At 45.0% G+C, this 144,179-nt stretch overlaps 1 protein-coding gene across 2 annotated transcripts; it reads right to left on the minus strand.

The window, feature by feature from the left end:
• Positions 1 to 15,805: 15,805 nt before the first annotated feature.
• On the minus strand, positions 15,806 to 111,042 carry CASP2 (caspase 2). 2 transcript variants are annotated; one of them, XM_082267334.1, is made up of 11 exons: positions 110,793 to 111,042; positions 69,476 to 69,620; positions 61,297 to 61,455; positions 53,273 to 53,333; positions 44,616 to 44,704; positions 40,027 to 40,200; positions 34,065 to 34,193; positions 32,331 to 32,421; positions 19,755 to 19,901; positions 17,655 to 17,764; positions 15,806 to 16,452 (listed from the first exon to the last, which is right to left on the minus strand). In XM_082267334.1, exons 2-11 carry the CDS (start codon positions 69,617 to 69,619, stop codon positions 16,300 to 16,302), a joined length of 1,257 nt encoding a protein of 418 aa, XP_082123460.1. In that variant the 5' UTR covers position 69,620; positions 110,793 to 111,042; the 3' UTR covers positions 15,806 to 16,299. The 2 variants fall into 2 exon arrangements, with proteins under 2 accessions (XP_082123460.1, XP_082123459.1); XM_082267333.1 differs by lacking the exon at positions 110,793 to 111,042 and adding an exon at positions 86,400 to 86,583 and having other exon boundaries at positions 15,807 to 16,452.
• Positions 111,043 to 144,179: the final 33,137 nt, after the last annotated feature.

The raw sequence follows: 144,179 nt of genomic DNA on the forward strand, positions 1-144,179 counted from the left end.
TCAGGCACTAGTTATCTTGACTATGTGCAAGGCATTATGAAATCTGAAGATTACTAAAGATTTCATGGGTGCAATGTAGGGCCCAGTGTCAGAAAGTTGGGTCTCCGTCAGAGGTCATGGGTCTTACAGCAGGACTCTGACCCAAAAGCAAACATCAAAAAACACCCAGAAATGGTTTAAAGGAGTTGTAAAGGCAGGTTTTTTATCTTAAAGCGGAGTTCCACCCAGGGGATACTTTTTTTAATAAAAATACCCCTGGGACAGTCAGGGCTAGTACATTCCACAATGGCTAGCCTCTGATCTGTCCCGGGTTGCACTTACCTTTTAGGAGAAATACTTACCTTGAAAAAGTATTCTCCAGCGCTGCCATCTCAGGTGTGGGCAGCTTGAAGCCAGCGCGATCCTCTTCGGTGTCCTCTTCCTTCTTCTTCGGTCCCACGATGCACTGCACCGGCCCCACCGTCACTTCCGGTGCGCGCCCGTCATCCCTCCACAGCTTCTGGGCATGCCCAGAAGCTGTTTAGAAGGGAATGATGCGCGCGCACCGGAACTGACGTTGGGGCCGGTGCAAGCGCATTGATTCCTGGGAGCGATGACGTTCAGCTCCCAGGAATCAAAAGCCAGGAAGTGACGAATCGCCGTGGCCGCCGAGGGAAGGAAGAAGGAAGTAAGGTAAGTATATTTTCTCTACAAGGTAAGTAAAAAAAAAAAAAAATTGCGATTATCCATTTGTTTTTCAGGTGACCCGGAGCGAGAAGATGGAGGTAAGTGTAAATTTAGGGTGGAACTCCACTTTAATGCATTCTATGCATTAGGATAAAAAGAATTCTGTGTGTAGCAGTCGCACTCAGCCCCCTAATACTTACCTGAGCCCCCTCGGCTGTCTGGGACTTTCCCTCCTGATTGGCTAAGACACAGCAGCGGCACCATTGGCTTCCCGCTACTGTCAAAGTCAGTTAGCCAATCACTAGAGAGGGAGGCGGGGCCAAACAGCAGCTTTGTGTCTGAATGGACACACGGAGCTCCAGCTCGGCTCGGGTGCCCCCATAGTAAGCTGCTTGCTGTGGGTGCACTCGACAGGAGGGAGGGGCCAGAAACAGCGAAGAGAGACCCGAGAAGAGGATTATCCGAGTCCCTCTGCGCAAAAACACAAGACTTTACAATCACTTTAAGACAAAGCGCTGGAGAGTACTGAACTAGCCAGCAATGAGTCCAGATAGAAATCACAAAGAACACCTGTGGAGAGATCTCAATGCAGCAGTTGGGAAAAGGAACCCTTCCAATCTGAGAGACCTAAAACAGTAGGCGAAAGAAGAGTGGTCCAAAATTGCAGTAGAGATGTGTAAGAAACTCATTAGTTTTTTTCCAAGGTGTGTGCTATCAAATATTAAATTAAGGGTGCCAATAATTTTGTCCAGTCCATTTTTGGAGTTTTGCATGAAATGTGTCAGATTTGGCTGTTACTCCACTTTTTTTGTCATACCAAAACAGACTAAAGAAATAAATATGAAAATGCCTAAACATTTGCAATTGCAACACTTTTCTGGGCAAGGTGGTGCATTATCTGACAGAATTTCAGGGGTGCCAATATCTTTGGCCATGACTGCATTTAATGACTGAATGAATGTTGTTCGAAAGTACTTCAAAATTTGCTTGCTTTTAACATTTGATTTTGAAATGAATGTAATTTACTGAATGAAAACCACATACACTTCAAGAAAGAATTTCCATCCTGCTCCTTTGAATTTTTTAAGCCACTGTGGTCAAAAACAAATGTCAATTTCTATTTTCTACTAGTGTACAGCCAGCTTTACAGAAGCCGTGGCCAAAAGTTTTGAGAATGACACAAATATTAATTTTCACAAAGTCTGCTCAGTTTTTATGATGGCAATTTGCATATACTCCAGAATGTTATGAAGAGCGATCAGATGAATTGCAATGTCCCTCTTTGCCATGAAAATGAACCTAATCTCAAAAAAACATTTCCACTGCATTTCAGCCCTGCCACAAAAGGACCAGCTGACATCATGTCAGTGATTCTCTCGTTTAGGCCCCTTTCACACATGGGAGTCCATCGGCGGACTCCGTTTTTCTCAGCGGGGGATCGATCCGCCAATCCCCCGCTGAGCAGATGGATGGCAGCTCTGTGTGTGGAGACAGAGCTGTCAGGTCCACGCTGCTCTCTATGGGGGAATCGGATGAGAATGGACCGCCTGTCCATTCTCATCCGATCCCATCCCATCCCCTGGACGGATGGAAAATAGGGTTTCCATCCGTCCAGACTTGACGGACCGGATGTCAGCGGACATGTCTCCGCTGACATCCAATGCCCCATAGAGATGCATGGGGTGTCCGTTCAGATCCGCCTGAAAAACTGACAGGCGGATCTGAACGGTCCGCTAGTGTGAAAGGGGCCTAACACAGGTATCAGTGTTGATGAGTACAAGGCTGGAGATCACTGTGTAATGCTGACTGAGTTAGAATAACAGACTAGCTTTAAATTAAGGGTGGTGCTTGAAATCATTGTTCTTCCTCTGTTAACCATGGTTACCTGCAAGGAAACTCATGCAGTCAGCATTGATTTGTGCAAAAAGGGATTCACAGGCAATATTGCTGCTACTAAGATTGCACCTAAATCAACCATTTATCAGATCAAGAACTTCCAGGAAAGAGGTTCAATGGTTGTGAAGAAGACTTTGGGGTGCCCAAGAAAGTCCAACAAGCACCAGGACCGTCTCCTACAGTTGATTCAGCTGCAGGATCCGGGACACCACCAGCACAGAGCTTGTTCAGAGCTTGTTTAGGTATGGCAGCAGGCAGGTGTGAGTGCATCTGCATGCACAGTGAGGGGGAGACTTTTGGAGGATGGCCTGGTATCAACAAGGGCAGTAAAGAAGACACTTCTCTCCAGGAAAAACATCAGGGACAAACTAATATTCTGCAAAAGGTACAGGGTTTGGACTGCTGAGGACTGAAGTCATTTTCTTTGATGAATCCCATTTTTTTGGGAAACCGGAAAAACCTTGCCTGGAGAAGAAAAGGTGAGGGCTACCATCAGTCCTGTGTCATGCCAACAGTAAAGCATCGTGAGACCATTCATGTGTGGGGTTGCTTCTTAGACAAGGGAGTGGGCTCACTCACAATTTTGCCTATGAACACAGCCATGACTAAAGAATGGTACAAAAACATCCACCGAGAGCAACTTCTCCCAACCATCCAAGAACAGTTTGGTGAGAAACAATGCCTTTTCCAGCATGATGGAGCTCCTTGCCACAAGGCCAAAGTGATAACTAAGTGGCTTGGGGAACAAAACATTGAAATTTTGGGTCCATGCTGGCTAAGAAACTCCCCTGACCTTAAAGCGGAGTTCCAGTCCCCCAAATACTATTTTTTTTTTTTTAAACACTCCTCCGTCCTTGTTTAAACATATCTAGCAGCATGTCCTATGCGTAGTCCCTGTAGTTTGTGTTAAAAAATTTGAAGACTAACCAGAAGCAAGCAGGTTCCATGTCATCTGTGGGCATCTGAAGCCCTCTACTCTTGATTTCTGGGATTCAGTGGCTACCCAGCATGCACCTCCTGATCTCGCGCCTGCGCACTGAGCGGCTCTCTGTCTTCCCGACAGGTTGCCATAACAATGTCGCCGACGGCAGAAGTCGCCGACGGCAGAAGATCCCGCCCCATTGCTACAGCAACCTGTCAATCATAACATCGCAATCCTCCCATTTGCGTCATTTCCGGTCTGGAAAAAAAGCGAGAATTCGTCACTAGGCGACTCGAAAGGACTCCTGGGATACATGACACCACTATCCCAGGAGCCCTTGCAAATCGCCTAGTGATGTAATCGCCTAGGAGGCCACAGCCGGAAGTGCTGCAGGAGAAAAGTTAAAAAAAAGGTATGTACAAATAAAAAAATAATTGCCATTTATTACAGCATTCAGGATGGGCATGAGAGTAATGCCTCATACACACGCATCGATTATTGGCCGGGAATTTTCGGCCAATGTCCGATCGGCCGATTTTCGGCTTGTTAGTATGATGCTTTCGACAACCGACTCTGACTTTTCGGCCGAATAAAATCTGGTGTGCATGCTATAAAATTTTTGTTGGCCGTCAACACAACTGGCCGATTTTCTGTCAGTCAGTACAGATTTCGGCAGACAAAAATCTGATGAGCAAGACTGGGCATGCTCAGAGACTAAAAAAACACACGGAAAGTAAACCAGCACATGACATCACTTCTGAAGTAGATTTTTGTTGGCCGAGAAAATTCGTGTGCAGTCTAGAGCACATTTCAACCAACACAACAACACTGGACAAAAGTCGGACGATCGGTCGGCCGATAATCGTTGCGTGTGTACGAGGCAAAAGTGGACCTTCAAAAAACGGGTGGAACTCCACTTTAATCTCATTGAGAACTTGCGGTCAATCCTCAAGAGGCATTGATTATGTAACAATAGGCTGACATCAATCAGGATGTGGCCCAGAATTTTTCTTGACAGCATGCCAGGGCAAAATGCAGAGGTCATGAAAAAGAAGGTTCAACATTGCAAATATTGACTCTTTGCATAAACTTTAAGCGGAGTTCCAGAGTTGTAAAAAAATACAATTAAAAGTCAGCAGCTACAAATACTGTAGCTGTGGACTTTTAATATAAGAACACTTACCTGTCCAGGTATCCCGTAATGTCAGCACCCCTAGTCAATTCGTCATTTGGATTTGGGTGCAGGCGCCGGCATCTTCACTAAGGGAAACAAGAAGTTAGGCCTTGCGGCTTCCCAATCTGTTTCCTACTGGGCATGCGCGAGTGACGCTGCGCTTTCTGAAAGGTTCCGCTGTCTTCTGGGACCTGTGTGTCTCCCAAAAGACATTGAAGAGGAAGGAGGGAGGTCGGAAATTTCTTAGATCGACGTGATCGTTGCGCAGCAATCTTACCCGGAAGTGGGAACAGGTACCTGGTTTTGACAGGTATCCGCCCCCCCCCCCCCAAAGGTGCCAGTGGAGGGGAGGAAGACGCAAATAAGTAGAGCTTCCTCTTTTGGGTGGAGTTCTGCTTTAATGTAATTGTCAATAAAAGCCTTATGAAGCTAATTATACTTCAGTATATCATTATAACATCTGACAAAAAGATCTAAAAACACTAAAGCAGCAGACTTTGAGAAAAATAATTTTGTGTCATTCTCAAAACTTTTGACCGTGGCTGTACAATAACTCCAACAGTGATCTCCCTGTACAGGGTTCCCAACTCCGCCCACACCTGCAGGCATTACAGTGACATTACACTCTACGATTATACCTTTTACATCAGAAAAGGATGAAGTAAGAAAAAGTGTGAATCTTCTGGCTTATGTTCAGATCCGGATTCTTGCTTTGATGTGTTTCTAAAGACAGCAAAGTGCAAACTACAAATTATTAGAAAAAAAATAATTATTTTAACAACAAGGTAGTTCCATATAAAAGCTTTTATTTAAAGAACATATTGCTTTTTTTTTTTTACAACGGAAAGGTAGTCATTTGGCATAGTATAAAACAATATGGAATGCGGCAGTGACTAAAGAGAGAAAAACCTGAGATAGACATATGGAAAGGGCCACACAAGATACCCAAAGCACTGGCAGTTTGGAATGTTCAGCCATTGTTTCTGAAATGTGGCCATCCAGAAGAAATCACTCCTTTGTAGCCAGAGCTTGAATGATTGCAGCAAACTGAAACAATAAAGGCATTCAACATTGAAAGTCCTGTTTTCAGGGCTCTTTAAAGGATTCTGACAGGGGCTCTTCAGTTGGGTTACTGCACAATGAACGGTTGCAGGTGACTGACTTGCAAATGATCGCAGAATCTGCAAACTATGCAGGAATACAGCTTTGTTGCACAGGAAGCTGGCTCATAGTGATTACCTGAGAAACTTCTCTGGGTCTTCTCATCCCCAGGCCTTGAAATACACCCAACAGGTCAATTTATAAAGAAATCCCCCGGGTGGTAATTGCTGACTCCTGTGGCTCATGTCAAACTCCAGTGTTGTTAAGGTAAAAATAAATTTTTCTGCAGAACTACTATGTAAATTCAGAGGATTTAATCTGCTAAAGATGTACCAAGGGAGTGTTAGGCAAGAAGGTCCACCTTTACTGAAATCAAGTTATATCAAGAAAACTGCCACCTCTCTGCGTTCACCTAGTTGTACAAGTACCTAACTGCAGATGAGACTTATAGGGTATTAAGTCAGGGGATGCCATATTGGGGGAGATTTACTAAGAGTCCATTCAGACTAGCGCAACTTGTCAGGCGACTTGGTCGCCTGACAAGTCGCGGTCAGTCGCTTGCCATTGAGTAGTACAGGACCCGTTCTAATAGGAGCGACACAAGTTGCTCCGACTTAGAAAAAGGGTCCTGTACTACTTTGGGGCGACCTGGAGGCGACTTGCATTGACTTCAATTATATGAAGTCCGTGCAAGTCGCGCCGCACCGCGACTTCACAGGTCGCCCCACAAAGTTGTGTCGCGCCAGTCTGAATGGGCTGTAAAACTGGAGCACTCAGAATCTGATGCAGCTGTGCATGGTAGCTAATCAGCTTTTAATTTCAACTTGTTCAATTAAGCATTGGCAAAAAACCTGCATGTTGATTGGTAACTATGCAGAGCTGTACCCGATTGCACCATGCAGTTTAGTACATCAACCCCCACTCTATGCAGCAGACAGAAATACTGGGGCTGGCAATGCTGGACCCTTTTCTGAAGCGTCCACATATTGGCTGAGATGCTACTTTAGCATGGATCTTCCTGCTCTCAACTGCCAGCAGACAGCTAACCCAAGGGTCTGCAGGCACCTAAAATTGCTCTCCCAATCTGCTGATTGTGAATGCAATGCTCTGCAGGCTCCTTAGGAAAACAAAAATAATAAATGCACATTTTTTTTATCTGCAAAAAGATGTGCATTATTTTTTTTAAAAAGGCAAACTAATCCTTTAAGCACACATTGGGATGTCCTAAGTGCTGCTGCATTAATCAGGGCTGCTTGTTCCCATCTTACTATCCTTCCAGTAGCTTTCTATATTAGATTGGTGCTAATATCTAGGAGAGGCAGTTAGCAAATTGCAAGAGCAGGGGGATGAGGATTCTGATCTATAAATTGAATACTGCTGTCCGCGTAGCAAAGAGAAATAGGTATTTGCTAGCATTCATAAAAATTATTGATGGCTGGCTGCAGACTGAAAATGAATTTCTAAGGATAATAACATACAGAATGGTATGAGTGAAACTTTACTTACATTATATTATGTACATTATTTACAAAAGAGGAGGCTTTATTTAAAGTGACGGTTGCGAAATAAATATATATATGTATATATATATTAAAGCCTGAAAAAAAAAATTAGTATGTGCCTGTCCTGCCAAAAAGAAGGACTATGGGGTTGATTTACTAAAACTGGAGAGTACAAAATCTGGTGCAGCTGCTGCCCATAGAAACCAATCAGCTACCAGTTTTTTTTCATGTCAAAGCTTAAGACCCGATTCACACTGGTAGGTCAAATCGCATGACAAGTCACACCCTATTGTCGGCAATGGGACAAATCAGTGCAATGCCAACTTTGCAGTGCCGTGCCAATTTGAAAAAGCATATCCTGCACTACTTTTACCGATTTCAGGTGCAACTTGCATAGACATCTGTGCATGAAGTCGCACAGATGTCAGCCACTTCAAAACTGAAATGCGACTTTAAAATTGTACGTTTAAAGTGAAGTTGCATATTTTCAAAGCTGCATTTAGTGTGAACCTAGACTAATGGAACAAGCTGAAGTTAGGAGCTGATTGGCTACCATGCAGAGCTGCACCAAATTTCGCACTCTCCAGATTTATAGTAAATCAATCTCAGTATGAGAAATCTTTTGTATCAAACACACTTCTAGGAATGCTGGGTGTCTGGTCCCCTCTACGCCCTGTATTCTACCTGTTGGGCAATACAGGACCAAGTACCGATGTAGACTCCGGAGCCACCACATGCTAAGAGGACCAGATACCCAACACCTAGATATAGGAGCAAGTACCGATGTAGACTCCGGAGCCACCACATGCTAAGAAGACCAGATACCCAACACACCTAGATGTGTGTATGATACAGACGATTCATTGGACCGTATAGCTGAAGATAGTCAGCACAGGCAGTGTCATAGGAATTCATTATCTTCTATATCAGCTGGGCTTATTTAAAAGATGTTCAGCTAGGGATGAAAACACTTTAAAGAAATCCTGAGAACATGACCTGTTGGGTGTATTTGTGGACTGGAAATGGAAGCACTTTGCAGAAGTCTCCTATCTTCTCCTCTGATGATTCAAGCAGGTAGTCAGGTGAGGCAATCCACCCAACTCTTCATGGTTGGAAAAAGATCTCATACAGTAAATGTAGTAACAGATTAGTACAAGAGATAAGTAAGCTCTTTCAAATATAAAAACATAAACCATTTAAACCATTTACAGTTATTATATAATGTGAATTGTGTACATATGATATTTATTTCATAGCAAAGTCATTTAAAGCCCAACTACAGCCAGAAGCAACTGGAGTTGGCCTTATAGGAAAACAGGCTATAATTGTTACTTGTAGGGGATACGCAAGTCAAGTTTTATTGTCAGACGTAAAAGCACCAATTAATATCAATGATCACGGCTCAGTACTGACTGTACCCCCATTTAAACTAATGGGAGTTTGGGGTGAGCCCTGACAAACAATTCTGTTGCCAGAAAAGAAAAGTGTTTGTAAAGCCTTAAGTTTTTTTACCTTCATTCTTAGGGTAAAAAGCCTTCTGTGCTGCACATGTCCCCCCTCACCCACCTGAGCCCAGTCCCAATTCAGCAATGTGCATGGGAGCAGCGGCCTTCCCCGCTCTGCCCCTCCTCACAACACAGACTGATAGCAGTGGGAGCCATTAGCTCCCACTGCTGTCAATTAAATCCTGCGATGAGGGGGCGGGGCAAAGTCACCCTGTTCGTGTCAATAGACGCAGACAAGGTGGCTCGGGAGTGAGCCCACACGAGTGCCCCCATAGGAAGCCAAAAAAGAGGAGCCAGGAGCACCAGCGTGCGGCACCCCAGATAAAAGAGGATTGGGGCTGCTCTGTGCAAAACCATTGCACAGAACTGGTAAGAATAATAAGATTGTTATTTTAAAAGAAAAAAAAAAAAAAAGAACCTTTAATGTTACTTTAAAGCTGAACTCCAGGAATTAGACACAATCTAACCTTGCAGTGGGGTCCTCCCTGTACTACAATAGTTAAATGCTTCTGTAGCCTGGGGTTGCAGGGATAAGGTGCAACGATTAACCTATCTGGCTATATCAAGCTTCTTCTATCCATGTGACCAATCCAGTGATGCTCACCTCTTTCGTGTGCAATGCAGGTTTTATAGCCCAGCGCTGTACCATACATAGGGACCATACAGAGCTTCTAGCAACAAAGATGAGTACTGCAGCCTGCAAAGCCAAGGGATAGGATATGTAATACACCTTCTTCTTACACAGGTAAAAAAGCAGGAGCCAATGGCGCCAAGCTGCTGTTCTCAGCCAATCAGGAGGGAGAGTCTTGGACAGCCAAGACACTCCTGAAACATTGCTGGATAGAGATCCGCTCAGGTAATTAGGAGGGCTGCTGCACACAGAAGGCTTTTTATCCTTATGCATAGAATATAGAATGCATTAAAATAAAATTAAAAAAAACTTCTAACTTTACAACCACTTTGATTCTTGCAGTGTTGGGGGCCTTACTGGAGGGTACATTTTGTCTAATTCTGGGATTTCAGCTTTAAAAAAAAAAACAGCCTAGAGAAGAAGAGGTATAACAGCTACTAGTCCCCCGGCGGGGAGCCTGAGAAGAGGAGGTTCGGGGCTGCTCCATACAAAACCATTATACAGAGCAGGTAAGTATAACATGTTTGTTTTTTTTTCCAATGAACCTTTAATGTCACTTTAAACATTTAACAGGTTCTAGAACATTTGTAAAGTTTTTTGGGAACATGTAAGTGTTAAATAAACACATTTTGAATGCCTGGAAAACACTGGAGGCATTTGGCAACCACAAGAAACTGAGACAATGACCAGCGGGGTAACACCCCCTTAGACCTCAGTAAGGAAGACATAAGAAAAACGTGTCCTTACTTTTAAACATAAAAGTATTAAACTGTAAAAGCCACCAGAATTAATTTTAGCTATAACTGAACATTCAGCTACTATGTGAACTATTAATTCTTGTAGTGGAATGACAGAGACATCAAACTCAGAAAATATATATAGTAATGGCTCCATTCGTACCACAGAGGAGTCATATTATCCACTTGCCGACCAGCCGCTGTAGTTATACTGCGGCAGGTCGGCTCTGTTATGCAAAACTAGGTAGATGTATGTCGCTTTGTGTAACAGTAAGTGAGGTTGCGCGCCGATTGGCTAGAGCAGTGTTTCTCAACTCCGGTCCTCAGGGCCCACTAACAGGCCAGGTTTGCAAGATAACTGAAATACATCACAGGTGATATCATTTGCTGCCCAGTGATTGCAGTATTCTAGTCTGCATCTCTCCAAGGTAATACTTAAAATCTGGCCTGTTAGCGTGCCCTGAGGACTGGAGTTGAGAAACACTGGGCTAGAGGGGGAGCCGATCAGCGGGTCTGGCGGCTGCGATGTCTGCCAGGCACCTGCGATCGCTCCCCATGGAGACAGAATGGCAGACCGCTGTTCTGTCGGTGATGAATACAGGGATTCTGTGTTTCTCCAAATTAGGAACACTATGTTCATTCAGTGAGCCCATCCCCCACACAGTTAGAAAGCGCCCCCTAGGCACACATTTAACCCTTTGATCGCCCCTGGTGTTAACCCCTTCCCTGCCAGTGTCAGTAGTACAGTAACAGTGCATATGTTTAGCACTGATTACTGTAGTATTGTCACTGGTACCCCCAAAAGTGTTAAAAATGTCAGTTAGGTGTCTGCTGCAATGTCGCAGTCCTGCTAAAAATCACTGATCTATGACCATTACTAGTAAAAAAATTAAAAAAACAGAATGACGTAAATCTTTCCCCTAGTTTGTAGACGCTATAACTTTTGTGCAAACCAATCAATATACGCTTATTGGAATTTTTTTTACCACAAATATTTAGCAGAATACTAGTTGGCCTAAAATGATGAAAAGATTTGATTTTTTTTTCTTTTTTTTTTATTGGGAATGTTTTATAGCAGAAAGTAAAAAAATATTGTTTTTTTTTTTTTTTTTTCAGAATTGTCGCACTTTTTTGTTTATAGCGCAAAAAAAAATAAAAATCGCAGAGGTGATCAAATACCACCAAATGAAAGCTCTATTTGTGGGAAAAAAAGGACATCAATTTTATTTGGGTACAGCGTCGCACGACCGCGCAATTGTTAGTTAAATTAATGCAGTGCCAAATTGCAAAAAATGGCTTGGTCATTAAGGAGGTAAAACCTTTCCGGTCATTAAGTGGTTAAATAATACAGCTTGGGGACAGGTAGCTACAAGTATAAAACACATAAAGAAAAACTACACAACATGAGAGTGGCAAGACGGTATGTATAAGCCAACTGATGGCATTAATCAATCAACTGAAGGTAGAAAATGTATTTAAAGGGCAACTTCACCTTTAGTGATGTTGTCCTTTAATAAAATCCCTCCATCACCCCTGGAGTGAAGTTCCCTTGGGATTATGTGGTGAAGTAGATATCCCTGTAGCCGCACATCAAAGCAGACCCACTAGTAATGGTGTATGGCCACCTCAGCCTGGGCTCCGCTCGGCCACACTCCCAACGCGTTTCGCTCCACCTCTTAGAGCTTAATCATGATCAAGCTCCAGGGGGCGGAGTGAAACGCTTTTGGAACGTGGCCTGTTTGGAGCCCAGGCTGAGGTGGTCATACACCATTACTAGTGAGTCTGCAGGGATATCTACTTCACCACATAATGAGGTCTGGAGCCGGGAAAAGCTCCTTCATTAGCCGATGCTCACAGCAGTGGACTGAGGATTAGTACCCCTTGAAGCCTAAGCGACTAACATAATAGTTTTTTTTTTTTTTTGGTTCCCCTGGGATAATATTTACCTACAGCCCGATGTAGTGATCTTCCCATTGACAAGGTCCCAGGCAGTTTCTCTTCATACTTTACATGCGCGCTGAAGCCCCATTTATTCCTACACGTAAACTGTAGTTATGGTGACCTACAGCAGTCCCTAGGGCAGTGATGGCGAACCTTGGCACCCCAGATGTTTTGGAACTACATTTCCCATCATGCTCAACTGCAGAGTGCTTGAGCATCATGGGAAATGTAGTTCCAAAACATCTGGGGTGCCAAGGTTCTCCATCAATGCCCTAGGAGAACAGCTTATCCCCTGGAATAAATAGGGCTGAGCGTGCAATATAAAGAGGGGTCGGCACCATGTCAGAGGAAAGATTGCAGAATTAGACAGCAAGGTTAACGCTAAACTTTGTGAAGAGAAAAATACCATTGCAGGCCCCCCCCCTCTTCTCATTTATTCTTTGCTCCCCAGGCAGCCAGCACTCTCCTCTTTTCTCCAATGCTCTGGGTTGTGGGCAAGTCCTTGTCGTTCTTAGATACAATACACGGTTATTGGCTCTGCATTTGTATGCCACGTGTGACCACCAGCTGGAGCGCCAAAGACAAGAGGATTTGTGAGGAATGGTTACACAGCATGGTGGAGCAAGGAAGGTCTTAGAGCTTATTCCTCTACCCCTAGACTTAACAAGCAATGAACTCTTGCAGTGCGGATGGGGTGTTCACTGCAAGGGAATTTTTTTGCAAAAATCTAGCAGGTAAGCTTTTTATTATACCTGGAAGGCTACATTCAGGGGATTGGAGGATTCATTCACACATAGGCGTTTTGAATTGCTGGAGAAATCGCTGCAATTTCAAAACACGCTGTTAAAATGTCAATTCGCACATCAGTATGTTTAGGTGCCATTCATTTCAATAGCACCTAAAAACGCAATGCAATTTTGCTGGGATTGTTGCACAACAAATACGTTGCAATCTAAAAGCCAAATCGTGTGACGCGTATCGCTCAAAATAAGTTCCGGAACTTCTTTTGGGTGACACGCGGCAAGCAATTTGTCACGTGACAATCGCACTGCGTTTTTAGGTGCCATTGAAATTAAAGGCACCTGAACGTACTGATGTGCGATTTGACATTTAACAGCGTGTTTTGAAATGGCGGGAAGAATAGCGGCAATTTTGCCCACGATTCAAAACACCCATGTGTAAATGGAGCCTAAGGTTACATGTACATTGGCCACCCCTAAATGGAACTCTCCTGGCAGCAGAAATATGCTAAACGTGGCAAAAAGGCAGTACTGCAATTTTCATGCGTTTGCATTTCTTTTGCCAAAACGTTCCTTTTACAATTAACTGCCCCTCAGCCGTGCTGCTCCTAAACTCTAATAGAAGCCTATGTGTACATGGACACATAGGCTTTTATAGAGTTGAGTTCAGAGGCTTTGCCAAAAAAAGAAAAGCCAAAAGCTCCTGAACTCACGCTTAGGAGATGCGGTGTACATGAAGACTAAGGGTGGCGTTGTCTTTCAAACTTGTCAAACAAAAATCCAACCAATAATGTCTTTTATAGCTACCAACAAGTCATAAACTGTTTCTCTGCTATCACTGTAGGTACTCACCCACACTCTTACAATAAATCAATCGCACTTCCAATAACAATCCTATGAACCTGGCCATTTTTGTTCACAATAAACAACGTACAAACCGTCCAACCCTTGAGGAAGGCTGGTCATCATTATGTCATTATGAAGGGTGTAATCATACGTGGTTGACAGGTCCCAATTTGAACATAAAATAAGTTAAAAGCTTAAAATAAATCTAATTCTAAAATAAATTACAGGCAATCTTTTAGGTCAGAAATGCTAATTTGTTTGTGAAGGTGAAGGCTCCACGGCTGTTCTCTTGCATTGCTCTATAGTGAGTTGCTGACCTGGAACAAGTTTTAGTCAGTGAAATCAGAATTCCAATCCTGCATACTTGTTTTTAAAACCGAGACTTAAAAGTATACCTAAAAGAAAAACTTTCTACATTTTAGACAGAGTGGAGAGGGGTTATATTGCTGTCCGCGCTCCTGTTAGAGAGATTCATCCTCTCTATTTTTCCATGTTTACCGTTATCAGTGAAAGTGAAATAAAATCCCACATTTTGGGTGGTCCCCAGAATAGTAATAGAGGGGAAATCTTCCAATGGAGACATTAGTTCTGGTGACACCCTGGGATGGGATTCCCATTTCCTCTGACTTCCTGTTTTAGCCATGGGACAGGAAATGAAGGGAATTCTCCCCTATGGCAAAAAGAGAAAAAAAAAAAAAAAACCTTCCTTACTCTATTTAAAATGGAAAAAAAAAAAAAAGTTAGCCTTTAATTACACTTAAAACAGTGACTAAAGCCTCGTACACACGTACCGATTGTCGGCCGTAAACATTCGTTAGTAACATTGTTAGTATGATGCTTCCGACAGCCGACAGCGCATTTTCGGCCGAACAGAATCTGTCGTGAAAGCATTAAAATTTTTGTTGGCCAACACCAGAACGGCCGATTGTTCGCCAGTCAGTACAGAATTCAGCCGACAGACAGCAGATTAGCAAGACTGGGCATGCTCAGAAAAGAAAAAAGACAAGGAAAGTTAACCATCACATAACATCACTTCTGCAGTCGGCTGTTGTTGGCCGACAAAATTTGTGTGCAGTCTTTTGCAGTTTTCAACAGACACGACAGCCCTGGACAAAAGACGACCGATCGTTCGGCCGACGATCGGTACGTGTTCGAGGCTTAAGGCTCTAATCACACCCATGCAGTTTGCTTTTGAGCGTTTCTTGTTTGTTGGGCAGATTAAAAAAAATTCACGGCAAAAACGCACTACATGCTTTTCTGCAGCTTCTCCGTTGAAGTCTATTGAACCAAAAAAAGCACCATTTTGCATTTCACAAAGTCTCTAACCATTTCCAAAAATGCACAAGCACAAAAATGCATGGATGTGAACGTGTTCCCTAGGAACCCATGTTAAAAATAATGGCCAGCATTTCTGGAAAAAGTTAAACACATGAAAAAAATGCATTGGTGTAAATCGAGTCTTAAAGTGATTGTAAAGTCTTGGTTTTTAAAAAAATATAAAAAATAACAAACATGTTATACTTACCTCCTCTGTGCAGTTGGTTTTGAACAGAGCAGCCCAGATCCTCCTCTTCTCGGGTCCCTCGTTGCAGCTCCTGGCTCCTCCCTCCTATCGAGTGCCCCCTCAGCAAGCAGCTTGCTATGGGGGCACCCAAGCCGAGCTGCAGCTCTGTGTGTCCATTCAGACACGGAGCTGCCGTTCAGCCCCTCTCTCTTCCGATTGGCTGACTGACTTTGATTGACAGCCGTGAGAGCAAATGGCACAGCTGTTGTGTCTCAGGAGAGTCCCAGGCGGCAAAGGGACTCGTGGACATCGCTGGACAGAGATTAAGTTCAGGTTAGTATTAGGGGGTGCTGGGGAGACTGCTACACACAGAAGGTTTTTTTTATCTTAATGCAAAGAATGCATTAAGATAAAAAACCTTCTGCCTTTACAACTTCTTTAATGGGCAGTATCGGGCTGACAGCCTGGAGCCTACACCTTTCAAAAAAAACATCAAAAGTCAGTATTTTTTCTATATTTACATATACCTTAAACATTTTGTTTTTTTAAGGAATAGATTTAAAAAACATAAATTTCTCTGATTAACACTCAAAGAGCTACTGCCACCTGAAGAACCTTCATAATCAATCTATAATCAGGACCGGCCTTGACCGTGAAGGAGGACCCAGACGGAGACTCGCTTTTCATGTTGCTGGGATGAATCAAGTTACCAGCATTTTTCCAGAGTACAGCTTGTCTTTTTCTTTGGATTTGTGCAGTTTATCATGCATGGCATGGGCGCCTGCTGACATTCAGCACCCGATCTTCCATAGGGGTGGCTGGATTGAGGGCTTGGGAGTAGTGTACCCCATACTTTTGTAAATAAACGTTATCTGTACAAAAGGTTAAAAAAAAAAAAAACAGAGCCTGGGAAGTGAGCTGCAGGCAGGCCCAGGGCTCTGGAGCAAAGCATCGCCATGTCTACTTGACAGCTGTAGTAGAACAAAGTCTCTGAGAATGGCACCTCCAGTTTCATCTCAATAATACCGTAGTAAGCAAGGAAAGCGTGCAAAAGTGATGCATGGACAGTACAAAGTTGGAAGACTTGGAAACAGTCAATAAAAAAATAAAGCTTCTTCCTTTCCAAATGGAAAACTAAGTGCTGGCTGTCGGAAAGGGTCGGACTGAGACACCCGGGAACAGGTAGAGGTCCTTGCACAGCGTACTGCAATACTCTGACATCTCTTTGCAGCGGTCAAATTCGGTCCCGGGAGCGTGGCCCTCCCGTTTCTTAATGCAAGCGTTAACCTGTGGGAGAAAATGGTACGATCCTATTAGAACATGTGACACTCTATTTGAAGTTGACTCCAAGCCAAACAGGTGAAATAGGAAGCTGAAAAACCTGGATCTGAAATTACAACTTGAATTGTTTTAACTTCCAAAATATTTGCAACTCTTTTCAGCTACACAAATGATTCATACCCCTGCCGCACTGAATAACGAAAAGGGTGGTGCCATTATTCACAAATTCAGCTCTGCGGTTTCCTGTATTATCTAAGCCCCCCACAATTTTAGTTATAATTAAAAGATAAGTTCACCTTAAAAAAAATAAATGCACATTTTTTGCAGATACAAAAATTAGCATTTTTATTTTTTATAAGGAGCCTGCAGAGCATTGCACCCGCGATAAGCTGCATTAGCTGACAGCATAGGTATTCATTCATGGGAAACTGTAAATGGATGACATGGCCATGTGGGCAGAGCCCGCACAGCTGCACTGTTTTTAAATTGTGACAGCGGATGCGGGGAGAGGGTCTCACGACAGCTGTCACAGGGAGAAGAGGCTGCAGATGCTAGAACATGCAACATGTTCCAAAAACATCCTTTAAGCCACGCCTCACTGGGATGGAATTTCTTGCCTTCTCCTGGAGGCCTGCCTAAATAACTCCCACCAGTGCCTGAAACATGTTAGTATGGCACCACTATGCAATGTAGGGGAAAAAAAGGAAAGAAAAAAAATAATAAAAAATTGACAGTGCTCCTACTTTTAGGTTAAAGAAGTACAGCCAAATTGGCTGTACTTCTCCTGTGGTTCACAGGAGTGCAGCTCGTTCTGCAGCCCGCTGTCAGCTGACGTCACAGAGCCGGTCCAGCTCGGGCATGATCGTGACAATGAAGTTGGGATCCTCCCACATGCCTGGACCGACACCCGTCTCAACCTCTCAGCGAGCCGCTGAGAGCCTGAGCCAGCCACTCCCGCCCCCTCCATAGCCCAGAGGGGTGGGCAGAACAGAGAGCTGCTGACTGACAGGCAGTGTTTGAGTGCTGGATTCTCGAACTCAGAGGCGCGGGGGGACAGATGCAGAATCTAAAAGATGATGCATCCACCTAGGTAAGTATGATTATTGAAAAAAGGAAAACCCATGCTTCTCTAGATTGTTGGAATTTTATGCTAAGATAGATTTCAGGAAAGTATATATAATCCAAACTCTAGTCACATCTAGGCTTACCTTCACAAGCATGTCAGCTACATGCGTGTCCTTAGCATGCTTGGAAAACACCTCGGTGAGGTCCTGTATGAACCACGAGCCACGTTTTGTGTTACGAAGTGATACAGTACCTGAAAGAGATCGAACTCCACTTTAGTGGGAAAAAATCTAGCATGTACAATTGCTACACAAGCCATATTGTATTTATATGTTATACAAAAAAAATTACCTTTCTTTTTCAATCTGCAATTCTGTCAATGCAATATGGCAACCTGGAGGTGTCCTGTACACAGATGGTGTACAAAACGCCCCCCAGAAATGTAATTTCCTGCGTGTGTGATTGGCCCACTGATTTTCCCAGAAGTCTGCACTAAAATATAAGCCAGATTTTAGGCCTCCTGTGCAACAAAAATTTTAATCGCTTCTTAAAGGGATGCTGACACTGCAACATTTCTTATTAGAACACTGCAAGTGCATCAGCTGAATAATAATGAAAACGTCACTCCTATTCAGATTCCCTTTGCACATTGACATAGTCACACAAACAGCTTTTTACTCAGAGCAGAAACTGGTAAGAATCTGTAACAAAGGTTGTTAAAATACCTGCACCCAGTACTTGCATACTTGCACCCAGAGGGGATTGTTTTTTTTTAACTCAACAAAAGTGGAGTTACTCTTTAAAAGAAACCTTTTCTGAGACAGACATGGAAGCTGCTACTGCTATTTCTAATCCTGAAAATGCTAGCTTTCCGGATGACATGTTTAGCCCCTTGCTTCAAATTTTCGTTATCGGGAATAAACATACAAAATTGGATGTCTAAGATTACAGCTATGCATACTTGTTCAAACCTTGCTTATTCCAGCTGTTAAGTGTATCAACCAGACCATTGCAACGAAAGAAGGGGACTGGCAATTCTGCCCTCAGGTATCTCTAGGGCAAGGGTCAGCAACTTTTTTTTTTACATTAAGGGACTGATTTACGAAAATTGAAGAGTGCAAAATCTGGTGCAGCTGTGCATGGTAGCCAATCAGCTTCTAACTTTGGCTTGTTCAACTAAGCTTTGACAAAAAAAAAAAAAAAACTGGAAGCTGATTGGTTTCTATGCAGAGCTGCACCAGATTTTGCACTCTCCAGTTTTAGTAAACCAACCTCACTGTGTCAATTTACAAACAACTGACGTGCCAGTGAATAAAAGTGCAGATCAGCCCCAATTCCTGCACCTTCAGACCTCAAGTCACCCCCAATTCCAGCACCATCATAAGTAAGGGTTTTTAGGGAAGAGGGTAGGCGGGCTTCTTCACATAATGACATATGGCGACACAGGCGGGTCTTAGCTGGGAATGGGAGGTGGACCAGCAGCTGAACTTCACAGTAGTCAGGCAACCTCACTGAAAGTCATGGAGGTGCGTGGACTGCAGATAAACAAGGGTATGCCAGGGTTTTTAATTGACAATCTAATGAGCTGTCAATTACAGCCCTTGACAGAGACGTTGTATTTGTAGGAAGCAGGGACACGCCAGAGGATCCTTGGGTCCCTCACTGGGCCAGTCCAAGCCTGCGTGCATGTCACAAGACTATCTTCTGGTTGCCACTGAAAATGGCATTTCGTGCTAAACCAGCCAAATTTCAATCCATATATTTTTTTTTTTTTTCAAAATTGTCACTTTTTTTTTTGTTTATAGCGCAAAAAATAAAAACTGCAGAGGTGATCAAATACCACCAAAAGAAAGCTCTATTTGAGGGGAAAAAAGGACAAACATTTTATTTGGGTACAGGGTTGCACGACCGCGCAATTGTCTGTTAAAGTAACGCAGTGCCATATCGCCAGGTAATGAAGGGGGTAAATCTTGCGGAGGACAAGTGGTTAAGCTGGCCATAGATGGGTAGCATTTAGAGCGACAATTCTTAGGAAAAGTCATATGAAAATTTGTAGAAATATTCTCAGAACATTCAAATGTTGTTCAAAAGATTGTCTGCTTTTAATATTTGATTTTGGAATGAATGGGCTTTCTCGAATGTACCATTTACGAATTCTGTTCTTTCTTTTCCCATTGTATAGTGTCACAGTTATCACAAATGTAGAATTAAACTTTATACAGACTTCCATGTTTCAAACTCACCCTGCAGACAGGCATAGGCACAGATCATATCAGACTGGGTGGGCAGGCGGACTTTGCTATTTTCCTTTCCTGCGTCGCTCTGTTCACAGCTTGGAGAAGAAGTCTGGTCTCTCCCATCTCTCTGGTCAACTCCTCGGTCCGCCTCAACTGCAGCACAAAGTAGAAGATATTGGTTACAAATGGCTGTGAAAGGAACCCTACAATTAGGTCCAAAATGTTTATTTACATGTTTTGAAAAGGTATTCGACTAGAAGAATTGAATTACCTGTACAAGGGTTTAAAGTGGTTGTAAAGTCAGAAGGTTTTTTTTTATCTTAATGCATTCTATGCATTAAGATAAAAAGCCCTGTTTCAGTTCCGAACGGTAAGTAGGGAGGAGCCTGCTAATGGCGGGAGGAGACTGAGCTTGCTAGCCTCCAGCATACACCGGGTGGAGGGAACATTCTGCCTATTCCAACGCCTGCCAAATTTCCACCCCTGGAATATGCACAGCAAAGATGGCTGGAACAAAACGTTCTGCAAACCTTAGAATGCCGGCTACTTCCTGGGCCGCCAGGGCACTTTTTGATTGACATATGCTACAGTCGTGGCATTGTCCGATTCAATCCTCACCGGGCGCCCCTGCCGACGATCCGTCCATTGGGTCAGACAAAGCTTGATCGCCTGAATTTCCAGGATATTGATCGGCAGGCTGGACTCCTTTAGAGTCCAAACCCCCTGAGCACAAACCATGCCCAAGACACCTCCCCAACAGGACAGGCTGTCATCCGTGGTGACCAGCGTCCACTACAGGGACAGAAATGATTTTCTCTGTCGAAGCGCCGGAGAGCGGAGCTACCAGATCAGGGATCCCCTCGTACCCTGGGTCAACAGGATCAGATTGTCTAGAGACTGTGGGTTCTTGTTCCATTTGGCAATAATCTCCTTTTGAAGAGATCTGGTATGGAGCTGAGCAAACGGAACCGCCTTGAAGGTGAAGATCATCAAGCCCAGCACTTGCATACAAGTCTTGAGAGATGACCACCGACTTGACAACAGAAACCGTATCGCAACCTGCCAACCTCTGGAGTTTCACCTCCGGAAGAAACACCCGGGCTGAGGCCGTGTTCAGGGTCAGGCCAAGATAGTCCAGCTTGTAGGACAGAATCAGAACAGATTTTTGGAAATTCAGTTTCCATCCGAACTCTTGCAGAGTTGGCACCAAAATGTCCATACTGTCTTTTAAGGCGTTCGAAGACTCTGCTCGAAGAAGGTAGTCCAATACCCCAGTACCGCAATCCCCTTCTGCCTAAGCAATGCTAACACCGAAGCCAACACTTTTGTGAACACCCAAGGAGCTGAGGTGAGACCAAAGGGTAACGCCAGGAATTAATAGTGTTCCTCGCCCATGGCAAAGTGAAGGAAACGCTGATGCCCGACATATATCAAGATATGAAGGTAAGCGTCCTTGATATCGATAGAGACCAGGAAATCCCCCTGATGAAGGGATGCCTCTACCATGCGAATAGACTCCATTCAAAATTTCTGAACCCGTACAAAGTGGTTTAAGGCCTTGTGGTCCAGAATCCAGAATACAATCAGTGCCATCCACTAGCGCTTTTTCATGTGCAGCCGTAGTGGAAGAGGAATCATCCTGACTATCAGAGCACTCAGGGTGCGAAGACGCAGACCCAGTAGGGTGACTCTTGTCCGCAACGGCCAAATCAACCTCAGATTCTGAGGAGACAGAAGATGCAGGTGAAGGAGGAGGATGCTTTTTGCTCGTCCTGTTTTGAAGGGCCATATCTACTTTGGACACCAGTAACTGCAGGACTGCCGTCATAGCAAATAAGGCAAACTGAGACCCCGCAGTCTCTGAGAGGGGGTCAATTGGTGACATGTGCTCCAGGGACTCCATGGAAAACAGCCAGCAAAAAGTTAAAAAATTGCTGTTAAAATTCGCCCCCCACCGCTGCACCAGCAGTACCACAAGTCCCAGCGCACCAAATACCCATAACAGAAGAGGAAGCCGACTAGCACCCACAGGGACTCACCATCCTCTCCTTAGATAAAGAGCCAGCGGAGCCAGAGAGCCAGGTCTTACGCCGTGCAGCGATCAAAGAGAAATAAGAAGTACAAGTACTGCCGCTAGAGGCCCACCACCGATTCACCGCTCCATAGGCTTCAAAAACATGGCCGCCGTATGATAGCAATGGGAAACTACGGCTCACGTGGCTCCTGGGACCCCCAGGTCCACTTGGACAGCAAGGGGGGGACCCCGCTAGGGACCCCCACCAGGACCACCCCCCCCCCCCCCCAAGAGCGCACTTTGCACAGCTACTAGCAACGTCCCCCCCCAGCACCTGCTTGATACTCCCATGCAGAAAAAACAGGCATGACCACCCGGGGGGGGGGGGGGGGGGGAGAGCTAGGCATTGGTGAGGGGGGGGGGGTCCGCAGAGGAACCCTGATAATGAGGGGGAGCGACATGAGGAAAGGAAGGGCACTAAGGTCAGACCAACCCAGGGAGGGGCTCACGTCCACCCTGAGAACCCACCAGAAGGGAGGGGGACACTACACACCTTGGGACCGGGTGGGCACCACTCCAGGCAGACCACCGCACCATCTTGGAATGGGGGTGCTGCGGGCCAGAGACATGTTGCGACTCAGGTCATGACCAGGGCTATGCGACCTCGCGAGTCGTTAAACTCGCCGGCCAGCCCCCGTCCTGTGGGGCTATGTCGCAGTCAACCTAGCGTGGAGCTAAGGTCGGGTCGCGCTCGCTAGCCAGACTGTGGAAACCATAAGAAACTAGAATATCCAGTCCGTCACCCAGTCCAGCAGTTGATTGTAGTTCTCACAGGAACAGAAAAAAATAAAATAAAAGAAGAAAAAATTCTGTTTAAAAAGGAAAAAATGCCAGGACCAGAGATGCCAGCAAGGAACTAGGTTCTTACTCCTGACTAGGCAGAAAAAAAACTGAAGACCTGTAGCAGGAAGTAGGAGTATACCCCCTGGGACTGCCCTATAGGCGTAGTCAAACTTTTTCCTGCCTAGTGTCCTACTCTTGTAGGGGCAGCATAAACCCAAGAGTCAAGAAGATCTGGAGGTGTGTTTGTCAATGAACGAAAGAGAAATATATATATTTTTTTTTCCATTTTCAAAATAGTGGCGGAGATGCGTTAAACCATCAGGGACCAGTATTGAAACCATGTGCATTACCCCACCAGTCCCCAGTATTTGTGCATTTACATTCCAGTGATGTAAGATAAGGTTTTGACTGGAATTCTACGTTAATATTTTTTAAAAAATGACATTACTTAACTATTGGCTGTTCAAGCCTCTGGCCATAAGGGTAGCAGATGCTCCATTTCTCTGCTCTGACTTAAGCCTAGGGCTTCCTCCACGCCAGTTTGAAAAAAAAAATATCACAAACAGGAAACGTGAAACTACCTTATAATTGCTAAAGCAAATGTGCGCAGCGGAGACCTCAGAAATATTGCTACACAATCTATAAGATTTCACCAGTAGATGATTCACCTTTCATAGTTTCATATTTAGTAGGGTTGAATAAAGACATAAAGACTCCGGTTCATCTAGTTTAACCTGTGTGGGTGTGTGTGTATTGATGTCTCTACCATTTCCCATATCCCTGTATATTGTATTCAATAATATGCCCATCTTAAAGTTTCTGAAATTAGTGACACTTCTGGCTGAAACCACAAATTGTGGAAGGGACTTTCACATCCTTACTGCTCTAACAATAAAAAAAAACAAAAAAAAAAACGAAGCCTTTGCCATTTAAGTGGTTCTAAAGTCTAAAGTCATTCTTTGCATTAAGGTGAAAAACCTTCTCTGCCGCAGCTGCCCCCCAGATCCCCCCTTTTCTTTACATAAGCCCATCTGATCCAATGACGTGCACGAGCGCAGCGGCTCCAGCCGCTGTCTGTCTCCCCATTGGACAGATTGATAGCAGCAGGAGTGATTGGCTCCCTCTGCTGTCAATCAAATCCAGTGCCACGGGAGCGGGGCCGAGTCCCGCTGTCTGTGTCAATGTACGCAGCAGGGGGGCTCAAAAGCGAGCATGCAAGGGTGCCCCCATGGATAGTGGCTTTCTGGGGGGGCACCCAAAGAAGAGGAGGGGCCTGGAATGCCAGAAGAGGAGGATTGGGGCTGCTCTGTGCAAAACCAACTACACAGAGCAGGTAAGTACAGACATGCTTGTTATTTTGTTTTTTTTAAAAAAAAAAGCTTTACATTTACAGCTTTAGTGCCGGTTCACACTGTTCTTGCGACTTGGTCGCCTGACAAGTAGCGGACCGTGCTGTGCAATTGGAAGCGTTCTAATAGGAGCGACTCAAGTCACTCCGACTTAGAAAAAGGTTCCTGCACTACTTCGGGGCGACATCGGAGCGACTTGCATTGACTTCCATTATGTGAAGTCGTTGCAAGCCGCGCCGAGGTCGCGGTGCACGGGCGACGGCATAACTCGCCCGAAGTCGTTTCGCCCTAGTGTGAACCGACACTTAATGTTAAACCGCTTCTCATTCAACCTCGCTGAGTGTCCACGTGTCTTCTTGAGTGACCTGAGAATGAATAGTTTCCTCTCCATGTTGGAATCACCATTAAGATATTTGTATATCGCTATCATATCCCCTCTTAGTCGTCTCTTCTCCAAGAAGAATAAGTTTAAGGTTTGTAATCGTTGCTCATAACGGAGGTCCTCCAGCCCCCTTTTTAGCTTTGTCGCCCTTCTCTGGACTATCCACAGTTCCAGCACGTCCCTCCTGAGGACTGGAGACCAGAACTGGGCGTCATACTCAAGATGTGGCTGAACCAGAGTTTTGTAAAGCGGTAGAATTATAGTTTTATCCCTTGAGTAAATACCCTTTTTAATGTATGCAAACATTCTGCTGGCCTTGCTTGCTGCTACTTGGCATTGCATGATTGCTGAGTCTGTCATCAACTAGGACTCCCAGATCTTTATCCATCCTGGATTGAACTTTCTAACATGTAATTCAAATTAATCAGTCAAACAGCTTTGCATGGAGGACTCATATAGAATATAATACAACTAAGCCTGTTACAAAAATATAATACACTACTAGGCTGTGATATAAATGTAAGCTTTTCAAACAGACTAAACCCTTTTCTTCGAATGATTCAGCCATGCTATGACAAAGCATTATTGAGATACATTCATATTCTTTATGCACAGTTTGAAACTGCATATTCTGTACTGCTTTGCATGCACATATTTAACAAAGGAAATATCTGTATACTGTAACATGATGGTTTGATGAGAGAAAGCTATACATTTATATAAAAAGAAAATGTTGCTCTCCTCTTTTGGTCTTTTTATCATATTTTGTAACCATCTGGTTCACATCTCAGTCCTGAAAAAGCTCTTTAAAGGACTATACCCAGAAGCCTGCAGCAAATAATTAAAATTGTGTAAAATCAGGAGGTAGAAAGCCCTATAGAGATAAATTGGAATAATTATGAATTCATTATAAAACTAGCACACAAGAGGAAAAAGTGATAGACAGATAAAAATGAAAGAGGGGGGAGAGATAGAAGGATGTGGAAGATAAAATAGGGAGGGAGAGGGAGAGAGAGAATGACAGTCATAGAGAAAGACAGAAAGAAAAAAAAAGGAGAGAGGAGAAAAAGAGGAGGGAGATAAAGTGAGGCCAATGAAGTGACTGGCCTCCTCAGGAGATACACAGAGCTGACAAAAAATCCTCCTACGTACAAGTTGTACCGGTTTATCTGCACTCTTCTCTTCTTTACAGCTTGTCTAAGCTATCAGAAAGCAGAGGGCAGGGAACTGAAATTACACACTGCAGAGTGTCCAATCAATTTCCTTACATTGATATAACTGGTTTTTGGTTTAAGAAATGAGACATTTTACATATAAAACCCCCCAGAAATAAAATTGCAAAGTTATATTGCAGACCTATCATACTCTACAAAAAACGTTTTTTGTTTAGACAATAGTTCTGCTCTAAATAAACATTGCAAGGAATCCTGCATAAAGAATAAAGTTTGTCTGAGCCATCAGAAAGTAGGTGGCGGGAGATGAAATTACACTCTGCAGAGCTCAGTGAGAAGAGATTTGAAAGTGGATTGGAGGGAAGGGAAACACCCACCTTCACACAGCACACAGGAACAGAGCCGAGGCTGTCAATCACAAGCTGTATGCTGGAGCTCCCTCCCCTGTCATCTTTTTACTGGTTGGTGTCATGGAAACGTGTCAGAAGTGTCTCACACTGATAGCAGAGGAAGGAAGCAGCAGACAGAAATGACACTCAGTGCTCCTAATTGAGACAAGTACACACTATAGAGGGATATGCTTTGAGAGAGAGAAAGAAAGGGCAGGAGAGATAGAAAGATTGATAAACAGACAGACAGACAGACAGATAAATGTGGGAATTGTGTAATAATCAGAGGTACTATACTCTCAGTTGGAGACGCATGTAAAATAAATAAGCTAAACCTGTCACCAGAACAGAGTGGGTTGGGTCAATTTGTGGTTTAATCAATTGCCCATATATTGATATAACTGTGTGGCAGAAACAAGCCCTCTGTCAAAGGCTGTATATTCTCTGAAATATTTATCCAAACAATAAACTAGCTACTTCCATTTTGCTTAGAAATCATACCCCCTTGTTACGTAAACTGCACATTCCATCTCACAAGGTTTATCTGATAAGGCAGGGCAAAATCCCAACCTACCCATTGGTTGAGTGGGCACTGATCACTTATAGGAAAGGGGGTTTCAGAAGGTTTCTGGGGGTCCAGTATGCCTGGCACCTTAAAACGCCCTCTATACACTCAAAATGCTTGGTTTTAGGGTTTGTGGCTAACACAGGTTTACTTAAAAGAGTGGTAAAGGCAGAAGGTTTTTTATCCTAATGCATTCTATGCATTAAGAGAAAAACTGGATTTTTCTAAGAACTTACCGTAAAATCATTTTCTCTTAAGTCCATTGACAGACGCCGCTCTTATGCATCTTATACCATAGGGTTATGTTGCCCCCTACAGCAGTAGTACTAGGCAGTGAAAAAATTCACTGACACGCATACAGGGGTTGTCCTTAACGGCATAACCCCACACACACTCTGCCACAAGCCAGTTTTGTAGCAAGCAGTGAAAAAGAAGACACAAACCATCCCAATAACAGAGGGGCGGGTGCTGCGTCTGTCAATGGACTTCAGAGAAAAGGATTTTACAGTAAGTTCTTACAAAAATCCTGTTTTCTCTATCGTCCATTGACAGAGGCAGCTCTTATGCTTCTTATACCATAGGGATGTCCCAAAGCAGTGTAGGCATGAGGGGTGGGAAGCACGCAACCAAAATAAAAAAAAACAGATAAAGTTTCTCCAAAGACTAAACGTGGCCAACTGGGTAACAAAGCTCAACCAGGAACAACGGGAGCTTACCCATAGAAAGCAAATATACACCTGTGAAAAACAAGTCTCTTTAAACAGCAGCCTGCAAAACCTTGCGGCCAAAGGATGCATCCCGAAGATGCCAACAAATCTACCTTGTAGAATTTTGTAAATGTATGCCCAGATGACCAAGTCACACACACTTGAGTAACAGAGGCCTGATGATGAAAAGCCCAAAAGGCACTCAGCGCTCTGGTAGGACCGGCTGTCACAGGGAAAGGAGGAACCTGACCCTTCAATGAATAAGCCTGTACAACCGTCTGCCTAATCCATCTGGATATAGTCGCAGCAGACGCAGCCAAACCCTTAGAAGATCCCTCAGTAAGGACAAAAAAAAAAAAAAAAAGAGTCTGATTTCCTAAAGGACTCCATGGCCAACCGGTAAACCCAGAACCACATCAAAAGAGTGCAAGGCAATTTCCTTGGGATGCTTAGGACAGAGTGAAGGCAAAACAATGTCTTCATGTAAATGGAAATCAGACACCACCGTAGGAAGAAAAACGGATTAGGTCGGAGAACCACTTTATCTCTGTGGATCGACCAAATAAGGCGAACGACAGGAAAGCGCCGCCAACTCAGATACTCTGCGAGCAGAAGTAATAGCCACCAAAAAGGCAACCTTCTGATATAACAAAGCCAGAGATATGTCCCTATATACTCAAAAATAGACTTTTGAAGAATAGGCAATACCAAAGACAAATCCCACGGAAGGATCGTTTTTTGAGGAGCCATATTGACACACTCCTTGAATAAAAGGTGCGAATTAAGGTATTAGCAGCCAACGGCGTTGGAAGTATATTGACAAAGTCGACACTTGGCCCTTGATCATGCCCAAGGCCAAGCATTGCTCAACTCCTTTCTGCCAGAAAGCCAAGACCCTAGCTACCGAAAAAAGGCAAGGGTGCAATTTTTGCGATTCACACCATGAAATATACATCTTCCACGTGCAATGATAAATCTTCCTTGAAGTCGCTATTCTTGCCCGCAGCAGGGTAGGAAGCACAGACACAGAGAGCCTACTACCTCTCAGCACCTGGCCTTGTCCGATTGAATCCGAACCGGGAGACCACGCAACAAATCTTCATTGCTCCGAGTACCAGAACATCGATCGGTAAAGAAGACTCCTCTGTCAAGCACCCTGCCCCAGCCCGACAGGCTGGCATCCGTGGTGACCACCGCCCACAGCAGTGGTAGAAAGGACTTGCCCTGACTCAGGGCAGGCGACTGAAGCCACCAACAGAGCATTGAGCTCATGAGTAGGTCCGTGTTCCACTTGACAAGGACCTCCTTTTGCAGAGGCCTGGAATGAAACTGAGCGAATGGGACCTCCTTGAAGGTCGACTCAGGGCTCTCATGCATGTCCGTAGAGAAGAGAGATCGCTTTTCAGCCAGATCTCTCCCTGCAACTTCTGAAGTTTGTCCCTGGGAAGAAAGACCCTTGCCACGGAGGAGTCCAGAGTTAGTCCCAGGTAATCCAGTCGCACTGACGGGGCCAGTGCAGATTTGAAGTTGATGATCCACCCGAACTCTTAAAGGGTCTGAACCATGATTGACAAATCGCCCAACAAGGCTGGGTGATAAGTTGCTCTCAACAGATCATCCAGATATCCTAGGATCGCAATCCCTCTTTTGCGCAACAATGCCAACACCGGGGCCAAAACCTTGGTAAAGACTCTGGGAGCAGAGGCGAGACCAAAGGGTAACGCCACAATGAAAGTGCTCATCCACCATTGCAAAACGGAGATACCTCTGGTTTCCCCTGTATATAGGGATGTGCAGATACGCATCTTTGATGTCAATGGAGGCTAAAAAATCCCCCTGATCTATAGATGCTACTACCGACCGAATGGATTCCATCCGAAACTACTGCACCCGCACAAAGCGGTTCGGAGACTTGAGGTCCACACCTTGCCCTCTTTCCTGGGCACTGTGAACAGGTTTGAAAAAAAAAAAACTCAAAATTTGTCCTGCGAGGGAACCGACACAATCAGGTCCTGCACTGCACTGCCTCCCTGAGATCCTTCAAGCGATCTGGAGACAGATGAAGATTTGAGGGAAAGAATCTGTCTGCCGAGACTGAAATTTGAACTTGTACCCGGAAAGAATCGGTTTGTGAACCCATTTGTCCCGGATCAAGGACATCAAGGGTTCCTGAAAGAAATGCAGACGTCCCCCCACCCCAGAAAACGGGTGAGGGCGCCCCTTCATGCAGAAGAGGATTTGTCCTCCGAACTGGACTGACTGGTCTTGGGCTTACCCGACCAAGCCTTTTTGCTCCCTCCAGAGGCCCTGAATGGTTTACCTTTCTCTTGTGTCCCTGAGACACGAAAAAAAAAAAAACACCTTTGGAGGATTGAGGAAGACGAGTACTCTTACTGCCCCCCGTTAAGCCTTTTATCAACACATCCAAGGAGTCTCCATACAATCGCTCGCCCAGAAAGGGGAGATCTGTTAAGGCCTTCTTAGAAGCCTGGTCAGCCAGCTCTTAAGTCACAGCATGCGGCGTATGGCAATCCCTACTGCTGACCCTCTGGCAACCAGAGTGGCTGCGTCCAAGGACGCATCACACAGAAACACCAGGGCCTAGGCCACCTGGTCCGTGAGTCCAATCAAGGTCGGGGGAACTATCTCAGTGTTCAAGTTACCCCCAAGCACTTTAACCCATACCGTTACCGTCTGTGAAACCAGAATGGACACCAAAATCGGTTTTTGTACAGAACTCGCCAAAACATGGAGGTGGCGGGAAAGGGATTCCACCCATCTGTCCACTGGGTCCTCGAATGCCAGGGAATCTTCCACGGGTACCACAGTAGATTTGTTAAACCTGGAAACAGGGTGGTCCACCCTAGGTGGCACCGTCCAGCGGTTTGAGACCGAGTCAGCAAAGGGACAACGACGTTTAGAGTACTAAGGCACCCCGCCATTGTTCATTCACAATATCGTGAAATTCCTCAGGACAAGGAAACACCTGACCCAATTTCTGGGCTTTGTGGGAGCCAAAACTACCCGCGTTTCTGACTGTGTGGGCTCATCAGTCAATTGTAAAGTTTCCCTTATTGAACAAAATCAGTGCTTCCACCATACCGCGTTCCCGCACTGCGGCTGAGGACAGGTCCTCTTCGCGAGGACAGGGATCCCTCAAGCAGGGGGTTGTCCGTGGCAACCATATCAATCTCTGAGTCAGAAGACAGAGAATGCAGAAGCCGTTTATGGTTCGCAACATGTTTCATGACAAGATCAACCTTTGATGCCAGACTTTCCAATGCTGCAGAAAAAGACACTATGGACTGCGAGCCGAACGAACCGGCATTCGCACTGAGGGGGTCAGATGGAGAATTTACCTCATGGGACTCCATTTGCATGTGACAAAAAAAACGTGCACTACCCCTTTAAATTCGCGATCACAGTCCGCACCGCCCAATCGTGCTGTACCCGAGTTACCCTTTAAACAGCAGCAGGTAGCAGAGAGCGCAGGGAATACCCAGAAACGACCCCCATACTGTATCACCTCACAGAGGAACCAGCAACGTCTTCAGCATGGAGAGCTGAGCACAGGAAGTGACATCAATCCACAAGAGGCCGAACTGCCTGTGTAGCTCCAGGCTACAACAAAATGGCGCCATTACAACTGCATAGGAAGTAGGGCTGAACGATATTCGATGTAACATGGAATATCGTGCTGCGGGCGTGGGGGATAGTCACATCGCCAGGTCAGCCGATATTGGGGACTCACAGTGAAGGAAGTTAGAAGAATACAGCCCGACCGTCCCACATGTTAAGTCCGTCCTGCAGCTCTCCTGACTGAGCGGTGAGCAGCGGCACAGGGAACCAATCACGCGTGCCTGCACACCTGATTGGTTCGCTGTGTCGCTACTCACGACGTGATTGGTTTGCTTTGCCGCGCTCACCGCTCGGTCAGGAGAGCTGCAGGACGGACTTAACATGCAGGACGGATGTCGGGCTGTATTCTTCTACCACCACTGTGAGTCCCGATTTCTCTGCCTATGCCTAAGTTCCACAGCACAGTCACACACTGTCATGATCATCTTATTAACCTGCAGTTCCCTGGAGTGTCCATCCAGTTCCCTACATTACCATTAACCCTGGCCTGCCCTGTATGGTGCAACTGCAATGACATTTAGAAGAAGGCTGCTGCTGCACTACTTCCCAAATCCTACTACAGTAACATTAACCCTGGCTGGCCCTGTAGTACAATCAGAAGAAGGCTGCTGCACTGAATCCCTACAGTAACATTAACCCTGTATTTAGCCTGGATTGATGGCTCTCTCAATATCGAAATATATATCGTTGGGGAAAAAAATATCGCAATGTACTTTTTTTCCAATATCGTGCAGCCCTAATAGGAAGCCCAGGGAAAATGGCCACATCCCCTCACTCACAGGAAGCCGATGCCTACACCTAAGATGGCGGTCGAACGCTGCCATGTGGTCAGGACCCAGATACAAGGCCACACCAGGGATCTACCTACCTAAAGAGAAATAAACAGAAATATTTTTAAAAGAACAAAAAAACCGAGACCGAAGTCCCGGCAGGAAACCAAGGTCCTACTCCTTCATTACGCATCCCAAAAAAAAAAAAATGGTCAGTGAATTTTTTCACTGCCTAGTACTACTCCTGTAGAGAGCAGCATAGCCCTATGGTATAAGAAGCATAAGAGCTGCGTCTGTCAATGACACATATGTGTAGAAGCCTCCACAGCACCCCCTAATACTTACCTGAGCCCCATCTGTATCCGGCCGTCCGGGACTCTACCTCCTGATAAGCTGAGACACAGAGGCAGCGCCACTGGCTCCCATGGCTGTCAATCAAAGTCAGTTAGCCAATCATGAAAGATAGGGGGCGGGGTTGAACGGCAGCTCTATGTCTGAATGGACACATGGAGCTGCAGCTCGGCTCGGGTGCCCCACTCAATAGGAAGGAGGGGCCAGGAGCAGCAACGTGGGACCTGATAAGAGGAGGATCCGGGCTGCCTTGTGCAAAAACCAACTGCACAGAGGAGGTAAGTATAACATGTTTGTTATTTTATAAAAATCGAGACTTTACAATCACTTTAATAAACAAACAGTGAGTGGAGACTCTGGAATACTCAGTGAGGAAATGTAGAATCATCTGTGGCACTCACCTCCCCGGCAGGCCTGGATAAAGAACATTTTAGGTTTGTTCTGTAGCTGCGGGCAGTGAGCGTTATCCAGTATCATGAAGATGTCCTGCAACTGTCATAAAAGGAAATGTTACCACACATGCCTGGCAATCTGCAAAGTCTCAATTAGACAATAAAGGCACAAAAAGCTGTGAGGCTTTGTACCCCTGGGTTCACTATTCATCAAGTTTACTAATTTGGAAAATGTATGCAAGTCAGGCATTACGACTTTACTGGCTTTTCTGGTCAGTGACTTATGAAAGGTTTAAGTCACTTTCATTGTAAACTCTAGTGCATCCCAGAAGTGTAAGTTCACCTTTACAGAAAATCTGTAAGGTGGCCTTACATTGGACCCTCCCCCCCAGGAATATGACTTTGCACATGTTGATTTGCATTCATAGTAGGTTTGGTCACTGCAGAGGCACTAACCCTTTAAAGAGAACCAATTAGTTTGCCATTTGGGACACAGTAACAGTTTATCTTGTCAGAACATCCCTTAAGCCACTCATACCCACCTATGCCAATGCCACACTCCTCTGCTAGAGCCAATAAATTACATGCAACTTTTTTCCCCATCTAAGATGCTGTGTTCGGACCTGAGTGGCCAACTGACAGGTCTGAACAATGTTATTTAGCGGGGGGGGGGGGGGGGGTTGTCCTGAAGATTGCATGAGGTGGCTGATAGATACCGGAGCTCCTCACCCCCCAGGGCCATCCATGCAAGAACGACACAACTGATTGTCCTCTCACCCAAATGCCCAAGGACAAGAAGTCCCCCTAAACCTCTTGGCAAATGGGGTCATCCAGAACCCCTCGATACCCGCTAGGAACCCCTCCCACCAGTCCGGACCGGCGAGTGTCCAAAATGCCGCAGGCCCACTCTGCCAGCTTATCCAGACAGACTCTGCGAGTCGCTTTGGCATCTCGCTCCAGCAACACGTCAGAGAAACGAGAGGATGATAGCTCCTCCCGTGATCCCCATTCCTGTACTTCCAGGGTGAACTTCCCCTTTGGCTTCAGAGCCCTCCACAGCCTCACTCCATACTACCTGGACTGATGATGGGAAATTGAGTGACATCTGACAACATGGCAAAACGGATTGAGAGGACAGGGCAGAAAGAACTTTCTATGCAGAAGTCAGACATTACAGGTCTGGACAAAGGGTTGTCAAGCAATGAAAAATCCAGGGAGGTGGAAAGTTCCCATATGAAATCGTATTCTCAGTTTCAATCTGTCACTGATCAGCATGTTACTTCTATCTACTTGCGCCTGGAGGATTTAGAAAACAGAACTAGTAATCTGTGGATTAGGGATATCTCTGAGGCTACCCAGAGGGCTGATCTGTTATTTATGGGAGGGGAGAAGGTTGTAAGCTCCAACACAGACAAAATTGGAGCATAGACTCAGGGCAGGCAGGCATTAGACTTTGGCTACCTACAAACAGTGCAGCAGGAGAGTGCAGAGAAGGCCATTACCTGTGGGTGCCCTAGCAAAAGGACCCATTACTTTGTCCTTTAAAACAAATTTAGCAATGCCAGCTGTAATAGTTCTATAAGAAATTATACATTTTGCATACAAAACCTCCCAGAAATAGAATTGTAAATAAATTATATTTAAAGAGCTAAGCGGACCGATCATACTTAGTTTTTTTTTTTCAAACGTTGCAAGGAATCTTGCATAAATAATATGCAGAGCCCCATAAATCATTCTTCCTACCTTGACCAATTGGCTGTCAGTTCCATATATAGCACCGTCAACTCCATGAGATAATACGGCTATAATGGCGGAGTCCAGAATGGAGTGCTCAGGCAGTGAGGAGAAATGGACCAGTTCGGACATCATTTTCTGTAACAGGAGAACAACAACTGTAGATAAAAGGTTATGTATGACATAACAACATCGTACAGCACTTTTACATAGTAGAATGAGAATTGGGACCTGTGGTAACAGCAAACCACAAATCAATAATACACAATCTAATATTTCAGCATTAACTGTAACCCTAACTGGAGAATAATGGGATTTTTTACTTACCATTTCTCTGATGTTCATTGACACAGCTCCTGATCTTCATAACCATTGGGTTATATTGCCCCCTACAGGAGTAAGACACTAGGCACAAAAATAATCTGGCTATGCCTATGGGCAATCCCAGGGGGTATACTCCCTCTCTCTGCTATAAGTACTCAGTTTTGTTACAAACAGTGTCAGAAGAATTACAACTCCACAGAGGGGTGGGTGCTGTGTCCATCAATGAACATCAGAGCAATGGATTTTACGGTAAGACAAAAAAAATAGATTTTTGTAAGAACTTACCATAAAATTCTTTTCTCTGAAGTCCATTGACAGACGCAGCTCTTATGCTTCTTAACCATTGGGTTATGCGCCATCTACAGGAGTAGTACTAGGTAGTGAAAAAAAATCACTGGCACGCCTACAGGGGGCTGTCCCTTTCAGCATAACCCCCACACACACACTCTGCCACAAGCCAGTTTCGTAGCAAGCAGTGAAAAAGACACAAACCATCCCCATAACAGAGGGGCGGGTGCTGCGTCTGTCAATGGTCTGCCCAAGTCCCCTGGGCACAGAGTTTTCCCAGCACTCCACCCCAGCCCAACAGGCTGGCATCCGTGGTCACCACCATCCAAAACAATGGTAGGAAGGTCTTGCCCTGACACAGAACAGGTGACTGGATCCACCAGGATAGAGCCGACTTCGTGAGATGGCTCAATTTAATCTATAGGTCCAATGACCGTGGATCCCCATTCCATTCTGCCAAAATCTCCTTCTGCAAAAGTCTCGAGTGAGACTGAGCAAACAGGACTACTTCGAAAGGTGATACCAAAAGCAACCTGATCGCCCTTGCAGCCTCTGAAGCTTGTCTAAGGGGAGAAAGACCCTCGCCAGAGCAGGATCGAGAGTCAGCCCCAGATAAGTGACCCGTACGGATGGCGTCAGAGCAGATTTTCTTGAAATCAATCGTCCACCTGAAACCTTGAAGGTCTGAATTGTGATAGAGATGTTGCCCAACAGATCTGAATGGGAGACTGCTCGCAACAGGAGATCGTCCAGCTCTCCCACAAACTAAGGGAGTGGAGGCGAGACCAAAAGGTAACGCCACAAATTGAAAATGCTCCTCAGCCACCACAAAGCGGAGGAACCGCTGATGTCCCTTGAATATAGGGACATGGAGATACGCATCTTTGATATTGATGGAGGCCAGAAAATCCCCCTGATTCAATGATGCCACCACTGACCGAATGGACTCCATTTGAAACCTCTGCATCCGCACAAAGCGGTTCAGAGCCTTGAGGTCCAGGATTGGACGCACCTTACCCTCCTTTCTGGGCCAGTGAACAGGTTTAAATAGAAGCCTTGAGAGCGTTCCTGCAGCAGAACCGGCACAATCACCCCCTGAGCCAGGAGATCTGGCACAACTACCCGCAGATCCTTCATACCGCTCCGGAGACAGGTGAAGATTTGACTGAAAAGACCTGTCCCCTGGCCGGGACCAAAATTCAATCTTGTACCTGGAACAAATCAGTTCGCGAACCCAATTGTCCTGAATGAAGGAAGGCAAGCGCTCCTGAAAGAAGCGCAGATGTCCCCCCACCCGTGAGACGGGTGAGGGCGCCCCTTCATGCTGAAGAGGACTTGTCAGCAGTACCGGACTGACTGTCCTTGGGCTTGCACCCATGCTTTTTAGTCCCTCCAGAAGCTCTGAATGGCTAACCTTTCTCTTGCGCCCCGGAGGCACGAAAAAAATGGATTTTTGACTTACCATACAATCCTTTTCTCTTTAGTTCATTGACGGACGCAGTTCTCTGATCCATATCAGTAGGGTTATACTGCCCCCTACATGAGTAGGACACTAGGCAGAAAAAAAGTTCTGGCTACACCTATGGGCAGTCCCGGAGGGTACACCCTCTCTCTTCCTGCATAGGATGTCAGTTTTGTATCAAAGCAGTGTCAGAAAGTAACACCAACCCAACTCAAAATAGAGGGGTGGGTACAGCGTCCGTCAATTAACTTAAGAGAAAAGGATTTTACGGTAAGTCAAAAATCCAGTTTTCTCTATCGATCATTGACGGACGCAGTTCTCTGATCCATATCAGTAGGGACGTCCCAAAGCAGTGCCATAAAATGAGGAGTGGGAACAGCAGAAAAAAACATAGCCAACCAGGCAACATAGGACTCAGCAGAAGAAAAGATGAGGCCCATCTGAAACAAACAGTAAACACCCTCAAGGAAGGTCAAAAGCCCTCCAGACAGCAGACAGCAAAACATTGTGGCCAAAAGAGGCATCTGCAGATGCCAGCACATCCACCATACAAAATCTGGAAAGGTGTGAGCAGACTACCAGGTAGCCATCTGGCAACCTGGAGCACAGATGCCTTTAAGGCGAAAAGCCCAGGAAGCACTAGGCGCCCGAGTGGAACGTGCCGAAACAGGGAAAGGTAGGACTCGACCCTTAATTGAATAAGCCTGCACCACCGTCTGCCCGATCCATCTGGAAACAGTCTCGTTCACAGGTCATCCGTAAGTACAGAGAGCGAGCCTGACTTACGATTACGAAAAGACTCAGTAGTCGCCAAGTACACTTTGAGTGCCGGAACTCTATCCAGAGTATGCAATGCACATTCCTTAGGATGTGAGGGCTTACGACACAAGATGGTAATACAATGTCCTCGTTCAGCAAACACTAGAAACCACCTTCGGAGGGAAGGACGAGCCGGACGAAGTACCACTTGTCTCCATGAACCAACAGATAGGGAGAACGACAGGACAATGTTGCCAGTGCCGACACACCCTGCATGCAGAGTGACAGCAACCAAGAAGGCCACCTTCTGTAAGAAGGTAGGCAGGGGATACTCTCTAATATTCGCAAACAGAGGTTCTTAAAGAACCGACTGCACCAAAACAAGGTCCCCAGTTGGTGGCGGAGGTCGCACCGGAAATACCAAGTGTCGCATCCCCTGGAAGAAGTTACACACCACGGAACGGGCGGCCAACGGGCTTTGGAAGAAAATTGCCAAAGCCAAAAACCTGATCCTTGGCAGTACTCAATGCCAACTCTTGATCAACTCCCCGTTGAAGGAAGCCAAGATCCGGGCCACCGAGTAAGAGCGAGGGGGTGCCCAAGGAGACTCACACCACGTAATATACGACTTTCTCGTATGATGAAAAAACCATCCTAGAAGTTGCTTCCCACGGTTTAAGCAAAATGGCTGACAACGGGTGTACCAAGATGGAAACCGTCATAAATACAGACAAGGCTACAATAAAATGGCGGCCCTGGGCGGCAATAGGACCCCAAAGGGAGACCCCCCGCCAGCCCTCTTACACCATCCAGCCCTGGAGGACCCGACCGAGGCCCCGCACCATCGACTTAGGGCCGCGAACAGAGCACCCCCCGACCCCTCATGCGGCCTGCACACTAGGCCCCAGCCTCAGGTAGGCTCAAACAGTCCCCCACCTGGGAGGAGGGAGGTAGGGGGTCAACAGGACAGAGGGAAACCCAGGAGTGTGAGGGTCCGACCATCCCAGGGAGAGGGTCCGCGTCAATTCCAAAATGCGCCAGGGAAGGGGGGGACATTTACTCATAATACCGGGAACACAGGTGGGTGCCATCTCGTGACAGGACCACATGCCACCGAAGAAGGGGGGGGGCTGTCAGCCAAATAGGAACGCTGCAACTCAGGCCTAGACCCTGTCGTGTGCGTCCTGGCGAGACGTTTAACTTGCGGGGTCAGTCCCCGTCTATGTCGCGGCCGACCCAGCGTGGAGCTAAGTAAGGCCTGCACGAGCTCGCTCCCCAAACTGGGGTGACCACTGGATATAGGGATCCAGCCCATCACCCAGCCCCGGCATAATTTGCTTGAAGATCTCACAGGAAAAACGTTCTGGAGAAAAAAAAGCTAGTTAAAAAAAAAAAAAATCTACATAAAAAAATTACTTCTATGCCAGGACCAAAGATCCCAGCAAAGAACTAGGTCCTTACTCCTGACTAGGCAGATTAAAAACTGACATCCTATGCAGGAAGAGAGAGGGTGTACCCTCTGGGACTGCCCATAGGCGTAGCCAGAACTTTTTTTCTGCCTAGTGTCCTACTCCTGTAGGGGGGCAGTATAACCCTATCGATATGAATCAGAGAGAACTGCGTCCGTCAATGAACGATAGAGAAATAAAAATCGCACAGGTGATCAAATACCTCCAAAATAAAGCTCTATTTGTGGGAAAAAAGGACATCAATTTCATTTAGGTACAGCAATTGTCTGTTAAATTAACGCAGTGCCGAATCTCAAAAAAATGGCCTGGTCATTAAGGGGGCAAATCCTGACAGTCCAGAAGTGGTTAAAGCCCAAGTCTGGGCACCTTCGTTTTTACAATTTGTAACCCCTTCCTATTTTGAGCATCTGCTATTAAATAGCTAGGAGGTTGTTTACTTAAATAGTCCTCCAGCAGAGTCATACTTCCAGCTTCCCGCTGCATGGGAAAGGTGTTTATGACAGACACCAGTTCCGATGTTATGCCTCTGCCACGCTCTGTCCTTTGTCATTCACAAAGTACATTGTATGATGATACGTGGAGGGCCAGCTCAATACAGTCAAGAGAGGACTAAAAACTGATTGTAAACACTCTTTTTTACAAATAATAAACAGGTTTAGGGCAAATGCAGTGCTTTGTCGCTGTGACACCTCTCCGTTGCCATCTGTGCTATGGGGCAGTGTGGTGTGCGATTAAGCGCATTGCACTGCTCCCTTTTTCTTGTTGTTTTGTACCAGCTTTTTTTGAAGTGTCAAAAACGTACACTTCATTTACTGCAATGTCCAGCAGCCCAATGCGCTGCCTGACATTGCAGTGCGATTTGGGCTGGTGTGCTGTGATAAAACGCCGCATGTCTGCATTTTATTGCAGCAACAATTGTTTCCTATCTGTCCCTGTGGTGATACCCACATGGAAGAAAAATATATTAAAAATATATTTAAAAAAAAAAACATTTTTTATTTTTCCCAAATATATTGGAAATATATTTGAAATGCTACAATTTTGGCCATATTCAATATATTTTTTTCCCTAAATATATTGGAAATACATTTTTCTTCCATATGGGTAGATGTTTTACCAAGTGGCAAAACATCTGTCACCGCACATAGTGTGGTGTGAATTGGCCCTTATAGTTCCCTGCTCTGTGCAATTGAATTGCAAAGAGTGGCCCTGAACCCCCCCCCCCTCCCCTTTTCTCGGTTCACCCCTCGCTGGCTCTGCTTACCCCTTCGCTCTGCTGAGTGCCTCCATATAAATGCTGTTTTCTATGGGAACACTCAGGCGGGCTCGCTCCTGAGCCTCGTTGTCTATTGACGGAGGACATCTGGGATAACAGCCGAGCAGCTGCTCAGCCGCATCGGTTGTTATCTCCAGAAAGCTGACCGCTGGCTCTAAAAAAACAGTACAGGGGTGATGCCTGCACAACCGGTACAACACTTCTTCAAGCCAACGTACAGATACGTTGGTTTGCGGGAAGTGGTTAAAGTAAGAAAGTACTTCACTATTCAAGAGCAGATATACAAAATAGTAAGGGTAAAAAGTTAAGGTGCCCAAAATTGGGCTTTATTGTTTACAGTTAAAGATGTAGATAAAGATGTAGAAAAGAAAAGCGCATGTTGTCTTTACATACCTGAGCAGTTAAATCACTCCGGAAAATAACCTTATAGTTGAAATTAGAAAACAGGTGTTTCAGAGAGGCCTCATCCACTTCTCCTCCATAGCGATGACCCAGTTCAGGATCGGAAAACTGGATATTGCTGATGATTAGGGCTAAGCCACGAGGGATAGTGCTCATCCTGTAGGCCTGGAGGGAGACATATCGAAGGATTGAAACTTTCACATACTGTGCAGCTAACAAACTACCCAGCTGCATACTGCAATTAAAGCCAAACTGCATGCTGCAATTAACCCCTTGGCGGCAGTGCCTCCTGGCCCTTTAAGGGATTTCAGATGCCAGGAGAGGGGTAGGGTTTCTGAGCATGTGACCGCAATGATTGGCTGTCATAGTGGTCACATGATCGGAAACCTCTCTATCACAAGTAGAGATCGTAAACAGATAGCGGCTGGTAACATTGCCAGGAGCGCACAGTGCGCACACTCTCGGCACAGCTCTGTTCAAGGTAGGTAGGCATATATACAGCCTCTTGGCATTAAGACCCACCCACTGAGAGGCTGTATATATGTGTACGGCTGGCGGAAAGGAGTTTAAGTACCAAAATTTGACCCAATATCAGTCCCCTATAAATAAGAGCTGACACTGGGAGAGGAAGGAGCAGCAAGAAGAGCCAATCAGTTGTGCTGCAGAGCTCATGTGCTAATAAAGGAGATTCTCTTAGAAGGAGAGAGCAGAGTGACAGAGAGATGAATTCAGCAGTCTGCTACTTCTCCTTTTATTATTCAGTCACGGGGGGGGGGGGGGGGGGAGGGGGGACAAGACCTTATGAGTGTTAGTGGGAGAGCTCTATTAATCCCAGGACTGGATAATGCTTTGGCACAAATCTTTTAGGAACTTCATCTGTGTATATATTTTCATTTTTTTTTTTTTTATTAAAGGACAACTTTACTTTTGGTACAAGTTGGCCAATAAGGCATGCATTCACCCCCCTCAACTTTTTTCCAAAAGTGGTCCTGCAGGTTATTCTATACCCTGTGCTTGCATGTTATGGCTCCATTAATGCCTATAGGAGGAGGAGACATACTCTGCAGGATCGCTGAAAGCCGCTGTGAGTATGGCTTGCAATAGGAATTATTGTGGTCGTGGCTGTGCCTTGTGGTCGACATCAGCTGTGAAGCTACAGAAAAGCAAAACAATGGCACAGAGTGCAATCTGTGATACTTTTTGTTTTTAACTTGCACTTTTCAGGACAAACTTTTGTTTTTAAATGTAAAAGACGTCACAAAATTGCAGGCTTTTGGGGTGTACTCCCTTTTTCTAAGGTTCAAACAGTACAGATACACGGGGCAATAACAAAATGTTGAGAACAATAATCTTGTAAAAAGAAAAACCTCAAAGTTCGAACTTGTTGCAGTCCGATATGGATCCAAATTGAGGTGATTATGTAGTGCAACTGGGATGTGGTTTGCATATTTTATGGGGCCAAAATCGCTTTGGAATCACACGAAAGTAGTACAGCAAGTGTTTCCAAAATGGCACCATGCCGAGTTGTATTGATGTGAATAGGCACCACTGAAATCAATCTGATTTTCACTGTCATGTGGTTCCATGCGACTTAAGTTGCATCTGAAATTGCACTGGTGTGAACAGAGCCTAACTGTTAGTGCAAATGAAAAAGCTTTAGAGCCGGTTCACACTGCCGCGACCTCTAAGTCGCCTCATAAGGGGCGACTTGTTAGCGCGACTTTCAGCGCGACTTTGCGCGTATTCAGCGCGACTTGTATGATAGACGACTTTGTATTTGGCCAATCAGAATATGATGGTTCTGGGTTATGCTCAATCACACAAAAAAAGTTCTTAAAAATTGAGAGCCAATTATTGAAAAAATTATTGGAAAAAAAAAATTTGATTTCTTTGGATTTAGTATCTGGGGGGTCTAAAAAGTGTATCTGTGAAGTTTCAGCTCTGTAGCATGTCCAGAACCAGAAAAAAAAGATAAATTTTCTTAGAATTTTTAGTAGCACAGGGATAGGGCTCTGCTCCTTTTACACCTGTGCGTTTTTGTTGTAGGCATTTATTGGGCATTTTTTGGGCGTTTTATTTATTAGCCAGGCATGAAATTATTTGCAGGCATAGGGCTCCGCTCCTATCACACCTATATGTGTGTATGTGTATACAGTGGGTACGGAAAGTATTCAGACCCCCTTAACTTTTTCACTCTTTGTTATATTGCAGCCATTTGCTAAAATCATTTAAGTTCATTCTTCTTCCTCATGAATGTACACATAGCACCCCATACTGACAGAAAAACACAGAATTGTTGACATTGTTGCAGATTTATTAAAAATAAAAACTGAAATATCACATGGTCCTAAGTATTCAGACCCTTTGCTGTGACACTCATATATTTAACTCAGGTGCTTTCCATATCTTCTGATCATCCTTGAGATGGTTCTACACCTTCATTTGAGTCCAGCTGTGTTTGATTATACTGATTGGACTTGATTAGGAAAGCCACACACCTGTCTATATAAGACCTTCCAGATCACAATGCATGTCAGAGCAAATGAGAATCATGAGGTCAAAGGAACTGCCTGAAGAGCTCAGAGACAGAATTGTGGCAAGGCACAGATCTGGCCAAGGTTACAAAAAGATTTCTGCTGCACTTAAGGTTCCTAAGAGCACAGTGGCCTCCATAATCCTCAAATAAAAGACGTTTGGGACGACCAGAACCCTTCCTAGAGCTGGCCGTCCGGCCAAACTGAGCTATCGGGGGAGAAAAGCCTTGGTGAGAGAGGTAAAGAACCCAAAGATCACTGTGGCTGAGCTCCAGAGATGCAGTCAGGAGATGGGAGAAAGTTGTAGTAAGTCAACCATCACTGCAGCCCTCCACCAGTCGGGGCTTTATGGCAGAGTGGCCCGACGGAAGCCTCTCCTCAGTGTAAGACACATGAAAGCCCGCATGGAGTTTGCTAAAAAACACCTGAAGGACTCCAAGATGGTGAGAAATAAGATTCTCTGGTCTGATGAGACCAAAATAGAACTTTTTGGCCTTAATTCTAAGCGGTATGTGTGGAGAAAACCAGGCACTGCTCATCACCTGTTCAATACAGTCCCAACAGTGAAGCATGGTGGTGGCAGCATCATGCTGTGGGGGTGTTTTTCAGCTGCAGGGACAGGACGACTGGTTGCAATCGAGGGAAAGATGAATGCGGCCAAGTACAGGGATATCCTGGACAAAAACCTTCTCCAGAGCGCTCTGGACCTCAGACTGGGCCGAAGGTTTACCTTCCAACAAGACAATGACCCTAAGCACACAGCTAAAATAACGAAGGAGTGGCTTCACAACAACTCCGTGACTGTTCTTGAATGGCCCAGCCAGAGCCCTGACTTAAACCCAATTGAGCATCTCTGGAGAGACCTAAAAATGGCTGTCCACCAACGTTTACCATCCAACCTGACAGAACTGGAGAGGATCTGCAAGGAGGAATGGCAGAGGATCCCCAAATCCAGGTGTGAAAGACTTGTTGCATCTTTCCCAAAAAGACTCCTGGCTGTATTAGATCAAAAGGGGGCTTCTACTAAATACTAAGCAAAGGGTCTGAATACTTAGGACCATGTGATATTTCAGTTTTTCTTTTTTAATAAATCTGCAACAATGTCAACAATTCTGTGTTTTTCTGTCAGTATGGGGTGCTATGTGTACATTCATGAGGAAGAAGAATGAACTTAAATGATTTTAGCAAATGGCTGCAATATAACAAAGAGTGAAAAATTTAAGGGGGTCTGAATACTTTCCGTACCCACTGTATATACATATATGTGTGTGTGTGTGTATATACCCCTATACAGAAGTTCAGATGTCATGCCTGCCTCCAAAGACGCCCAAAAAATGCCCAATAAATGCCTGCAACAAAAACGCCCAGGTGTGAAAGGAGTGGAGCCCTATCCCTGTGCTACTAAAAATTTTAAGAAAAATTATCTTTTCTTTCTGGTTCTGGACAAACAATCTTTTTTTTTCTGGTTCTGGAGTCCAGTGGGGAATGTGGGGAATGCCTGGCTAATAAATAAAACGCCCAAAAAATGCCCAATAAACGCCTACAACAAAAACGCACAGGTGTAAAAGGAGCTGAGCCCTATCCCTGTGCTACTAAAAATTCTAAGAAAAATTATCTTTTTTTTCTGGTTCTGGACAAACGATCTTTTTTTTTTCTGGTTCTGGAGTCCAGTGGGGAATGTGGGGAATGCCTGGCTAATAAATTTCCTTCTTCATGCAAAGTCGGATCACAAGTCGCTTCAAATAAGATAAGGAGGCGACTCCCATTGAAGTCTATGGGACAAGTCGGATACAAGTCACCTCAAAGTAGTACAGGACCCTTCTCTGAAGTCGGAGCGACTTCAGTGGTGCCAATTAAGACGGCTCTCATTGATTTACATTGCTTTTGTTATGTCAAGCGACTTGGGGCGACTTGAGGGCACACAAGTCGCCTCACAAGTCGCGGCAGTGTGAATGGACTCTCACAGACAGTACTCAATTGTGTTGTTACGAGTGCACTAATACGGCTATAATTTACAGGAACCCATAAAGACAAAGATGTACTAACCTGTTTCTGGTGATTAAGGAAGAAATCAACGCTGGTGTGACTCACGCTTACTGGACCATCTCCATCATCTATGCTCATCTCATAGCATTCTGGGAAATACCAAAGAAGGCCATGGTCACGGGAACAATTCATTCAACAAGAACAGATCCAACAGAATGCATAAATCATAGGTACATTTCAAGAGATGCTGTCATGAAGCAAAACAATTGTGTGATAAGGCTCAGATGGAAGCAGCCATTCCCTATTCTGTGCATACTACTTACTGGACAAAAATTTGTGTAAAGGTTTTGCAGCCCTGGAACTAGTGAGAAGCACATAAATCAAAGAAATGTTGAAACTATTACAGATATTTATCACTTAGGTGTTACAGAACAGGGGTCCTTGATATGAATACCTGAATTTGAACCTGCACACCTCTCATACACTGCAGAGTGTTTCAACCAACAGCAGGCATCATCAAGTTTGAAGCAAAAACTACTCCTTACATATCCAATATACACATCAACGGAGGAGGGGGGGGGGAGGGGCTGCACTGGCACTATATTCTCAAGGACCAATGGGCAAAAGTAGAAACTGCAAAGAGTTAGCACATCAATGCGGTCCCTAAAAGCCTCAACGCAAGGTTAAGGTCATGCAACCCCCCCCCCCCCTTTTCCTGGGCAAAATGTGGCATTGGACATCATTTTATTAAAGCACTCTGAAAGCCAATTAAAGCACCTGTCACTAAATAAAACGGTTACCTTACTCCATGTTGCTTTTTTGGTGCTTCAAAGTGTCCACAAAGCCTCCATAGAAGTCTATGACAAAGCTCGATTGCAGCACTTGAAGCTTTTGAGGGGCTTTTATTGAGTTACCTTTGCTGTGTTTTGGAGGTATTGCAGGTATGAGTTATCCCAGGATGCACTAGGAATCCAACAAGCAAAGTGGAAAGCAGCCACTTCCGGTTCATGTGTAAATATTCTGGGAGTGTCTGGTATAGACGTCACATCTGTTGTGCAGCAGGGATTAGCAGGAAGGTAAGTGGTGTCCGGACCAGAGCAGAATATGTGGTGTGCAGCGTGGGAGCAATATAGCAGGAGGTGAGTGGGTACCAGAGAGAGGGTGATCAGCAAACCAAAGGATCAGCAGAGCCGGGGGTTACTATTGAGCATGGAAATCAGCAGACCTGGGGGTACTACTGAGTGGGGCATCACGCTACAAATGTGAAAATAATTGGATGGATCCAATATATGTGTTAACCTGTGATTTTAAATAATATATATATATAAAAATCAAGAAAACCATGAGATACTACATCTCATATGGAAGGTGCAACGTGCAAACTTGTGCAAGAATATATATGAAATGCAATCACACTATAGCCTTTAAAGAAAGTGTAAAGAGTCCTCAAAGGTATAAAAATTGTATAAGGTAAATGTCCACATATAAGGTGAAATCCATAAATATGAAGTCAATCTTCAGTGATCCAGTGAAGAAAATAGAAAAAACACCAATAGTGCTTCCAACACCAAACAGGAAAATTGCAGGAGCGCTTACCAGAGATAATGGACTCTAATGCTGTTAATATAGAGTCGTACACACATAGGATATTAAAGCCTTGCTGGGACAACCTTGGTATCCGATTCCTCCTCCAATCTTTAAGGTGTGGAGATGTGGAGATGATGGACTCCAATGTTGTTACCATAGAGTCGCATGAACATAGGGTGATAAGACCTTGCTGAAACTACCCTCGTATCAGATTCCTCCTCCGGTCTTTAACCACTTAAGCCCCGGAAGATTTTACCCCCTTCCTGACCAGGGCCTATTTTGCTATTCGGCACTGCGTGACTTTAAACGGACAATTGCGCGGTCGTGCGACGCTGTACCCAAACGAATTTGACGTCCTTTTTTTCCCACAAACAGAGCTTTCTTTTGGTGGTATTTGATCATCTGTGCGATTTTTTGATCATGCGCTATAAACAAAAAAAGAGCGACAATTTTGCAAAAATAACAATATTTTTCACATTTTTTTTATATGAAATTCCCAAAAAAAATGTAAAAATCAAAATTTTTTAACATTTTAGGCCAATTTGTTTTATGCTACATATGTTTGGTAAAAAAAAAAAAAAAAAAATCGCAAAAAGCATATTTTGATTGGTTTGCGCAAAAGTTATTGCGTTTACTAACTAAGGGAAAGATTTTTGTCATTTTTGTTGTTTTTTTTTTTTAATGAGTAATGGCGGCGATCTGCGTTTTTTTTTTTGCGGGACTGCGACTTTGCGGCGGACAGATCGGACCCTTGACTGACATTTTTGACACTTTTGGGGGTACCAGTGACATTACTACAGTAATCAGTGCTATACATATGCACTGTTACTGTAAAAATGACACTGGCAGTGAAGGGGTTAACTTTTTGAGAGGGAGGGGTTAAGTGTGTACCTAGGGGCGTGTATCTAACTGTGATTGGATGTGGCTTGAGGTGTAAGAACAGTGATCAACGGTCCTATATAGCAGAACCGTATGATCTCCATTCTTACACAGGGGAGAATGACAGGCGGCTTTGTTTACATTAGCCGCCTGCCTTTCTCCCGCTGTAACGGACAATTGCGAGTGCCCGTCGGACATCGGGTCGGCCAGGCACACGTGCGGGGGGGTCCGTGAGCGAGCGGGAGTGCGCCTCCGGCGGCGCGCGCTCGCTCCCTAGAGGCTCACAGGCTAGCGACGTAGACGTACGTCACTTTGCCTGTGAGGGGCTGACCGCCGATGTAAATCGTCGTTAGGCAGTCGGCAAGTGGTTAAAGTGCTCCAAAAAACAAAAATGCTCCACATAGTGTGATACCATCCAAAAACATGACTTTATTTACCTTATACAATTTTTATACCTTTGAGGATTCTTTAAACTTTCTTCTATAGTGTGATTGCATTTCATATCATATATTTTTGCACAAGTTTGCACGTTGCATCTTCCATACGAGATGTAGTATCTCATGGTTTATTGATTTTTATATACATATATAATCACGGGTTAACACATATATTGGATCCATCCAAATATTTTCACATTTGTAGCGTGGCACTTTCTATGTTTTTACAGATTTAACAATATAGTTGTATTGTAGTGCCAGCAGCTGTTCAATTTATTTATTTATTTATTTTTGTTTTTAGTAAGCGCAGTAGTCTCCCTACCTCTATAATTGAGTGGGGTATCATCAGAGCTGGGGGTACTACTGAGTGGGGTATCAGCAGAGCTGGGAGTACTACTGGGGGGGGGGAGTATTTGTAGCTGCTGATTTTTATTTATTTTTTCTAAGGTGAAGATCCTCTTTAAAGTGCTACTTGACCCACTACAGTAAAATCGGTGTGTATATGCAGTAAAGCATGCTTGCTATACTCATTGTGGAACCTAAGGGGTTAATCCTCTACATTGTGTAAAAAGGCTGTTTGATTCTCCCCTTCTTCCACTGTCCCCTAATAATTTCCTGAGTCTATGACGTCAGGCTGCACATGCTCAGTTTGGTGTGTATTGCTAGAGAGGATTTTATTTTCTTAGGAGGGTGCATGTGATCAGCACAGGGCCAATCAGCACTGTACAGACAGAGGAACAGAAGTCTGGCAGTCTCATAGGACAAAACCAAGAACAAACAATTGGGACTTTGTGTGAGGCACTGCCCATCTGTGGCTAGATGTCTCCATCCCTATTCATACAGAAACAAGGGGGGAAGGGAATAAAAAAGGGGGGGTAAGAAGGGTACATAAGGCAATTGGCACGGTAAATAGGGTAATATATGATAAATCCATAGCATAATATTAATAAATATAAACAGCCAATTGCCAAGCGTTGCTAAACGAAAAAAAAGTACAAATAGAAATAAAAAGAGGGGGAAAGTGGGACTTTATATGAAGTGTGTGGGAGTGGTTGGCGTATAAAAACGTAGAGTCAGCAGTACAGAAAGGGATGATTTAATAACGAATGTCATCATCATACAAAGCACAATACATACATAGAGCAATTGGGTAAATAATACAATAAAAACATAGTATCAGATCATACAGAGCTGCTGAAATGTACATTGGAATGGAACCATCGCTAATAATAGCATTTATATAAAAGTTGAAAGATGCATCGATGAAAGGCTCAACGCGTTTCGTGGATAATTTCCACTTCATCAGGAGCAGGTGCATCCTAAGTCACTGCAAGAGAGAAAATGTATCCCCCTTACAGGTCACATAAGAAGGCCTTGGTATAATAGGTAGAAACATATGTACTGTATCACAAAAATAAGGGAATTATGAGTCATCCCAAAGAGGGTTTTATCCATATCCGATATACTCATAGCTCAACAGTAAAGTCAGAATATATAAGAACATTGTGGACAGTAGTCCAGCAGGCGGGGTGTCCTTGCCGGGAGCTGTGGAAGCCCGACCTGCGGCCATCAGGGAATACTGAGAGGGCACTCAAAGAAAAGGCATGGGTAACCAAGATAAGTGAGTAGTGACACCCCGCCTGCTGGGAAAAAAAAAGAAATTGGATTTTTGTCTTACCGTAAAATCCTTTTCTCTGATGTTCATTGACGGACACAGCTCCAGAACCTTCTTGACCATTGGGTTATGCTGTCCCCTACAGGAGTAGGACACTAGGCAGGAAGAAGCTTTACCACGCCTATGGGGCAGTCCCAGCGGGATATACTCCCACTTCCTTTAACCACTTAAGGACCGGAAGATTTTACTGCTTAATGACCAGGCCATATTTTGCAAATCGGCACTGCGTGACTTTAACGGACAATTGGGCGGTCGTGCAGCGCTGTACCCAATCGAAATTGACGTCCTTTTTTTTCCCACAAACAGAGCTTTCTTTTGGTGGTATTTGATCACCTCTGCAATTTTTATTTTTTGCGCTATAAACAAAAAAAGAGCGACAATTTTGAAAAAAAAAAATATATATTTTTTACATTCGGCTATATAACATTCCCAAAAATAAAAATGTAAAAATCTAAATTTTTTAACATTTTAGGCCAATTTGTTTTCTGCTACATATTTTTGGTAAAAAAAAAAAATCGCAATAAGCGTATTTTGATTGGTTTGCGCAAAAGTTATCGCATCTACTAACTACGGGAAAGATTTATGTAATTTTTATTGTTTTTTTTCCACTAGTAATGGTGACGATCTGCGATTTTTTGCAGGACTGCGACATTGCGACGGACAGATCGGACCCCCAACTGATATTTTTGACACTTTTGGGGGTACCAGTGACATTACTACAGTAATCAATGCAAAAAATATGCACTGTTACTGTAATAATGACACTGGCAGTTAATACTATGGGTGATCAAGGGGTTAAATGTAAGCCTAGGGGAATGATTCTAACTGTGGTTGGGCTTGTGTGATGACCATAGAGACATGTGATCCTATATAGCAGGATCACATGGTCTCTGTGATCATCTCATGGAGAAGGACAAACGGCTGTGTTTACATCAGCCGTCCGCCCTTCTGTCAGCGGGGAGAGATTGCCGGTGTCAGGCGGCCATCGGAGCCGCATGACACTCGCGCCAGCTTCCCCACTGACGAGACCCCTAGCTCCTCCCAGGCGAATGCCGTACATGTACAGGACTTTGCCTGGGAGAGCCAGCCTGCCGCAGTACATCTGCGGCGGCTGCTCGTTATGGTGTTAAAAGGATCTTTTAAAAACCAGCAACTCCTTCACCATAATTAGGGTGGATTTATTCAGCCCAGAGACCTGAGAGTCCCCCACAGGTGGAACTGCCCAATTATTCAACAGAGACTCCTCAAGAGATACCGTCTATCAAAACGCTTAGGCACTGCCATATAGCGTTTAGGACAACTCCACTGACTCGCGACAATTTTGTCAAAGTAGGCGCTTTAGAGGATCTGTGGGCACGAAGGGGACCGGCGCCTCAGACAGAGCAGCAGCTGCATCCCTCATGTTTATAATTTTCTCCACCAATACAATCAGTGCATCCTTCAGCGCCTTTTCATCTGAGAAAAGAGGAATCATCCCCACTACCAGAGCATTCGAAGCGCGTTGACGCAGACCCAGTAGGGTTGCTATATACTAAGCTCACCCTGAAAACATAAGAGGTAGCGGAAGCCGCTAACCTCAGTCCCGCAAGGAGACGCTGGCCAAAGGTCCACAAAAGGACCACCTATTAGACCCCACAAAAAAGTAAGAGGGTCGCCTTTCATAGAGGACATTTGAAGGGGGGCCGCTCGCTGTGACGCAGACGCGCAGGCAGAGTACCCTCGCCCACACAATAATGGCTGCTATACTGTCACTAAAAATGAAACGCCCCCCATGGCACCACCCAGTTTAAGAGAGGCACCAGGCTGACCATGTGGCTCAGCAGGTCGCAAGCAGCGGCCTAAATTTTCATGGAGGCCCAGCCGCGTTTGCCCAGATTCACAGTCCGTCAGATGCCCAGGAAGAGAGTTGGGGGTTTCAGCAAAACTCACTGAGGCCACACTCCCCAACAGCAGCGCTCAAAGCGGCTGCGTGGCCCAGTAGGCCGCAAACTGAAGCCTAAATTTTTGAGGGTGCCCAGCCGCGAGCCCCAGCGGAGCCGACCACCCAGGGCAGCAGGGGGGAAGGCGGATTGTCAGCTTCAGCAGCTTGGTCATCAGCTTGGCCAGCAGCTCGGACAGCCTGGTCAGTAGCTCGGACAGCTTGATCCGTCAACCGAGAGTAGGGCGCGAAGCCGCAGCCTAAATTTTTGACCCGGTACAGGCATGTGAGGCGTGTACCCACGGATGATAAAACATCCGCTCCCCAGCTTGGTCAGCAGCTTAGACAGCTTGGCCAGCAACTCGGACAGCTTGGTCAGTAGCTCAGACAGCTTGGTCCGTCAGCTGCGAGTAGGCCGCTAAGCCACAGCCTAAATTTTTGTCCCAATCTAGCCACGTGAGGCAGGTACCTGTGGATGATAAAACATCTGCTCCCCCAGCCCAACCACGGCCGCAGTGAACCCAAAGGACATCCCTGTCCCAGTCACTAACCCCCAGGAGGCAGGGAACCTGCTCAAAACCCCTCGTTGTGCAACCTGGTCAGCAGCAACCACATCTAACCTCCCTCCCTTCTGGAGCATGTGGCAAAGCCAGCTCCTACCGCACCCGGGAAAGGGAGGGGGGGGGTGGTTTGGGGGCCAAAAGACCCACAGTGACTGTTTAGAGGGGCTGGGGGGATGGAGGGGAATCCAAGGGTCCGACCATCCCAGGGAGGGGCCCAAGTCCACCCCATAAGACCACCAAGGAAGACACTACTTACCACACCACGGAATCGGGTGGGCACCACTCCAGGTAGACCACTGCACCATCTTGGAATGGGGGTGCTGCGGGCCAGAGGTACGCCACGACTCAAGTCGTGACCAGGTGTGAGCGTCCTCGCAAGATGATTAACTCGCTGGCCAGCCCCCGTCCAGTGGGGCATGTTGTTGCCGACCTGGTGCAGAGGTGAGATCGGGTCACGCTCGCTGAACGGACTGGTGAGACCGGAAGGATCTAGAATATCCAGTACGTCGCCCAATCCGGCAGTTGATTGTAGTTCCCACAGGAACAGAAAATAAGAGGAAAAAAAAAATCAGTTTAAAAAAGAAAAAATGGTAGGACCGGAGATCACAGCAAAGAACTAGGTCCTTACCCCTGACTAGGTAGAAAAACAACTGAGTGTATATAGCAGGAAGTGGGAGTATATCACCTGGGACTGCCCCATAGGCGTGGTAAAGCTTTTTCCTGCCTAGTTTCCCAATGGTCAAGAAGATTCTGGAGCTGTGTCTGTCACAGACGGCCAATTTTGGGGGGGGGGGGGGGACAATATTGTTTACTTAATGCTATAAAACATACCCAATAAAAAAATGTAAAAAATCAAATGTATTCATCAATTTAGGCCAATATGTATTGTGCTACGTTTTTTGTAAAAAAAAAAAATCACAATAAGCGTATATTGATTGGTTTGCGCAAAAGTTGTAGCGTCTACAAACTATGGGATATATTTATATAATTTTTATTTTTTTAATTGTTTTCACTAGTGATGGCGACGATAAGCACGTTTCAGTGGGACTGCGACATTGCGGTGGACAAATCTGACACTAAGTGACATTTTTTGGGGACCAGTGACACCAATACAGTGATCAATGCTAAAAAAAAAATGCAAAGGGTTAAATGTGCTCCTAGGGAGTGCTTTCCAACTGTGTGGGGGAGGTGCTTGGACTGGAGCAAGACAGAGATCCGTGTTCCTGCTTAGCAGAAGCACAAGATCTCCATCTTCCCCTCTCACAGAACGAGGGTCTGCCTTGTTTACATAGGCAGACTGCTGTTCTGCCTCTCCTGAGAACGATCGCCGGGTGCCAGTGAATATCGGGTCCGCAGACCCGCTGATTGGCTCCCGCTGTGGCCTGCGACGTGTGCCCCAGACCCAGTGCACGAAATCACATACAGTTACATGATTTTGCGCTGGAGGGCACGATATCTGCGTGGGGCGGTCAAGAAGGGGTTAATCTAGAGACTGCCATGCAACTAGCATTTTAGGAAAAGGGTCAGCAATAGTGGTCTCTACTTTTCTCAGTGTAGGTTTCCTTTAATGTACTCGATCTGTAGTGCTGAGTAACTGCTCTCTAACATTGGACTGAGAGCCGTCTACTGCTCAGCCTGAACATCTGCCAAAACCTCACCTAGTGGGAAAAGTCTTCCTCTTGGAACGGTTTCTTGCACAGACAATGGAAGCGGTGTTTCCTGCAACAAGAGAGAACAGAGAAAAAATAATTAACAGGATGCCAACAAGAAAATTATTAATAAAGAAGTGTAGTATTTTAATTGGGCAAACTAACTGGGGCTGATCTGGGAAGGTTAGTTGACTGCGCTGCTAACAGCTGGCAGTCAGATCACACATACTTAAACAAGTCATATATTATACAATTATCTGTCCTTCCATCAAGGCTGGAAGAACAGAAAATTAACTGATTTCCCCATCAACACAGTGAGTGTTGAAGGGAGAATACCTATTGCAGCACTATTGTGTTCTGCTGGTGAGGAGCCTTCCATGCCTGTAAAACACAATGACTACTGATAGCGACTATAGCCACTGGCAGTGATTGCATGCAAAAAATATGATGGATTAACTTCAGTACAACCAGCCTGCCCACAGATGGCTCAAATCTCAGACGGTCCCTGCTGTACCTGTCAAGCTTCGATCTATCTATAGCCAACTTTATTCTAACCTGTCCTGGTATAAAACTGGTGCAATCTCAGGTTCTTGCAGACTATCAGTGTAACTGAAAGAAAAATGGCGTCACTTCCGGTATTGTGGTTTTCGGCTGTGGAACGCGGAAGCGCCACAGCAACGCTGGATTTTTTACTCTGCAACTGTAAGTTACTATTTAAATAAAACATTTGGTTGAAATATTACTACACTATGGGGCATTCTATCCTTTTTCCCTGAGAAACAATGGACCCACCTAGGAATCGGACACCAGAAGAGGGGACATCCCATAACGGGAAGGACAGTACCTAAAACGTTATACCCCTGTTGAAAGGGGTGGGCTGGCTGGTGATTGCATTACCTAGTGGGGACCATGGGTGAAGACACAGAGGACACTGAATGGTGTAACACCTGCACAGATGTATTTTTGGCACAGCACTGTGGACACATTTGGACATTCACTTAAATAGCATAACGAATGGCTGCTGATATGGATTGAACAGTGCAGCATGTAAAGAGTTTGCTAATTTATTATTATTTTTTTTTATTTATTTATATTTTTCAAAAAGGATTATAATTGTTTTGCACAATTTCGCATTAAGCTGTTAGCATAAAGGTCTTGCTAACCCACATCACAATAGCTTCCCAGGTGGTTATTCAGTGGATGCACAATTGGGGACTATTTGTACTCACTACTTATGTTTACATCCTGGCAATTTTTCTTGATTCACAGCACTTATAAGCACTAGCAATTTTTTAATAACACAGGAGGAGGAGGAGGTGGATTTTACATATTTGTATCTGTAATAATTTTTGTATTTTTGTATTAATTTATACACAATAGCACTTTTACGTAGATATCACAGCATAGATTGCACAGATAAATATTTAAAATCTGTATCGTCGCAAACCAACATCCCATATAACACATAGATATCCAAAAGGAAGCTCCAAGCACTACCGAGAGTGATAAAAAGCACCATGGTAGTTCATTGAGAATTACAAGCCATCAGCTGCAATGGCTGTTGGTAGTTGTAGTTCTCCCATTCACAGAACTCTGTGAATGAATGACATGGCCAGGTGAGCAGAGCCCTGAACAGCTACGTGTTTTTAAAATTGTGACAGCAGGTGTGAAGAGAGGATCTCCGGCCCGCTGTCACAAAGGGGGACCGGGGGCTGCTGTAACAGCAACATATTACACCCTAAATACGGGCGTAACATGTTACAAGAGGTGAACTTAATCTTTGAATACACTACTGTAAAAATAAATGACACTTAGGAGTTTATTTACTACAACTGGAGTGTGCGAAATCTGGTGCAGCTCTCCATAGAAACCAATCAGCTTCCAGGTTTTATTGTCAAAGCTTAAGGCTCCATTCACATCTGGGCGTTTTTGAGTGTTTTTCAGCTCCAAAAACGCTAAAAAAAACGTTCTAAAACGCCCAACAAGTAAAACCACATTCATTTAAATGGCCCTGTTCACATCTGAGCGTTTTGCAAAACGCCTGTAGCTGAAAAAAGTACATGAGCTTCTTTTTGGGCTGATTACCAGCGTTTTTGATAGATGTCAATGCCTGCCTCCAAAAACGCCTGAAAAAATGCCTGAAAATCGCGGTAAAATTGCGGTAAAAAACGCTACGCTCAAGTGTGAATGCAGCCTAAATGAACAAGCTGAAGATAGAAGATGATTGGCTACCATGCACAGTTGCACCGGATTTCACATTCTCCAGTTTTAGTATATTGTATATATTGATATGCCCAGAATGTGAATAAAGGGTTGGCTCTAAAATAAAACAATTTATTCTGAACAGATTAGAAAATAATGTTTTTTTTTACTGAAGGTAACCTCTCTTTCTACTATTTTTTTGTGTTATCATAAACTCAGTTTGAACTGCTGAGGTCTGTGACGAGTCTACTTCATTCAACAAGCTGCAATGTATTGTACAATGTAATATAATAAGAATACATTATTTATTAAATATTTATACTGCTATCTTTGTGGAGTAAATCCTGGACTGAGGTCTGGGTGTAACCTGGAGGTGAGTGCCAGGAACAAGCCCTATTGTACACAAAGAAACAACTGCTATCAAAATGTATTACATAGCAACAGGCCATGGAGTTCACAACCAACATCGAATGGAAAGCCGAAACAGATGGCAACATTTCACTTCCTATTCTGCTCTACTAATGTCAATATAGTACAATTTAAATAGACTTCTACTTTCAAAAAGCTCAGTTACTGCCTTATAAATGTCTTCCTAGGTGGGTCAGGACATACACTACATTACCAAAAGTATTGGGATGCCTGCCTTTACATACACATGAACTTTAATGGCACCCCAGTCTTAGTCCGTTGGGTTCAATGTTGAGTTGGCCCACCCTTTGCAGCTATAACAGCTTCAACTCTTCTGGGAAGGCTGTCCACAAGGTTTAGGAGTGTGTCTATGGGAATGTTTGACCATTCTTCCAGAAGCACATTTGTGAGGTCAGGCACTGATGTTGGATGAGAAGCCCTGGCTTACAGTCTGCGCTCTAATTCATCCCAAAGGTGTTCTATCAGGTTGAAGTCAGGACCAATACTTTTGGTAATGTAGTGTATATGTAGGCATGATTCAGCTACTCTCAGGCATCTCTTCTGTCCGTCAGATCCCTAAACAAAAGTGTTCGGCATATGTAATCCTCCATGTTTAAAGGTGGCCATAGATCACAGGTGCTCAACCTGTGGCCCTCCAGATGTTGCAGAACTACAAGACCAATGAGGCATTGCAAGCCGCTGACAGTTACAAGCATGACTCCCAAAGGCAGAGGCATGATGGGACTTGTAGTTCCGCAACAGCTGGAGGGCCATAGGTTAAGCACCCATGCCAGATGGATCGAAATCCAGTAGGCTCAACAAGGACCGGATGAATTTTGATCAGTGTGGCTGTTCTGTTTGACTGAAGGTGATCATTAGATCGATTTCTGTTGAATTGACAAGTTGGGGAGTGTTTGCAAATAAAAAGCTGCAGCCGCTGATCAGTGCATTTTGACAGTGCCGAGTCCCGCTGTCAGAAATTGCACTTTCTTTCATTCCTTTACATTGAGGAATCTGTTAGTTTTCTGAATTAAATAGAAAAAAAAACATCTATGGCCAGCTTAAAGTGGAGTTCCACCCATTTTAATAAGTTCAGATGTATGTAAATCCCCATAAAAAATTATTTTAGCAATGGAAACTATTTTATTTTTTTCTGCAAGGAAATACCTTTTTTTCTTCTTTATTGATCCTCACTTCCGGGTCCGGCTGCCTATAGGTGATTACATCATTCGGCGATTCACAAGGGCTCCTGGTATGTATCCCATCAGCCCTTGCAAATCGCCTAGTGAGGAAATCTCACATTATTACACCGGCAGCAGCTGTACTCGGGATGTATTGCATTGAGTCCGTCCTCCGCCCCACCTCCTCTCAGTGAGCTCCAGGGGATGTATAGCTTTGAGTCCGCGCTCCGCCCCCGCCTCCTCTCAGTGAGCGCGGACTGAAAGAATTACATCCCGTAGACCTCACTGAGAGGAGACGAGGCGGGGCGGAGCACGGACTCAATGCAATACATCCGAGTACAGCTGGTGCCGGTGTAATAATGCGAGATTTCGTCACTAGGCGATTCGTAAGGGCTGCTGGGATACATATTTTTTATGGGGATTACATACATCTGAACTTATTAAAATGGGTGGAACTCCACTTTAAAGAAGAAATATAGGAATTGCTCAGTTTTAACACTCGCCCCCTCCGCCAGAAAAATTGCTGCAGGATCGACACACAAGGCGCTGGAAAAGGAGTGTGTGGCATCATTTGAGCTGGCTGTTTACAACCAAAAAAGGCAGCCAGCTGAAAAAGACTAAGGTGGCATGGGACCCACTGTGTGGCACTCGAACAGCGGATTACAACGGAACAAGGTTGAATTCGCTGTGCGATTATGTGCTTTACAGAACATTTAGGTAGGGAAATAAAACATGGATTTGAGTATCGTTTTAAGGCCTCATGCACACCGGGCATTTTTGCAGCTGCTTTTAGGAGAGTCAGACGCTTCCTTTTTTTGCAGCTTATAAATGTCTTCATGTTATTTTATGGCCTCATGCATGCACAGATGTTTTAAAGCTGTAAGTGGCATAGGCGTTTTCAAGCTGCAAAAAAACCCCAGGACCAGCGCGTTATAAGGACGGCGTTACAGCTGTAAAAATGTCTAGCGCTGCTAAACGTTGCCTAACATTGCTTATACAGCGTTAAGCCACGTCATATGTTTTTTTTTTTTTTTTAATGTGAAAATCAAAGGTTCCCTATGGGAGCCCATTGATTTGAATGGAAGTCGCATCCAAGTCAGATCATGATGATCCGACTTGTGGTGCGACTTGCGCTCTGAGGATCTTGAGGGGGAACTCCACGTCAAAATGGAAAAAAAAAAAACGGCGTGTGGTCCCCCCCAAGGTCCCTACCAGACCCTTATCCGAGCATGCAGCCTGGCAAGGTTTAGGAAAGGGGAGGGGATGAGCGAGAGGCTCCCCCCCCCCCCAAAACCTGGACTATACCAGGCCACACGCTCTCAGCATGGGGAGGTGGGTGCTTTGGGGCAGGGGGACTCTGCCACCCCCCCCTCAAAGCACCTTGTCCGCATGTTGATGGGGACAAGGGCCTCTTCCCGACAACCCTGGGCGGTGGTTGTGGGGGTCTGCGGGCAGGGGACTTATCAGAATCTGGACGTCCTCTGTAACAAGGGGGCCCCCCAGATCCCACCTCTCCCCATGTGATGATCTAATAAAAAGGAATACTTCTTTCCCTATCAGTTCTGGCTGTGACAACTGGTACCTCGAAGGCTCACAAAGAGACAACTGTGTGAAAATTGCAATTGCCCTGAGCAACCAATTAGATTTCAAATTTAATCAATTTCATGGTTATCAGAGCAGCAAATTCTGGCTACTAAAAATAAATCAATATTGCTGTGTCAAGTGAATAAAATCAATCAAAATTAGATCAATAACAGTAATATCATAAGTGTGAATCATACAAATGAATCAAAAAATGTGCATAAATATGAACTGAATATTTACAATATAAATATACAAAAGTGCAAATGCAACGAAAAGTGCGAGTAAAAAAAATGATCAAAAAGTGCAATGGTCAAATGATAAGAAAAAAGTCCCAAACTCAATCCTAATCAAGGAGAGGGTCTTCCAAATATCCCAATCAGTGATCCAGTGAGGAAAAAGTGAGATCGTGCTCCAAACACTTCAAACTGGTGCTCTCAGTGACTAGTGCTAGAATAGCAGCTCACCTCAGGGATAGAATCATAAGAGTTATATAAGTATCGGTATTATTAAAGAGGAAGTAAAGTCCCCCCCAAAAAAAAAAAAATTGAGAAAAAAAAAGCCCTGTAAAGAGAAAGGCATAATGAGCTAGTATGCATCGCATACTAGCTCATTATGTAGTACTTACCTTAAAACGAAGCCCCCGCCGTGCCGCCACCTCAGCGACAGGACGGCGACATGTCTGGCCGTCCTGCTTCCGGGTTCGCGTCCTCCAGCCATCTGATTGGCCGGAGGCGCGATTACATCACTCCCGCGCATGCGCGAGGGAGCCGCCGTTCACGGCATTGAGCTCTGAAGGAACGGCACGGGTGGCCGTTCCTTCAGAGCGCCTGCGCCGATGACGTAATCGGCAGTATGCACTCTAAATATCTCCTAAACGGTGCAAGTTTGGGAGATATTTATAGCACCTATAGGTAAGCCTTAATATAGGCTTACCTATAGGTAAATGTTTGTGAGGTGGGTTTACAACCTCTTTAACTGGACTACCTGTCTTCTCCACTCCGCATCTTCAACCTCCCCTTAGCCGGCTTACAGGGTGAATATTCAGTTCATATTTATGCACATTTTTTGATTCATTTGTAGGATTCACACTTATGATATTACTGTTATTGATCTAATTTTGATTAATTTTAGTCACTTGGCACAGCAATATTGATTTATTTTTATTCACTGGTGGAATGATTGCTTGCAGCCTTGAATTTATTCATCTATATAATTTATTTTTGATTATTGTGGTTTGCGCTGATTACTACACATTTTTTTTGGGTTATTATTTTTAAATTCTGGCTACTGACTAGATGCCTTGGGTTACTGCATTCTGCACATTACTTTGCAAAACTGGTAACATCTCTGGGTTCTTTCTTTAGTTTTCATCGCCCCTAACAAACTTCCCTAACCAATTACCTTAAAAATATTTAAGCCAAGCTGTACGGAGACTATGTAAAGTATTTACATACTTTGAACAAACAGCATAAGTACAAATCCTCATTTAACCCCTGTAGCTATAAGCATTGTAGAGAAGTCCATCTTTAAGTTTCACAACAGAGGCTCATATGCCACAGCTCCTCCCTCCCCCTTACTTTCTATTTCAAGGGAAAAAAATCTAGCCTTCCAGCCCTCCAATGTAAACATATAGCAGATACTGGAAGCTACAAAATGCATTGTTTCTCTAAAGATAAATATACACGCCTCAGTCACTTCTTTGGGTGTTGGCTCCGATGAAGGTTGTGCTTTGCCTCACAGCGCAAAAAAAAAACAGAAGAAAGGGTCACACACCAAATCAGTAAGCTATTATCTCTGCTTATTGTAAGGTAATCCAACTGAGCTTCTTTCTCCCACATGTATCATTCGCTTATACTAGAAGCTTAGCCTGTTGTGAAACGTGTCGGAAGGTGGAGCTTAGGTGGCCTGCCTTATAATAAACAGAGATAACTGCTTACATATCTGGAGTGTCACTACCTTTTCTTATTTGTTTTTGTGCTAGGGTGCTGGAAGCTCTGAGAAAGAACTGACTCCTGACCTTAAGAGTCTCTGTTGTGATTTTGAGGATGAATCACTTCACAATGCAAACAGCTAGAGAGGTCAGTGAGATCTCTTTTACTGCTCATTAAAGAGGAGTCACCCCCCCCCCTCCCCCCCCCCACAAAAACAAAATGAAAAGTCAGGAGTACAAATACTGTAGCTGCTGACTTTTAATATTAGGACTTACCTGTCGTGATGTTGGCACCCGGGTGCTGCTGCCGCCCCCATTAAAGGTAAGAGAAACCGGCAGTGAAGCTGTTCGCCTTCACAGCCGGTTTCCTGCTGTGCTTTCTAATTGGCCTGGCGGGGGAGGAAGGAGGACAAGCTTCCGAGGGACGGCGCTGTGGCACTGTCTCCCGGAAATGGGGAAGGGTACCTGTCAAAAACAGATACCCATTTCCCCCTGACAGGTGTCAAATGTGGCACCGTAGTATAAAGAAAGGATATAAGCGGAAGTTCCACTTTTGCCAGTATACCTATTCCCAGTAGTCTGGGAATAGGTTCACTTTAAAGGTGGGACCTGCACAAATCACCCTCAAATTTTTTACGATGCTATACGCTGTGGTTGTTGACATATTTCTTATCCTGTTGCACAGTCTCTGTATGGATCCTCCTGATGTAAAATAAAGGAGCACTTACTTTTGATTCCCCAGTCTTCGCTAAGGCCTCCAGCTGCCGAGCTAAGTGCTGCTGTCCAGTGTTCTTCAGGGCGGTACAGAAGAGAGAGAAGGCATTGGGACCTCTGCTAGGAAGTAAGTCCAGCAATGTGGTGTTCTGTTTAAAGCGCCTGTTGTTGGACTGTTTGGAGATAATAAATGAAAGCAGAAAAGAGAAAACTTGCATTAGTTCAAGAAACTCCAGCTGCTGGAAGATAAACTATAAGACCTCATGCACATGGATGCCAAAAACGCACAATGGGACATTTGGGAGTAAAACCGTATGGTGATGAACACTCCACACCATATAGGAGTCACAAGGTGGCTATACGGTGGAGAACTCTGACTGGGCATTTTCAGTAAAAACCTCTAAGGGTGCATCGTTTCTTACAACTTGTATGCTAGTGCTGCAATTCAAGACTGCCTAATGTGTGGCTAGGCCCTTCATTCCTTTGGCCGTTGTTCTCCAGTTGAGGGTTAAGTGGGGCTTCTCCCACTGATAGCTCACATTCTCTCCCATCAGCATCCCTTTTCACCTCTCTTATCACCTCACTTCTCCTGATGAAGCACAATGTAAAACGCATAGAGTGTTGACCACATCAACAATCAATTTATCAGCCTAGTGTGATCAACTTTCAATGTCATCTGTGGTGATATATTGTTCTTAATGGTCATATATTGATCTTCAATGGGCTGGTCATTATGGGGTGTATTTTGAAATCCACTGTAATATCAATGAGAGAATGCAATAGTTTTGTTTTTATGAATGTGACTTTTATCTCACAATTTCTATGGTACCATTAATAAAATTAAAATGTTTTTTTAAAATATTTACCTGTTTTTTGGTCATTTTTTTCAAGAGGGAGAACCTTAAAGTGGTTGTAAAGGCAGAAGGTTTTTTTATCCCAATGCATTCTATGCATTAAGATAAAAAGCCTTCTGTGTGCAGCAGCCCCCCTAATACTTACCTGAGCCCCATCTCTAGCCAGCAATGTACACAAGCTACTCAGCTGTCTGGGACTCTCCCTCTTGATTGGCCGAGACACAGCAGCAGCAGCGCCATTGGCTCCAGCTGCTGTCAAAGTCAGTTCGCCAATCAGGAGAGAGGGGGGGCACGGCTCCGTGTCTAAATGGACACAGGGAGCTGCAGGTCGGCTCGGGTGCCCCCATAGCAAGCTGCTTGCTGTGGGGGCACTCAACAGGAGGAAGGGGCCAGGAGCACCGAACAGGGACCCAGGAAGAGAAGGATTCAGGCTGCCTGTGCAAAACCACTGCACAGGGCAGGTAAGTATACTATGTTTGTTATTTTATTAGATGAAAAAAAAGACTTTACTATCACTTTAATAAAGTCCCATTATCCTTTTTTCCCCTTTCCGCATATGATTTACATGGATGCGCTGCAAGTATCCATTGAAATACCAGTTTACTTATGATTTTTTTTTTTTTATTACTGATCTGAAAGCAGCTCCATTAAATCCAATTTGTCCTTGCTCAAATGGGGGTCTACTTGCTGCATCTATCTGCCATCAAATTCCAATGTTTATATGTAAGATTCCGGTACCTCCGGTACCCTTAATCACCACTTTTCTCTGTAATGCGTCCCACCTTTCTCTTCAGGTGGTACGCATATACCTTTAAGAACGATGATGTCACTGCTGAGCGCCGCAGAGCGGCTATTTCAACCGCCGGCGGTCTCACTCACATTGTTCGTTCAACCTGCCTTGATATCCACATGCTTTCAAGCCTGTCTCTCGATCGGAACCTCCAGCTATCCCCTTTACCTGGAGCAGACCGGAACCTCGCTACTGATCCCTGTATCTCGCTACCGGACCATTCCTCATCTACTGGACCTCTCTAAACTACTAACATTACAAGTGATAAGTACCCCGCAGGGGAACCCTCCATAACCTTATTGCGCTATCTACCTATGCACATTAAGGACTGTTACTACCTATCCATACTATCCTATCATCTGCACTGTTACATAGATTGCTAGCTCTTGAGCCTACTACCATCTATCATCTGCACTGCTGCATAGATTGCTAGCTCTCCTGTCTACTACTATCTATCCTTGCACTGGGTTACTCTATCCTGTATTTGTCATCTGCTGTCCTCACCACCTATTAGCATACTCGATACTAACCTATCTGCATTCCTAAATACCATCTTGAACTCTCCTATACAAACCTATCAAGTGATTACAATCCTTGTCACTGTTCACACCTGTCCCTTCAGCACATCGCCTTCATACTATCATATACATCCTATCACTCCAGGAACATCTCATTGAGTGTGTATATATCTGTATGTTGAAGCTGACAGGCCCACGGTGATGAGTCCTGGAGAGTTGGATCTGGTATTCAACACATCTCTACATGACTACTGAGTGGAGATTTTGCAGCTGCAAATCCAGCCTATACTAAAAACGCAGGAGCGTTACATTATATTAATATTTAATTATGCCCGTGTGCATGAGCCCCAATCATTTAATACAGAGTTAAAAGCAAAAGAAAGATCAGCCAGACGGGAGGTGGGCAGAGGTATTCGGCACAGTCAGAAGTGTCAGGTATCTGCAGTGGCCTGAGAGCAGCCAACACCTGAAATATTAACATATGATCTGCTAGAAATGTAAGGCAGGTCATACATTGTTCACTTATTTTCATTAAAAAAAAAAAAAAATATATCAGTTTCCCCATCTACACACTCGATCATTAATTCATTATGGATAGGGAAATCCTTCCCGCCGAGTCATTATATTCTGACAGCAGGGAGCCTTCCCCTGATATCAGAATACACTCATCACACACTATATCCAGCAGCACTGATCGATCGGTAAAAACCCAACAGACTGGTTGCACAGAAGTCAATCGGTGGATCAATTTGTGTACAACCAGACTGCCCGTACATTGATCAAAATTATACCAGTCTCCCCCCACCCCTTCACTGTGCTGTGTCACCCACAGCTCCATCTGCCTTTGCTGTCATCTAAATTGCCCTTCACCCCCCTCTAACTCTCCTATTTCCCTGCCGCTTCACCACCCCACTCTAAACTCCCTCCCCCCCCCACCACTCGCAAACCAGATCCCCTTGCCTCTGCCCTGCAGCTGTCGGCTCCCCTCCCCTGCCCTCCCGTCGGCTTTCCATGCTGCCATGCAGCCACAGAGGGATCACCCCCCCCCCCTCTGGCTTTCTGACCACACTCCCCCTTCAGTGCCCTCCACCTCCCTTATAACCGGGCACCCCCTCCCTGAAGCTGCTAGCCGGTTCTCCCACCTCCCTCTCCCACCAGCAGCCACTGAGAGATCTCTCTGCATGGAAAGCGGGAAGGGGGGCTGGTAAACACACATTGGTAAACAACACTTTCTGAACCCCCCTCCCTTTGGTGCCCCTCACTTCTCCAATATTTGGGTGCCCCCTCCCTGAGCTGATAGCCGGCTCTCCCTCCCCCCCCTTCTGTCGGCTGCCGCCACTGACAGGTCGTGTTTACTAGCCCCCATCCTTTTCTGAAAGAATACAGTTAGTGATCAGTACTGATCGCTTCTGTATTCTTTCATCATAGACACATAGTGAACTGTGGTTACTATGTGTCAGTTTGTAAATTAAACATAGTACACATTGTGTACTATGTTTCATTTTATGAAAGGAGTCTATACAGAATTCTATACAATCATATACAGTGCAGCTCAGGCTGCAGGGAAAGGATCTGTCTTCAGACATTAGAGGTTTGTTAGACCCCTGATGTCTCTCCAAAGCTCTAAAAATGTACCTGTACGTGAGGTCCGTCCATGAGCACAAATAGAGAGTCTGACTTCCCAAAAGACTCCGCAGCTGCCAGGTAATCCCTAATTGCCCAGAGCACATCCAAGGCATGTAAGGCAATTTCCTTTGGATGTTTGGCCTGGGACACAGGGAAGGCAACACAATGTCTTCATTCAAATGACAGTCAGAGACCACCTTAGGAAGGAATGACAGACAGGGGCTGAACGAACTACAGGATAACGCTGCCAGTTCCGACACCCTGGGTGCAGAGGTGATAGCCACCAAAAAAGGCCGGGGCAGCGCAAGCAAGGAAATCTCCCGAATATTTTCAAAGGGAGGCTTCTGTAGAGCGGAAAGCACTACATTAAGATCCCAAGGTGGCAACGGAGCCCGCACTGAAGAAACCAAATGTCAGACACCCTGAAGAAAGGTACGCACCAAGGAGTGTGAGGCCAAAGGTCGTTGCAAGAAGACCGCCAAAACTGATACCTGGCCCTTAATTGTGCTCAAGGCCAATTTCTGTTGAAGGAAGGTTAAGATCCGAGCCACTGAGAAGGAGCGAGACTCACGCCACGCAATGTACATCTTCCACGTACAATGGTAGATCTTCCTAGAAGTAGATTTCCTAGCTTCCAACAGCGTAAGAATCACCAACTCCACGGCCGTGGCATTGTCCAAATGAATTTGTACCGGACACCCCTGAAGACAAATTGTCCAATGAGCCAGACAAAGGCTGGTCGCTCGGATTTCCAGAACATTATTCGGCGGGTCTGGACTCCAAAATCCAGACACCCTGAGCACATCTGCTGAGGATGCCTCGCCACCCAGACAGGCTGGCATTCGTGGTGACAACCGTCCAGTACAGGGGGAGAAAAAATTTTCTCTGTCGAAAATGCCAGAGGACGAAGCCACCTCTAGAAACTGTGGATCCTTGTTCTATTTCATAAGAATCTCTTTAGCAGAGATCTTGTGTGGAACTGTGCAAACAGACCGCCTCGAGGGTGGACACCATCAGGTCCAGCACCTGCATGCAAGCCCGGAGGGATGACGGTCTGCTGAACAACAAAAGCTAAATTGCCTCCTACAATGTCTGGAGTTTTTCCAAAGGAAGAAATACGCTGACTGAGGCCGAATCCAGAGTCAGACACAGATAGTCCAGTTTTGGTGGTCCGAAAAAAAAAGGCCTCGGGTCTGGAAACCAGAGAAGGCGTCCCCCCCACCCACGATGCGGGTGAGGGCGCACCTTCATGGTGAAGGAGCCTTGTCCTCAGGTCTAGAGAAGCCCGATCTTGGCTTGCCAGACCAGGTTTGTTTGGATCCTCCTGAAGAGGCCCTGAAAGGCTTTGAGCCCTTGTTAGTTGACCCGGAGGGACGATAAAACTTCTTATGAGCCGAGAAGAATGGCCTACGTCTACGATGGGGCTCCTTGCCCTCGGTAGCCTGTGGAAGAAGAGTACTCTTCCCCCCTGTGAGACCCTTAACGTTGTTATCCAAGGAAGCTCCAAACAGGCAATCCCCTACAAGGGGGAGATCAGATAAGGCCTTCTTAGAAGTCTGGTCCGCATACCAGTATTTCAGCCAAATAATACGCCGAAGGACCACTGCTGATACAGACAGCCTAAAAATCAAGGGGGGACGCATCCAAAGAGGCATCAAAGATAAACTGTAGCCCCTGGACCCCTGATCCACCAGCTCCACAAGACAGGGGGAACCAGTTTCCCCTCCAGGTCCCGGGGGAAAAGTTTAGCCCACTCAGGCGGAACTTGCGAAACCAGGGCAAAAGTAAATACCGGCCTAAGTGCCGAACCAGACACAGCGAACAGAGCCCCTGCCCCCCTATCAGCTGGATATTTAAAGGCCGGGGACTCTTCAACTAGAAATCTGGAAACCGACAAGTCCACTACAGGTGGGATCGTAAACCTCTAACGCAGTTAATCCTCGTAAGGACACCGCAAGCAAAAGGCGCTAAGGAACCACTGCATTTTGGACAACCCCACTGTTTTGTGACAATGTTGTCAATGTAAGCGGAAAAGGGAACACCCTCACCACTTTGGAGGGCCTGTGGGTGCCATAAGGGATCGGCGCCTCCAACGCTTCATCAGCCGCAGCCTCCATTTTTAAAGTGTCACGCACTGACACAAACAGTGCATCCACCAGTGCCTTTTCATGCGTGGTTAGAGGAGCAGAGGAATCACTCAGGGTGCATGGACGCAGACCCAGTAGGGTTGCTATCTATTAAGCTCACCTGGAAAACAACAATCAGGGGAGGCCGCCAACTGCGATCCCACAAAGGGGACACCCAACAAGGGCCCAGGAATGGACCACCTACTGGACCCTGCAAAAAAAAAAAAAAGGGGGGTCACCCTCTGAGCCCTCCATAGAGGGCATAATAGGAAATAGCCCCCTAAAGGGGGCCGCCCACCGTAACGCGGACGCGCAAGCAGGGTACCCTGATGGTCCCGCAGTGCTAAAAGGGGCAGGTGCCCCACACAATAATGGTGGAAAGGCTGTCATTAAAAAAATGAAGCGCCCCCACAGCGCCACTTCTTCCAAGGGAGGTGCCAAGCTAACCACAGGGCCTAGCAGGCCACAAGCCACAGCCTAAATTTTTGGGGAGGCCCAGCCGCAATTGCACAGATCCCAGCCCGGCAGATGCCCAAAGGAAGAGTGGGGGCTTGGCATGGTCTAGTAGGCCACAAGCTGCGGCCTAAATCTTTGTGGGCGCCCAGCCACTTGGACGCGTGCCCCAGCGAAACCGACCACCCAAGGACAGTGGATAGGAGGGCGGATGCCCAAACGGGAGGCAGTGGCTTCAGCCACCCTCACCAGGGCTGCCTCACGTAATTTCTGACTAGTAGGCAGCAAAGCCGCGGCCTAAATTTTTGGCCGGATCTAGCCACGTGAGGCGCGTACCAGCAGATGCTAAACTATCCGCTCCCCCAGCCCAAAAAAACGCCGCAGGGAGCCCAGAGAACATCTTTGCCCTAGTCACCAACCCCCAGGGTGGCAAGGGAACCCTGCTCAATCCCCCATTGCACACCAGGAAAAAAAAACGGTCAGCAGCAACTCCAACAAGCCCCCCCTTAAGAGCATGCAGCAAAAGCCAGCTCATAACCTCACCGAGGAAGGGAGAGGCGAAAGACCCACAGTGACCACCGAAATTTTAAAGGGGCTGGGGGGAAGGAACAGGAACAGATTGGGCACCGCTCCGGACAAACCACCGCTTCATAGTAATGTGGGTGCTGTCGCCAGGAGAAACGCTGTGTTTCAGGTCGAGGCCAGGTCGTATGCGCCCTCGCGAGACGTTTAACTCGCAAGCCGGCCCCCATCCAGTGGGGCTATGTCGCGGCCAGGGAGCAACACTGGGCCGCGGACTGGGAGGGGGGGGGACCCTCTGTATCTAGATTATCCAGTCTGTTGCCCAGTCCGGCAGTTGATAGTAAATTCTCACAGGAAAAAAATAACAAAAGATAGGAAAAAATCAATTTAAATAGAAAATTGCCAGGACCAGAGATCCCAGAAAGGAACTAGGTCCTTACTCCTGACTAGGCAGAAAAAAGTGGGTGTATACCTCCTGAGAGTGCCTATAGGCGTAGTCAAGCTTTTTCCTTTCTTCAAAATTGTCTGTCTTTTTTTGTTTATAGCCCAAAAAATAAAAGAAAAAAAACGCAGAGGTGATCAAATACCACCAAAAGAAAGCCCTATTTGTGGGGAAAACAGGACATACATTTTATTTTGGTACAGCATCGCACGACCCTGCAATTATTAGTTAAAAGGGGGTAAATCTTATGGAGCTGAAGTGGTTAAAGATACCCCAGAAATAAATAAAGATATATACACATATGAACATATACTATAGTAATTATCTTAAAAGAGAAGAATGGGAGTACATTCATAACCGCCTAGGTGGATGCTGTATCTGTCCCCCACCGGCTCTGACACTGAGAACTGAGCGATTAAACTCCACGACTGCTCGGTTCTCAGAGCTCCCTGAGCAGAGAAATGCTAACTGTCAGTAACCAGCTCTCTGCTCTGACCCCCCTCCCCCACTCTCAGTGGAGCGCTGGGCTGTGGAGAGGCTGAGCTGAGTGCCAGTCCATGTATGTGGGGGAATCTTGACCATATAGTCACAATCTTTCCCCAGCCGGGATTGGCTCTGTGGCGTCAGGCGACAGCAGGCTTCAGCCCGCTGTCTGCTAAAAATGGGTCACAAGAGTGCAGAACGATCTGCACTACTGTGATCCACAGGAGAAGTACAGCCAAATGAGCTTTGGCTGTACTTTTCCTTTAAAAAGACCCTGCAGTCTTGTCCATTCAAACCTTATCTCACTTTACCCTGAATGAACAAGGTGACGGTGTCTCCCTTAACACCCCAAAATAAAATGCTGTCCTCTGTTCCTTACCTCAACGTTCTCCTTCATAATCGGCGTTAAGACTCCGTCAGCCAGAAGGTGTTCCAATAACTCCTCCGCCACTAATTCCTGAGCCAGAGACACCCTCAGTTTGGTGAGGGCGTCTTTGTGACACTTTTTCATGCCACCCAACATCCTAGGAGACAAAGCAAGAAAGATAAAATAATATAACATGTAAGAAATGGATTTCCACCCAGTAACTGGTCAGAGAAGTAAAGTGATTAGTAATGAGATTCATATTTCACTGTAATGTTGAGGCAGCCACTCGGCATAAGACCTAGAAGAGAGCAGCTATCAGTGTAATAGGTGCAACTACTACAGTAATTCTCTGCTTCCACAGCACTCCTACAGGTATGGCATATCCATACTTGAACTAGTCCAGGCTGAACCAATGTAACAATGCAATAAAATCCATACCTGGAGTTCAGCTTTAACTATACTATTTGGACATTTCTGTGGACTTCTACATTGACGTTTTAAAGCCGTATTGAAAGCACAACCAAAAATGTAATATATTTCAGTTTACCAATCATTAGATGTGGTGGTTGCATTAGTTTTCTTTTTTAGGCTATTTTCCCTCACACACACACACACTCACTCTGTACGAAGGAGCACAGGGGGCAACTTTGGACAGCAGTCTTGTTTGAGGAGGAGAGGAGTGTTAGATAGACTAGCAAATTAGATACACTAGCGGATTGAAACCAGGCCTATTGGCCACTTGTTTACAAGTAAAAATCAGTATTTTTTCCTAGAAAATTACTTAGAACCCTCAAATATATATTTTTTAGCAGCGACCCTAGAGAATAAACTGGAGATCGTTGCAATACTTTACGTCACACTGTATTTGTGCAGCAGTCTTACTTGCAATTTGCAAAGTAATTTGTTGGGGAACAAAATTGGATTTTTGACTTACTGTAAAATCCATTTCTCTGATGTTCACTGACAGACACAGCTCCTGGTATTCATAACCACTGGGTTATACTGCCCCCTACAGGAGTAGGACATTAGACAGAAAAAAATTCTGGCTACATCCATGGTGTCAAGGTCTTACCTTGCCCTCCTGTTGACAGCCATCTTGGACATGTGCAGACTGCTGCCTCTTATAAACTTTGATTGCATCATCACTTGCCTGGGTGTCGCACAGTGAAGATGCTGCACACCTGACTATATCTATCACCTGATGGGTTGCAGTCCTTGCCCTTGTGTTTGTGCTCCAAGATGCATCTCTGCTAGCAGTCTTCTGTTCTCCGTGTTCCTCCGTGTATAACCTGGCTTGGCTGATGACTCTACTGGCTCTCGACTCTGCATCGACAGATGACCCAGCATCAGCAGACTACCCGCTTCTGGACTCGATCCGGTTTGGATGACTACCCGTTTCTGGACTTGACCCCAGCTTGTTCCTGCTCTCATTTCCTCACTCTTGCTGTGCATTTATTGTTGTTGATCCAAGCTCTGGTGTTCCTGTGTGATGAGTCATTGGATGCGGCTTCCCTGTTGGCCAGGGTTTTCGTTCGTGGGTATCGTTTTAGGACGCATTGTTTGGTTGAAGGACTGGTCGGCTGACCAAGCTTCTAAAAAAGCCTTAGCTGAACTCTTCTTCCTCAATCCTCCAAGGGTAAGATATGCCATTCAGAACTTCTGGAGGTGCTAAGAAGCCCTGGGGCAAGACCAAGGCCGGTCAGTACGGTGCTGCAGACAAGTCCTCTTCAGCATGAAGGGGCGCCCTCACCGTCTCAGGGGTGGGGGGATGTCTGCGCTTCTTTCATAAACCCTGGACTTCATTTATTCAGGACGATTGGCTTTGCGACCTGGTTTGTTACGAGTACAAGATTGAATTCTGGTCCCAGCCATGGGACAGGTTTTTTCAGTCAAATCTTCACCTGTCTCCGGAGCATTTGACGGATCTGCGGGAGGCTGTGTGATATCTCCTGGTTCAGGGGGGATGGTGCCGGTTTCCCCGCAGAACCGCTCTCAAGGTTTCTATTCAAACCTGTTCACTGTGCCCAGAAAAGAGGGCAAAAGTGTTTGTCCAATCCTGAACCTCAAGGCTCTGAACCGCTTTGTGCGGGTGCAAAGTCTCGAATGGAGTCCATTCGGTCGGTGGTGGCATGTTTTTTACATCCACTACCAATGCAAAAAGGATCGTTTGTCCGTTTACATCTGTTTTTTGTCTGATCCGTTTTTTTGACAGATGAAAAATAGGGCATTCATCCGTTCCAAAAAACGGACATTGACGGAAGCGGATGAAAACGGATGGTAAAGGATGATCATCCGTTGTTATCCGTTTTTACATAGAGATGCATTGATGTCCATTTTTCATCCGTCAATGGATGAAAAACGGACAAACAGACCATATGTGTGAAAGGGGCCTAAATCTGTGTTAGTGATCACTTCTCCTTTCCTGAGATAATCCATCCACCTCACAGGTGTGGCATTTCAAGATGCTGATTAGACAGCATGAATATTGCAGAGGTGTGCCTTAGGCTGCCCACAATAAAAGGCCACTCTAAAATGTGCAGTTGTACTGTATTGGGGGGTCCGAAAACCAGTCAGTATCTGGTGTGACCACCATTTGCTTCACACAGTGCAACACATCTCCTTTCATAGAGTTTATCAGGTTATTGATTGTGGCCTGTGGAATGCTAATCCACTCTTCAATGGCTGTGCGAAGTTGCTGGATATTGGCAGGACCTGGAACACTCTGATCCAGAGCATCCCAAACATGCTCAATGGGTGACATGTTCCGTGAGTATGCTGGCCATGCAAGAACTGGGATGTTTTCAGCTTCCAGGAATTGTGTACAGATCCTTGCAACATGGGGCCATGCATTACCATGCTGCAACATGAGGGGATGGTCGTGGGTGAATGGCACAACAATGGGTCTCAGGATCCCGTTACGGTATCTCTGTGCATTTAAAATGCCATCAAAAAATGCACCTGTCCTCCTTGTGCATAACATACGCCTGCCCATACCATAACCCCAATGCCACCATGGGTTACTCGATCCATAACATTGACATCAGTAAACCGCTCACCCACATGACGCCATACATGCTGTCTGTCATCTGCCCTGTACAGTGAAAACCGGGATTCATCCATGTAGAGAACACCTCTCCAAAGTGCCAGACGCCATCGAATGTGAGCATTTGCCCACTCAAGTTGGTTACGACGAAGAACTGCAGTCAGGTGGAGACCCCGATGAGGACGACAAGCAGATGAGCTTCCCTAAGACGGTTTCTGACAGTTTTTGTAGAAATTCAATTCTTTGGTTATGCAAACCGATAATTACAGCAGCTGTCCGGGTCGCTGTTGTCAGACGATCTTGGAGGTGAAGATGCTGGATGTGGCGGTCCTGGGCTGGTGTGGTTACATGTGGTCTGCGGTTGTGAGACCGGTTGAATGTACTGCCAAATTCTCTGAAACGCCTTTGGAGACGGCTTATGGTAGAGAAATGAACATTCAATTCACGGGCAACAGCTCTGGTGGACATTCCTGCAGTCAGCATGCCAATTGCACGCTCTCTCAAAACTTGCGACATCTGTGGCATTGTGCGATAAAACTGCACATTTTAGAATGGCCTTTTTTTGTGGCCAGCCTAAGGCACACCTGTGCAATAATCATGCTGTCCAATCAGCATCTTGATATGCCACACCTGTGAGGTGGATGGATTATCGGCAAAGGAGAAGCGCTCACTAACACAGATTTAGACAGATTTGTGAACAATATTTGAGAGAAATAGGCCTTATGTGTACACAGAAAAAGTCTTGAGTTCATGAGAAATGGGGGCAAAAACAAAAGTGTTGCATTTATAATTTTGTTCAATGTATACACACACACTTATAAATAAATGTAAAACAAATGTAAAAGGCACACCCCCCTCGCACGCCTGAGTACAAGACTCTGAAATGAAAAGGTGAACACTGTTCACTGTTACAATTGGGATCAGGGGTGAGAGAAGGATGTACAGTGGTATTTCACCTTTTCATATTTTTTGAAAAAAATACACTTTGAAAAAAAAGTTATGTCTGGATGTCGGAAATGATGTGGATACTTATTTAGGCTTTGCAAATTCTATAGATATGATCCTTTATAAAGTCTGATAGAAGTCTAGGATTAGCTGCAGTTAGGCTTTAAACCTTAGAAATCTAAGCAGCAAGCTCAGCAAAATATACTAACATTGGCAATTAATGTTATAAGCAGCCTTACAATCAGAATTTTGCTTTTTTAAAATGTTGCTATAATTTCTTTCATATGATGGTGTGGTAAACTCTTCCAAGATTTTAGCAGGGACTAGCACAACTGGTATTTTGGTTTTGGATGCTTTCTGTTGTTCTTGTCTTGTCCAAGTTTTCCCACAAAGACTGGGCTCAGTGCTTACATTGAAACTAATGCTTTTTCCATTCAGACTTTTCTTGAAATTACATTGAAATTATTCTAAATCTGTTTATATTTCCTAACTTTCTGTTTTATCAAGCCTAACCAGGTCTGGCTGAGCACTTGTGAAACATCTATTCAGGCTATGAGCGTACTTCACAACTATGTACCTCTCTTGCTAACTCGAACATACAGGTATGCAAACCAAAAATGTCACTTTTGCAGTCATTGCTCCACAATACTCTCTGCCAATAAGGGGTTTATTTACTAACACTAGACAGTGCAAAAGTAATCACAATTCTGCATAGAAACCAATCAGCTTCCAGGTTTTATTGCCAAAGCATAACTGAACAAGCTAGGGTTAGAAGCTGATTGGTTTCTATGCATAAATGTGACTAATGTGACTAGCTTTAGTAAATAAACCCCTAAGTGCCGGTTCACACTGCAGCGGCACTACTTCGGGGGCGACATGTGAAGTCGCGTGCACCGCGACTTCGGCACGACTTGCACGAACTTCATAAAATGAATGTCTATGCAAGTCGCTCCGAGGTCGCCCTGAAGTAGTACAGGACCCTTTTTCTAAGTCGGAGCGACTTGTGTCGCTCCTATTAGAACCGGTCCTGTACTACACAATGGACCGCGACGCTGCACGACTTGTCAGGCTGACCAAGTCGTCTGAAAAGTCATACCAGTGTGAACCGGAACTAATTGTCTACCTGTTCTTTATGTTTCTTCACACATTGTAGTGTTTTCTGATTATATCCTTTCTGCAACAAAGGCTTCTTAGTTGCACCATGCCCTACAAGTCTTAAAGAAGAGCTCTCATGAGCATTAAAAAAAATCAAATACAAGTCCATACATTCACTTGCTGACCAGGCCTTTTCTAGAACTTTTTGTTTACAAGTTTACATTAGTATTTTTTGCTAGAATATATATATATTTTTTTTTTTAATTTTAGCAGAGACCCTAAAGATTAAAATGGCTATCATTGCAATATTTTCTGTCACATTGCATTTGTGCAGTGGTCTTTTTGTGAAAGATGATGTTACGCTGAGTAAACAGATACCTAACAGTCACGCTTTAAAATTGCGCACGTTCGTGGAATGGCCACAAACGACGATACTTAAAAATCTCCATGTGTGACGCTTTAAAGTTTTTTACAGCTTTCCTATTTAGAGAGTTACAGAGGAGGTCTGGTGCTAAAATTATTGCTCTTGCTCTAAAGATTTTGCCGATACCTCACATGTGTGGTTTGAACACGGTTTACATATGCGGGCACGAGTTACGTATGCGTTCGCTTCTGCACGAGCACAAAGGGGCGGGGCACTTTAACCACTTAAGCCCCGGAGGATTTGGCTGCTAAACGACCAGAGGGTATTTTGCGATTCGGCACTGCGTGACTTTAACGAACAATTGCGCGGTCGTGCGACGCTGTACCGAAACGAATTTGGCGTCCTTTTTTTCCCACAAACAGAGCATTCTTTTTGCGGTATTTGATCACCTGTGCGATTTTTTGATCACGCGCTATAAACAAAAAAAGAGCGTAAATTTTGCAAAAATAGCAATATTTTTCCCTTTTTTTTATATGAAATTCCCCCAAAAAAAATGTAAAAATCAAAATTTTTTTATATTTTCGGCCAATTTGTTTTATGCTACCTATGTTTGGTAAAAAAAAAAAAATCGCAAAAAGCGTATTTTGATTGGTTTGCGCAAAAGTTATTGCGTTTACTAACAAAAGGGAAAGATTTTTGTCATTTTTGTTGTTTTTTTTTTAACGAGTAATGGCGGCGATCTGCGATTTTTTTGCGGTACTGCGACATTGCGGCGGACAGATCAGACCCTTGACTGACATTTTTGACACTTTTGGGGTTACCAGTGACATTTCTACAGTAATCAGTGCTATACATATGCACTGTTACTGTAAAAATACACTGGTAGTGAAGGGGTTAACTTTATTTGAGAGGGAGGGGCTGTGTGTGTCCCTAGGGGCGTGATTCTAACTGTGATTGGCTGTGGCTTCAACTGTATGCAGAGTGATCAACGGATCTACATAGTAGATTCATGTGATCATCTCTCATACAGAGAGGAGAATGACAGGCAGCTTGTTTACACAAGCTGCCTGACTTTCTCCCTCTCCCCCGCCGATCGCAGAGTGGCCGGCGGCGATCGGGTCCGCCGGTCACACGCGCGGGGGGGTCCGTGACCACGCGGGAGCGGGAGCGCGCCTCCGGCGGCGCGCGCTCGCTCCCTAGACCCTCACAAGCTAGTGACGTTGCCCTACGTCACTTTGCCTGTGAGGGGCTGACCGCCCACGTAGATAGTCGTGCGGCGGTCGGCAAGTGGTTAGAAAAAATTTTTACTATTATTTATTTTACTTTTTATTTTTATACTGTCCCTTTATTATTATTTTTTAAATCACTTTTATTCCTATTACAAGGAATGTAAAGATCCCTTGTAATAGAAATAAGCATGACAGGTCCTCCTTATTGAGAGATTTGGGGTAAAAAAGTACCCAGTCCTCTCTTTCACCTACTAAAGCAAAATAAAAAAATAAACATTTTTTGCATTCTGACTTAATAAAAAAATAATAATAATTTGTTTAAGCCTGAGAACTGTAAGTGACGTCAGAGGTCGCTCTGGTCTTCCAACTGCATAGAGAGGAGTAGGGGAAATCTTGCCCTCACTTCCTGCTTAGCAAACAGCCGCATCGGATCGTTTCCAGGCTTACTGATGGCTCCGGTAAGCTTGAAAACTACCAGGAAGCGGCGAGAGGGGCATCTCTTCCGCCGCCTCTAAAGCTGATCCCATGGTGAATGCGCCCGTGGGACAACTTTTACCCAACACACAATCACCCATTTTAAAAACGATACCGGGGTTATGGCAGCTAGCTGCTGCCATAACACCAGTATTTGACGTAAGTAATTATGTATATTGCCTATGGGCCAGTCGGCAAGTGGTTAAATACCTGTCTTAGCTTCTTCAAATAAATTATATTGAAATGTGACTGAAAACCTTTAGCTTATTCCTTGTTTTCTAGCTTCTCTGCTCCTCCCCTGATAGAAGCCCCGATTTGTGAGCGTTATCATCATTGTATTAACACAGCCATACTGTTCAGTGAGCACGCCTGGGGGAGGAGGGGTATCAGCTAGAGGGCTCCCACCCAGTTTTCCTGTTCCATCCCCTCGGTCTTTTTATTTCTTGCTAGAACGCAGATGACCCCTGCCGCCTAGCATCCTTGGTTGCTGGGAAACAGGGGGGCGTCTGCCGTCTAGTGCAATTGGTTGCTACAATGCAGGCAGACAGGCTGTATAGTGTAATTGGTGGTACTCCTGTTCTAGCAACCAAGGACGATGTACAGCAGGGGCCACCTGTGTCCTAGCAACCAATTAAAAGACAGAGAGAGTGGAAAAGTGGAAATTACATGCCCCTCCCTCTATAAACCTATTAAAGGTGCTTGGCTTGGGGAAGTGCCTGGTACCCATGACAAGCCCCGTCAATTATCACTCATAAAATATTCATCTCCTTGCTAGATGCATGGCTAGAAAGCGATGGGAAAAAGGAGGAGGGAAACTCAGCAAGGAGACACACTAGAAATAATAAACAAAGTGCTACATGCACTTTGTCACTTATGGCACAGGAACAATAAAAAAGCATAGTAAGGCTGGCCGTACATTATACAATTTCCCTGTGCAATTTTCCTTTAGATTTACCAAAACCCTATAATAGGAGGTCAAACCTAACCTAACTTTAATTTTGTATGCAATCAGGCAGGCCTTTGCACTAGATAGTTGAAGGTAAATATAAAGGAAATTGAACAAGAAAATTGAATAATGTATGGCAAGCTTAAGGCCTTTTTCACACGGTCCGCCTCCGTAGGCGGATCCGTGTTGCTCAGCGGGCATCGATCCGCGATCCCCGCTGAGCCGGCGGATGACAGCTCCGTCTCCGCTTGCAGAGCGGAGAGGGAGGTGTCTCAGCCCCCGCTGCTCTCTATGGGGGATCGGATGAGAGCGGACCGCCTGTCCGCTTTCATCCGATCCGATTACTGAACGGATGGAAAAAACTGAATTTTTGTAAAATCTTACCTGTAAAATTCCTTTCTCTGAATCCTCCGACAGTCGCCGCCTCTTCATATTCGTCACATATGGGGTATTAGACTTTGCTCCGAAGGAGTAGCTAGGCAACAGAATATGTTAACAATAAAGCTTTAACATATCCCACCCTCAAGGGGTGGTCCCCTCAGTCAATACCCTCCTACTTCCTGCAACCATATCTCAGTTTTAGTGGAATAGCAGTAGAGTATACAATCAAACCCCAAAAGAGGGGCGGGGGCGGCGACTGTCGGAGGACTCAGAGAAAGGAATTTTACAGGTAAGATTTTACAAAAATTCCGTTTTCTCTTACGTCCTCCGACAGTCGCCGCCTCTTCATATTCGTCACATATGGGGACGTCCCAAAGCAGTGCAAACATGAGGGGTGGGAAACGCATCCGCGCCGAAAGGCAACGCAGTCTCCACATCAAAGAAAGGAACCTTACCAAAGGAAGGAAACCAGCTGGGCAACAGCAAAAATAAGTGCTCAACAGGAGCAACAACCCAGGAAAAGACAAAAAAACCAGGGGATACAAAACTTATCCCAACAGCCAGGAGTCCCCAACAAGGGACCCTAGGGAACAGCCGCACTAAGAACCTTGCGGCCAAAGGAAGCATCCGCCGATGCCTGAACATCTACTTTGTAGAATTTTGTGAAAGTGTGCACGGTCGACCAAGTCGCCGCCTTACACACCTGGGCTACAGAAGCCCCATGACGACAGGCCCAAGACGTACTCAGAGATCTAGTAGAGTGCGCCTTCACAGGCACAGGGGGAACCTTCCCCTGCAAAGCATAGGCCTGTTCAATGGTCTGCCTGATCCATTTGGCGATGGTAGAGGCCGAAGCCGCCATGCCCTTCCGAGGACCCTCTGGAAGAACAAACAAGGAGTCCGTCTTTCGAAAAGACTCAGTCGATTTAAGGTAAACCCTTATCGCCCGAACAACATCCAGAGAGTGCAATCTCACCTCCTTTGGATGTTTAGGCTTCGTGCACAACGAAGGCAAGACAATATCCTCATTAAGATGGAATTCCGAAACTCGTTTCGGCAGAAAAGAAGGATTAGGTCGCAAGACCACCTTATCCAAATGAATAACCAGGTACGGAGACTTGCAGGACAAAGCCGCCAGTTCCGACACTCTGCGAGCCGAAGTGATCGCCACCAAAAAGGCGACCTTTTTGGACAACATAGACAACGAGATCTCCCTGATCTGTTCAAAAGGAGCACGTTGTAACACAGAGAGAACGAGATTCAAGTCCCAAGGGGGCAGAGGATCCCGCCTCGGGGGAACCAGATGCCGCACACCCTGAACAAAGGTGCCAACCAAAGGATTGGAAGCCACGGGACGTTGAAACAGAACGGCCAGAGCAGACACCTGACCCTTTATCGTAGCCAGCGCCAAACGCTGATCAACACCCGTCTGAAGGAAAGACAGCACACGGGACACCGAGTACGTGCGGGGTGAAAACCCCCTGGACTCACACCAGGCAAAATAGGCCTTCCAAGTACGGTAATAAACCTTCCCCGAGGAAGACTTCCTCGCGTTGATTAAAGTATGAACGACCTCCGGAGAGAGACCCCTCTCCTTCAGGACCTCGGTTTCAACAGCCAGGCCGTCAAAGCCAGCGACTGTAAAGCAGGATGGTATATCGGTCCTTGAGACAGTAGATCGTCTCGAAGAGGCAGACGCCACGGGGCGTCGACCGCCAGATTCACGAGGTCTGCGTACCAGGACCGGCGAGGCCAGTCCGGTGCCACAAGAATCACCGTGTTGCGTTCCGAGTGTAACCTGCGAAGGAACCTGGACAGCAACTGAATCGGTGGAAACGCGTACATCAGCCTGTACTGATGCCACGGGGCCACTAACGCGTCCGACGCGTCTGCCCGAGGGTCGCGCGTCCTTGCCACGAACCTCTTCACCTTGTTGTTGAGGCGAGACGCGAACAGGTCCACTTCTGGAAGACCCCACTTCGCGCACAACGTCTGGAAGACAGCCGGATGGAGAGACCATTCCCCCTGATCCAGGGTCTGGCGACTCAGATAGTCCGCCTGCCAGTTCTCCACTCCCGGAATGTGAACCGCCGTTATCGCCGGGACATGAGTCTCGGCCCAAGACAGAATGTCGGCCACTTCTCGAGCCGCTCGGGCACTCCTGGTGCCCCCTTGGTGGTTGATGTAGGCCACCGCCGTGGCATTGTCCGTCTGCACCCGAACCGGGCAACCCTGCAGCCGGTCCGTCCAGCGATGAAGACAGAGCCTTATCGCACGCAATTCCAGAATGTTGATCGGAAGGGAAGACTCCCCCTCCGACCAAGTCCCCTGAGCGGACAGAACGCCCAGAACTCCACCCCAGCCCGACAGGCTGGCATCCGTGGTGATCACCGTCCACGAGATCGGACGAAACGACTGTCCCCCGGACACCAACGGGGACTGGAGCCACCACAGAAGGTTTTCCCTGGTGCGAAGACTCAACGAGATTTGAAGATCCAGAGATTGAGGTCGCCCGTCCCACCTGGACAGGATCTCCGCTTGGAGACCCCGCGTGTGAAACTGTGCGAAAGGAATCGCCTCGAAGGCCGAGACCATCAATCCCAGACATCTCATACACGTCCGCAGAGACGAGTTCGGAACGTCCCTGAGGGACCTGACTTCCTCCCGGAGAGTCCTGAGTTTGTCTTCCGGCAGGAAGACCTTCGCCTGCACCGAGTCCAGTATCATTCCCAGATAGGGGAGACGAACCGACGGACTCAGTGTCGACTTTGGAAAATTTATCGTCCAACCAAACTCCTGCAGAGTTTGCATCGTGACAGACAGGTCCTCCTCCAGACCTTGTCTGGTCGCAGACCGAACCAGAATGTCGTCCAGATACCCCAGGACAGAAATGCCCTGGGCCCTCAATAATGCCAGAACCGGTGCAAGCACCTTGGTGAAGACCCGCGGAGCCGAGGCGAGACCAAAGGGCAACGCCACGAACTGGTAGTGATCCTCCGCAATGGCAAAACGAAGGTACCTCTGATGACCCTCGAATATGGGGATGTGAAGGTACGCATCCTTCAAATCGATGGAGGCCATGAATTCCCCTGGAACCAGGGCAGCCACCACCGACCGCAGGGATTCCATGCGGAACTTGCGAACCCGCACAGAGCGGTTCAGAGCCTTCAAGTCCAGAATCGGACGAACCTTGCCCTCCTTTCTGGGCACGGTGAACAGATTGGAATAAAACCCCCGAAACCTGTCCCGATGAGGCACCGGGACCACCACTCCCTGAGCCCTCAGGTCCCGTACCGCCAGGTGCAGATCCCGCAGGCGCTCTGGAGACAGTTGAAGATTTGAGGGAAAAAATCTGCTCTCCGGCCGAGAGAGAAACTCGATCTTGTAACCAGATCGAACGATTTCCAGAACCCATCTGTCCCGCACACGGGCCAACCAGGGCTGAAGAAAACCGAGCAAGCGTCCCCCCACCCCAAAACTGGGTGAGGGCGCCCCTTCAGGCCGAACTGTTATGGGCTGCAGGTCCGGATTGGCCGGACTTCTGTTTCCCAGACCAGGGCTTCTTCTGAGAGCCTTGACCTTTGAACGGTTTGCCCTTGTAGTGCGGCCGAAAGGCACGAAAGGACCCCTGAGGGGGCCGAAAATTTGCATGCTTCTTCCCAGAAGCCCCCTTAGCCTTGGGGAAATGGGGCAAGAGAGTGCTCTTACCCCCGGTGATCCCCTTAATCAACACATCCAGGGACTCCCCAAAAAGGCGAGACCCATCATAAGGCAGATTGGCTAAGGTCTTACGTGAAGATTGGTCCACCGACCAACATTTTAACCAAACCAGGCGGCGAGACAACACCGCCACGCTGTGCACACGTGCAGCCAACGGAATCAAGTCCAGGTCCGCATCACACAGATACATGACACCCTGGTGGATCTGATCCACCATATCCAGGGTCGCCGCCGAGGCCGAATCGGCCACTAGGACGCGCCTAAGCATCTGCGTCCAACTTGCGATCGCCTGGGCCGCCATGAGAGAAGCAAACAGAGCCTTAAGCATAGAACCCGTAACAGAATAAGTATGACGGGCAAGAGACTCCAGTCTCCTATCCGTGGCATCACGGAAAACAGGGGAACCCTCTGCAGGAATCGCAGTGGCTTTGTTCAAAACCGCAATTGCATGATCCACTGGTGGAGGCACACACCACCGTTCATCAGTGGCAGGCGAAAAAGGATAACGCAGCTTGAATTTACTTGGTACCGCAAAAGGTTTGCGCAGATCGCGCCATTGATCCTTAACGGCGCGCTGAAAATCAGCATTGCAGGGAAAAACCTGCGGCGTCCTGCGTTTTCTCTGCGTCCCATAAGCCGCCAAGGCAGCGGGGGGACACACTTCGTCCTGCAAACGCAGCGTTTGCTTAATGGAAGCAATCAACTCATCCATGATTGCAAGCTCTTCAGGTGAGCCAGGGGGAGAATTATCGACCCCCTCAACTTCAGCCTCCACCTCAGACCCCACTAGATCAAGAGAGGAGCGGGACCCCGATAAGGAGGTCCCTGCCAGAACAGCCCCATCACCTTCACCCTCAGAATCAGAGGACAGAGCAACTCTGGGCCGTTTAGTAGATTGAGCAGCCACCAGCATTTGCACCTGAGCAGCAAGGCCAGCCACAATAGTGGCTAAATCCCCCCCTGGGGGGGAAACAGCGGTCCCCTGGCTTTCCACCAATACTGTAGGAAATTTGCCCTCCTGAGAATCCATTGCCCCTGTAATGCCAGACAACCAAGGGTTAACTGCCCCTTTTTTGCAAGCGCGGCAAGCGCAGCCCACCGCACCACACTCAAGCACAATGAGACCCCCACAGGGAATATGCAAACTGAACACAGGCAATGGATAGCAAGAACAGAAGGATAAAACCTGAGGAGACCCTCGCCGCTGCTGCTGCCTCGATCGGTGTTCCTGGAAAGAGGAAGTGATGCTGCCAGGGCGCTCTATGTAAGCCTATGGAGGCTACAAGAAAATGGCCGCCATGCATGTAAACCATGCGGCCGGAGCGGGTGCAGGCAAAATGGCGTCGTTTGGCGCCGAAAACGCCGCTCCACAGTGCATTAAAACACATATTACAATCCAATATAAGGATACATGTTAGATCGCCGCAGCGATCGCTGTATATGCCCAAACATGCCAAGAAAAAACATGCCCCACAGCACACAGCTCTCACACTGCCCAGCCTGACACACACAGTGTAATACAGCTCCCCCCCCCCCTTGCAGCCCACAGCATGCAGCCGAGAGATAGGGAGACAAGCAGTGTGAATAGAGGCAGGTTACACAGTCCCAGACTGACACCCCCCCAGACAGACAGGTCCCCACATAAATACACTTACCTCACATGGCGTGGGGGACCCGCACAGGCGAACAAGCCGCTGCACATGAGGCAGGGAGAGTCGCAATTCAAGACGCACAAAATGGGGGTTAAGAAACCGCACAGCGTCCAGTGAGGTAGCCACCTCACCAATCATCCCTGCACCGAACAGGGATGGGTCGTTCACTATGCCAGGAGCGTTACCTGGCTGAACGCTCGATGGCAGACTAGGAAGCCACTGACCCACGACCTGCGACCAGGGGGATCAGCCCGAGACCCAGTCCGCATGATCCTCTTCGTCCGAAGAACTAACTAACGCTGACAAAATAACAGCTAATAAAAGGTAGAGAGAAAAACTCAAACAAAATATTAAAAAGAAGAAAGAGTCTGGGACAGAAAGTCCCAGCACAGAGAGAGCCAGCCACTCCTGACAAGCTAGACATTAAAACTGAGATATGGTTGCAGGAAGTAGGAGGGTATTGACTGAGGGGACCACCCCTTGAGGGTGGGATATGTTAAAGCTTTATTGTTAACATATTCTGTTGCCTAGCTACTCCTTCGGAGCAAAGTCTAATACCCCATATGTGACGAATATGAAGAGGCGGCGACTGTCGGAGGACGTAAGAGAAATAGGGTTTCCATCCGTCCAGATTTCACGGACAGGATCGGATACGGATGGCAGCAGGTGTCAGCGGAGGTGTCTCCGCTGACATCCGCTGCCCCATAGAGCTGCATGGAGGATCCGATCAGATCCGCCTAAAAAACTGACAGGCGGATCTGATCGGACCGACCATGTGAAAGAGCCCTAAGGCTTTGGGGTTGAGTTACTAAAACTGGAGCATGCAAAATCTGGTGCAGCTCTGAATAGAAACCAATTAGCTTCCAGGTTTTTTTGTCAAAGCTTAATTGAACAAGCTGTGAAGCTGATCGGCTACCATGGACAGCTGCACCAGATTTTGCACTTTCCAGTTTTAGTAAATCAACCCCATGGAATTATTCAAGGAGTGGATTTACTAAAGGCAAATAGACTGTGCACTTTACAAGTGCAGTTGAACTCTTTTTTTCTAAGTATATGTGTGGTAAAGCTTCACTTTGTAAATAATACCTAATCAGGGGCAAGGAAATAAAAATAAAAAAAAGGAAGCACCCTTAGTAATTCATTTCCTAAAGGAGATTTAAATAAGTAAATGCATACTTATGCTCCCTACTAATGCTCCCAACTTTTTTAAATGGAAATGAGGGATGCCTATAAGAAAAAAATATGTAGGCATAGGACACACCCCCTGCCACACCCTCCTAAAGGTGAATTATACAAAAAAGTTATTAACCCACAAGTGCTTTTTTTTACCACTACTATTCCTTTAGGCTCGGTTCACACTGATGCGATGCGGGAAGGCTGCGAATTCGCAGCCTGTTCCCGCATCGCACATGCACCCCTGGCAATTCACACTGCCATATGCGATCCGCTGGGGGTGTCAATGTAATCTTAACGACACCCCCAGTTTGATCGCATATCGCAGTGCGATCGTGCAGTTAGCACAGGATCGGATCGCACAAGTGTGAACCGCTGTGCGATCCGATCCTGATGCGGCAGCAAAAATGCCTCCTGTGCGTGTTTGCTGCGGGTGCGATGCGAATTTAGCCATACAAACTGTATGGCTAAACTCGCACCGCACAGCTGATCGCATGTCATGTCGGAGCAGTGCGCTCCGACATGACATGCGAACCCCGCACACGCAGTAGTGTGAACCGGGGCTTATACTGGCTTTTAAAATGTACAAATGTAGCACTTTAGAAATAGGATAAAAGGTTTAGCACTGGGAAACACCTTTTGATAGACAAGTAGTGCATTTTATATACAACTATATACTGTAGGTCAGACCAAAATGAGGGACAATGAGGCAGAAAGAGGAACAGAGGGGCTTTGTTCCAAATCAGGGACAGTCCCTCATAATCAGAGACAGTTGGGAGCTATTGGCGCTTTTCCACTGCATGGAACCGAACGTTTCGGCTTGCTTTTGTGCTTTTGCACTGCTGGTACCACATGGTATGGTGTAGGAACGGTACGGTACGGTACGGCGGCACTTTTCCACTGCATTGAACCGAACGGTACAGCTCTCAAAAACAGTACCACCTCGATTGTGGTTCCAAGAGTTACCATACCGGTACCATATCCCACAATCCTTTGCATGCAGTCACTACTAGCCACTGATTGGTCAGAGAATCCCACCCACCCCGTTGTTATCCCACACACTTAACTTTAGTACTACTTTAGTGGAAAAGCAAACCATACCGTACCGTACCGAACCGTTCCAACAGCAGTGGAAAAGCAAACCGGGCCAAGCAGGGCCGAGTAGAGCCGAGCCAGTACTTGCAGTGAAAAAGTGCCATATGTAAACATATGCTTATCTACAGTTTTAGGTCTTCTGTTAGCAGGTGGTGAAATCTAATAAATCTATGAAATAGCTGTGGGGTGCTGGGAAGAGTTTTGTAAACCAAGGCTTTGTTCCTCCAGCCATCCAATGGATATAGCCCTTCAGGAAAGCACAATGCGGACACAATAGGGATCAGGAAAGGTCTTCAAATCTACATAATCACTGCCTTCTAACCACGGCTGACAGGTGAAGATGCCTCCTGATGTCCTAAAGACATTATCAGAGTGCCTCATCTGCCCAGAAAATGGGCAGATCTCAGTACAGAATGACTACAGACACCCTAAATCAGGGGTTGGCAATGACTGGCACTACAGCTGTGGTTAAACTACAAAACCCATCATGTGTGTGCCTCTGGGAGCCATTACTGGAGATGTCAGAGTCTTGGAATGCCTCCTGGGCTTGTGGTTCCACAACACCTGGAGTGCCGATGGTTGCCCACCCCACAGTATTACATTTTCTGGTACACTTTGAGGCACACTTTACAATAATAAACCAAACTGGATGCCAATTAAAAATACACAGCGAGTCAAGGTCCCCTTTAAATACTTCCACAATATCTGAAAGCCCATCAACACTATGCAGGTAAACTGTTCAAGCTTGCAGCAAGACTCCACTTGTACATGTCCTAGGACAGGAGGAGGACAGAAGGAAATATGTGAAAAGATGCATACCTAGGACAGTTCCTCTGTGTCTGCCTCTAACAGACGAAGAAGAGACGTCTGCAGAAGAAACATTATAACCTAAGAAAACCCGCAGAAAAGGAAAACCTTCCAGGACAAAGAAACACGATGAGCAAGAGGGAAAGCAGAACAGGAAGCGAGTAGTAAAACCAGATACAGCCCAGACATCAAGTAAAAGCAGACTGAGCAGGAGGAAAGCAAAACAATGAGGGAGGGGAAGTGTTTGTGGGTTGTGTGATTCATTCTTAAAGGGACAGTAGAGTGTATTTTCAGTAGGTGCAAGTTTTGAGTGATGATTGCAGTGCTTACCTTTAAGGCTCAAATTTTTGTTTATCTGGTGGAGGAAGTCCATCTCCAGCAGAACTTTTGAGCAGCTCCAGCTGTAAGCGCTGCAAGTCTCATAGACCCCATTGCTGTAGTCATATCTCTGCCTTCTTCTCCTCCTCACCACTCACAAAACACACATCTGGTGGTGATGTGACCGCAGCACTTGGGTCTATGAGACTTGCATCACTTACAGCTGGAGCAGCCTAGCAGTTCTGCAGGAGCTGGACTTCCTCCACCATATAAACCAATTCATTTGCAGGACTTAGTAAGTTTTTCATGAGGAAATAGAATATTTGCTTGATTTAGGGCATGTTCACACCAGGAGGTGCAGCTGAGCGCCCAAGTTTTATTGTGCGTTACTGTTCATCTTTTTTAGGGCAACCCTTTAGCTTCAATGGGCTGGCCTATGCATGTACAAAATGCAGAAATGGCGAAAGCAACAATTTTTTAAATTGCTCCGTACCAAAAATGCGTGTACTGTGGTACCATGCATTTTGGTGAGAAGAAACGTGTGCATGCCATTAACAATAAAGGTGGTTGTAAAGGCTATAGGTATTTTTGATTTTAAAGAGTAAGTAAACCCTCCTCTGCAAGTTGTACCTATAGGTAAGCCTATGATAAGGCTTACCTATAGGTACTGTAAATATCTCCTAAACATGCACCGTTTAGGATATATTTACCTTACATGCAGTCAGTGACGTCACTGGCGCATTCGCTCTGAAGGACCTGCGCGGGAGTGACGTCACCATGGCTCCGGCCAATCAGATGGCCGGATGCCACGATCCCGGAAGACGGGCGACTGGACATGTCGCCCGTCATACAGGTAAGCGGGCGGCACGGCAGGGGCTCGTTCTAAGGTAAGTATTTCATAATGAGCTAGTATGCGATGCATACTAGCTCATTATGTGTTTCTCTTTCAGGGTGAACAAAAAAAAATGTGGGTTTACAGCCTCTTTAATGCAATCTCTGCATTAAAGGAGAGGTACAGCCAAAGCTTGTTTGGCTGCACTTCTCATGTGCATCAGAAGAGTGCAGTCTGTTTTCCACTCCAGTGACCCATTCTCAGCAGAAAGCGGGCTGAAGCCTGCTATTTGCTTACGTTACAGAGCCGGTCCAGGCTTGGGAAAGATGGCAACAATATGGTCGGGATCTGGCCCCATGCCTGGACTCTGACTCGGCTCAGCTTCTCAGTGGTCCGCTGAGAGCCTGAGTTGGCCGCTCCCGTCCCCTCCACAGCCTAGCATTCCAGTGAGGGTGGGGGGCAAAGCAGAGAGCTGCTGACTGACAGTCACCAGCTCTCTGCTCAGGGAGCTGTGAGAACCGAGTGATCAAACACCGTTGATCGCTCATGTTCTCACAGCTCCCTGATCAGAGAGCTCTCTGCTCTGCCCCCCACCCTCACTAGAGCGCTAGGCTGAGGAGGGGAAAGGAGAAGCCAGCTCAGGCTCTCAGAAGCTCGCTGAGAGGCCGAGCTGTGTCCCAGTCCAGGCATGGGGGTGGATCCCGACAATATCGTTGCAATCTTTACCGAGCCTGGACTGTCTCCGTCAGCAGACAGTGGGCTTTACAGTGTTAGAGCTGGCGGGGGACAGATGCAGAATCTGGCCAATGCTGCATCCACCTAAGTATGATTCTTTAAAAAAATTTAATTACCATACTTCTCTTTTAGGTTTAACAACCTTTTTGGTGCAGCTCCCAAGTTATCAGTTACTAGGCAAGAAAAGGTCCTCCCATCATATTCTATTGGGGTCAAATTACATGACTCTGCCCAAAAAGAACTTCATGTACAGTATCTCACCAAAGTGAGTACACCCTTCACATTTTTGTAAATATTTTATTATATCTTTTCATGTGACAACACTGAAGAAATGACACTTTGCTACAATGTAAAGTAGTGAGTGTACAGCTTGTATAACAGTGTTAATTTGCTGTCCCCTCAAAATAACTCAACACACAGCCATTAATGTCTAAACCGCTGGCAACAAAAGCAAGTACACCCCTAAGTAAAAATGTCCAAATTGGGCCCAATTAGCCATTTTCCCTCCCCGGTGTCATGTGACTCATTCGTTTTACAAGGTCTCAGGTCTCACTCTCTCATACTGGTCACTGGAAGTTCAACATGGCACCTCATGGCAAAGAACTCTCAGAAGATCTGAAAAAAATAATTGTTGCTCTACATGAAGATGACCTAGGCTATATGAAGATTGTCAAGACCCTGAAACTGAGCTGCAGCACAGTGGCCAAAACCACACAGCGGTTTAACAGGACAGATTCCACTCAGAAAAGGCTTCACCATGGTCGACCAAAGAAGTTAAGTGCACGTGCTCAGCGTCATATCCAGAGGTTGTCTTTGGGAAATAGACGTATGAGTGCTGCCAGCATTGCTGCAGAGGTTGAAGGGGTGGGGGGTCAGCCTGTCAGTGCTCAGACCATACACCGCACACTGCATCAAATTGGTCTGCATAGCTGTCATCCCAGAAGGAAGTCTCTTCTAAAGACAATGCACAAGAAAGTCTGCAAACAGTTTGCTGAAGACAAGCAGACTAAGTACATGAAGTACTGGAACCATGTCCTGTGGTCTGATGAGACCAAGAATTACTTATTTGGTTCAGATGGTGTAAAGCGTGTGTGGCCGCAACCAGGTAAGGAGTACAAACACAAGTGTGTCTTGCCTACAGTCAAGCATGGTGGTGGGAGTGTCATGGTCTAGGGCTGCGTGAGTGCTGCCGGCACTGGGGAGCCACAGTTCATTGAGGGAACCATGAATGCCAACATATACTGTGACATACTGAAGCACAGCATGATCCCCTCCCTTCAGAGACTGGGTGGCAGGGCAGTATTGCAACATGATAACTACCCCAAACACACCTCCAAAACGACCACTGCCCTGCTAAAGAAGCTGAGGGTAAAGGCGATGGACTGGCCAAGTATGTCTCCAGACCTAAACCCTATTGAGCATTTGTGGAGCGCCCTCAAAACTGAGGGTGGAGGAGCGCAAGGTCTCCAACATCCACCAGCTCCGTAATGTTGTCACTGAGGAGTGCAAGAGGTTTCCAGTGGCAACCTGTGAAACTCTGGTGAACTCCATGCCCAAGAGGGTTAAGGCAGTGCTGGAAAATAATGGTGACCACACAAAATATTGACATTTTGGGCCCAATTGGGACATTCTAACTTAGGGGTGTACTCAAATTTTGTTGCCAGAGGTTTAGACATTAATGGCTGTGTGTTGAGTTATTTTGAGAGGACAGCAAATTTACAGTTATACAAGCTGCACACTCACTACTTTACATTGTAACAAAGTGTCATTTCTTTAGTTATAAAAGATATAATAAAATATTTGCAAAAATGTGAAGGGTGTACTCACTTTTGTGAGATACTGTACTTTTTTTCGAATGATGAGCTTAAAAGTTCAAGCGACACTATGCTCAGGTGTGAATGGACAGCACTGAATATATTGAAAGTCTTAGTATCCAGCGTTGAAGCACTTCTGGTGAAACTTCACAGTGCTAAGGTGTGAATGGGGCCCAAAAGAAACTCCTCTATTCCACCTTCATCCCTCCTCAATGTCCCTGCACTGGCAACCCAAAACCACAGCATCCCTGTAGCAGAGCTGTGCAATGTTTACCCCACCCTGGGGTCATGAGCAGCTTCATTGTCCCATTACAGCTCCATAAATGTCTATGAGGGATCACTTTGCAGGTGCGGCTAGTAAAGAAAGCATTGTTACCAAGTAGGAAGCTGAGGTGGGGGTTGTCAGTGCAGGTTAGTTCAGGAGAGGTGGGGAAAGTGTCCTTTACATTGTTTTAATGTCAGTTTATTATTTTCCATAAGTTATTGTTGCAAAGATTATGTAAATTAGACATCAGAGTGAGGAGAGATCAAACAATAAAATCTCTCAGGCTCCCCACTTAACAGCTGTCGAGCAATCAGTCACATAGGGAGTACCTTGTGTTCAGCAGCTCACACAACCCACACACTTGCAGTATGATAAGCATCAGTACAATACAACCATTGTGTAAAACAGCAGAACTAAACACAAAGCATGTTTATGTAATAAGCTCATACGGCTGAACATATTTACATATAGAATGGCAAACGATAAATTAAAAAAAGGGATCTCTTTTTTATCTATAAAAAAATAAAATGGGATTTCTGTCCTAACGTAAAACCCTATTCTCTGATATTCATTGACAGACACAGCTCTTCATCTTCTTGACTGACTGTAGGGTTATACTTCCCCCTACAGGAGTAGGACACTAGGCAGAGAAAAAGCTTGAACATGCCTATGGGGCAGTCCCTGGGGGTATAACTCCCACTTCCCGCTATAGGTATTCAGTTTTGTAACAAGCAGCGTCAGAAGGAAAAAACCCAACTCCATAGAGGGGTGGGTGCTGTGTCCGTCAACTAACATCAGAAAAAACGATTTTACGGTAAGACAAAAATCACATTTTCTCTTTCGTTCATTGACGGACACAGCACTTCATCTTCTTGACCGTAGGGACATCCCAAAGCAGTGTCAAACATGAGGGGTGGGAACAGCGGAAAAAAACAAACTTCCCCAAGGCTAAACATAGCCAACCAGGTAATTTGGAGCTCAACCTCCCCACCCGGACAGGTGCATACAAGTCTGAAGAGACAACCCTTTGCTGGTCAGCAAAAGCCGAATTGCCTCCTGCAACTTTTGAAGTTTCTTCCAAGGAAGAAACACTCTGGCTGGGGACAAGTCCAGAGTCAGACCCAGATAGACTAGGCTTGTGGAATGAACCACAAGCAGACTTCTGAAGATTTAGAACACAACCAAACTCCCTCAGCGTTTGCAGAGTAATCTCCAAGTTGTCCAACAAGGTGGACAAAGACTTGTAAAAGCAGATCGTCCAGGTACCCCAGTACCGCGATCCCCCGCTGGCGCAGTAATGCTAGTACCGGGGCCAACACTTTCGTGAAGACCTGAGGAGTGGAATCGAGACCAAAGGGTAACGCTACAAATTTATAATGCTTCTCGCCCACGGCAAAGTGGAGGAAACGCTGATGGGCAACATATATTGGGATGTGAAGGTAGGCATCCTTGATGTCGATGGAGGCGAGGAAATCCCCCTGATGTAGAGACGCCACAACCGTGCGCATGAACTCCATGCGGAAATTCTGTACCCGCACAAAGCGGTTTAGCGCCCTGAGGTCCAGTATTGGGCGCACCTTGTCCTACTTCCTGGAAACTGTAAACAGCTTTGAGTAAAAACTAGTGGTGCACTGAAATTTCGGCAACCTAAATTTTTGGCCGAAAATGGGCCTGTCCAATTTCGGCCGAAAACGGGTCATATATGCCGAAAATTAATGGCCGCCACAGCATCAGCTTTCCCTTTAACTTATATGGTGCGTGACCGGCCGCGGCCGGCTCCCGAGACCTGCCGTTTGTACCTCCTCAAATGCCCTGTGCTAGACTGGTTGCTAGAATCGCCAGCCGCCTGGTGTCTAGCAACCAGTGACCTCACGGTCCCGAGAGGGAAGCAAGGCCGAGAAGAGGACCCAGCATGCAGAGCGGAGGAGGATCTTCCTCGTCCTCCTCCGCGTCTATTACTGACTCTCCGGCTCCACCCACCTCCTCTCTCCATCTTCTACTGTATGGCTGCTGAGGATAGGAAGGACAGGAGCAGAACCAGAGTCAACCTGCTATCTGTGGGGAGCAGTGAGTGATAACATATTATGTGTTATGTGGTGTTCACCGTCACTGGGAGTGAGGGACAGATACTTGGGGGACGCTGAGAGAATGGTTTGGATGGCTTCAGATGGGACAGTAATATGTGTCAGCAATATCTCTCAGGAAATGTATGAAGATGAATGGTTTGATTTTTCAGATTGCTAGAATATTGCAGGAGTGTCTCATAGACCCTTGCTAGATAGTGAGATGGCGTGAGGTTTGATATTAGTAAGTGCCTGTATTCCATTGTTCTATTGTTTCTGTCTGCCTTAAGATAAACTTATTATGGGATGTATATGTGTATGTGGATTGGTTGCTAAGGGGGAGGGGGGAATTGTCCCACAGTGTATATCTCTTTTTGCATGTGTTTGAATAAAAAGTTTGAGTTCTATTTCACCTTCAATCTAGAGTCCTGTCTCTCATTGGGGGAATCTGCTACAAGGGATTGCTATACTCTTCATACTCCCTTGAATAATCACTAAGTTCTTGTAAGAGCTTGTTCCTGCTTCACTCTCTGGGGAAAGAGAGGTTCACCCACTGGAATCTGGAGCCTTGTCGTAGGTCCAGGGTGGGTAGGAGACGATGAGACCCCAACCAAGCTGCGGCGGTTCGTTGGGTCTGAGGTGGTTATGGTGTCTGGTGGAGTGCTTGGAGCCCTCGGGAAGCACTGGGAGCATCCGTCAACGGAGGTACCCAGTCGGGGTGCCAGTTGATCCGGGGTGCCGGTGCATCATTTTCCCTATACTTAGCTACCCCCTGGCACTATACCTGTATAATACAGCTATGGGACAGGTATATAGTGCCAGGAGAATCTATATACAGGCTGTAACTATTTTAAAATCATTTGGGGGAAAAAAGTCATTTTTGGTTTCGGTTTTCGGCCAAAGGCATCCTGAATTTTCGGTTTCTGTTTCTGCCCAGAATTTTCATTTCGGTGCAAAACCTTGAAAACATTCCGACTTTGGAACCAGAACAATCACCCCTTAAAGTAACAAATCTTGCACCGCCCCATAGAGATACTTTAAGCGATCTGGGGATTAGTGCAGGTTGGAAGGAAAGAACCTTTCCGGAGGATATGATCGAAACTCAATCTTGTAGCTGGAGCGAATTACTTTTTGGACCCACTTGTCCTGGATCAGAGAGGTCCACAGATCCAGAAAGCAGCAAAGTAGACCCTTCATGCGGAGGAATTTTTTTGTCCGCATGTTTGGCAGCACCTGCTCATAGTTTGCCCAACCAAGACCTTTTGGAACCCCCAGCGGAGGCCTGAAAGGGCTTGGATCACTTGTCTTGAGACCCTGAGGGACAAAAAATTTGCTTGTGATCTGAAAAGGAGGGTCCCTGCCTGCAACAGGACTCTTTACCCCTGGAAGCCTGCGGAAGATGAGTACTCTTTCCCCCTGTGGGGCCCTTGATGATATCATCCATGGAAGCTCCAAACAGGCGATCCACCACGAATGGAAGATCAGACAAGGCATTCTTAGAAGCCTGGTCTGCAGACCAGCATCAGTCAGATAATGCGCCGCAGGACCACTGCAGAGACAGAGTTTAGAAAGCAGAGGAGCGGCATCCAAAGAGGCTTCACAGACAAACTGTTGCCCTTTGACCAACTGATCTGCCAGCTTCACCAAGGCAGGGGGGAGCTGCTTCTCCTCCAGGTCCCGGCATAAAAGCTTAGCCCACTTGGTCAGAGTTTGCGACACCAGGGCAATAGGAATTACCAGCCTAATCACCAAACCAGCCACAGCCACATATGGCGGGCCAGAGCCCCCACCCTCTTATTAGCTGGACCTGTAAAGGCCGGGGACTTCTCAACTGAAATGAAGGTAGCTCAATTTGACCTGGAAATCGGTGAGTCCACTACAGATGGAACCGTACACCTGTAATGTAGTTAATTCTCATAAGGATACCACAAGCAAAAACGCTTAGCAACCACTGAGCTTTGGACAACCCCACTTTTTTGTGACAATGTTATTAAGGTAAGCGAAAAGAGGAACATCCTTGCCACTTTGGAGGGCCTGTGGGTGCCAAAGGGAATCGGTGCCTCCAACGCGGTATCAGCCGCAACCTCCATTTTTAAAGTTTCATGCACTGACACAAACAGTGCATACACCAGCACCTATTTAGCCGCGGCTAGAGGAGCAGAGGAATCATCCTCACTATCTGAGCACACAGGGTGCATGGACACAGACCCAGTAGGGTCGCTATATACTAAGTTCACCCCGAAAAACAATCAGGGGAGGCCACCGACTGCAATCCTGCAAAGTGGATGCTGGCCAGGGGCCCACAATGGACCATCTATCGGACCCTGTATAAAAAAAAAAAAAACAAGAGGACATAGAGGACATAGCCCCCTTAAAAGAGGGCCGCCCGCCATGACGCAGAAGCTCAGGCAGTGTACCCTCACTAAAACAGGGAATGGGTGTCCCACACAATAATGGCGGCAATGATTTCTTTGTAAAAATAAGCTATCCCAAAGCACTACCCCTACCAAGGGAGGTGCCAAGCTGACCACATGGCCTAGCAGGCCATAAGCCGTAGGCTAAATCTTTGTGGAGGCCCCACGGATCCTTAGCCCAGCAGGTACCCAAAAGAAGAGTGCCCAAAAGAAGAGTGGGGGCATCAGCTACACACACTGAGGCCGCCCCCCAACGGCGGCGCCCGACTGGGCCGCAACCTAAATTTTGGAAGGTGCCCAGCCGCCAGGACGCGAGCCCAGCGGAGCCGACCAACCAGGGGCAGCGGAGGAGAAGGCGGATAACAAACAGAAGGCAGTGGCATCAGCCACCCTCACAGGGACTGCCTCACGTAGTTTCCAGCGAGCAGGCCGCAAAGCCACTGCCTACATTTTTGGCCAGATCTGGCCGCGTGAGGCGTGTACTCGCGGATGTTAAAAGATCCGCTCCCCTAGCCCAACAACCTCCGCAGGGAGCCCACAGGACATTCCTGCCCTAGTCACCAACCCTCAGGGTGGCAGGAAACCCTGCTCAACCCCCTGCTGCGCCCCAGGAAAACCCGGTCAGCAGAAACTTCAACCAGCCCCCCTTAAGAGCATGTGGCAACAGCCAGCTCATAACCTCACTCAGGGAGGGGAGGGGGGATGTGGGGGGCCCAAAGACCCACAGTGACGAAAACTTTAGAGGGGCTGGGGGGGGGGTGGGAACCCGGGGGTCTAACCATCCCAGTGAGGGACCCATGTCCACCCCAAAACCCTCCAGGGGTAGTGTGAGGACAGCTACTTACCACACCAGGAGCAGGGTGGACACCGCTCTGGACAGGATACCACTCCATTGTAATGTAGGTGCTGTCGGCCAGGAGAATTGCTGTGACTCAGGCAAAGGGCAGTTCATATGCGCCCTCGCGAGACGTTTAACTCGCAGGCCAGCCCCCATTCAATTGGACTATGTCGCAGCCGACCTAGCGTGGAGCTGCAGTCTGCACGCGCTCGCTGACTAGACTGGGGGGACCCTAAGGATCTATATTATCTAGTTTGTTGCCCAGTCCAGCACTTGATTGTAGCTCTCACAAGAACAAAATAATAAAAAGAGAAAAAAAATCCATGTAAAAAGAAAAAATTGCCAGGAACAGAGATCTCAGCAAGGAACTAGGTCCTTACTCCTGACTAGGCAGAAAAAACTGAATATCTATAGCAGGAAATGGATGTATACCCCAAGGGACTGCCCAATAGGCACGCTCAAGCTTTTTCTCTGTCCAGTGTCCTACTCCTGTAGGGGGCAGTATAACCCTACGGACAAGAAGATGAAGAGCTGTGTCCGTCAATGAACGAAAGAGAAATAATGAAATGCTAAATACATTTTCTTGCTATGGGGGGCACTCGTCTGTGCTTACCCCATAGGACACACAGAGCACAGCTCAGCCCTATCCCACCCCCCTCCTCACTGGCTGTGATTGACAGCAGCAGGAGCCAATGGCTCCCATTGCTGTCTGTGAGCCAATGAGGAGAAAAAGAGCAAAGAGAGCCTCTGCTCTTGTGCACATTGCTGGATTGAGAAAGGGTGCAGGTAAGAAAAAAGTAAAAAGGGGGGGGGGCATGGCTGCCTGCAGCTTCAGCCTTTAGAACCACTTTAAATCAGAAATTGCAAAATCTAACTATGCGATCTTTAAGGAAAACAAGCTTGCTGCCTTTTTATTGGTGCTTTGTCCAGAAAGTGTATCTTCCATACCGATTAATATTGCTGAATATTAATTTAACCAAAAAAAAAAAACCACAACAAATGAAAGTTTTAGGGCTCGATCACACTAGGAGTTGCATATGCAATCACTTTTGTTTGCACATTCCTGTGCATTGCTTTTTAGGGCAGCCCATTAATTTAAGGGTCTGTCCTATGAGCAAGAAACAAGGCGCAGGCATGGTTTTAAAATCACAAAGCACCAAAAATGGTACTGTGGTACCATGTGCATGCATTTTCTAGATGCATAGGCATGCCATTAGGAATTCATGCAATCTGTTCCCACCTGCAAAAGGGCAACTTATTTTTGTGCGGTGCAAGACAACTTGTGATTTTCCACACATTCCTGCACCATACTTAATTTGAACAAGCCCTTAGATATAGTGTAGCCTATGGTAGATTTGTAGGTGGCTGCCATTACCTACCTCCTTATACAAAATCCTATGTCTATGGATGTTATTCTGATCCCCCCTTGTGTTAGCACTTATTCAGTCACTGACCTGGAGCAAGTACACAGATCAGGAAAGTAAGAGATCCTGTCAGGTCTCTAAGAGCTAACTCATACATTATACAGTGACTAGCATTTTTCCACACTGGATAAACACCAGTCACTGCTAGCATAGGCTGCATACACACATAAGTGACGCGTTTTGCATTAGGCCATCAGGCGTTTAAGACACATTTTTGGTGCAACAGCCTGTTGACTTGAACAGGCTGCCTGTCACGCAATAAACGCCCCAAAGAAGCTCAAGTGCTAATTTTTGCCACTGAGCTGGGTGCGAATGGTAACACGCGACAAAACGCGCAATTGTTTGGAAACTTTTGGCATCACAAGTTTTTGCACATTTCTGGAAGCGTGTTTCTGCCCACAATTCCATGTCACTCAGGTGTGAATGGCACTGGAAAGAAGCACATACAGTGTAATATCCACCCAACAGAAGAAGTAGTTCCCACCAGACGTCAGCAGGGAAGGAAAGCAGCGTGGGAGTGGGGTCATCAGGTAAGCAGATTTGTGCCAATGCTGAATTGATGGATAATCTGGAGCACAGCAAAACAGGTGAAAAAAAAAAAAACCCTTGTGCAGAGGCATCCAGGTTTGTGACACAACACCGCAGGAGTTATCTGGAGCACAACTGAAGCTGCCTTCCAAAACCACATTGTAGTTATTATGTGACTGTATTCACTATCCAAACTGCTTGACTCATGAATAAAAACCAAAAGAGCTGCTTTACCAAAACATAGTATTAGGGGTTTTTCATGGCTGCTTCTGTAGGAGCATCATGTGATCTTGGTTTGGTGGTGAATTGGCGCAAGAAGAGGTCTCAAAAAAGTCTGGTCCTGGGGACCCGGGGGAGGGGGGGAAGGGAGAAGGCAAACACCAGGGGTGGGGGGACCCCCAAACAAGAAGGCAAACACCAGGGGTGGGGGGACCCCCAAACAGTTCAGGGTGTAGCTGTCCACTGTAGCGGCTGCCGGCAGAAGAGACAGAAGAGATCTCTGGGGGGAAACAAGAGGGAAGACAGCGCAGCGCCTTCTAAGTGCAGCAAGACATTTATTGAAGTATGTGCAGCAGTATTACACTATTGTCTTCCCTCTTGCATCATGTGATCTTGACTATAATATGACCTTTAAAGCTAATATTGAAAATTTATATTGAAGTTTATACCAGTCATTAAAAAAAATATATAGCCTGTCATTGCAGACCTTTCCTTCTCAAAATGTTACTGGGGGTAATTACTATAGACACTGACACTAACCTTGGGATTTGTTATTGTGGTTACTGATACCAATGACCAATGTTCGGTGTTTTTACTGCAGCAACTGACACGATGGGGGTTATTATTGTTATCCTGGGATTTAAAACCCCTGCTCTTCTCTCTGCAGGGCTTCTGGGACAGATCAGAGTAATTCTGATTGGTGAGCAGCAGACAGCATCACTCTGATCTATCCCAAAAGTGTTGCAGAGAGAAGAAATAAAAGGGTGGGGGGTTTAAAATCCCTGTCCCGCTGCAATGGCTGCATGGTCATTGAACCCATTAAAGTGATTGTATAGGTGTACATTTTTTTTTTTTTTTTTTAAATAACAAACATGGTAAAATTACAGTGCCTTGCGAAAGTATTCAGCCCCCTTGAACTTTTCGACCTTTTGCCACATTTCAGGCTTCAAACAGAAAGATATAAAACTGTAATTTTTTGTGAAGAATCAACAAGTGGGACACAATCATGAAGTGGAGCGAAATTTATTGGATATTTCAAACTTTTTTAACAAATAAAAAACTGAAAAATTGGGCGTGCAAAATTATTCAGCCCCTTTACTTTCAGTGCAGCAAACTCTCTCCAGAAGTTCAGTGAAGATCTCTGAATGATCCAATGTTGACCTAAATGACTAATGATGATAAATAGAATCCACCTGTGTGTAATCAAGTCTCTGTATAAATGCACCTGCACTGTGATAGTCTCAGAGGTACGTTTAAAGCGCAGAGAGCATCATGAAGAACAAGGAACACACCAGGCAGGTCCGAGATACTGTTGTGGAGAAGTTTTAAGCCGGATTTGGATACAAAAATATTTCCCAAGCTTTAAACATCCCAAGGAGCACTGTGCAAGCGATAATATTGAAATGGAACGAGTATCAGACCACTGCAAATCTACGAAGACCTGGCCGTCCCTCTAAACTTTCAGCTCATACAAGGAGAAGACTGATCAGAGATGCAGCCAAGAGGCCCATGATCACTCTGGATGAACTGCAGAGATCTACAGCTGAGGTGGGAGACTCTGTCCATAGGACAACAATCAGTCGTATACTGCACAAATCTGGCCTTTATGGAAGAGTGGCAGGAAGAAAGCCATTTCTTAAAGATATCCATAAAAAGTGTTGTTTAAAGTTTGCCACAAGCCACCTGGGAGACACCAAACATGTGGAAGAAGGTGCTCTGCTCAGATGAAACCAAAATCAAACTTTTTGGCAACAATGCAAAACATTATGTTTGGAGTAAAAGCAACACAGCTCATTACCCTGAACACACCATCCCCACTGTCAAACATGGTGGTGGCAGCATCATGGTTTGGGCCTGCTTTTCTTCAGCAGGGACAGGGAAGATGGTTAAAATTGATGTGGAAGATGGATGGAGCCAAATACAGGACCATTCTGGAAGAAAACCTGATGGAGTCTGCAAAAGACCTGAGACTGGGACGGAGATTTGTCTTCCAACAAGACAATGATCCAAAACATAAAGCAAAATCTACAATGGAATGGTTTACAAATAAACATATCCAGGTGTTAGAATGGCCAAGTCAAAGTCCAGACCTGAATCCAATCGAGAATCTGTGGAAAGAACTGAAAACTGCTGTTCACAAACGCTCTCCATCCAACCTCACTGAGCTCGAGCTGTTTTGCAAGGAGGAATGGGCAAAAATTTCAGTCTCTCGATGTGCAAAACTGATAGAGACATACCCCAAGCGACTTACAGCTGTAATTGCAGCAAAAGGTGGCGCTACAAAGTAGGGATGCACCGAAATGAAATTCTTGGCCGAAGCCGAATAATAATAAAATGTTTGGCCGAAGGCCGAAGGCCGAATACCGAACGCGGTGTTTTGCATTTTTTCCATTTATTTTGCCAATTTTTTGTCCTCTCTCTTGTCCTCTCGTGTCTCTCTCTCTCTCTCTCTTGTCCTCTCATGTCTCTCTCTCTCTCTCTCTCTCTCTCTCTCTTGTCCTCTCATGTCTCTCTCTCTCCCTAAATGTTACTGTAGGGAATGGGATTCAGTGCACACTGCAGCCTTGTACCATAGGGTTAATGTTAGTGACACTGTAGGGATTGGGAAGGATGCTGGGAATGGAAATCAGGAAGCATGCAGGCAGCCTTGTAAATTTTAATTGCAGATACAGGGCACTGGGCAGGTCAGGGTTAATGTGGTAACATCAATTACTCAGTGACAGTCAGTCAGTGTCAGTGTGGACTCGATCAGATTATACAGTGACAGACAGTCTCTCATAGTGGTGGTAGTAGGAGGCTGGAGGTGGACTAGTAGGAGCCTGGAAAGGAGCACAGCCGCATACATACATTACTCACTCGTGCACTGCAGCCCGCCCCACACTTTCAGTGAGTCTTACTCTCCTCCCTAGTTTTTTCAATGGCACATTCAGGAAGCCAATCACGCCGTGAGTAGCGGCACATCGGAACCAATCAGTTGTGCAGGCACGCGTGATTGGTTCGCTGTGCAGCTAATCACGGCGTGATTGGCTTCCTGAATGTGCCATTGAAAAAACTAGGGAGGAGAGTAAGACTCACTGAAAGTGTGGGGCGGGCTGCAGTGCACGAGTGAGTAATGTATGTATGCTCACCGCTGAAGTGTCCCGGCTTCCCCTGCCTAACACGGAAGTCTGTGAGTCCTCCTGTCCTCCTCCGAGTCCCTTCCCCCTGTAAATATCGCCTACGGCCACAGAACGATAGTCAATATCATATCGACTATCGTTCAGCCCTATTATTCGGCACAAAATTATTCGGCCTTTTGACTTATTCGGCCGAACACCGAAAGTGCTATTTTTTCTATTTTCGGCCGAATAATGTTCGGCCGCTGATTATTCGGTGCATCCCTACTACAAAGTATTAACTTAAGGGGGCTGAATAATTTTGCACGCCCAATTTTTCAGTTTTTTATTTGTTAAAGAAGTTTGAAATATCCAATAAATTTCGTTCCACTTCATGATTGTGTCCCACTTGTTGTTGATTCTTCACAAAAAATTACAGTTTTATATCTTTATGTTTGAAGCCTGAAATGTGGCAAAAGGTCGCAAAGTTCAAGGGGGCCGAATACTTTCGCAAGGCACTGTACTTTCTCTGTGTAATGGTATTGCACAGAGCAGCCCAGATTCTCCTCTTCCAGGGTCCCCGCCAGCGGTTATGGATTCTAAACCCCCCTCCGCCGAGTGCCCCCATGGCAAGCTGCTTGCTATGGAGGCACTCACGCAAGCTCACTTCTGAGGTGGCTCTGTGTGTCCATAAATGATAAAGCAAAAGTTACAGCGCCTAAGGGATTATATCAAAAAGCTGCCAGTAGTATTCGGTGTTACACCAAAACAATGATAAAGGAAACAACAAGCGGCACTGGTGCTCATGCTGATGGTGAGCATCTCTCAAGTGACCGTTCTGGAGCATGACTTGGGAACATTTATTTCATTTTTTTTGTTTTTATTTTTAAAATAAAAAACCCGGCGGTGATTAAATACAATCAAAAGAAAGCTCTATTTGTGTGAAGAAAATAATAAAAAATTAATCTAGGTACAGTTTTGTATGACCGTGCAATTGTCATTCAAAGTGCGACAGTGCAGAAAGCTGAAAATTGGCCTGGGCAGGAAGCGGGTGAAAGTGCTCGTTATTGGGTGATTAATGTTAACATTTTGCACATTGAGCTGTGATATTATTGGATTGCAATGTTTTATGTTTTACAGCGATGTCACTTTTGATGTATTTGGTCATTTAGATCATTGCACTTTAGAATATTATTTGTTTTTTTTTAATTTAGCACATTTAGTTGCACAGTTGCACATACAAGCAGCATATTTTGTATGGTTTCTGCTGCTGTCTCTGAGCAAATGAGGAAAGAGAGAGCCGAGAGAGCCTCTGCTCTTGTGCACATTGCTGGATCGAGTTTGGGCTCAGGTTAGTATAAGGGGGTGTTGAGGGGGAGCTGTATGCAGAAGGTTTTTTTACTGAAATGCATAGATCGCAATAAGGTACAAAAAACATTCTGCCTTTAGGGCCGGTTCACACTATAGCGAGTGCGGCAATCACATGTAATGTCGGAGCGCACAGCTCGTTCATTACATGTGATCGGATGTGCGGATGCAAATTCAGCCATACACTTTGTATGGCTGAATTCGCACTGTATCCGCACCAAACACGCACATGACCCTTTTTTCCAGCCGCATCAGGATCGGATCGCACAGTGGTTCACACTTGTGCGATCCGATCCTGTGTGAACTGTCAGATCGCACTGCGATATGCGATCAAACTGGGGGTGTCGTTAACATTTCATTGACACCCCCTGCGTATCGCATATGGCAGTGTGAACTGCCAGATGTGCGTTTGCAATGCAGGAACAGGCTGCGAATTCGCAGCCTTCCTGCATCGCACAAGTGTGACCTGGGACTCCGAACCACTTTTAAAAAAAAAAAAAATAAACCCTTAGGCCAAGTTAACATTTATGCACTGCAAAAATACGTGCAAAATCACATAGCCCTTTTGCTAGTGTGCGGCAGTGTAAAATTCTGAACAGCACTCCAAGCACCTTGCTAAGGTGCATGTGCCAAAATGCTTAGTAACAAAGTAGCAGTCATTTTGATTTGGATTATTTTTAAAAAGTGTCATCTTCTTTTGTGTGTAGGGCAGCCCACTGAAACCAATGGGCAGCAGTAAGTGCGACATGCTAAATCACAGAAAAACAAGTGCGCTCCATCACACCTGCATAAGTTTACCTGTGAACAGAACCTGAGCAACTTTCTGACTTGAATGTATATTAGAACTAGAAAAGAGATCTTGCTGAATCTTGCAAAATACCAGCAGCAAAGGCAGGAAATACTTTAATTTGAGTTCCCTCAGACTTTACTCCTATTTCTCATGGTGATACCAACAAACCAGAAGTAAGTGCTGCACACAAATATAGACAAAAGTCGCAAAATAAGATTCCAAGGCACAGATGAATGTGGTATGAACAGAAGTGTGGGTTCAAATGTACATTTTTTCCTTTTCCCCTTTAGGACAGAAAACTGCAAACATGTGCAAAAGCCTCTAAACACAACCCAGGCGTGTTCATCCCCAGGCTGAGCTCCAGCTGGACCGAAAATCTCCTTTGTTGTGTAAATCTGTAACAGATTTTTTAGCAAGTTCACATTTGACTCATTACTACAACATCTGCCTGCTTGTAATCATAATAACGCTCTCACATGTTATATTACGTTGTATGTTTTAGGTTCCATGCACACTAGTCAGCTTCTAGTAGTGTTTTAGAAGCGTTTATTAGCTTTTTACATTACATGAAGATACAAAAAAAAAAAAAAAACGCTTAAACAAAGCTGTAAGGAGCATTTCGCGTTTTTTTTTATCTGGCGGAAAACGCTCCTGAAAACTCTCCAAAAATTTATTTTTTCTGCTCCTAGACGCTGAAGCTAAAAAACACTAAGGCTCCATTCACACTGCCGCGACTTGTCAGGCGACTTGGTCAGCCTGACAAGTCGCGGTCCATTGACTGCTACAGGACCCGTTCTGTAAGTGCACGTACATATACCGCGGCGGTCAGCCCCGGCCAGGCAAAGTGACATACCGGTACGTCACTAGCCTGTCACTGGCTTGTGAGCCAATAGCGGGCGAGCGCGCGCCCACTGAGGCGCGCGCTCGCCCTGGCTCGTTCCCTAACGATGTCTGCCGGTCGCTTATGATCGTTCGCCGGGATGGGAGAAAGGCAGGCGGCTAATGTAAACAAAGCCGCCTGTCATCCTTCCCTGTGTAAAAATGGAGATCAGACGGTTCTACTATGTAAGACCTTTGATCTCTGTTTTTACACCAGTAGCCATGTCCAATCACAGTTAGAAACACGCCCCTAGGACACACTTAACCCCTCCCTCTCCAATACAGTTAACCCCTTCCCTGCCAGTGTCATTTTTACAGTAACAGTGCATATGTTTTGCACTGATTACTGTAGTAATGTCACTGGTACCCCCAAAAGTGTCAAAAATGTCAGTCAAGGGTCCGATCTGTCCGCCGCAATGTCGCAGTCCCGCAAAAAAAAAAAAAAAAAAAAAAAATCGCAGATCGCCATTACTCGTTAAAAAAAAAAACACCAAAAAATGAAAAATGACAAAAATCTTTCCCTTTGTTAGTAAACGCGATAACTTTTGAGCAAACCAATCAAAATACGCTTTTTGCGATTTTTTTTTTTACCAAACATATGTAGCAGAAAACAAATTGGCCGAAAATGTTAAAAAATTTTGATTTTTACTTTTTTTTTTTTGGGAATTTCATATAAAAAAATTTGAAAAATATTGTTATTTTTGCAAAATGTACGCTCTTTTTTTGTTTATAGCGCATGATCAAAAAAAAATAAAAAATCGCACAGGTGATCAAATACCACCAAAAGAAAGCTCTATTTGTGGGAAAAAAAGGACGTCAAATTCGTTTAGGTACAGCGTCGCACGACCGCGCAATTGTCGGTTAAAGTCACGCAGTAAAAAAAAAAAAAAAAAATCGCAAAAAAAAAAACCCCTGGTCAGGAAGGGGGTAAAATCTTCCGGGGCTTAAGTGGTTAAAAAGCGCTGCTGTGGTTATCACACCCTCAGCAGCTACGTTTTGAGCTGTGTAACATCTTCTTGGCAATTACCAATAAATCTATGTTTTGTGCTTAAAAATTCTCAATAAAAATGACTAGTGTGCATGGAGCCATAATGATTATATAATGACTTCTATATTATCTGTCAAGTTGTACTTCTCATTCCTTTATAGCCAGAGGTCCAAATCAAATTCAGCATCAGTATGTCATGGTTAGAGAAGATGTACACCCAGAGGGCCCACTCACAGCAGTGCAGGAGGGTGCGTTTCTCACACTTCACAGGAACGCGCTGCCCTTGCTAGACGCGAGTGGGTGCTATTAACCCCTTCCCTATCGGGCCAATTCTGGCATTCCTCTCCTACATGTATAAATCATCATTTTTTGCTAGAAAATTACTCAGAACCCCCAAACATTATGTTATTTTTTTATTAGCAGAGACCATTTTTTATGTCACACGGTATTTCCGCAGCATTTAGCAGAGACCTTAGGGAACAAAATGGCAGTCGTTGCCATTTTTTATGTCACATGGTATTTGCGCAGCATTTTTTCAAACACAATTTTTTTTGGAAAAAAACACTTTCATAGATTTTTACTATGTTTACTTTAACTTTCTTAGTTTTTTATTGTTTATTTTATATTTTACACTTTCCCTTTCATTTTTTGATCACTTTTAGTGCCGGTTCACATTTGTGCGATGCCGGAACGCTGCGAATATGCAGCTTGTTCCCGCATCGCATCCGCACCTCTGGCAGTTCACACTGCCATATGCGATACGCAGGGGGTGTCAATTGAAAGTTAACGACACCCCCAGTTGTGATCGCATATCGCAGTGCGATCTGCAAGTTCGCACAGAATCGGATCGCACTAGTGTGAACCACCATGAAATCCGATTCTACTGCGGCTAAAAAAAAGCCTCATGTGGGAGTTTGGTGCGGATGCGGTGCGAATTCAGCCATACAAAGTGTGCTCCGAATTACATGCGATCTCCGCAAGCGCACAAGTGTGAACCGGCACTTATTCCTATTACAAGAAATGTAAACATCCCTTCTAAAAGGAATAGGGCATGACAGGTCCTCTTTTCAGAGAGATCTGGAGACTATAAGTCCCCACATCTCTTCTCTATGCTGAAAAGCTTAAGATAAAGAAAAAAAATCTGCAGGCTCCAGTAGTGACATCATGACATCGCTTCCAACCTCATAGAGTCATAGAGATGGCCGGGGACGGATTCATTGTTCAGCTCCCCAATCGCACAGGAGAGACCAGAGGGCTGCAGGTAGGGTTGCCACCTCACCCCCTTAAGGCTAGGTTTCCACTAGTGCGGCTACGAAGTCGTGCTACTTCTAGCACGACTTCGTATCGAAAGAAAACTGCGGCTTCAGTGAGACTTGTCCCTCATATATAGAGGGAAGTCGCACTGAAGACGGCTCAAAAGTAGTACACAATCTACTTTTGTAGTCGCCGCAACTGAAGCCGCGGCAGTGGAAACGGGCCCCATTGAAAACAATGGCTTTTGACTTGCTGTGCGACTTGACATGTGTCAAGTCGCACCGCAAGTCGCACTAGTGAAAACCGAACCTTAAACTGAACACAGAATAATTACACAGGTTCTGTGGCGGATTAAGGTAGCAATTAAACTCACCTGGTGCCTTACCTGCATTAAATTAGCCTCAGAATCTGTGTAATTCAAATCAGTTTGGATTTAAAAGGGATGAGGTGGCAACCCTAGCTGCAGGAGACATGCCCTCCCGCCACCTTTAAAAGCAATGAAGAGGCTAAACAGCTGCTATGATGGCTTTTACAATGGAGAGAATGGCTAGGTGAAAAGAAAGATATCTGGATGATGTCTGTAGCTGCAGGCATCATTCAGATATCTCCATCTACCCGGGGAAGTGGTTAAAGGGTAAGTTCACCTTTACAAAAAGAAGGTATATGCAAGTAAGGGGTTACATAGTTAGTGAGGTTGAAAAAAGACATCAGTCCATCCAGTTCAACCTATGATGTGTGTGTGTGTTTGCTGTTATCCGTACATTGTATACCCCTGTATGTTGTGGTCTTTAAGGTGCCCATCTAATAGTTTTTTGAAACTATCGATGCTCCCTGCTGGGTGTTTGTAGATAAAAGCAAACTGTGTGGCTCTGACTAAAGTTGAATAATGTTCTTGCTTTAGGTGTAGGCCAGGGGTCAGTAACCTTTTTCCACTTAAGGGCCGGATTCAATGTATGCCGTCTCTCTCCTCCTCCCCTCCCTGCTAACATCAGCGGGGGATTCTCAGCCCCTACTGCTCTGTCAGATCGGACGGATATACTATATATTTTAGTATGCTGGTGCGAGTGTGTACCATCGGCGGTTCGCTCCCGCTGTTATTCTACACAGGAGCTGATCAGCGCACCCCGCAGACCCAATGTCTGCCGTCAGCCGTTGATTGTTCGGTACACTGACAGAACAGCGTTCTGCTTATGTAAACAAAGCAGATGGCCGTTCTTGTCAGTACAGAAGGCATGGATCTTGTGTTCCTGCAAAGCAGGGACACGGATCTATGCCTTCCTCTAGTAAAAGCACCTCCCCCACAGTAAGAAAACACCAGCTAGGCACACATTTAATCCTTTGATCGCCCCTGATGTTAATTAACCCCTTCCCAGCCAGTGTCAGTACAGTGAAAGTGCATATTTTAGCACTAATCACTGTATTAGTTTCAATGGTCGCCAAAAAAGTGTCAAAAGTCAACAGTTAGGCGTCTAATTTGTCCGCCGCAATATCGCGGTCCCGCTATAAGTTGTTGATCGCCGCCATTACTAGTAAAAAAATAAAACTCAATAAATATATCCCATAGTTTGTAGACGCTATAACTTTTGGGCAAACCAATCAATATACACTTGGGATTTTTTTTTTTCTCAAAAAGATGTAGCAGAATACATATTAACCTAAATTTATGAAGAAATTTAAATTTTACCAAATTTTTTTTATTGAATAGGTTTTAGAGCAGAAAGTAAAAAATATATCCCCATCTGTGCCTGGTTCTTTAACCCCCAACTGAATGCAGTAGATATAATTTGTATAGAAGGCGCAGTGGCCAAGTGGTAAGGCGTTGGTCTCGTAAACCAAAGATCATGGGTTCAATCCCCATCTGTGCCTGGTTCTTTAACCCCCAACGGAATGCAGGGAATGTAAACAATATTGTTGTTTTTTTATTTTTTTTTTCAAAATTGTCATTCTTTGTTTATAGCGCAAAAAATAAAAACGGCAGAGGTGATCAAATACCAACTAAGGGCTCTTTCACACGGCCGCTACGATTTTCTATTCCGCTGCGGCACTTTTTTTTTTCTTTTTTCACGGACACGGATGAAACTTGTGTCATCCGCTCCGTATGTCCGCATATCATCCCATCCGTTTGCGGATGATATACGGACATAATGTAAGTCTATGGGGATTGCGGATGTCAGCGGATGACACCGCTGACATCCAATTTTGCATCCGTTCCGTTTTTTTAACGGAAGAAAAATAGGGTTCTGTTCCGTTCCAAAAACGGAACAGAACTGAAAGGACGAAAATCGGATGTCAGCGGATGGTCATCCACTGACATCTGCAATCCCATTGACATACATTATGTCCGTATTTCATCCGCAAAAAAATGAAATACAGACATACGGAGCGCCCGTGTGAAAGAGCCCTAACAAAAGTTCTATTTGTGGGGAAAAAAGGACATCAATTTTATTTGGGTACATCCTTGCACAACCGCGCAATTGTCAGTTAACCACTTTAGAACCGCTCACAGTAATACTACTGCGGCAGAGTGGCTCGTTATCGTCCAGCGACGTAGTATTAACGTCGTTAGACACTCCCCCTTCTGGGCGGCGCTTGCGCGCCGCCGGAGGCTCGCTCCCGCTGTTTTCATTCACAGCGGGAGTCGGGCCAGGGGAGGAGCAGCGGCGATCGCTGCTCTTACCCGATCGTCGGGGATCGAGTCTGTTTACACACAGCGGGCGGATCTCCATAGTGACAGGGAGTGACAGATCGGACTGTTCAGCATAGCTGGACATCCGATCTGTCCATGACTCACTCAGTCACCTCCCCCCCTACACGTCAGTAAGCACCAGGCATACATTAACCCCTCCCTCTCCAATAAAATTAACCCCTTCCCTGCCAGTGTCATTTTTACAGTAACAGTGCATATGTATAGCACTGATTACTGTAGTAATGTGCTGCGGGCATGGTAAAGGACATTCTCCTGTGCCATGCCTGTTCTTACTGTGCCATGCCTATACCATCACCTGTGCCTTGCCTGTACCATCACCTGTGCCATTCCTATACCATCACCTGTGCCATGCCTGTACCATGACCTGTGCCATGCCTATACCATGACCTGTGCCATGCCTGTACCATGACCTGTGCCATGCCTATACCATGACCTGTGCCATGCCTATACCATGACCTGTGCCATGCCTGTACCATGACCTGTGCCATGCCTGTACCATGACCTGTGCCATGCCTATACCATGACCTGTGCCATGCCTGTACCATGACCTGTGCCATGCCTGTACCATGACCTGTGCCATACCTGTACCATGACCTGTGCCATGCCTATACCATGACCTGTGCCATACCTGTACCATGACCTGTGCCATGCCTGTACCATGACCTGTGCCATACCTGTACCATCACCTGTGCCATGCCTATACCATCACCTGTGCCATGCCTTATCATGACCTGTACCATCATCTGGGCCATGACCTGTGCCATGCCTGTACCATGACCTGTGCCATGCCTGTACCATGACCTGTGCCATACCTGTACCATGACCTGTGCCATGCCTATACCATCACCTGTGCCATACCTGTACCATGACCTGTGCCATACCTGTACCATCACCTGTGCCATGCCTATACCATCACCTGTGCCATGCCTTATCATGACCTGTACCATCATCTGGGCCATGACCTGTGCCATGCCTGTACCATGACCTGTGCCATGCCTGTACCATGACCTGTGCCATTCCTGTACCATCACCTGTGCCATGACTGTATCATCACCTGTGCCATACCTGTACCATCACTTGTGCCTTGCCTATACCATCACCTGTGCCATGCCTTACCATGACCTGTACCATCATCTGTGCCATGCCTGTACCATCACCTGTGCCATGACTGTACAATGACCTGTGCCATGCCAATACCATGACCCGTGCCATGCTTGTACCATCACCTGTGCCATGCCTGTACCATCACCTGTGCCATGCCTGTACAATGACCCGTGCCATGCCTGTACCATGACCTGTGCCATGCCCATGACCTGTGCCATACCTGTGCCATCTCCTGTGCCATCTCCTGTACCATATATATAGATATAAATAAAATGTTTGGGGGTTCTAAGTCATTTTCTAGCACAAAATAGTATATTTTCCATGTGGGAGTGAGGTGTCAGAATCGGCCCGGATAGGAAGTAGCTAAATTGAAGACAATTAATTGGAAGTAATGGGGCTGCCAACACTCCCAGCACAATGCACAATCTTGCATGGTGATATGCTGCAATGAAGGTGCACCGGGTAGTGGGGGATAGAGCTAATTGTAATGAACACAGTACCCCATGTATTACCAGTATGGCTGGCACTGCACACAATGAAAAGCAGATTGTACAATCAGATTGCAGTGTGTGTGTTCAGCTTCCTATATATTATAGAATGACATCCTCAGTGTACCAAACATGAACAGCCAATCCCAGCCATGCTGACACTGGAAAGCTACCAGCCGTTGCCAAGGGCAACACATGTTCTAGCTGCAATAATAATTCACCAACCCGCGCAAGCGCATTCCATCCTTCCCATTCACACTAGAGGAATGACGTCACGCTCACCTGGCGAGCTAGTGAAGGCAGTGATGAAGCCCGGCCCACACCGGTCACGTGGTGTCATTAACAAAATTTCCGAGGGGCTTTGCTGGCGCGCCGACAAAGACGTACACCTCCACTGGCTGTAGATGGTGCCCACCTTCTAGAGGGTAATCCTTGGCTCCACCTACTTTCGGGCGCGCACGGTGCACCACAGACCCGCTGGGATCCCTCAGTGCGCGAGCCGCGCTGCCCTCGGAAGCGCCTGCGCACTCTGTCCGAGTACCGCCTCTCCGCAGGACAACAAAGGGGAGACGTCAGGCGGGGATTCGCGGGCTGGGCGCTGATTGGCTTGTTGTCGTTTTTCCCGCGTATTTCGCACTGAGGAGAAGGAGGAAGTTTACTGAGTGTCATGGCGAGCTGTCCTCCTCAGTGCAGAGACAATGTGTGCTTCAATTACCAGCAAAACCACGGATGTACAAGTCATAAATACATGTGATCAATAAAAATATGTGTTATATAACTTCAACATACTGAATATAGAGAACCTGTCATGTCACACAAGTGTTACTCTGTTATAAGATGTGGTGTGAGGTGACACCATTACTGATCCCACACTGCTCCCTGGTAGTCATATTCTAAGTTTTCATTGTCCCAAAACTTTGACAAAAATTGGGGTACTTGAGTGAAAAATCGCCATTTTGGCAAAGATGCATTGGGGTCACCGGGGAAGGGGTAATAAAACCCGATTAACCACTTCAGCTCCAGAAGGTTTACTCTGCACCAGGCAATATTTTGCGATTCGCCACTGCGTTACCTTAACTGACAATTGCTCAGTCGTGCAACGCTGTACCCAAATAACATTGATGTCCTTTTTTTTTTTTTCCACAAATAGAGCTTTATTTTGGTGGTATTTGGGTATTTGATCACTTTTGCGATTTTAATGTTTTGCGCTATAAACAAAAAAAGGCCAACAATTTTGATTAAAAAACAATACTTTTTTCCTTTCTGCTATAAAACATATCCAATAAAAAATTTAAAAAAATCAAATTTCTTCATCAATTTAGGTCAATATGTTTTCTGCTACATATTTATGGTAAAAAAGAAAATCCCAATAAGTGTATATTGATTGGTTTGCACAAAAGTTATGGCATCTACAAACTATGAGATATTTTTAATTAATTCATTTTTTTTAATAGTAATGGTGGCGATCAGCAATTTATAGCGGAACTGCGATATTGTGGCGGACTAATCAGCAGACATCCCAACCTGCAAAAACTCATTTCAGGGAGGTGGCAAAGTCATTTCGGGGAGGTGCCCCCCCCCCACATACACCGCCACCCCACCCCCCCCCCCATGCAATGCACGCCGCGCCCCCCCCCCATACACGCCTGTGCCGCACCCCCCCCCCCCCCTTTCCAATTTAACACAACCAGAGAATAATAAAATTATATTTAGTCAGTATACCTGGTCACTGGTGCTGGTACTGGTGCTGGTCACTGATGCTGGTACTGGTCACTAGTGCTGGTACTGTTCACTGGTGCTGGTACTGGTCACTAGTGCTGGTACTGTTCACTGGTGCTGGTACTGGTCACTGGTGCTGGTACTGGTCACTAGTGCTGGTACTGTTCACTGGTGCTGGTACTGGTCACTGGTACTGTACTGGCCTGGTAACTGGTACTGGTCTGGTAACTGGTGCGGGTACTGGTCACTGGTGCTGGTACCATTCACTGGTGCTGGCCTGGTCACTGGTGCTGGTACTGGTCTGGTAACTGGTGCGGGTACTGGTCACTGGTGCTGGTACCATTCACTGGTGCTGGCCTGGTCACTGGTGCTGGTACTGGCCTGGTCACTGGTGCTGGTCACTGGTGCTGGCCTGGCCACTGGTGCTGGTACTGTACTGGCCTGGTCACTGGTGCTGGCCTGGTAACTGGTGCTGGTACTGGTCACTGGTGCAGGTACTGGTCACTGGTACTGGTCACTGGTGCTGGTACCGTTCACTGGTGCTGGCCTGGTCACTGGTGCTGGTACTGGTCACTGGTTCTGGTACTGGCCTGGTCACTGGTGCTGGCCTGGTCACTGGTACTGGTCACTGGTGCTGGTACCGTTCACTGGTGCTGGCCTGGTCACTGGTGCTGGTCACTGGTTCTGGTACTGGCCTGGTCACTGGTGCTGGCCTGGTCACTGGTACTGGTCACTGGTGCTGGTACTGGCTCTCTGGTGCTGCTCTCTAGTCTGTGCTGGCCTCTGGGTTTAGGTTAGGTCAGAGTTGGTCAGTTGTGGCCGATGATCCAGAGCGCGCCAAAATGCCTCTGGAGTGGAAGATGCGACTGAAGTAGAGAGCAAAGCCGCTGCTTCCTCTCTGCCGCTCCTCCCACAGGCAGAGTGCATGTGATCATATCACTCCGCCTGTGAGGCGGACCTACAGCGGCTTCGGCGGGTGTTCTCACTCGTCTCTCACAGGACACTCTGCATCGCATCTCCTGACTGTGACCGGGATACTGCCCTGAGCTTGCGGGTGTCCACCCACTCCAGATAATTAATCTCTGCCTACTTATCAGATTTCAGGGTCTACTCAATATAGAGAGAATTACAGGAAATTAAAAAGGGAATTTCAAACTTAGGGCCAAAGTAGCAGAGTTGGAATAATTTTCCCATTCAGCTGCACTACTTCTGCGTAACATTTACGCAGAAGTAGTGTAGCTGAATGGGACTGAGCATGAATCCGATTGAGCATGCATTTCACTCGATGAAGACAAAACTGAAGGGAAAATGCCCCAAGAACAAGCAGGAACTGAAGACAGTTGCAGTAGAGGCCTGGCAGAGCATCACCAGGGATGAAACCCAGCGTCTGGTGATGTCTGCATTCCAGACTTCAGGCTGTAATTGACTGCAAAGGATTTACAACCAAGTACAGTAAAACCTTGGTTTGAGAGTAACTTGGTTTGAGAGCGCTTTGAAAGACAAGCACATTTTTTAAATAAATTTGGACTTAATATACAAGTAGCGTCATGTATAAAAAAGAATAGAGGAGCCTCTAAAGTATAGCAATATTGTTACATTTAATGAAGGTTAAATTTTTAGCAACTCACATGGTTGATGATTAAAACAGGCACATCTAAGAATGCAGGCATCCGGGGTAAAGCTGTCCACATAGACCATCCTCTGCACAGCCATCTTCATAATCCCTTTCCCGCTGCACTCCACGAGTGATTCAAAGCCTCACTTTCAGATCGCTCTACTGCAGGCTATTCTTCCCAGTCACGATTGCAGACTGACAGTGGTGAAAGTCGGTGGTTCAGAAGATGGTCTATGTGGACAGCTTTACCCCGGATGCCTGCATACTTAAGTGTGCCTATTTTAATCATCAACCATGTGAGTTGCTAAATGTTGAACCTTCATTAAATGTAACCATATTGCTACACTTAGAGGCGCCTCTCATCTCTCTTATATTCTGTAGCTCTGCTAGATTTTGCTTCTAATCCCCTTGGGAAGGCTGCATATTGTGGATGGACATTTTATGGTTACACAGCCTATCACATTGCTATAATCTTTGTATATAGAATATAAACCGAAGGACTTGTGGAACGAATCATCTGAGTTTCCATTATTTCTTATGGGGAAATTCGCTTTGATATAAGAGTGCTTTGGATTACAAGCATGTTTCCAGAACGAATTATGCTCGCAATCCAAGGTTTTACTGTATTAAAAAGTGAAAGTTTGATTTATGATTGTTAATCTATCCCATTACTTTTGGTCCCTTAAAAAGTGGGAGGCACATATACAAACACCGTTCACCTGATTTGGATGTAAATACCCTCAAATTAAAGCTGAAAGTCTGCAGTTAAAGCACATCTTGTTTGTTTCATTTCAAATCCATTGTGGTGGTGTATAGAGTCAAAAAGATTCAAATTGTGTTGGTGTCCCAATATTTATGGACCTGACCGTATATAAGAATGTGAAAAATATTATTGTTTTTTTTTTTCCTAAATTGTCGCTCTTTTTTTCAAAAATTAAAAATCACACAGGTGATCAAATACCACCAAAAGCTCTATTTGTGTGGGAAAAAAGGACGTAAATTTCATTTGGGTACAGCGTCGCACGACCGCGCAATTGTCCGTTAAAATAACGCATTGCCGAATCGCAGAATATGGCCTGGTCAGGAATGGGGTAAAATCTTCAGGTCTTAACCACTTAAGCCCCGGAAGATTTTACCCCCATTCCGACCAGGGTTTTTTTTTTTGCAATTCGGCACTGCGTGACTTTAACGGACAATTGCACGGTCGTGCGACGCTTTACCTAAACAAATTTGACGTCCTTTTTTTCCCACAAACAGAGCTTTCTTTTGGTGGTATTTGATCACCTGTGCAATTTTTACTTTTTGCGCTATAAACAAAAAAAGAGCGTAAATTTTGCAAAAATAACAATATTTTTCAAATTTTTTTATATGAAATTCCCCAAAAAAATGTAAAAATCAAAATTTTTTAACATTTTAGGCCAATTTGTTTTATGCTACATATGTTTGGTAAAAAAAATCACAAAAAGCGTATTTTGACTGGTTTGCACAAAAGTTATTGCGTTTACTAACTAAGGGAAAGATTTTTGTCATTTTTGGTGGTTTCTTTTTAATGCGTAATGGCGGCGATCTGCAATTTTTTTTGCGGTACTGCGACATTGCGGCGGACAGATCGGACCCTTGACTGACATTTTTGACACGTTTGGGGTTACCAGTGACATTACTGCAGTAATCAGTGCTATGTATCTGCACTGTTACTGCAAAATGACACTGGCAGGGAAGGGGTTAACTTTATTGGGGAAGGAGGGGTTAAGTGTGTCCCTAGGGGCGTGCTTCTAACTGTGATTGGACATGGCTACTGGTGTAGGAACAGTGATCAACGGTCCTACATAGTAGAATCGTATGATCACTATTCCTACACAGGGGAGAATGACAGGCAGCTTGTTTACATTAGCCGCCTGCCTTTCTCCCTCTCCACCGACGATCGCCGAGTGACCGGCGGACATCGGGTCCGCCGGTCACACGCACGGACTTCCTAGTGAACGAGCCGGGGAAGGCGTGCGCCTCTGCGGGCGCGCGTTCGCCCGCTATTGGCTCACAAGCAAGTGACAGGCAAGTGACGTACCCATACGTCACTTTGCCTGGCCGGGTCTGACCGCCGCAGTATATGTACTTGCGGTGGTCGGCAACCGGTTAAAGTGGATAAAAATACGCTCATTGAGAATTTTTTTGTCAGAGGCATGTAGCTAAATACATTTTGGCATAAATATATGACAAAAATTGAATATATTGGATATTTTTTAAAAGTCCAAGTAGAAAATGTCAATTTTTTGCAAAATATTCGCTCTTTTTTTTATTAATATTGCAAAAAATAAAAAGTACAGAGGTGATCAAATACCACCAAAAGAAAGCTCTGTTTGTGGGTAAAAAAAGGATGTAAAATTTGTTTGGGTACAGCATTGCATGACCGCGCAATTGTCAGTTAAATTCGCGTAGTGCCAAGTTGAAAAAAGTGGCCTGGTCATTGAGCAGCAAAATCTTCTGGGGCTAAAGTGGTTAACTGACAATTGCACGGTAGTGCGACACTTTACCCAAAAAAAAAAAAATGATGCCCTTTGTTAACCACAAATAGATATTGGTAAAAACAGCGCTTGCATATATAAAAGAAACATGCAGAAAAAATTATTATGTGCAACCACAATCAAGTGCTAACAGGTGAAATGATCATCATGGGCAGCTGCGGTTCACTAAGAAAGACTCAGAAATAAATCGATTATGAATAAAACAGAGCTTGCCTAAATAGAAATATAAAAGTGCACAAGTGCTACAATAAATAAATGATGAATAAAAACAATTATGTATAAATAAACTGTTGGATATTCCACGATTGAAGGTGCATCAGTGCTTCAAATGTCCATAAAGGTGCATGAATGTGTTTAACCTGTTGCCAACCGCCCGCCGCAGTTATAGGGCGACAGCCACTCCTGGGCGAATTTCCATAGCTGTACGTCGCTCGCTCTCAGGAGTCTAGGGGGCGAGCACGCACCACCGGCGGCGCGCTCCAGCCCCCGCTCGTCAGCGGGGAAGCCAATGCAGCGGGCAGGCGGCTCCGATTGCCGTCTGACACCCGCGAACGCTCCCCGCTGAGAGAGAGGCTTAAGGGCTGCCCTGACGCATTATATGTATGTAGGGCGGTCCTGAAGTGGTTAAGAAGTAATGGCATCACAAATTAGAACATAAGTAATAAATCAACAATTAGATTATTCTGTTAGGTTTGAATTAAACCCAACAGCTTGCAAAGATCAAAGTGGTGAAGTAATGGATATCTTACCCTTATACAAATGGATGTGTACTGTGAGGGAAGTACGGGTGGGGTTCCAGTTAATATGGCAGCCAAGGACTTTTGCAAATTTCACAGTTGGAAATAAAGTTGAATACTAAGCTGCCGTCCTTATAAAGGTCTGTCAGTATAGGAGGGTACTTCTTCACTGGCCACCAATGTAACTGGGTACTTCTTCACTAACCACCAATGTAAGAGGGTACATCTCTACTAACCACTGAAGTAAGAGGATACTTCTTCACTGACCACCACTGTAAGAGTGTACCTCTCTACTAACCACTGATGTAAGAAGATACTTCCTCACTAACCACCAATGTAAGTAGGTAATTCTTCACTAACCACCAATGTAAGAGGGTACTTCTTCACTGACTACCACTGTAAGAGGGTACATCTCCACTAACCACCGATGTAAAAAGATACTGCTTCGTTGACCACCAATGTAAGAGGGTACTTTTCACTGACCACCAAAGTAAGAGGGTACTTCTCCACTAACCACCAACGTAAAAGGGTACTTCTTCATTGACCACCAATGTAAAAGGGTACTTCTTCATTGACCACCAATGTAAGAGGGTACTTCTTCACTGATCGCCACTGTAAGAGGGTACTTTTAACTGACCACCAATGTAAAAGGGTATTTCTTCACTAACCACCAATGTAGGAGGGTACTTTGTCACTGACCCCCCAATGTAAGAGGGTACTTCTTCATTGACCACCAATGTAAGAGGATACTTCTTCACTAACCGCCAATGTAGGAGGGTACTTATTTACTTAGCAACCAATGTAGGAGGTTACTTCTTCACTAACCACCAATGTAAGAGGGTACTTCTTCACTAACCACCAATGTAGGAGGGTACTTCTTCACTAACCTCCAATGTAAGAGGGTACTTTTCACTGACCACCAAAGTAAGAGGGTACTTCTTCACTAACCACCAATGTAAGAGGGTACTTCTTCACTGATCGCCACTGTAAGAGGGTACTTTTAACTGACCACCAATGTAAAAGGGTATTTCTTTACTAACCACCAATGTAGGAGGGTACTTTGTCACTGACCCCCCAATGTAAGAGGGTACTTCTTCATTGACCACCAATGTAAGAGGATACTTCTTCACTAACCGCCAATGTAGGAGGGTACTTATTTACTTAGCAACCAATGTAGGAGGTTACTTCTTCACTAACCACCAATGTAAGAGGGTACTTCTTCACTAACCACCAATGTAGGAGGGTACTTCTTCACTAACCACCAATGTAGGAGGGTACTTCTTCACTAACCTCCAATGTAAGAGGGTACTTCTTCACTAACCACCAATGTAGGAGGGTACTTCTTCACTAACCTCCAATGTAAGAGGGTACTTCTTCACTAACCACCAATGTAAGAGGGTATTTCTTCACTAACCACCAATGTAAGAGAGTACTTCTTCACTAACCACCAATGTAAGAGGGTACTTCTTCACTAACCACCAATGTAGGAGGGTACTTCTTCACTAACCACCAATGTAAGAGGGTACTTCTTCACTAACCACCAATGTAAGAGGGTATTTCTTCACTAACCACCAATGTAAGAGAGTACTTCTTCACTAACCACCAATGTAAGAGGGTACTTCTTCACTAACCACCAATGTAGGAGGGTACTTCTTCACTAACCACCAATGTAGGAGGGTACTTCTTCACTAACCACCAATGTAAGAGGGTACTTCTTCACTAACCACCAATGTAGGAGGGTACTTCTTCACTAACCACCAATGTAAGAGGGTACTTCTTCACTAACCACCAATGTAAGAGAGTACTTCTTCACTAACCACCAATGTAGGAGGGTACTTCTTCACTAACCACCAATGTAAGAGGGTACTTCTTCACTAACCACCAATGTAAGAGGGTACTTCTTCACTAACCACCAATGTAAGAGGGTACTTCTTCACCAACCACCAATGTAGGAGGGTACTTCTTCACTAACCACCAATGTAAATGGGTACTTCTTCATTGACTGCCAATGTAAAAGGGTACTTCTTTAGTAACCACCAATGTAGGAGGGTACTTCTTCACTAACCACCAATGTAGGAGGGTACTTCTTCACTAACCACCAATGTAAGAGGGTACTTCTTCACTAACCTCCAATGTAGGAGGGTACTTCTTCAATGACCATCAATGTAAATGGGAACTTCTTCATTGACCGCCAATATAAGGGAACCCTAAATTTTCACTGTCTGCATTTCTTTTCTGACCAATGTTAGTATCATCATTTTATTATTAATTAGAAAGTGCAGCGCTCTCCCCCTTATCTGTACATACAGTATACATATATATGTGATCCTTAATGAAAACAATAAAATCAATAAAACATACACAAAAAATCTTCTAGCCTCTTATTTACAATTATTCTTTTGTAGTGATATATAAAACTTGTGTTTATACTAAATCATTACTCAATCATTAACAGGAAAACATTGTAAGTAAATGGTGGTGCTAAAAACATAAATGGAACAATAGTAAAAAATACAACAACTAGATTATTCTGTTAGGTTGGAATTAAACCCAACAGCTTGCAAAGATCAAAGTGGTGAAGTAAATAATAATTTACCCCTATATAAATCGCTGTGTACTGTGAGTGAAGTACGGGTGAGGTTCCAGTTAATATGGCAGCCAAGGACTTCTGCAAATTTCACAGTTAGAAATAAAGTTGAGGTCCAAGCTGCCGTCCTTATAAAAGTCTCTCAATGTGAACCTTACCCTTTTATCTCCTTTGTGAGACTTTTAACGCCAGGAATGTATTTTGTCAGTTTCAGTCAATTTTCTTAGTGATCAGAGGCCAAGTAAGTGTGAAATGGGTTAATATCCCTTTCATATGTGAGAATACTTCTCCATATATATATATATATACTGTATAGGTAGATCCGCATGCATAGACCAAGTTAACCTTTTTAAGACAGCTAGTGCAGTCCAGCAAGCTGAAGCACAATCATGGCAGCGATTTTCAGGTGTTTTCCCCAACTTTGTAAATGCAATTGTCCACAATGCAGAAACTGCTAAAAAATGGATAAATCCAACTTGTTGCTATTAAGATCACAAAGCTCTGGCCTAATAAAGAAGGAGAACATGGGTCTAGGGATAAGCCTAAGGTTCGGTCCGAGTTCCCACTGAACATTGTCCTTTTGGGTGTTGGGGCTAACATCCAAATGTTTCCAAGGTTGTAGAGAGCCGAAAGTCATGTATAGTAGAAGTGTTGCTTCCACCATTACCCATGACAGCTTTCCACTGTTAAAGATGCCAGCGGGTGCAGGCACTCCTTTAACAACCAGTGACATCACTGGCCCTATTCACTTACATGCTTGGGAATCCCCCAAAATCCATACCATACTCTTATGTGAGCGTGCAGCTTGGCTGCCCAGGAAAGGAAGGCGTGGCGGGCTGAGAGTTTCTGCAACATGGGGAAGGGGTTCCTTGTCAGGAGGGACCACCCCCCCCCCGGCAAAGCATCTCACCCTGAAGAAGACAAGGACCTCTTCCTGACAACCCTGACTTGGGGGATAATGGGGGTCTGTGGGCAGGGGCCCACTGGAATCACCCTTCGAAGATAGGGGGGCCCCCAGATACTATCCCCCATGTGAATGAGTAATGGGTACTCATTTACAAAAACATGTACACAGTATAAAAATCACAAACATGGTTTTTAACAAGTACTTTAATCACTGTGATTAATGGATGTACACTGTAGGTCATTTATTTTTTTACTGTTTTTAGAGGCGGCTTGTTGGCAGCCCAAATGTGACACCAACTCCTGCCAAGCTGGCCAAAGGCTCTTCCCCTCCTCTTCCTAGGATATAACACTAAGAAAAAGGGAGATTTAGCTGGCGCTCTGGTCCAGTAGTGATGCGGTCAGTGTGAGGATGTGTCAAATGCTCGATAATACAATGGAGTACTGGGAAAAACAATGGGGTTACCTATATAGCAATTGGTATGTCCATAAGTAGGATGAACCGTAGAGATGGGAGATGAAGTAAGGGCCGCCTCCACCACACAGGAAGTCAGTCTGTGAACAATAGTAAAGGAAGTCTAGGCACATAAAATCATGGCAACTTACAAGAATAAAAGGTATAATCAGCTCGATGCGGAGTCAAGCGGTGAGGTGTCCATAGCGCCACTGCCGAGAGGGAGGAAGGGTTGGAGCAATCCTGTCCGGTGGATGGATTCGGAGGACTGGGAGACGCCGGCTACTGTCTTCCGGGACCGGCTCGTTCTCTCGTGGCAGGCTGGAACGCAGGCTGGGACGCAACGTCAACCGTGTGACATCAGCAGGGTCAGAGTGCACACGACGCGTTTCAGAGCATGCGCCAAGCTCGTACGGAGCATGCGCGCTCTTTTCTCAAGTGTTCAATACCGCATGCCATGATTTTATGTGCCTAGACTTCAATAAAATACTGCACTTAGAGGCGCTTCGCCCTTTCTTCCTAGGATATAACACTCACTAACCTGTAACGAGAGAATCTCTGCCGTATTTGGACTCACATTCTCCATGCCTAAAAACCCACCTTCACATTTTCTTATCCTGTAGCCCACCTCTACAAATAAAGGAATGTACACACATGTGCATTTCGTCAGTTTACTGGTTAACAACATAGTAAACAACTTGCCACAAAAGCTCCTCAACTTCACATTTCCCCATTAATAGTGTGTAGAACACATCAGAGCCTCTAACTCCAAGACCTCTTTTCAGCATCATTATACAGCATTATAAGATAAGAGCTTTGACTGCAGATAAGAGCCAACACTGAGATAAAGTTTGCGGGAGTGGACACAAACATTGCGGGTGCGGGTGGGATTGGACACAAACATTGCGGGTGCGGGCGGGTGTGGAACACATAGGTTGCAGGTACGGGCGGTCCTGGTCATACATTCAGCGGGTGCGGGTTTAAGAAAACAGGCCCGCGCAGGGCTCTACTCTGCAGTCCAAGATACCTTCAGTAGAAGGTTTGCAGGATATTTACATGTCGGGTTCAAATTGTATGGCACTCTGATCCACATCACTTCATCCCTTCCTCTCCCAGCAACCACACCATCCTTACTGGGAGAGGAAGGGTTTCATGTTTCCTTAGCAACAGAACAACACCTCTGGGCATGCTGGGAAATGTAGTCCCTCACTTTCCTGCAGCCCAGTAGAGCACGCAGCAGTACAGTCTAGGGCTGCAACTAACGATTATTTTGTCTGTCGACTAATCTAGCGATTATTTTTCAGATTAGTCGACTAATCTAACGATTATTTATTTATTTATTTATTTATATTTGCTTAATCGAGTGTTCTTTTTTTGATTAGCTAATTAATCCCTTTGAATAACTTTACAAAAAATAATACGTGCAACTTCTAATATGATATTTCAACTTTTGTTAATTTTTTTTCTAAAAAATACTTCAATGTGGTTGAAGTTTTTACAGTATACAAAAATGAAGTGGCAAAAATAAAATGTAAAAAGGGAAAAATTTCTGCGCTAAAGATAAAATTATATGAGTGAAATAGCATACTAGCAAAGCTGCTGGCACTGATCTATAGTGTGCATATACTTTATTATATGAGAGGAGAGCGGGGTAAAGCTCTATAGTGTGCATATACTTTATTATATGAGAGGAGAGCGGGGTAAAGCTTTATAGTGTGCATATACTTTATTATATGAGAGGAGAGCGGGGTAAAGCTCTATAGTGTGCATATACTTTATTATATGAGAGGAGAGCGGGGTAAAGCTCTATACTGTGCATATACTTTATTATATGAGAGGAGAGCGGGGTAAAGCTCTATAGTGTGCATATACTTTATTATATGAGAGGAGAGCGGGGTAAAGCTCTATAGTGTGCATATACTTTATTATATGAGAGGAGAGCGGGGTAAAGCTCTATAGTGTACTTCTACTTTATTATATGAGAGGAGAGCGGGGTAAAGCTCTATAGTGTGCATATACTTTATTATATAAGAGGAGAGCGGGGTAAAGTTCTATAGTGTGCATATACTTTATTATATGAGAGGAGAGCGGGGTAAAGCTCTATAGTGTGCATATACTTTATTATATGAGAGAAGAGCAGTACTGTACTAGCACATTCAGCACATATTTGCAAAATTAGTGTCAGTGACTGTTCAAGGGACCCTTCCAGTGTATAAGGTTAATGTAAACAGATGCCTGAGTGATTACTTTATTATCTCCCGGTCTTTTCATGCCTCAGTGTCAGTCTCGTGCACTCTGAGGAGGGGGAGGAGGAGAACGGCCGGCACGAGCAGGGGGTGTGTGACGTCACGTGTGACGCGTCAACGCCTTTCACGCATGCCGACATATTTCCGTGGTCGACGTAATCGATTACATCGAAGCGTCGCTGCAGCTCTAGTACAGTCCCTTTTGCTGATCCCCATTTGGCTCATGGAGGCCTCTCACAATTCACGTCCTCCTTCCTGGCTTCCTACTCCAGACCCCCGGGGAGGAAGTGTTGTACATAATTATACATAAACCTGTGTTATTAGCAGCTAGCAGTAGGTGGAAGTAGATCCCTACACACATGGGATCATTTTTCCAGCTCTACACGTGTCTAATGGCTAATGACTGGGCTAAGCCACAGAATTACTGCCAACATCATACATTATCTGATAGATAAATCTGTTACAGCGCATCATTTCACTTCATGTGTCTTCAGAGGGGACAACAGACCAGTGGTCCTCTAGATGGTCTTGCTGATGGTGTTGAGGTCCTTACTCTGGATCCCCAATCTGAATATTTAATAGCCCTGGGACTGTAGCCAATATACACAGATCAGCCTAACATTATGACCAATGACAGGTTAAGTGAATAACATTGATTATCTGGTTAAAATGGCACCTGAAAGTGTGTGGTGTCAGAATGTTTATACTGCTCTGAATATAACAGTGTCTATTTATGGTTAATAATAAGCAAAGATCTATGAGGAAGGAGAATCTTCACTTATGTCCATAAATCAATATGTAGCGAATTCTTTTTATTGATTAATTCTGACAGTGGGATATATAAGGCAGCAAATGAACATGTTATCCCTGAAGTTGATGTACAGACAGCAGAAAAAATGGGCAAGTGTAAGGATTTGAGTGACTTTGACAAGAGTCAAATTGTAATGGTTAGATGACTGGGTCAGAGCAACTCCAAAACTGCAGCAACTTTGGTCAGGACCGACCAAAAGTGGTCAAAGGAAGGAACACCAGTAAACCAGTGACTGGGGCATGGGCAGCCAAAGTTTATTGATGCATGTGGGGAGCGAAGGCTGGCTCGTGTGGTCTGATCCAATAGAAGAGTTACTGGAGCTCAAATTGCTGATAAAGTGAATACTGGTTCTGATAGAAAGGTGTCAGAACACACAGAGTATCGCAGTTTGTTGTGTTTGGGGCTGTGTAGCTGCAGACCGGACAGGGTGCCTATGCTGACCCGTGTCCACAGCACAAAGTGCCTACAATGGGCATGTGAGCATCGGAACTGGACCACAGTGCAATGGAAGAAGGTGGCCTGGTGTAATGAATTCAAAAATGGTTTGAGGAATCCAGCCGAGCAGGGCCAAGCAGTGCCGAGTGCAGCCGAGCCGGTACTGGAAGTGGAAAAGTGCCACAACAAAGAATTTGAGGTATTGACTTGGCCTCCAAATTCTCCAGATCTCAGTCTGTGAAGCATCTGTGGAATATGCTGTAAAAACAAGTCCAATCCATAGAGGCCCCACTTGGTGGACTTCGTGCCAGATACCACAGCATACCTTCAGAGGTCCAGTGCAGTCTTTGCCTCAAAGGGTTATGGTGGGTGGTCATAATGTTATGGATGATCCATGTACTGTCTATACATGGATATACATGGTGCACCCTGGGAATTCTGGAGGGCCTGATTCTATTTCGTTTTGTTGCACCATAGTGATTTTATACTTTATATTTTTTGTATAATAAATGAAGGAACATGGTTTACATGACTGTTTGAAAAAAAAATTTCCAGCCCCGTTCACACTGGGGCGATCCGACTTCCCCGGGCGACCACACAGGTCGCGGCGCGCTGCTCGCATCGCAACCTCGGAGCGGCCGGCACGGACTTCATAACATTGAAGCCTATGCAGGTCGCCCCGGGTCGCCCCAAAGAAGCTTCGGACCCTTTTTCTAAGTCGGAGCGACTTGTGTCGCTCCTATTAGAACGGGTCCACAGCTTCTGTATGGCAGGCGACCTGTCACCCCAGTGTGAACGGGGGCTAAATGTAAACATTTTGTTGAATTTTGTTATTTTTATTTAGTCTTTTTATTTATTCTTTTATTTACAGATTCATTTTATCTTTATTTTGTTATTTTGTATAATATATAAAATAATATCATAGTGATAATAAATAAATACTATTTATACTTTTTAATATTTAATAATATTTATTATACTAACACTAAAATGTATGATACTTATTATATACAGCATTAGTATTATATTTATTATTATAAACAACCGATGAGTCACCAGCTTTCAGCTGACAGCTAGATCTAAATAAAAAGAATTGCTGGCAATAAAAAAAAAAAAAATTGGGGAAAAACAGTGCGGGGTCTCCCCCAATGCATATTAGGTCATTTGGGTCTGGAATTAATTTTTAAGGGAACATCATGCCAAAATGTGAAAATAGAATGGCATGGTGCCCCCTCAAAATCTATACCAGACCCTTCTCTGAGCATGCAGTCCAGCACGTCAGAAAAAAGAGGGGACGAGCGAGCACTTCCCTTCCTTCTGAACTACACTGGGCCATATGCCCTCAACATTGGGGGCGCTTTGAGGCAGGGGCTCTGCTGCCGACCCCCAGCCCCACAAAGCACCTTATCCCCATGATGATGTGCACAAATTTCCACATACAGTAAGACAGGGGAGGCTGAGGGGGGTCAATGGAGTTCCCAGTCTGAGCTCAGGCTCTCCATCTCCCCCTGCAGGCTGGAGGGATGACAAAGCCAAATCTTCTCTCCAGCAGAAGGCAGTCTCTGCTCCTTCCCACAGGACAGACAAGTCCATAGCAACAGTGCTTAGTGCATAGCAACAGTGTGGAGTTGTCAATGTACAATATAAACAGTTACATAGACATTAACCTGTTACTATAAAACCACCTCTAGACATCCATGGACAACCAATAATAAAAATCATCCGCCCTAGCAACCATTCAAAGTCCTTAGCAACAGTGTCAATTCAATAGTGTACTATAAATATATATATATACACACACACACACACACATATCAACAACAGTGCCCCAGCGGTGAATATATATAAAATTACAGAGATAACGACCCATTAATAGAAATCCACCCATACACCTGCCCATAGCAACCGTTCATCGTGTAATAAATAAATAAATATATATATATATATATACAGGGCTGCTGTTAGAAATCACGTGCCCCATACAGCCTACCTGACAGGCCCCCCCCCCACCAAAAACATCAGGACATTTTCACTAAAAATATAAAAATACACTAAAATCATTATTACCTGACACATTCATAACAGAGAACCTGTGTGACTCATTTCTTTTTATTTGTTTTTTACATAAAAAAAAAATTATATTTTTTTTTAAAAAATGTTAAAAATGTTTACAACTATTTTCTTTTACTATTTTTTAAATTTATTACAATGTTTATTTAGTATTTTTTTTTTACAATTTGTTATTTTTTTACAGGACAGGGAAGCCTGCAGCGCTGCAGGAGGGGAAGGGGGGGGGGGGCGGCACAGTGAAAAGGGGGCACATGAGGATGAGGGGATCCGAAGCAGGCTCCCTACAGCAGCTGAAAGCTGGCAGGAGGGAGAGAAACTGCCTTTCAGCTGCTGCAGAGAGCTGCACAGGGCTTCCTTCTGTAATTGCCCCTCTGCCCGACCACACTGATTCCCCATACTGTTCGGGCCCCCCTGTGTACCCAGGCCCCCTACAGTAGTACTGGTGTTCCCCCCCCCCTATCAGAGGCCCTGTATATATATATATATATATATATATATATATATATGCTTTGTATATACATATACACTGTATATATACAGTAAATAAATAATTATATATATTGGATGACCTACTAGTTTTGAATATATATATATATATATATCCATCCATCCATCCATAGCAGTGTGGACAAGATAAACAGTTAAAAAGACATCAACCTATTACTATAAAACAACGTCTAGAGACCCATGGACAACCCACAATAACAATGGACCCCCATAGCAACCATTCAAACTCCTTAGCAACAGTGTCCTGTATATATATATATATATATATATATATACACAGTGCACACACATATACACACACACATATATCAAAAACATTGCCCCAGTGTTTAATATATATAAAGTTACAGAGATAACGACCCATTAGCAGAATGGATAGCCCATAGCAACCTCTCATTGCGCATAGCAACATGGTGCAGTTCATAGTGTAATATATATATATATATATATATTGGAAGACCTACCAGTGTTAAATATATATATATATATATATCCATGCATAGCAACACTGCTAAGTGCATAGCAACAGTGTGGAGCTGTCAGTGTTCAATATATATAACCTATAATAAAAATGGACCCCCATAGCAGCCATTCAAAGCCCTTAGCAACAGTGTCAATTCAATAGTGTACTTTATATATACACACTTATGAAGAAGCTCCAGTGGTGAATATATATAAAGTTACAGAGATAGCGACCCATTACTAGAAACCTTCCTAGACTTCCATGGATATCGCATAGCAATCATACTGAGCTCAGAGCAACACCAGAACTCATCTCCATAGTACACACCAGACTGAATATACAATCCATATACAGTGGGTACGGAAAGTATTCAGACCCCCTTAAATTTTTCACTCTTTGTTATATTGCAGCCATTTGCTAAAATCATTTAAGTTCATTCTTCTTCCTCATGAATGTACACATAGCACCCCATGCTGACAGAAAAACACAGAATTGTTGACATTGTTGCAGATTTATTAAAAAAGAAAAACTGAAATATCACATGGTCCTAAGTATTCAGACCCTTTGCTCAGTATTTAGTAGAAGCCCCCTTTTGATCTAATACAGCCAGGAGTCTTTTTGGGAAAGATGCAACAAGTCTTTCACACCTGGATTTGGGGATCCTCTGCCATTCCTCCTTGCAGATCCTCTCCAGTTCTGTCAGGTTGGATGGTAAACGTTGGTGGACAGCCATTTTTAGGTCTCTCCAGAGATGCTCAATTGGGTTTAAGTCAGGGCTCTGGCTGGGCCATTCAAGAACAGTCACGGAGTTGTTGTGAAGCCACTCCTTCGTTATTTTAGCTGTGTGCTTAGGGCCATTGTGTTGTTGGAAGGTAAACCTTCGGCCCAGTCTGAGGTCCAGAGCACTCTGGAGAAGGTTTTTGTCCAGGATATCCCTGTACTTGGCCGCATTCATCTTTCCCTCAATTGCAACCAGTCGTCCTGTCCCTGCAGCTGAAAAACACCCCCACAGCATGATGCTGCCACCACCATGCTTCACTGTTGGGACTGTATTGGACAGGTGATGAGCAGTGCCTGGTTTTCTCCACCACATACCGCTTAGAATTAAGGCCAAAAAGTTCTATTTTGGTCTCATCAGACCAGAGAATCTTATTTCTCACCATCTTGGAGTCCTTCAGGTGTTTTTTAGCAAACTCCATGCGGGCTTTCATGTGTCTTACACTGAGGAGAGGCTTCCGTCGGGCCACTCTGCCATAAAGCCCCGACTGGTGGAGGGCTGCAGTGATAGTTGACTTTCTACAACTTTCTCCCATCTCCTGACTGCATCTCTGGAGCTCAGCCACAGTGATCTTTGGGTTCTTCTTTACCTCTCTCACCAAGGCTCTTCTCCCCCGATAGCTCACTTTGGCCGGACGGCCAGCTCTAGGAAGGGCTCTGGTCGTCCCAAACGTCTTCCATTTGAGGATTATGGAGGCCACTGTGCTCTTAGGAACCTTAAGTGCAGCAGAAATCTTTTTGTAACCTTGGCCAGATCTGTGCCTTGCCACAATTCTGTCTCTGAGCTCTTCAGGCAGTTCCTTTGACCTCATGATTCTCATTTGCTCTGACATGCATTGTGATCTGGAAGGTCTTATATAGACAGGTGTGTGGCTTTCCTAATCAAGTCCAATCAGTATAATCAAACACAGCTGGACTCAAATGAAGGTGTAGAACCATCTCAAGGATGATCAGAAGAAATGGAAAGCACCTGAGTTAAATATATGAGTGTCACAGCAAAGGGTCTGAATACTTAGGACCATGTGATATTTCAGTTTTTCTTTTTTAATAAATCTGCAACAATGTCAACAATTCTGTGTTTTTCTGTCAGTATGGGGTGCTATGTGTACATTCATGAGGAAGAAGAATGAACTTAAATGATTTTAGCAAATGGCTGCAATATAACAAAGAGTGAAAAATTTAAGTGGGTCTGAATACTTTCCGTACCCACTGTATATAATATTCATATCCCCCACAGAGACAGAAATATAAACATTCACATCCAAATTCACTGGGGAATATGATCATTAAAAAAATAAATATAGAATTATCAATCAATATAGATTTTTCTTATTTTATTTTTGTCTATAGATTACATAAAAAAATCATTTGACAATATTAGCACAAGAAATCACATTGTTATTTTATATAATGCTGAAGTCATTACCAAATCAATAGGCTGATGGCAGAAAAAGGCTTTGTCTTGTCAACAAAGCATCAAATGCATTAGGCAGACCTGAGCAATCAAGCAATAGCAACAGCCAATCCATTCACAGCCTTCCTAGATCATTCAATCCTGCACAGGAGAATCGGCAGTTGGCAGTGATGCCTGGCCAGATCTTACATCACTGATGACATCACATGACCAAAGCTATATAAACAAGCTGCTGAGCCTCCAACTGCCAAACCGACAGTTTGCGTGCAAGGTGAAGGTTGTGTTTCTAGAGCTCCTAGACAGTGTTTTAGGCTTTGGAAAATGATGCGCATATTTAAGAAAAAGATTTCTATTCCTCAATTCACCATCAGAGAAGAACCTGTAGAGAACAGACAGGACATGGAGATTATTCCCAACCCCAGCATAGATTCTCCCCAACCCCCCCATCAGAATCCCAGCCCTAAGGGGAAGCGTCGGCCATTCTTTGGCCAGGTTGGGGGAATTTTCCGGCGTCTGTTCCGCCGTGGAAAAAATAAGAAGAAGAATGCAGTTAGGGATCCAGAAGGTAAAGTTTATGATCCATACAATATACAAGCTGGCTGAACAAGATCCATTTTATTTAGAGGAGTTATATTATATCTTCTTATTGGTGAAGAGCAGATTATATACCCCGCCCCTAATTATAGCCCCCTATAAATCCATCTATAGACATGTGTTTTTTTTTTTTTTTGGTTAAGAAAGAGTGATGAGGGGTTATAAACTCTGTCAAATCTTTATTGTCAGCTGTGTCCCACTGGGGGGGTCCCCTATATTTCTGGGGGCCACCCCTATATTTCTGGGGGTCACCCCTATATTTTTTTGGGGGGGTCACTCCTATATTTGGGGATCATCCATATATTTCTGGGGGGCACCCCTATATTTCTGGGGGGTATGCCTATATTTCTGGGGGGTCTCCCCTATATTTTTGGGGGTCACCCCTATATTTCTGGGGGCACGCCTATATTTATGGGGGTACCCCTATATTTCTGGGGGTCTCCCCTATATTTTTGGGGGGTCACCCCTATATTTCTGGGGGGCACGCTTATATTTCTGGGGGGTCACCCCTATATTTCTGGGGGTCACCCCTATATTTCTTCATTATCCCAGAAGTAGAAAGTCCAAATACCCCCAAATAGGGGAATCTAAAAATAGCTCTGCAGTATACAGGTGCCAGAGCTGAGCTGCACATTCCAGCAGCAGCCAATCACAGCCTTCCTATACATTAAAATGAAGAAATTGCAGTTGAAAGCACTTTTACCTTTCAAACATAAAAAATAAAATCCTTATCTGTATACTGTGAGCTGCTGCAGCACGTCTGTACATTAAATTCACTGCATTCTCTACACACCAGCTGAAATTTCAAATCAGATTTCCGGTAAGAATGTCCACACTGACTGTCAGAATGAGATGTTACATTGTATCTTCTTATTGGTGAATTGCAGCTTACAGACCACACCCCTAATTATAGCCCCCTATTCCCATATTTCACCCAATCACTGATGGCTTACTGTACTTTGCATGCTGTTCTCTTCTCTTTATCAGAGACAAAGGCAGCAGTTTATGGGGCAGGGAAGTTCTACCCAACCCCCCAGCGCTCCCATCTTCTCCAGGGTACCAGAGGTATCAGACAACCGATAATCCATCAGTCCTGGGCTTGTGATCTGTGATATCTGAGCTCCCCTATGGAAGTCCCCACCTGGTGCTATTTAATAATTTTCCCCACCTGGTGCTATTTAATCATTTGTGTTTAGCAATGGCATGATGGGGGGGGCAATGGAAGGTAAAGTCATGGCTCAACTGTCTATTTTTACCAATCCCTGTCCCACCTGTGTAAACAAAGTATATCTGTCTCTAAACATTACATAAAATTTATTTGTGTTCAGAGCTGCATGGCGGAGTAATTGTCAGTCAAACAAGGATGAAGTAATGCCGGCTCATAATCAAGTGATTAAAGTAATTCTAAAGCCCACATTTATATTTCTATTTAATCACTTGCCGACCGCCTGCCGCAGCTGGCTCGGCTGCGCGAATCGCCGAACCCATACGTCGCTCCTGGGGAGCGAGCGTGGGGGCGCGTGCGCGGCAAATCGCGAGAGGGGAAGCTGATCTGCGAGGCACCTGCGATCGCTCCCCGAAAAGACAGAATGGCGGTCTGCCATTGCAAACACAGCAGACCGTTGTTCTGTCAGCATTTAACACAGGGCTCCTGTGTTCCTCCTATTTAGGAACACAGGTCTCTGTGTTGTTTCCATAAGCCCACCCCCCTCACAGTTAGAAAACCCCCCTAGGCATACATTTAACCCTTTAATCGCCTCTGGTGTTAACCCCTTCCCTGCCAGTGTCTTTAGTACAGTAACAGTGCATATTTTTAGCACTGATTACTGTAGTAATTTCACTGCCCCCCCCCAAAACTGTCAAAAATGTCCTGGTTTTCAATAGCCAGGCCGTTAAAACCAGCGACTGTAAATCAGGATGGAAGATTGGTTCCTGAGACAGAAGATCTTCCCTGAGAGGAAGTTTCCAAGGAACATCTGTTACCAGGCCTGCGTACCAAGACCGGCGAGGCCAGTGTGGCGCCACCAGAATGACTGGAATCCCTTCCAACTCGATCCTGCATGGCAGTCTCGAAAGATGTTGTATTGGAGGACAAGCGTAAATCAGACGATACTGACCCCAGGGGGCCACCAGGACATCTGCGGCATCGGCCAGAGGATCCTGAGACCTTGACATGAACCTCTGCACCTTCCTGTTGAGACGGGAGGCCAACAGGTCCACATCGGGTGTGCCCCAACTGGAGACTAAGTGATACCAGGTCCTTTGGGTCTGGAATGAATTTTGAAGGGAACCCCCATGTGAAAATAGAATGGCATGGGGTCCCCTCCAAAATCTATACCAGACCCTTATATGAGCATGCAGCCCAGCAGGTCAGAAAAGGGGGGGGCGAGCAAGAGAGCGCCCCCCGAGCAAGAGAGCGCCCCCCTCCTTCTGAACTATACTGGACAATATACCCTCAACATTGGGCGGGTGTTTTGGGGCAGGGGCTCTGCCCCCCCCACCCCCACAAAGCACCTTATCCCCATGATGATGTGCACAAATATCCACATACGGTAAGACAGAGGAGGCTAAAAGGGGTCTATGGAGTTCCCAGTCTGAGCACAGGCTCTCTATCTCCCTCTGCAGGCTGGAGGGATGACAAAGACAAATCTTCTCTCCAGCAGAAGGCAGTCTCTGCTCCTTCCCACAGAACAGACAAATCCATAGCAACAGTGCTAAGTGCATAGCAACAGTATGGAGTTGTCAATGTACAATATAAACAGTTACATCAACCCATTACTATAAAACCACCTCTAGACATCCATAGACAACCCATAATAAAAATGGCCTGCCCTAGCAACCATTCAAAGTCCTTAGCAACAGGGTCAATTCAATAGTGTACTATATACTGTATATATATAAATACACACACATCAACAACATTGCCCCTGTGTTGAATATATATAAAGTTACAGAGATAACGACCCATTACTGGAAACCCATCTATGGTTAGCCCATAGCAACCGTTCATTGTGCATAGCAACAGGTGCAGTTCATTGTGTATTTAATATATGAATATATATATATATATATATATATACAATAATTATATATATTGGAAGACCTACTAGTGTTTCAAAGTCCTTAGCAACAGTGTCAATTCAATAGTGTACTATATATATACACACACATCAACAACATTTCCCCAGTGTTGAGGTGTTAAATATATATAAAGTTACAGAGATAACGACCCATTACTAGAAACCCACCAGTACACTTCCATGGATAGCGCATAGCAACCGTTCATTGTGCATAGCAACAGGTGCAGTTCATTGTGTATTATATATTGGAAGACCTACTAGTGTTGAATATATACTGTATATATATATATATATATATATACTTTGTATATATATCCATCCATGGCAACAATGTGGACAATATAAACAGTTAAATAGGCATCAACCTATAACTATAAAACTAGACACCCATGGACAACTCATGATAACAATGGACCCCCATAGCAACCATTCAAAGTCCTTAGCAACAGTGTAAATTCAATAGTGTAATATATATATATATATATATATATATATATATATATTGGAAGGCCTACCAGTGGTAAATATATATATATATATATATATATATATATATATATATATATCCATCCATAGCAACACTGCTAAGTGCATAGCAACAGTGCAGAGTTGTCAGTGTTCAATATAAACAGTTACATAGACATCAACCTATTACTATAAAACCACCTCATCCATGTACAACCCATAATAAAAATGGACCCCCATAGCAACCATTCAAAGCCCTTAGCAACAGTGTCAATCTAATAGTGTACTTTATATATACACACTTATGAAGAGGATTTCCCCAGTGGTGAATATATATAAAGTTACAGAGATAGCAACCCATTACTAGAAACCCTCCTAGACTTTCATGGATAGCGCATAGCAATCATACTGAGCTCAGAGCAACACCAGAACTCATCTCCATAGTACACACCAGACTGAATATACAATCCATATATATAATATTCATATCCCCCACAGAGACAGAAATATAAACATTCACATACAAATTCACTGGGGAATATGATCATTAAAAAAAATAAATAAAGAATTATCAATCAATATAGATTTTTCTTATTTTATTTTTGTCTATAGATTACATAAAAAAATAATTTGACAAAATTAGCACAAGAAATCACAATATTATTTTATATAATGCTGAAGTCATTACCAAATCAATAGGCTGATGGCAGAAAAAGGCTTTGTCTTGTCAACAAAGCATCAAATGCATTAGGCAGACCTGAACAATCAAGCAAGAGCAACAGCCAATCCATTCACAGCATTCCTAGATCATTCAATCCTGCACAGGAGAATCGGTAGTTGGCAGTGATGCCTGGCCAGATCTTACATCACTGATGACATCACATGACCAAGGCTATATAAACAAGCTGCTGAGCTTCCAACTGCCAAACCGACAGTTTGCGTGCAAGGTGAAGGTTGTGTTTCTAGAGCTCCTAGACAGTGTTTTAGGCTTTGGAAAATGATGCGCATATTTAAGAAAAAGATTTCTATTCCTCAATTCACCATCAGAGAAGAACCTGTAGAGAACAGACAGGACATGGAGATTATTCCCAACCCCAGCATAGATTCTCCCCAACCCCCCCATCAGAATTCCAGCCCTAAGGGGAAGCGTCGGCCATTCTTTGGCCAGGTTGGGGGAATTTTCCGGCGTCTGTTCCGCCGTGGAAAAAATAAGAAGAAGAATGTAGTTAGGGATCCAGAAGGTAAAGTTTATGATCCATCCAATATACAAGCTGGATGAACAAGATCCATTTTATTTAGAGGAGTTATATTATATCTTCTTATTGGTGAAGAGCAGATTATATACCCCGCCCCTAATTATAGCCCCCTATAATTCCATCTATAGACAACATGTATTTTTTTTTTTTTGGTTAAGAAAGAGTGATGAGGGGTTAAAAACACTGTCAAATCTTTATTGTCAGCTGTGTCCCACTGGGGGGGACCCCTATATTTCTGGGGGTCACCCCTATATTTCTGGGGGTCACCCCTATATATATTTGGGGGGGGGGGCACTCCTATATTTGGGGGGGGGTCATCCCTATATTTCTGGGGGGCACCCCTATATTTCTGGGGTGTCTCCCCTTTATTTTTGGGGGGTCTCCCCTATATTTTTGGGGTCATCCCTATATTTCTGGGGGCACGCCTATATTTATGGGGGTACCCCTATATTTCTGGGGGTCTCCCCTATATTTTTGGGGGGTCACCCCTATATTTCTGGGGGGCACGCTTATATTTCTGGGGGGTCACCCCTATATTTCTGGGGGTCACCCCTATGTTTCTTCATTATCCCAGAAGTAGAAAGTCCAAATACCCCCAAATAGGGGAATCTAAAAATAGCTCTGCAATATACAGGTGCCAGAGCTGAGCTATTTCTGGGGGGCACCCCTATATTTCTGGGAGTACCCCTATATTTCTGGGGGTCTCCCCTATATTTTTGGGTGTCCCCCCTATATTTCTGGGGGTCACCCCTATATTTCTGGGGGGTCACCCCTATATTTCTTCATTATCCCAGAAGTAGAAAGTCCAAATACCCCCAAATAGGGGAATCTAAAAATAGCTCTGCAGTATACAGGTGCCAGAGCTGAGCTGCACATTCCAGCAGCAGCCAATCACAGCCTTCCTATACATTAAAATGAAGAAATTGCAGTTGAAAGCACTTTTACCTTTCAAACATAAAAAATAAAATCCTTATTTGTATACTGTGAGCTGCTGCAGCACATCTGTACAATAAATTCACTGCATTCTCTACACACCAGCTGAAATTTCAAATCAGATTTCCGGTAAGAATGTCCACACTGACTGTCAGAATGAGATGTTACATTGTATCTTCTTATTGGTGAATAGCAGCTTACAGACCACACCCCTAATTATAGCCCCCTATTCCCATATTTCACCCAATCACTGATGGCTTACTGTACTTTGCATGCTGTTCTCTTCTCTTTATCAGAGACAAAGGCAGCAGTTTATGGGGCAGGGAAGTTCTACCCAACCCCCCAGCGCTCCCATCTTCTCCAGGGTACCAGAGGTATCAGACAACCGATAATCCATCAGTCCTGGGCTTGTGATCGGTGATATCTGAGCTCCCCTATGGAAGTGCTATTTAATAATTTTCCCCACCTGGTGCTATTTAATCATTTGTGTTTGGAAATTGGCATGATGGGGGGGGGGGGGGGGGCAATGGAAGGTAAAGTCATGGCTCAACTGTCTATTTTTACCAATCCCTGTCCCACCCAAATAGGGGAAATCTAAAAATAGCTCTGCAGTATACAGGTGCCAGAGCTGAGCTGCACATTCCAGCAGCAGCCAATCACAGCCCTCCTATACATTTAAATGGAGAAATTGCAGTTGGAAGCACTTTTACCTTTCAAACATAAAAAATAAAATCCTTATCTGTATACTGTGAGCTGCTGCAGCACGTCTGTACATTAAATTCATTGCATTCTCTACACACCAGCTGAAATGTCAAATCAGATTTCCGGTAAGAATGTCCACACTGACTTTCAGAATGAGATGTTACATTGTATCTTCTTATTGGTGAATTGCAGCTTACAGACCAAACCCCTAATTATAGCCCCCTATTCCCATATTTCACCCAATCACTGATGGCTTACTGTACTTCGCATGCTGTTCTCTTCTCTTTATCAGAGACAAAGGCAGCAGTTTATGGGGCAGGGAAGTTCTACCCAACCCCCCAGCGCTCCCATCTTCTCCAGGGTACCAGAGGTATCAGACAACCGATAACCCATCAGTCCTGGGCTTGTGATCTGTGATATCTGAGCTCCCCTATGGAAGTCCCCACCTGGTGCTATTTAATAATTTGTGTTTAGAAATTGGCATGATGGGGGGGGGGGGGGCATTGGAAGGTAAAGTCATGGCTCAACTGTCTATTTTTACCAATCCCTGTCCCACCTGTGTAAACAAAGTATATCTGTCTCTAAACATGACATAAAATTTATTTGTGTTCAGAGCTGCATGGCGGAGTAATTGTCAGTCAAACAAGGATGAAGTAATGCCGGCTCATAATCAAGTGATTAAAGTACTTCTAAAGCCCACATTTATATTTCTATTTAATCACTTGCCGACCGCCTGCCGCAGCTGGCTCGGCTGCGCGAATCGCCGAACCCATACGTCGCTCCTGGGGAGCGAGCGTGGGGGCGCGTGCGCGGCAAATCGCGAGAGGGGAAGCTGATCTGCGAGGCACCTGCGATCGCTCCCCGGAAAGACAGAACAGCGGTCTGCCATTGCAAACACAGCAGACCGTTGTTCTGTCAGCATTTAACACAGGGCTCCTGTGTTCCTCCTATTTAGGAACACAGGTCTCTGTGTTGTTTCCATAAGCCCACCCCCCTCACAGTTAGAAAACCCCCCTAGGCATACATTTAACCCTTTAATCGCCTCTGGTGTTAACCCCTTCCCTGCCAGTGTCTTTAGTACAGTAACAGTGCATATTTTTAGCACTGATTACTGTAGTAATGTCACTGGCCCCCCCAAAACTGTCAAAAATGTCCTGGTTTTCAATAGCCAGGCCGTTAAAACCAGCGACTGTAAATCAGGATGGAAGATTGGTTCCTGAGACAGAAGATCTTCCCTGAGAGGAAGTTTCCAAGGAAAATCTGTTACCAGGCCTGCGTACCAAGACCGGCGAGGCCAGTGTGGCGCCACCAGAATGACTGGAATACCTTCCAACTCGATCCTGCATGGCAGTCTCGAAAGATGTTGTATTGGAGGACAAGCGTAAATCAGATGATACTGACCCCAGGGGGCCACCAGGACATCTGCGGCATCGGCCAGAGGATCCTGAGACCTTGACATGAACCTCTGCACCTTCCTGTTGAGACGGGAGGCCAACAGGTCCACATCGGGTGTCCCCCACTGGAGAAGTGATACCAGGTCCTTTGGGTCTGGAATGAATTTTGAAGGGAACCCCCATGTGAAAATAGAATGGCATGGGGTCCCCTCCAAAATCTATACCAGACCCTTATATGAGCATGCAGCCCAGCAGGTCAGAAAAGGGGGGGGCGAGCAAGAGAGCGCCCCCCGAGCAAGAGAGCGCCCCCCTCCTTCTGAACTATACTGGACAATATACCCTCAACATTGGGCGGGTGTTTTGGGGCAGGGGCTCTGCCCCCCCCCCCACCCCCACAAAGCACCTTATTCCCATGATGATGTGCACAAATATCCACATACGGTAAGACAGAGGAGGCTAAAAGGGGTCTATGGAGTTCCCAGTCTGAGTGCAGGCTCTCTATCTCCCCCTGCAGGCTGGAGGGATGACAAAGACAAATCTTCTCTCCAGCAGAAGGCAGTCTCTGCTCCTTCCCACAGAACAGACAAATCCATAGCAACAGTGCTAAGTGCATAGCAACAGTGTGGAGTTGTCAATGTACAATATAAACAGTTACATACACATCAACCCATTACTATAAAACCACCTCTAGACATCCATAGACAACCCATAATAAAAATGGCCTGCCCTAGCAACCATTCAAAGTCCTTAGCAACAGGGTCAATTCAATAGTGTACTATATACTGTATATATATAAATACACACACATCAACAACATTGCCCCTGTGTTGAATATATATAAAGTTACAGAGATAACGACCCATTACTGGAAACCCATCTATGGTTAGCCCATAGCAACCGTTCATTGTGCATAGCAACAGGTGCAGTTCATTGTGTATTTAATATATGAATATATATATATATATATACAATAATTATATATATTGGAAGACCTACTAGTGTTTCAAAGTCCTTAGCAACAGTGTCAATTCAATAGTGTACTATATATACACACACACACATCAACAACATTTCCCCAGTGTTGAGGTGTTAAATATATATAAAGTTACAGAGATAACGACCCATTACTAGAAACCCACCAGTACACTTCCATGGATAGCGCATAGCAACCGTTCATTGTGCATAGCAACAGGTGCAGTTCATTGTGTATTATATATTGGAAGACCTACTAGTGTTGAATATATACTGTATATATATATATATATATATATACTTTGTATATATATCCATCCATGGCAACAATGTGGACAATATAAACAGTTAAATAGGCATCAACCTATAACTATAAAACTAGACACCCATGGACAACTCATGATAACAATGGACCCCCATAGCAACCATTCAAAGTCCTTAGCAACAGTGTAAATTCAATAGTGTAATATATATATATATATATTGGAAGGCCTACCAGTGGTAAATATATATATATATATATATATATATATATATATATTTATATATCCATCCATAGCAACACTGCTAAGTGCATAGCAACAGTGCAGAGTTGTCAGTGTTCAATATAAACAGTTACATAGACATCAACCTATTACTATAAAACCACCTCATCCATGTACAACCCATAATAAAAATGGACCCCCATAGCAACCATTCAAAGCCCTTAGCAACAGTGTCAATCTAATAGTGTACTTTATATATACACACTTATGAAGAAGCTCCAGTGGTGAATATATATAAAGTTACAGAGATAGCAACCCATTACTAGAAACCCTCCTCTAGACTTCCATGGATAGCGCATAGCAATCATACTGAGCTCAGAGCAACACCAGAACTCATCTCCATAGTACACACCAGACTGAATATACAATCCATATATATAATATTCATATCCCCCACAGAGACAGAAATATAAACATTCACATACAAATTCACTGGGGAATATGATCATTAAAAAAAATAAATAAAGAATTATCAATCAATATAGATTTTTCTTATTTTATTTTTGTCTATAGATTACATAAAAAAATAATTTGACAAAATTAGCACAAGAAATCACAATATTATTTTATATAATGCTGAAGTCATTACCAAATCAATAGGCTGATGGCAGAAAAAGGCTTTGTCTTGTCAACAAAGCATCAAATGCATTAGGCAGACCTGAACAATCAAGCAAGAGCAACAGCCAATCCATTCACAGCATTCCTAGATCATTCAATCCTGCACAGGAGAATCGGTAGTTGGCAGTGATGCCTGGCCAGATCTTACATCACTGATGACATCACATGACCAAGGCTATATAAACAAGCTGCTGAGCTTCCAACTGCCAAACCGACAGTTTGCGTGCAAGGTGAAGGTTGTGTTTCTAGAGCTCCTAGACAGTGTTTTAGGCTTTGGAAAATGATGCGCATATTTAAGAAAAAGATTTCTATTCCTCAATTCACCATCAGAGAAGAACCTGTAGAGAACAGACAGGACATGGAGATTATTCCCAACCCCAGCATAGATTCTCCCCAACCCCCCCATCAGAATCCCAGCCCTAAGGGGAAGCGTCGGCCATTCTTTGGCCAGGTTGGGGGAATTTTCCGGCGTCTGTTCCGCCGTGGAAAAAATAAGAAGAAGAATGCAGTTAGGGATCCAGAAGGTAAAGTTTATGATCCATACAATATACAAGCTGGATGAACAAGATCCATTTTATTTAGAGGAGTTATATTATATCTTCTTATTGGTGAAGAGCAGATTATATACCCCGCCCCTAATTATAGCCCCCTATAAATCCATCTATAGACAACATGTATTTTTTTTTTTTTGGTTAAGAAAGAGTGATGAGGGGTTAAAAACACTGTCAAATCTTTATTGTCAGCTGTGTCCCACTGGGGGGGACCCCTATATTTCTGGGGGTCACCCCTATATTTCTGGGGGTCACCCCTATATATATTTGGGGGGGGGGCACTCCTATATTTGGGGGGGGTCATCCCTATATTTCTGGGGGGGCACCCCTATATTTCTGGGGTGTCTCCCCTTTATTTTTGGGGGGTCTCCCCTATATTTTTGGGGGTCATCCCTATATTTCTGGGGGGCACACCTATTTTTCTGGGGGCACCCCTATATTTTTGGGGTCACCCCTATATTTCTGGGGGATCATCCCTATATTTCTGGGGGGGTCTCCCCTATATTTATGGGGTCACCCCTATATTTCTGGGGGTCACCCCTATATATATATTTTTTGGGGGGCACTCCTATATTTGGGGGGGTCATCCCTATACTTCTGGGGGGCACCCCTATATTTCTGGGGTGTCTCCCCTTTATTTTTGGGGGGTCTCCCCTATATTTTTGGGGTCATCCCTATATTTCTGGGGGGCACACCTATATTTCTGGGGGCACCCCTATATTTTTGGGGTCACCCCTATATTTATGGGGGGTCATCCCTATATTTCTGGGGGGTTTCCCCTATATTTATGGGGTCACCCTATATTTCTGGGGGTCACCCCTACATTTCTTCATTATCCCAGAAGTAGTAAGTCCAAATACCCCCAAATAGGGAAATCTAAAAATAGCTCTGCAGTATACAGGTGCCAGAGCAGAGCTGCACATTCCAGCAGCAGCCAATCACAGCCTTCCTATACATTAAAATGGAGAAATTACAGTTGGAAGCACTTTTACCTTTCAAACATAAAAAATAAAATCCTTATCTGTATACTGTGAGCTGCTGCAGTTACAGAGATAACGACCCATTACTAGAAACCCATCCATGGTTAGCCCATAGCAACCATTCATTGTGCATAGCAACAGGTGCAGGTCATTGTGTAATTAATATATAAATGAATATATGCATATATATATATACAATAATTATATATATTGGAAGACCTACTAGTGTTTCAAAGTCCTTAGCAACAGTGTCAATTCAATAGTGTACTATATATATACACACACATCAACAACATTGCCCCAGTGTTGAGGTGTTAAATATATATAAAGTTACAGAGATAACGACCCATTACTAGAAACCTACCAGTAAACTTCCATGGATAGCGCATAGCAACCGTTCATTGTGCATAGCAACAGGTGCAGTTCATTGTGTATTATATATTGGAAGACCTACTAGTGTTCAATATATACTGTGTGTATATATATTTATATATATATATATACTTTGTATATATGTCCATCCATGGCAACAATGTGGACAATATAAACAGTTAAATAGGCATCAACCTATTACTATAAAACAACTTCTAGACACCCATGGAAAACTCATGATAACAATGGACCCCCATAGCAACCATTCAAAGTCCTTAACAACAGTGTCAATTCAATAGTGTAATATATATATATATATATATATATATATATATATATATATATATATATATATTGGAAGGCCTACCAGTGGTGAATATATATATATATATATATATATATATATATATATATATATATATATATATATCCATCCATAGCAACACTGCTAAGTGCATAGCAACAGTGCAGAGTTGTCAGTGTTCAATATAAACAGTTACATAGACATCAACCTATTACTATAAAACCACCTCATCCATGTACAACCCATAATAAAAATGGACCCCCATAGCAACCATTCAAAGCCCTTAGCAACAGTGTCAATCTAATAGTGTACTTTATATATACACACTTATGAAGAGGATTTCCCCAGTGGTGAATATATATAAAGTTACAGAGATAGCAACCCATTACTAGAAACCCTCCTCTAGACTTCCATGGATATCGCATAGCAATCATACTGAGCTCAGAGCAACACCAGAACTCATCTCCATAGTACACACCAGACTGATATACAATCCATATATATAATATTCATATCCCCCACAGAGACAGAAATATAAACATTCACATACAAATTCACTGGGGAATATGATCATTAAAAAAAAAAAAAAAATATATAGAATTATCAATCAATATAGATTTTTCTTATTTTATTTTTGTCTATAGATTACATAAAAAAAATCATTTGACAAAATTAGCACAAGAAATCACATTATTATTTTATATAATGCTGAAGTCATTACCAAATCAATAGGCTGATGGCAGAAAAAAGCTTTGTCTTGTCAACAAAGAATCAAATGCATGAGGCAGACCTGAGCAATCAAGCAAGAGCAACAGCCAATCCATTCACAGCATTCCTAGATCATTCAATCCTGCACAGGAGAATCGGCAGTTGGCAGTGATGCCTGGCCAGATCTTACATCACTGATGACATCACATGACCAAGGCTATATAAACAAGCTGCTGAGCCTCCAACTGCCAAACCGACAGTTTGCGTGCAAGGTGAAGGTTGTGTTTCTAGAGCTCCTAGACAGTGTTTTAGGCTTTGGAAAATGATGCGCATATTTAAGAAAAAGATTTCTATTCCTCAATTCACCATCAGAGAAGAACCTGTAGAGAACAGACAGGACATGGAGATTATTCCCAACCCCAGCATAGATTCTCCCCAACCCCCCCATCAGAATCCCAGCCCTAAGGGGAAGCGTCGGCCATTCTTTGGCCGGGTTGGGGGAATTTTCCGGCGTCTGTTCCGCCGTGGAAAAAATAAGAATGCAGTTAGGGATCCAGAAGGTAAAGTTTATGATCCATCCAATATACAAGCTGGCTGAACAAGATCCATTTTATTTAGAGGAGTTATATTATATCTTCTTATTGGTGAAGAGCAGATTATATACCCCGCCCCTAATTATAGCCCCCTATAAATCCATCTATAGACAACATGTATTTTTTTCTTTTTTTTTTGGTTAAGAAAGAGTGATGAGGGGTTTAAACTCTGTCAAATCTTCATTGGCAGCTGTGACCCCACTGGGGAGGATCCCCTATATTTCTGGGGGGTCACCCCTATATTTTTTTGGGGGGGTGGTCACTCCTATATTTGGGGGGGGGGTCACCCCTATATTTCTGGGGGTCTCCCCTATATTTTTGGGTGTCACCCCTATATTTCTGGGG

This window comes from Pelophylax lessonae (assembly GCF_965119305.1).
Source record: "Pelophylax lessonae genome assembly, chromosome: 9".
Classification (NCBI taxonomy): Eukaryota; Metazoa; Chordata; class Amphibia; order Anura; family Ranidae; genus Pelophylax; species Pelophylax lessonae.

Bases quoted from the DNA above. Each gene is read 5' to 3' on its own strand.
- CASP2 (XM_082267334.1), bottom strand. From the start codon at position 69,619: ATGTTGGGTGGCATGAAAAAGTGTCACAAAGACGCCCTCACCAAACTG. The intron at 61,456-69,475 runs GTAAGGAACAGA...ATCTCCAAACAG, and splicing joins TTATGAAGGAGAACGTTGAG to TCCAACAACAGGCGCTTTAA. The intron at 16,453-17,654 runs GTAAGCCTAGAT...TTTCTCCCACAG, and splicing joins TAGCTGACATGCTTGTGAAG to GTTAACGCTTGCATTAAGAA.